At 46.2% G+C, this 121,896-nt stretch overlaps 5 protein-coding genes across 6 annotated transcripts in view; 2 read left to right on the top strand and 3 right to left on the bottom strand.

The window, feature by feature from the left end:
- Nucleotides 1–1,319: 1,319 nt before the first annotated feature.
- On the bottom strand, nucleotides 1,320–35,846 carry Upf2 (UPF2 regulator of nonsense mediated mRNA decay). The gene is made up of 39 exons (XM_077631960.1): nucleotides 35,329–35,846; nucleotides 35,000–35,168; nucleotides 34,796–34,905; nucleotides 34,355–34,387; nucleotides 34,201–34,285; nucleotides 33,123–33,199; nucleotides 32,980–33,060; nucleotides 32,868–32,897; nucleotides 31,974–32,093; nucleotides 30,150–30,197; nucleotides 29,420–29,632; nucleotides 26,327–26,551; nucleotides 25,545–25,584; nucleotides 25,393–25,457; nucleotides 23,780–23,866; nucleotides 23,427–23,505; nucleotides 21,983–22,108; nucleotides 21,576–21,688; nucleotides 20,349–20,434; nucleotides 19,301–19,409; nucleotides 18,696–18,753; nucleotides 18,559–18,614; nucleotides 18,164–18,280; nucleotides 15,704–15,805; nucleotides 15,277–15,360; nucleotides 14,329–14,472; nucleotides 13,604–13,663; nucleotides 12,777–12,915; nucleotides 12,415–12,551; nucleotides 11,686–11,869; nucleotides 10,234–10,329; nucleotides 9,268–9,377; nucleotides 7,682–7,849; nucleotides 6,524–6,608; nucleotides 6,332–6,417; nucleotides 5,100–5,162; nucleotides 4,692–4,770; nucleotides 3,295–3,406; nucleotides 1,320–1,950 (listed from the first exon to the last, which is right to left on the bottom strand). The coding sequence occupies exons 1-39, from the start codon at nucleotides 35,329–35,331 to the stop codon at nucleotides 1,941–1,943; spliced, it is 3,789 nt and encodes a 1,262-aa protein (XP_077488086.1). The 5' UTR covers nucleotides 35,332–35,846; the 3' UTR covers nucleotides 1,320–1,940.
- A 155-nt stretch (nucleotides 35,847–36,001) lies between these two features.
- Nucleotides 36,002–64,366, top strand: Mcm10 (minichromosome maintenance 10 homolog). Its single transcript, XM_077631961.1, has 17 exons — nucleotides 36,002–36,152; nucleotides 36,234–36,800; nucleotides 36,869–36,953; nucleotides 37,446–37,608; nucleotides 39,338–39,499; nucleotides 39,859–39,989; nucleotides 40,874–40,954; nucleotides 41,481–41,570; nucleotides 43,910–44,095; nucleotides 45,157–45,236; nucleotides 46,887–47,104; nucleotides 48,092–48,224; nucleotides 53,064–53,197; nucleotides 54,023–54,136; nucleotides 61,233–61,381; nucleotides 62,494–62,536; nucleotides 63,891–64,366. Exons 1-17 carry the CDS (start codon nucleotides 36,146–36,148, stop codon nucleotides 63,963–63,965), a joined length of 2,418 nt encoding a protein of 805 aa, XP_077488087.1. The 5' UTR covers nucleotides 36,002–36,145; the 3' UTR covers nucleotides 63,966–64,366.
- An 11,803-nt stretch (nucleotides 64,367–76,169) lies between these two features.
- Nucleotides 76,170–88,282, top strand: LOC144098976 (uncharacterized). Its single transcript, XM_077631964.1, has 5 exons — nucleotides 76,170–76,337; nucleotides 78,067–78,192; nucleotides 78,904–79,009; nucleotides 80,216–80,411; nucleotides 84,290–88,282. Exons 1-5 carry the CDS (start codon nucleotides 76,238–76,240, stop codon nucleotides 84,362–84,364), a joined length of 603 nt encoding a protein of 200 aa, XP_077488090.1. The 5' UTR covers nucleotides 76,170–76,237; the 3' UTR covers nucleotides 84,365–88,282.
- Nucleotides 84,477–86,105, bottom strand: LOC144098975 (uncharacterized). Of its 2 annotated transcripts, XM_077631963.1 has the most exons (2): nucleotides 85,673–86,105; nucleotides 84,477–85,573 (listed from the first exon to the last, which is right to left on the bottom strand). In XM_077631963.1, the coding sequence occupies exons 1-2, from the start codon at nucleotides 86,103–86,105 to the stop codon at nucleotides 84,522–84,524; spliced, it is 1,485 nt and encodes a 494-aa protein (XP_077488089.1). In that variant the 3' UTR covers nucleotides 84,477–84,521. The 2 variants fall into 2 exon arrangements, with proteins under 2 accessions (XP_077488089.1, XP_077488088.1); XM_077631962.1 differs by having other exon boundaries at nucleotides 84,477–86,105.
- An 18,161-nt stretch (nucleotides 88,283–106,443) lies between the features above and the next one.
- Tmhs (Tetraspan membrane protein in hair cell stereocilia) overlaps nucleotides 106,444–121,896 on the bottom strand; it is a 168,332-nt gene continuing 152,879 nt past the window's right edge. Inside the window, exons 2-3 of the mRNA XM_077631959.1 lie at nucleotides 118,125–118,370; nucleotides 106,444–110,203 (exon numbers count right to left, since the gene is read on the bottom strand). Of these exons, the coding sequence (XP_077488085.1) occupies nucleotides 109,974–110,203; nucleotides 118,125–118,370 (476 nt within the window). The 3' untranslated portion in view covers nucleotides 106,444–109,973. The remainder of the gene's footprint in view (nucleotides 110,204–118,124; nucleotides 118,371–121,896) is intronic.

Here is a 121,896-nt window from a genome sequence, read left to right as displayed (position 1 = left end):
CTTGCAGTTATGATAAATGTGGCCATTGAAAACTGATGGTGCTGTTATTAAAAAATGTGACCTGCATTAAAGCGGGATGAGAACAAAGCAACATGGTAATTAGCTTTACTGTGAACCTTCAATGTGCATTTGTAGCGAAGCAATGAGTGAGTGGACACTCAACCATTTCTTTAGAAAAAAAAAAAACCTTTAATAAGGATATGAACAGGTTTTACATGTGCACAACATTTACGGCGCGTTTATACTAGGTAGGACTAGCACACGCGCGGCATAGCGATGTCGCGTTGGCCAAAGCGCGACCCTCTACACTCCAGCGGCGGTTAACCACCAGTGCATTCTGCGGCTTTCGGTGCGCTTCGAAGGCACCCGGCGCGGAATGGAATGATGGGACTGTCTCTTTCATGCAGAGCGCGTCGGCTACACTGGCCCGACCAGAAAGGTTCCTCCTTTTGCCAGGGCTGCACTGCTTCACTGATCTATGACAGATGGCATGTCAGATGTTCTGCGCATGCGCATCTCCAGGTGCAGCCGTTGCGCCGCGTGGGAGTGGTTGTAGGTTGGACTATAGGTGCGCCTGGCACGGCACTGCCAACTTGACCAGACCGGCCACCACCCACGCTCCGCGAATCAATATAAACGCGCCTTTAAGGGACAGAAGAATTGACGCTATGATTACGGCATAAAGAAAAATTCAGCAACAGCTGAAAGCATTGCACTTATGCAACATTTGGGTGTTTCGCTGGTTTTCCCACTGCATTAGAGAGGGTAGCTACATGGCCGATTTATTCTGGAGTACTGATGCCGCTCCTTTACCATCTAAAGATGTAGCTAGCGACCAATACCCACGCCACGCCAGAATCAACCCGGCTGGCTTCTGCATTTGTTGCCACTTTCTCCACTTGTCTTGTCAACGCTCTACACCTCGCTTAGATAGGGCACACCCTCTTCACATCTAGCACTTGCTCAGTACCACATAGAGCAGAAAGTGATAGTAATCATGGCAATGTTGAATGGGAAGGATAGAGAGGAACAGCATGTGCTGGCGTGAGCCTACCTGTACGTGCATAGCATGCCATCGTAAGTGTGTGCCTTCTTTTGCAGCTGCACGTGATGCGGACATTGCCGCAACTAATATTTTGTGGTTAGAACGATTTAGAAACTTTTGTACTTTGCCCCCTTCCACACTCAATCGAGTACAATGCAACTTTCTGACTGGCATTATGACAAGCCCCCTTCCCCACTCAATCGAGTACAATGCAACTTTCTGACTGGCATTATGACAAAGTGTGGGACAGCAATAAATGATTCAAAGAAGCCAGTAGAATTTGCTGACAGATTTATTACAGCCACTGAAACAAAGACAGTGGGAGGGTGGGAACTAAGAAGAAAAAAAGACTGCGAAACCACAATGTTCAAAAAGAGCACAGAGCACATCTTTTGCAGATATGCATGGCTGACACAGTGTCAACAAGCAGCAGACAGAAATGGTGGCAACAGAGCTGAATGGAATTATACTGTGCGTAGATCCCATTGTTCACCAGCTGCTTGGTCACTGAAGTTGAGGAGCAACAGATTGTGACAGGCTGTTTTTCTGGCTATACAAAGGATTGTTAGTCCGTGCCTGGCTAATGCATTGGCGACTGTGCTGATGAAACGGGGCCATAGTAAACTGAGGTGCATCTGCTGTCCCTGCACGCTTCCCGGCACCGTACAAGACGGCTTTTATTGAAAGAGAGAGAGGGTGGGAGGTACTATGTACACTGGCAGCAGAGCAGTGCTTGGCCCCCTGCAGGCTGCTTCTTCCTTCCAGCTGTTCCCTTCCTGCGGGCTGATCTTTCTGCTGCGGAGAGTGGCAGGAGGGTGTAGCAACACGCCTGAGCCTTGGCGCTTCCATGGCCATGGATGAGGGACAACAACCCAAAGATGTCTCTCTGCATTGCTCAACGCTTCCTGCAAGGCAACGCGAGGGCCATGAGGCGCTCTGGTTTTGAGCAGAAAATATCAACACAACCTTGCCCGCCCCACTGCCTTTGCGCCAAGGCGCAAAAGACCAGGGCCGTTTTAACATAATTCCATTTCATTTTCGTATTTCTTCCAGTTCATCATTGGCTCGAGCGACTCAGCCCCCCACCCCAACCTCCTGCTATTGCTAGGTTGAGCCAATAATTAATACTGAGCATGAAGGGTAACGCCACTTCAGCAAAAAACTTGCGCTTATTGCATATATCATGAAATTCAGAGCTAACATTTTTTAAATCTTCACTCCTTTCACCCCTTTTTGCCCTCCTTCACGGTACTGTCCAGGTGTTCGCCCATTCCAAGACAGCCACGGTGCCTTTCCTTGTTACTGCTTATAACCCCTACGCACACACCCACTCTCTGGCAGAGCAAAAACACTCGTGCCTCGAGCTGTGCTATGAATCCAGGTGTAATGTCTCGCCAGAGCGGACAGGTGACACTGGTATCTCTGGGTTCCCTTCTTGCAGTGGTGGACGTAACAGTAACAGCTCTCTCTGTAAAAGGCTGGTGTGCTTCTCAGCCTATGGCACAACAGAAAATGCAACCGACTATGGATCAGAAGATTCCAGGCTGAAATCATGGCGGGCTCATTTTTCTTTCACGGCTGTGTGCAGGGGGCGGTCACGTGATAGCTGACCGACCGAAGCCATGCTGTAGCAGGGAACATGCCAGTAATGTCAGAAACCTGGGGCTTTCTGCTCGCGCGTGATAACCTGCACAATGAGCTTGTAACCTGCAATGTTGTTGTGTCTGCAACAAAACTAGTGTGCTTGAAACTACAAGGCTGAACTGAAGAAAACTGCTACAAGCATTTGCCACAACACACCTTTTTTATTTTTTTGCTTTGTGAATAGCTTATTCAACACCCCACATTATGTCTTTGTCACTGACTGGGATATGGGCCACTTTAGCTAATCAGAATGGTAAAAAAGAAAAACTGAATAGATTAAAAATGCAATAATATATTGACCCTGATCTAGCAATAATCAACACTAAACCACATCACAGCAAAAGCTTGTTAATGAATGAAAAATTTAAAATTTATCCAGAAAACAAAGAGACAGAAAAGGGCATCAAAGACAGCAGAGAAACGAGTAACAGTCAGCAATGATGGAATATCCACTTTTGAAGCTAAAAAAAAAATGCGTGATTCCGCTTCTCTGAAAGCTGTCCTCAAGACATTTTGATTGCTAAACGCTGCATGCTTTGCAAATGGTTGGAACTGGCTTCCAGTAGTGTTAGCACAAGCAGCATTGTCAGGATGTGAATTAATACTTGTTTCCAAAGATGAGGTCTGCGTCAGGAGCTCCCTTTGGATGTTGGTACTTGTGCCTCCGGTCTCGGTTGAGGTTCAGTACCACAGGTCTCTGTTGTGCCGCTAGCATTTCTTCAAATGCGAAGACATGCAAAACAAAATGTACAGATCAGTTGTGCCAGCCATGCAATATTTTCACAGAAGCAAATCAGTAGCCAAAACTTGCACAAAGGGGCCCGCACTGTGGAAGGGCCCAATAAATGGACACATCCAAACAGGCTTGGCTTACCCCATATATGCCTTACATCCTACATGTAGGACACCCCTTTTTTGCACAGTAACTCGAAGTTTATTGTGTAAAAGCTTGCGTCTGCTAGTGTAGGTGCAGGAGGGTCTTTTCCAATGCAACTGTTGTGTTGTGCACCATTCAAATGTGTGCATTGTGTACATTCAGAAAGATCCGCAAGTGTTCTCTGGACACCATATTTAAAATTCGACCCCCATAGACTGCATTTTAATTCTGCAAAAACAAAGAATTTTTGCACACTGTCATAAGGAAACCACCACGCACAATGAGAAATATGATTCTAAAGTCAATGTCAGAATGTTTGAAGCTTTACCACATGTAACAGGTAACAAATCTGCCTAGTATTCCCTGTTGTAGGACTGCTCAAAAGTCGGTGACGAGAAAAAGAATTCCACCAATAAAAGGATGATTCTGGACAGTGAAGTGAAATAACCATTTTAAATCGAAAAATATTTTAATTTTTATTCAAATTTCTGAAGTTTCGGCATATATGGATTAAACTGGGCACATTCTCCTGCACCAAAAAACTGTAAATGCTGCTGCCGTTGTCTTGGATCGCATTAGTCACACAGAAGACCCCACCTTTAGATCAAAAACAGTCCCCTGTCTCTGCTTTATACAGGTGTTGTAATTATTAAGTTTTGCACTTCAATTACACCCAACCACAGCAGCTGCATTTTTATTAAGAAAAAACGCTAATGCACCCGTGTGTTGTGCAATGCCAGTGCACGAATTGAGTAGAAGAAAAAGGTATTCCACAGTGAACTTCTAATATAACAGACGCCCATAGAGCCACAAAAAGCCCCAATTAAAAATTTTATGCCAACAAAATTGCAGTTGTCCTCAAGTGTCCCTGTTCAGCGGAACTCTTGAGGGTAAATCCCATTCCTAACCACCGCAATTAGCCTCTGCATGACTTCAGCCTTATGGCTGCAAAAATAAGCCATGCAGCTTATGTAAGTCGATGGCGGTCGTCACAGGGGCACTCCCAGACTAGGGTTTTCATTACACAAACTTATAATACAGCCATTCACTAACATTCAAATAGAAAACTTGGAATCGAGCCTCGGGCCACGCAAAAGAAGCCCCTCCACAACACACTTTATTTACCTTGATAGTCTTCTTCCTCTTGCCTTTCGTTAATGTTCAGTGTCAGCATCTTCACATGCTCCTTTTCCGCTCTCTCAGCCTAAGGAAGAGGCATCAAAACACTGCCTCAGAATACAGTTATCATCGAGACAAAATATGTAACATGTTAGATCTGTGACCTGCTGTGAAGGCAACAAATGACACTCTAGATAACAGTGTGAATATCAGTGCTTTTGGAGACCCAACAAAACCGATATATCGGTGCAGAACTGGGAGTGACACAGACAAGCAGACAAGCACAAGTGATAAAGTAATTCCAACTATAGGTGAAATTTGTAACATGGGGTAGCAAACTAAAAGGAGTAGATGAAATGCCTAGTTGTGCTAAATTTTTTTCAATATAGTAGTGAGAATAGCAGTGACGCTTACCTCCTCCCTGTCCTTCAGGTTTTGTGCCAGTTCAGAGGAAACCGGAACTTCAAGGCTCTTGAACTACATGCACATAAAATGCATAGCACACAGTTGTAAGGCATTAAAAAATTTGAGAGCAACACACAAGCAATGAAAGCTGGTACCACAGTGGGAACTAAAACCAGCGCGAGGGGGCTTCTGCATAACAAAACAAAAAAAATCTTTAAAAATTGGCTGACAATTACGCTTCTCAGTAATGCTATTTTTGAGCACAGCTGCTTTTTGGGCAGGCAAGGCCAACTCAAGGTAACCTCTAAAACAACCAGTTTACTCTGTTCTTCTGTACTCAATTAGCTATGAACATGAACCAACCTAATAAGAGAGACACTAAGGGTCCTTTCCATTCCTTTGCTCTGCAATGAATTTTGTAGCCATTACTATTACTGCTACTCGCCAAGAGTGCAGCTGGACATATCCTGAAATGTTTGTCCCAATCCAAAAGTAAATAACAAAGAGCTGACGCATGACACATGAAGAACCAAAATGCTGATACGAATGGTTTCCCACTCTTGAGTTGCTTTACTGACGCACTCAACAAAAACAAGAATACAGTAGCTTGACTGCATTCACAAGCAACGTTTGTATCTCTACCCCTACAAAAAAGCACATTAAATGGGATGTAAAATTTTTACACGGACAAGAGAGCTGACTAACCCAAAGTGAGGTTTCGCTCACCTTGTAGCTTGTTTAGTCCATTTATGTTAAAAAGCATTAGGAAACATGACAACTCTCAAAACAAGAAGAGGGCACAGTTAGCCACAAACACAACAGCTGAAATGTGCAATCTATAGAACCATTACCCTACATGCCACGTATAAACATGCAACACTGTATACATGGCCATGAAGATGAATAAAACGGCAGACTTGAGTGCATGTGCATTACAGAAGCATGTAACCGCCCTAAGAACATGGATCCAGTGCACTAGGAAAGCATGCGACTGCACTAAAAACATGGATCCAGTGCCCTCGAAGAAATGCAGCATCTCACAGTGCTGAACACATTCCTGCAGTGATCTAGCCCAGCATTACTGCGGACATGACTGCAAGTTAGCTTTCTTTTTTTTTTTTTTTCCTGAGACTGCCAGCGAGTTGACCTGACTGACTGCCACCCTGCCAAAGCAAACTTGCAAGCAGAAGATAAAGGTTGGAGCTCGAGCCAAGCAGCTCTCTCAAAACTTCTTGGCGAACCTGTGGTTTGTTTCCTTTGCGGGTCATCAGGATGAAGTTCATGGTGTTCTTGTCTTCCTCGCCTTTCTTCTCTAGTAGGTTGCTGTCTGCAAAGGCAGATCATGAAACAAGCCCTCAGAGCTCAGTAACGTCTAGCCACTCAGGCTTCAGATGCTGAGAAGAAATCGGATCAAGACAGCAAAACAGACTCACAAGTCTTTTTTTGCTGGCTGCTGCTTTTCAGACTCATGGGGATCACAATGTCCGCTTGAGGCTTCACCGAGTCTTGACTGCGATGCTGCAATATGGGCACCTCTCAGTCAGAGCCCTTGTAACGGGTAATCAGCATGAAGTGAAATGTCAACAGGTTTAACTACACAAATGAATGTGAACAGAGATGAAGCTGACACATCGCATGCCCTATGACAAAAAAAAAAATATGAACCAAATGCTTCATTCAGACACTCACTGCATAATACTACTGGGTTTCACATTCCTATCCACCATCGTGTGCTTAATAATGTTACTAGAATGAATGAATGAAGTCAATAGGACAGTAAGAAATTCTTATACAAGCGACAACTCAAATGAAGTTATTTCATTACACTGAGAGTTTGCCACAACTGAATTCTCTGCTCAGAAAGGCACTGAGGCAGCCAAGCACACATGTTAGCTGTAGGTTAACAGCCATTTTGACTGTCTTTTGTTCTGTGAATCCAATTTTTTTAACACTGTTAGTATTCAGTCCTTGTGAAGCCATTTGAGAAGGGGACAAGAGGCATGTCAAGAGGTAACCTGGAGTCAGCAACACCATTAACGTAGTATTTATTAACAACTGCCTGTGAATGCACTTCTTTATGCCAAAAGAATATGCATCTGCAAACTCCACGCAGAAGACTCATAAAACTGTGCGGTCAGCTGCTTTACCAGCACATTTTTTGTTATTTTCTTTTTACAAAGTTATCAATACAGCACCATTTTCCAGCTATTATTACTTTCAGGCTCCAGCAGCGCTAACCAAAAACAGGGGAGCCCTGTCCCCTGCCGGTAGGTTCCTCGTTGACAGATCTTTTATAGGTGTGATGTTGCAGAAACTTAGTCACAGAAAAGTGTTAATGCACTGCCTTGCATTACCTCCCTGTGTGGCACATCATCCTATGCCGTTCCCACAACTTGTGTTGAACAGCATGTTACACATATAAGTGTAACATTGCTACACACTGCAACGCAAGGTATGTAATTGCAACATAAGTAACACAACAGACCTAGGAAACCAGATAGTACTAACATTCCAGACCATGCACAAATTAGTTAAAAGTGTCCATACAGCCTCAACAAGCACAAGCTGAGAGCTCGAGCAGTGGAACTCACAAGGATGCTTTCTGAGAGCATTTTGTCGAAGGCTGCCATAAAGTCATCATCCTCGGGACACGGAGCACGCCGCGGTCTCTGCCCAACCAATGTCACATCTTGTGGTGAGCTGCCAGTATCTTCCTCCAGATTGCCGGTTTCATCGTCGGTGCTTGACCCTACCTCATCCTGCACGGTGAAAAAAAAAATTAGTCAACAAACACCGTCCACTCGAAGCTCTGAGCCCAAAAATTAAAATCTTTGGTGAAAAGCAGAACTTGTTACACATAGAGTAATGCGTACAGCAAGATAATAACACATAGAAGTCGCTCAGATAAAACTACAACTAAGCATACCACTACACTATACTAGCAAGACCACCACATTTAATGCCACAACTTCTGTCTCTCGGAGAACCGCCGCACAGAAAATGGAACAGCAAAGGTTCTCTGGAACAGTTTTGAGCTCCCTGTTAGTTTTTCCTTTTTTCAAAAACAGTCTTCACATTCACTGTCTACTGTTCCCATTATGTTCACAGACTCGTTGACACAGCATCTAAAGCTTGCACTCTCCCAACAGCCCAGATCGCAATTTCTCAGTAAATCAAGCTTCTAAATTGCGAAAAGAATTTTCATGGTCTCTCCAGCTTCTGTATGAAAGGAATCCACTGTAGCAACAAAACAGCAGACAGGACTCCGCACAAAAATTGGAATGCTCAACCGCGAACAAAAGACAGAGAAGCTCACAACACAGCAACACTGTTTAAGCTGCACTTAACTTAGCTAAGAGTACGTAGCCATACCAGGACCCTAATTCACTGCTTCTTTGATGATTAATTTAACAGCAGTGGGGTGCTGTTTTTTTGCTTGTAAAAAACTCATCAGGGATGTTTTTTCAAACAAAACAATAGGCATTCTCACTGTGCGAGTGCCTCCATAACTGCAAGCAGATAAGGTACTTCAGCCACGTCATTTCTTTTCACCTGTTCTGTGATTTCCACCAAATGCAATGGCCAAGCTGCTCGGCCTGCTGCAACATAGACTTTAAATACCCAGTGTAGGGGAGGTAAAATGTGAAAAAGCCCATTCGCAGAAAGAACTCCACGTGGTTCAAAGCTAAAACAAAGCTCTCTACCACAATGCATCTCAGAGCCCAAGAGTAGCTTTGGCAGATAAAACACAAAAATACTGTATGAGCTTTAAAATAAAATAATAGGTCCAAGAACGCAGAAAAAGATAGTTTGGTTTTTTGTCTTCCACAGAAGCCTTCCCCATCTTCTGGTGCTCGTCAAACAATTCTGACACTTAACAGCTGTGCCCCTAATATCCAACAATGTGCTTTGCCTTCTTTCACAGGCCAGTGCTTTAGATCTTGCGTCATCAACAGTGACCTGCTGCAAGTGAGCAAACCAGGCATTTTTTCAGCCCAAAAAAGTCTCCTCACTGCAGTGCGGATGCTTCAGTCTACAGACTGAAAACAAATTTCAGATCTATTAGATTTTATTCCCATTTGAAATTTCAGGTAATCAACCACACCTGTGCGAACGGCCACCTAACGCTAGCGAACAAGCATTTGTGAATGCAGAGGCCATTTCAAGCAAAACATACCTCAAGCGGTTGGCTCTGGCTTCCGCTGTAGACATCTGTGTCACCATCACCCTCTACGTCCCCATCTTGGTCACTGCATTCACCACTGTGGTTTTCTTCATCGGGCTCCTCTGGAAGAATAAAGTATGGGAGCCACACGCGTTGAAGACAAATTATTTGGATCTAAATTTGCAGTTACTCAAAAAACAATACAGGTGCCACAAATCAGCTTTTGTAACATGATGTCAACCTCTGGAAACAAAATATAAAATTTACTTCACACATTGCATTAAGTAAGGCTACTAACCTGTATCAGTTAAGTAAAGCTCCTACTTACTAAAGTATGTTTCAGACCAGCATGCTTCCGTTGCTTACAGTGATGCCATCGTTGCACTAATGACCAATTATTATTTATTCTTCTCAGCTATGAATACTGCAGTGCGAAATCTTTCCCAACTTATGTACTAACATTACACACAGTTCTGTCACACCTAAAGAGGTGCTCCATACAATGACCACCAAGATTTTTCCTAATGAATTATTAATGCACGCAATGCTACTCCACTAATGACCAATTGTTGTTTATTCTTCTCAGCTATGAATACTGCAGTGCGAAATCATTGCCAACTTATGTACTAACATTACACAAACTTCTGTCCCTCCTAAAGAGGTGCTCCATACAGTGACCACCAAGGTTTTTCCTAATGAATTATTAATGCATGCAACGCTGCTCCAAAGAAATGTGTTCCTTAAATGACTTAAACTGCGACACTTTGAAACACTGATGGCAGAAGCTTAAATCACATCATGCAATGATGCTGCGGATGTTCATATCACGACAAAAGCAGCCAGAAAGTGTTTTTCACAGTAAATTATCAATATTTACCGACACTTCAGCAGTAGAGTAGCATTTATACTAAATGCACTTTCTGCGCACGCTGACCCGTATAAAATGTGAACGATGCTACTGCTATACGGATTACGAACCTTCAACTTCTTGAATTGTGCCAAGATTTTCCAGCTCTTTGGCCTTGTTGCTATCCCCATCTTCACCATCAGCTGCAGGGGCAGAAAGGTATTCAGCTGCAAAGACAAAAAATATTGTAGCAGCTGCCATTGTGGTTGCAGAGCTAAACATCAAAACTCAAAACTCCATCGCCTGGGGCCATATCCCTCAAGACCACCTTAGCAATATCAAAGCATCCATTGCCTGCCTTACTAGGAGGTAACTACTTGTGAAAGGGCCACAAGATGACAGAAAACAAAAAATATAACCTTTTAAGATGCTTTGTACACAATTTAGTACAAAGCGAACTCGCAGCAGCTTTTTCTGAGAGCGTGCAGCACCTACAAATGATTTCTTTTTTTCAAGTGAATTTAGCATCCCTTATGTTGCAAATAAGATTGTTGATTATGCCATGTAACAAACCCAGTTCAATATTTATTATTTCACAAAATAGCGAGCGGGATAGCTTGTCACCCGCCTTTCTTATGCAAACAAATCTTGTTGCCCGTAGCAACATCTTTTTTTGTTCCCCCTCAAGTTGAGGCATAATGTGCATCTCCAACACAGAAATTGATTCCAAGACCCATTGGGTGTTTGCTTCACTACAGACTGCATGAAATTCTGCACATCTCCGTAAGAAGTTTACCGTTGGTATTTCATACCGGAAAACAAAAAAATGATCTTTATTTAGGCTTGAATACATTATTTACATAGAAAAAAATTTTTTTTTGACGGAAACAAAAAACTGTGCCTGAAAGGGTTAAGACAGAGCTGTGAACATGAATGCATTCCAACTAATTAATCACGTTAAAGGGGCAATGAGGACAACTCATTTTATCTTGGTTCTTAGCAAAACTAGATAGTCTGGCTTTTGCACATCTGTTGACATTGAATAGGTAGATTGGTAGCGAAAGGCATATTTACTTCAACTGAGAAATTTCTAGTTAAAAATGGGATCTCTTCTTCTTGTCATTCGAATTAAACTCATGATGTTATGATGACACCGAGGGAATCGCGTACAGTGATCACTGACTGTGATCACTGATTGCAAGTGGATGGCGATATGGTCCACTCTCAGAGACCCTCAAACGAAAAAGTACCACTTGACATCACTGCAGTTTGCTTGTAAAAACGGCCTGTGGCAGCAGTACCTACATTTTGCCCTTTTCTAGCTAGGAAAGGCAATTTGGCCTTACCTAGATAAAAAAAATCCTGGTTTCGCTGACAGTAGCCTCTTGGTAATTAGAATGCGCTAAATCAATGAATACTTCAATGAACTTCAATTTCTCCTCAGTGTCCCTTTAAATGATTTAACACCAGGCATAGCATAACACCATGGCAACACCATGCACAACAAACAAAAAGCACATTCAGGGGGAAAGAAGTCCCTATCACTGCCCTCCTGAGCTTCTTTTTAAAGGCCTTTTACTCACACAGCTTGGGCTTCAGCTCAGACATGAGCTCTTCAACAGCAGCCATGGCCTCCTCGAGGCTTTCGCACAGCTTCATCTTCGGCCGCAACGGAAGCAGCGTGTCCTTGACGAGGAAGTCGACAGTAACTGGGAACGGGTTCTCTTCACCGTAGATGTCCACAGACTTTTTCAGCCAGTAGTATTGCTGCACATCCGCCAGCCAACATACAACATGGCACAGCGCTACAAGGCTCACAAAAATGTTGCGCCTTACACTCTACATAACACTTCCCCATAAATTCTCCTGACGCACCCTTCAGGGGAAAGGAGATGTCAAAGACAAACTCAAGTCACAACGAGATCATAATTAAACCCTGTAATAAGGCAGTTGAAAATTGAAACTGCTCTATTATAACCACTGTTTTAATGCACCTACATTGATTTAGCTGCATTATTTCAGCGGGAATTATATTTCCTTCAGAGCAGCTGTGTTCTTTTAATGCTCTCTCATTCCTTCCAGGAATCCACATCCTATCTGCATGCAGCAGTAACTGGCCACTGTTGCCACTTCCTACTACCCACATTTACTTCACTGTATCTTCTTTGCACTTTGTTTTATTATTACAAGGTTTTGCTGGATTGCTGTTTAATCTGATAAAGAAAACTTTAGCGAGTGAAAAGATAATAACAATATACAGACAGAGAGGTTCGCATAACTTCTAACGTGAACAAGTAACAAGGCCACACTACCTGGAAGAAAACCAGGAAGCAGTCTAACTTCTTCTTGGAAGACCCAGTGTTGAAGTACTGTCCGCAGGTTTCAAGCAGGATGCAAACCAGCCGTATGCGGAACAGGTTGTCAGGAGGGTCCAAGATGCTTGGAGACCCTGAAACAAATTTTTTCTCAGAGACCATAGAGGGGACACCCAAATGAATAAATGCACATGCGGGCAAACTGGCCAAACTTGAACTCTTCCTGGACACCACAGAAATGTTCAACTAGTACAACACGAATGTCTAAGAGTTTCGTTCAGCAAGGGTAAGGTAACACTGTGCCTTTTCAGCGAACTCCGAGGCAAGTTGCAAGAAAATGCTGAGATTTGCAAGTTCACCATTGAAGTTGACACCAAAGGTGATGAAGGAGTAGAGAACTTTGAAGATGACCGATGACTCCACCATGCGGTAGTTGTACAGCTCCCCGAGGTAGTGCACCACACTTACTCGCTGCTGGTTATACTTCGGGTGGTTCACCTGGGAAGGCCAAAAAACGAAGGCAGATATCAGCCTGGCCAGGTGCGAGCAGTTCTAAATATCACTGCAGCTAAATGGGTTCATTAGAGTGCAGTGCAGCAAGATTTGTGGTACTAAGAACATTGTTTGCAAGCTGCTTCAATGAGCCCTTGCATATCAATGTAGTTCAATTTTATTAATGCCATAAGGTACAAGAATAGAGAACTGCTGCCGATTTTCAATCATTAAAACTCAAAGGGGGTCAATTTTTTTTCTTAATCAATGTGGAGCTTCAACTTTCTCTCTTGCCGATCAATGTTCCATGAAAGCTGTGTTGTTGAATCTGACAGGTGAGGAGGCGACTTTTTTGTGTGAAGTTCATGTGGATTTTGCAACTACTACAACAAGTGCATGAAAGCACTAACATTTACCGTGGAACAAAGGCAGCGGCGCTTCTTTTAACCACTACAATACAGTATTACACTACAACTATTAGAAAGTAAGCGCTGATCTGGAGATTATTAAACTCATAATCACATCTGCACATGTTTCAAAGATATCGACAGAGCACTGCAATACAAAGAGAGAGGAGAAAATACTACAAAATAGAGGCTCCACATTCAGCAGTAAGCTCTGTGAAATAGCCTCATCGGTCCTGTGAGATACCGAGCATCTTATTTTGCATCGAGTTTTACAGTTCATGTCTCACCTCCATTCCCAGTCTGATTTCTTCTAAGACACCATCCACAACTTGAGGGCCAACTGTTTCCTGTTAAAAGGAACATCACATGTATTCTACTACCATGTTCAAATCAAAGGAAAAAAAAAGCTAATCAGCCACTACCATATAAAAAGTAATATTTACGAGGCACCCCTTTAAGCAGAACCTGCTTCTCCCGGAAATATAACACAACATGCAGTTATGTGACAAAACAAGTCTATTCATTGTTTAGAATGTCCCCAATTTTTGTAAGAACACTGCAGAAGGCCTGTGTATTTGTCACACCACATTACACTACGATATACTGCTGTTCTCTCCATTGTTTTTAAACAATTTCCAACATTACGATACTTATGCTACATTACAACGCACTCTGTAGACCCTAAGAGATCAATCACTGACATTCAACTGGCAAACTCACAAATCATGTCGTATAAAAAGCATGCGTTGTTTATTATACACTTGTGCACACTATACTAGGCTCTCAAGTAGGTTACCTGGGCCAAATGCAGTGCAAGAGTATTGGCCCAAAAACCGATCATGATCCAAAAAGAGTGGTAATGGGCTTTTAAACAGTAAAACATCTTTTAAATTTACAATGAAGTCAGCGTGGATTCTCCACACAGGAAATGCTGACACCTAAATCTCACTGCAGTAGCAAAATCTTTAAGAGCAACTATCGGGGCAGAAAAGAAAAAGGAAGCAAGCATTACGTGATAGGCAACAAGTCCAGCCAGTAAGTTGGCCATGCATCGAATATTGTAGTATTTGACGTTCCAGATGGCCACGAGGCGCTTGGTGGCGTAGGCACACACTTCAGGGTCTTCCCAGTCGAGCTTTCGCATCTGACGGAGGATCTGCACACGGAGGCCAGTAATGCAGGATGGTAGTAAAACAATAGCAAAGCTCCACAAGGCCTTGGAAGCCTGTGGAATGCCCCACGCTAACATGCACCATAAAATAACGCAAGCAGACAAGGCTGGGAATTCAATTTCCTTATATTATGAAAAACTGCAGACGCTCAAAAAGTCGCAACATTTTGCAGCATGAATTAACAGTGTGAATGACACACTGTGGTAACGTATGTTTAATGAACATGTAAGTGAGCATATTACCTTATCAACTAGCCTTGCTCATTACCAATGTGCAGGTTGTTTCAGGAAAGGTGAACCAGAAATTTTAAAATAGGCTTTTTGAGCTATACAGATGGCTTCACTGGCACTGTAATACCAGTGTAATATCACTGTAATACCAGAAATACCAGCCAGGAGAGGTTGCTTGTTATTCACTTTACTTAGAACCTGCTCGTCTATCAACATGGACACGTTGTGATAGCGTCAGAACTTCAATTGCCACCACCTGTATTGCATCAGAGTCGCAATGACTGTGTAGTGGCGCCTAAATATGCCAATAAATTTTCAACTGAAAAACGCGAATTGCACTTCCGCTGAGGAGCAAAATCTGTTGGCTGACGAAACCATACAGTACTATAGTGGGACACCTCAACACAGAAAAACGAAGATAACACTCAGCGCTCTCCAACTCTTTTTAACTACCCAGTTTGCCCGAAGCTGCCACAGGAGAGCACCCAAGGCAGCAAGTCCTATTTTTCAATGTTGATCCACAGATAGCAGATTGGCAGCATTGACTGAGAGTCATACCTTTTCTGTGTTGCTCTTGGCGAGGTCCTTGTAGAGCAGCTTGCGAATGTATTCATGTAACGGCGGTCGCACAACACGAACAGACTGTGAAACAAAGAAGGAAGGCCATTTTTTGGCTCGTAAGGCACAAGAATGCTCCAGAACTGGGAAAACAAGTAGCGTCATCACAAACAGCATTGACCACATCAACAGAAGCTCAAAATGAATATGTATGACTCACACTACGTGCAGCTAATGTATGGTACCATTTTAATGCACGGCAAGCCACGGCAAATAGGTACTAGGTTCATTTAAATCAGTCAGCTGGAGTGTCTGCAATCTGGAGATGCTATGTTTTACTTCTACTTTTCAAATTTTAGCACTTATATATGTCAGAGTTAGTCAATCGAACAGGTCAAAACTAAGTAAATTAGAAACTCTTGCCTACCATGGGTGCTTCAGGAGGATTGCAGTAGTAGAAAGCATTCTCAATCATGGTTATGTACCGGCTGTCCAATGCCTGAACAGCTTTCTTTCGCATCATTTGCTCCTGAAATATGAAGAAAGGGGCAAGAGAGGATATTAAACAATTGGAAGATGGATTCAACTCCCAGCAGGACTGTATAAATTGCCCAAAAAAGAAATCATTCTGTACTTTCTTTAAACAAAAGGAGACACAGCAGGGGTCTGTTGACAAGAGCAGTGCTTTTCACTGATCAATGGTTCATTTATCTATACCTATAAAACAGTGGCTGCAAATAACAGTGTCCGAACTTTTGGTCAGTGCCATGGTTCCCAAAATACAAGCTAAGCTCTACCCAAGCTGCTAATGTTGCACTGTAGACCCGAGTGTACAACCCCCAAGTAAAAAAAATAAACATAAACATATATATCTCCCTCATGCGCGCTCACACGCACACACGCACGCACGCACGCACGCACGCACGCACTGAATATAAATCCTGAAAACTTGGCAGCTCCCAGCTCGGTATATTGAGTACTGGCAGCAATAGTAATTATATAGTATAACCAGAGTCCCTCAATACTTTTACTGGTCATGAAGCTTCGCCGTAATGCTATGCGAGAGCTTTGTACGCTGCCAGCGGCGGCCGCAGTGTGGCACTGCGTGTAGCCGGGGGGCATCGGGGAGGCGAGAACGAAGGTGGCAGCTGCTGTCAGTGCGAAGTAGCGTGGCATGTGAGCTCGCGGTTTTCGGCTTCTTGTGCTGTGTCTAATAAAATATCTAATAAGCACGAGGAAGAGTGTTCACCTACGAGAAAGTGACATGAGGCTTCTGGGTAAAGTTGATTGAGCTAAACATTGAGTTAAAAGTTGAGTTAAACATGGTTAAACGGTTCAGAGTTATGTAGCTCTGTCACGCCTCTGCAAAATAAAGAGATCTGTGTGATTTTTTTGCTTTAAAATTGTTGTCCTGTTCTCACGAATAAAACTATTGTCCCCACTTTCTTCATCTTTGACATTGGAAACGGTTCTCACTTAGTTTACCTTATTAATGATGGTCTCGGCCATGAAGAAGAATTACTTGATTGTATTGATAAATTATCAAGAACAGTTGCAATAAAAACCAGAATAAAAGCAGAATGAAAACTACAAAATACTGTATAGGCAACCTTAAAGGCAGATGTTGCACGAAGGCGCTGGCAGTGAAAAAAAAAACTAAAAAGCAAGAAATTCATACGAAACAGCACTCGGTCTTAATTGCTTATTCCGGAATTTGCATCCCTGCTTCATTCATACTGATTGTAGTTACGAAGAAAATAAATTTAATAAAAGGGAAAATAAATGTTTACAAGTAAGCGTCTATATAGGAAATAGCGGACAGGCGTGGTCGCGAGTTGTAACCATTGCACTTTCGGGAGGCATTAAGGCCAGTCCGAGTCTTTAAAGTGCCTTGGATCGGCTACAGAAATTTGCACTAAATGCTTTAGGAAAAAAAAATGTTTTATCAACATTGTGTATTGCATAGCATAAATAACATGCTATTATTGCCATCAAAATTCTCCATCTAAAGCTAGATTTAATACTAAGTCCCCTTAATCATCGTTTACCCAAATTTCCTTCAAGTAGTGCGAGCACTGCCACCAGACATATACCTGTCTCCACGCGAGCAAGCATAGCCAGAGGCGCCTGCGCCCATTGCCGGTGCATGTATGCGCACAGCACCTCGTACCGTGAACGGCCAACGGGCGCGCCAGCCCCGCTCCATCGGACTGGCAGGTGATCATCTCTGTCTCTTAAGTACTAGCCAGCACATACCATGCTGGCACCTGTCTTATTTGTTTTTGTAATAGGGACTCGCATTTCGCGAGCTAAGCCCACTGGCTAGCTGCGCAATCAGTTGCGTGTGAGTTTGCTGAGTGTTACCGGGCTCGCCAGCCGCCAGTGCGCTGATAAAAAGTTTTATTTTTGTCTGTGCCTTCATCTGCCCGGACACACATCCTTCTCACAGTAGAATCACTCCGGAAATGTATTTATTTGCATTTTTCAGTTCCGTCGTAGGCCACAGAGCGCCAGTGCCGGATTCACTCCGATGCCCCCAGAATGGCGAGGGCGCCCCTAGCGGCCACTCTTGTCCCTATATCAAACTTCCGGGGGAGTTTCACGACCAGTAAAAGTATTGAGGGACTCTGGTATAACTAAGCAAGCACAAAGTCTATTGACTTCTGGGGACTTTCCCACATGTTTATCTCGACTACTTGCAACAGTATGCCATGTTGCAACAGCAATCAGTGCTTAAGCCCTGCTTTACTTCCCAAATCTGGCCAAATCGTACCCCTTTTATGAAGTGAGCCAGCCAAAAAAATATGTATGAATAAATAAACCAATGCAATCAAATGAGCACAGGGAGATTACATGATGCAATTACAAACTGCTTAATGAGACTCACCAGATAAACTTTCGTCCTCTGATGTGAATCAGGCGATCGAAATAGGAAACGACCGCAGGTCTCCAGTAGGTTGCACGCCATCTCAATGTAATGATGGCTGAAGTCCAGAAGAAGATTCTGCATGAAAACGTCATGCAATATAATTATCTTGAACCAAACGCGCTGAAGAATGCGCTTTCATCAGAAGATAACCAGGAGACACTGTTATACACAACATTCTGTAAACCACCCACAAATATCTTGGTTTCAGGTTTTTCAAAAAGAAAGCTGCCAGCATTAGGCTACACATGTTTCCTGCAGTAAAACATTGGTGGCACTATACCAAGTATAGCATGCTCTAATTCTACAACACTACAATTTTTTTAAATCTATAACTATGTTGTTGTTAAACTTGCCTTCAGACACTGCAGTGCATCTGACTTGGGGAAAATGTTGAACTTCACAAGCTCTCCTAAACAAAATAAAAACAGCATTAGTGTAAACATAGATGAAAAAAAAAACAGCAAAACTTCTTACCAACATTATTTCTTACCTATGAACCTCATTGTCTTCACTTTGGACTCAATGTTGATCTGGTCTTTCTTCTTGAGCTAATAGATAAACATATAAAAAGTGCACTTGAATACTTGCTAAATAAAAACACAGAAAAGCAATGCCCCCCTTCCCCCCCCCCCCCCCTTACGAAAATACACAAAAAAGTAATCTAACCAAGGGGGAGGAAAGCCACAACATCACAAGTCTCAAAAGGCACCATATTAACCCTTCTTTATTATCATAAGCTAAGGCATATCCACTTAATGACTAAGGATTACCTCACTGATCTCCATCCACTGCATGACAAAGGTCCATCTCAATGACCTCCAACTGCCCTGACCTAGCATCAGCTACGGCCATTTTGTGTAAGCACTTCTTAAGCCATTAGCAGCACCTGGTAGTCCAGTGCCATCTCCATAAAGAAACTATCACAGGTTCAACATGATTATCTTGGAACGTATCCTATCAGCACATGTCTGATGACCCCTGAAATGAATGGACTGCGAGTTTCGCGGCAGTACTTGCTCCAGCTCAGTGAAGTTCTTGCTTTCAGAACTTCCAGGCACCGACCCCACAATCTTCCCGATGCTCAGCAGTACTCACGTGAAACTTGAAGTCCTGCTTGAGCATGCTGACCAGGTCCGTGGCCACATCTGGCATGCAGGGTGCGAGCGTAGCCACAAATCGAGCATAGAAAGGCAGCAAGTCCAGCCTGGATTGCAAGCAAGAGGAGGAAAAAAAATGAGGGCTGGTTACCCCTGCTCCTCCTCCTTTCTCAACCCTCGCAGTTACAATGCGAACACACTTTTCATCAAAAAGAACTGATTTGGGTGAAAGCTTCAACCAAGCTTTATGCAAAAGACTGTAAAACATGCCTTGAGCACAACTGATGTTTGTGACTGGCACAAACACAGACACGAAAAAGCATTACACAATAAAAGGCTACATGGATTGATGGCCAGTTCATTCACTCAAACCACTGTATTAAACACAGGAAAGCCCTTACTATCCGACATATGTCAGGGACTAATGCACTGAATGAGACTGACACCAAAGTGTTAAAAAGAAGTTATCAGGCAACCATGAAAGATACAGCAGCAACTGTATGTATAAACATATATACGGTGGTGTTTTTGCTGCTTGACAACATCTGCACTGAAATCATTCAGCAGAACAATCAGCTTTGACTGATCTATGTGGCACATTCACAGGCCAAGTGACAAAGTCATGGCAAGCCAGTAGGTAGAATTATAGCGAGTGTTGTCACGGCTAAATCAGGAAACTGTGCCTGTACAAGAGAAGCCCCTATGCTCATCGCACAGCAGAGTACACAGCAGCAGCAGCAGCAGCGATGGGAGGCCGCTCTGTGCAGCTCGCTGCCGGAGTTACAGCTTCTGACAGTGAACTGGGCTCCGAGGGGCCGCCGAAGCACAAAAGTGCCCAGCAGTCTAGAGCGGCCCAAGGGCCCATCATCGTCCTGCTTCCACCCCCCCCCTTACTTGGATCTTTCATGAATCATAAAGTTGTTACCTACCCTACAACGCTTGTGCACCTGCACTATGTACCTGCGCGGACTCCCAACAATGCAAAAACCTGCCCAACACTGTCATGCAAGTTGCGCTGTAAAAATGAATAACAACAAGAAGCATACCTTGTTCTAGGCACAAGGAAAAGAGCTTTGATAAGCTTATTGCGATTGGGCTTGGTGTTGAGGTTCATGCAAAACTGCTCTGCCGCCTGAAAAAAAAAAGAGTAGAAAAAAAATACAGACAGCTTGACAAAGCCCCTTCCAATCAAGAACCCAAACAAACCTTACTGCTCTGTTCAGGCAACAAGGGCCACCTAACACTTCCAAGCTATTTATGCACGCACCAGTAATTCTGTGCAAGAATCACATGCACCAGCTTGCAAAATGTCATAATGTGATGCCAATGTGATCCACAATATATTAAACAAAAAAAAAACCTAAGTTCCCCTGCAAATAGACGCCGCCTGCATCTAACATGTGACGCAAACACAAAAATAGTCTAGTCCTGGTGAACCTTACCAGTGAGCACTGATACAAATATGAAATCTTTCATGATTGTTAACTTGCGCTGACTGACTATGAAAAGAAATTTAGCAGCATTATGTTGACAACAGTAGAAACAGTACACAGTACTGCTGAAGTAGCGCAGATGTTGGGGGGTAATGGTGCGGCAGCGGCTGAAGCCACAATGCACCAAACACAAGGTGGTATGAGGTGATGTGATTATTAAATGTTTTGGGTTTAATAAACCAACACACTTAATAATCATAACTTCTATGCCTAGGTTCATCTGTGATTGAAATGCTTAATGTGCTAAATCAATATTATGCCACCTGAAATGTTGTTTCAAGCTACTCAAGTGAAGCTCCTGAAGATGACCCTCTTTAGGATGCTCCCCTACTAAAAGACCCTCCCTGAAATCTGGTCTTTCTAGAAAATACCACTAAAGCAAGGCTGCAGTGCCTTCAATTCTTTTTGCTATTGTTATTGATAATAGTCTCTAGGATAGGCCACATAGCCATTCACTTTCAAGTGGTGGCCAAAGAGTCCTCTTCACCATTATCGATATCACAAGTTTGGATCGAATAACGGAAAAAAAAAAAAATATGTTCTATTTTTAAACACCTCTCAGCAATAAATGCAGTTTTTTGCTGTTGAACAGACATCAACATAGCCATAAAGAGCCAACCAATCGATTTTTACTCAGAATGAAAACTGGACAGAGTTGAATACAGCTAGACAGACAAGATCTTGAATGACTCTATATATATATATATATATGGGAAGTTAACTGACACAGCCACAGCCAAGAGCCTCAGAAAATAAAGAAAAGAACCCGGAGGAGCTTACCTGGTCAACCATCTCCCGGCTGACACAGTGAAGTAAGGAGTTTAGAAAGCCATCCAACAGAAGCTTGTTGGCAGTGCCAGGGCCAGTGCCGGCTGCAGGCTCTTCATCAGGAGCTGCAGTTTTTCGTTAATGGCATACGAGTAAAAATGAACTCTAGGCTTGCAGTGAATCAAGAGCCGACACACAAGCAAGGCAGCTAGAAAAAACTTTGACAAGGAAATATGGTAAGCTGCCTTTTAATTACACCTCGCCTTCCAAACCCAGTGCCCAAAGCTTTGTGAGCATCATTTTTTTTTTTTCAATAGTCAGCAATCATCGATAACCTTCTATTAACTTTTCGGAATGGCATCTTTTGATGGCATTAATTTCAGTGTGAACAATACAATAACCAACAGTTCTTGGCTAACCTTCAATTTCTTGCAGCAGAGTCTCAGTTAAATCCTTTTCCTCCAATTTGGAGCTGTCGTCCGAGCGAGCACTCTCTCTCTCTTCTTCGATCTCGAGGGCACCTTCCATTTCCAATTTCTGTAAATCTGTGCACAACAGAAAAGATAAAATTGAACTAGAAACATGCCAAAGCACTCTGATACAGCATTTAAATAAATGTTCTGGCATAAGGAGACATCCAAGAACTCTAAAAGCAGTGCAATGAATAAATGACGTTAATCTGTGAGCCTAGCATGTCTTGCTTCGCCTTTGAAAAAAATCTTATATCATTCAATCAATACAGTTTATGTAGCTCCAATCATAAAATGGCGTTGATGACTCCATCCAAGCAGCAAGTAGTATAGAAATGATGTTGGACTTAATCTTATATAGTAGACATTAGATGGAGTGCCAATGTTGTTTTGGAGATACACAGGACATAGGAAGTGATTTGCTGCTGATATTCTGATAGAGTATACTAGTGCCAAAGTCCCTTTAAAGATCATGAACTTGCACAAACCACAAGCATGCAAACAAGAATTTCTTTCTTCTCCAAGTGATCCAAACGTAGCACAAGTGATCCAAACATAATGCACAAGACATAATGTGGAATTTTCCTATGCCAAGTAAATAGTAAATTGTAATTCAACCTTCTCCTATGTAGTCTCTGTTTTGGTTTCGGCAGCCAAACATTCAGTGTGACATCGCAAGTACGTTCGAGGCTGCGCGAGGCATACAAAAATTGCTAAAGTCATTGCTTGGTCATTTTAATTTGCTCCACCTAACACTAGCCAGCCCCAGCAGCTGGAATGACAGCAATTGAACAAACAGCTAGGTATATTTATACTGCACTTTTTCTTAGCCTCAAGTGATCTCAAATCTACTTGTGGTATGGTATGGTATAGTATGGTATAGTTAAACATCCCAAAGCTATATGTGGGCTATGAGAGACAGCATAGTGGAGGGCTTCCGATTGATCTCAACTGCCCAGGGGCTTTTTAACCTGCACCAACAATGCACAGCATACGGGTGCGTCTGCATTTCACCTCCGTCAAAATGTGGCCGATGCGGCCAAACCTTGGTCTCAGCAGTTGAATGCCATACCCACTTAGCCAATGCGGCATGTCAAATCTACAAGTGACTGCACAGTAACCACTTAGCTTCTGAAACCGGAGCCAAAATTACACTTGGAGAAAAACTTTAGAGATAAATTATTCAACAGGCACATGCAAGTTGCACGTGGAGATCCAGATTTATGAATGTCTTGCACGTTACTGAAAAGAAAAAACATGCAACGAAAAATTAGGCGTCCCCACCTCTTTAAGTATATAAACCTGTCACTTCAACTCTGCTCCAACATTTACAAGAAAATGGCGCACACATCTCGCGACACGTAAAAATGCTTCACTTCTGCAGGAGGCTCACCTTCTTCCAAAGACAGATCGACAGGATCCTCCATGGATGACACTGTGTTGGTAGCCTGCACACTGTCCTTGAACAAGATCTGCCATGCAAGAACAACACCAAAAGCAAACTGATCGTGATGTATGCACTGGTTTCGTTACTTTGCACAGAATAGGGCAATACACTGAGAATGAGAAATACACTACGAAAGGTGACAATAAGGTTATAGCAAATGTCAGGCAAAGGGTTGAAAGTGCTGCCGACCCAAAAAACTACAACAGAGGGCAGCAGAGAACATACCAGATTTTGAGACAATGATCACTGCACACAAGCGTTGTCCCATCTATTCATAATGCTGTTGCACAGCTGCTTACCCCAGGTATAAATGCCTTGAGGTCAGGAAGATTCTCGTAAAAGCTCCGCGTCTCCTCATCCTCCCACAATGAGGTGCTTCCATCCAGCTGAAACAAAAGGACGTCCCTTTCTTAGGCACTCCGGAGTGAGGCTTGTCAACTGGCTTCAAACATACTGAGCGTTTTCAAGCATACCTCAGGGCTGCAACAATCAGGAAAGGTTCTACATTGGAGGTGACCATTTGATTAAAAAATAAAATGCACATTTTGAATATTCACTAAAAACCTTTTTCATGGCACTGCTCTTCTGCAAAAAGTCCATGCCATCATAATCGAACTAATGGACTCTCGCGAATCGGAACTCGTTTAATTTGAATGTCCGTTCATCTGAACTGAAACTCTGGATGCAGCAACACCAGGTGTATTAAAAAGGTGCCCTTTAATTCGAACTCAGCACAATTATAACCAATTTATGGTTCCCTTTAAGCATAGGGTATCGAGGGTTAGCTGTTTATTCTGAAGAAAAGAAAAGTAAAAATGGTCGCATACCATCACGAAAAACAAACAGCCCGTAGCCTTACGTGTTGTTGCTGCTACAGTTGAACCTCGCTACAACGAATTTCATGGGGTGCGCGAAAAATTTTGTTGAAGCAGAAATTTAGATGCGGCGAAAACAGCCCAAAAACACTGTCAGGTTGGACAACATAGTCCCAAAACATCATTTATTTCCAAAGAAGTCGGTCACCTTTTTCTGCTTCTTTTTTTTTTTGGCACGAGTGCCGTGGCGCGACTTTCGCACTCGGTAAGCAGTTACATCACAACGTCGTCATCATGAGCACCAATAAATCTGCGGAGCACATCAAATGCTTCCATCACATTTAGTGCAGATGGTGGTGCTAAATCCTCTGCGTCGCTGTCATCATCCAATGATGCGTCGCTGTGGCGAACACCCTCAATAATGGCTTCATCACTCAGCTCCTCGGAAGAAAGGCACGTCCGCTTCGTAGACAAAGTCGCCATGCTCGTGTCGATTGCAGCGCACAAGCACGAGTGAAAAAAATCTAGAGAAAACAAGCTGCTGCTGTTACCAGGCTAATGCGTCCTTTGGTGACAGATTGGTTGCGGCTCTGGCTTAGAAGAAAACGGGAGCTTGCACCCGCGCCTTGTCGCAAGGCACCCAGCCTGATTGTCATCACCACCAAGCAATGGCGGTCTTCATGTGCGTTTGAATGAGTGGATCAATTGGTTCCAGCGAAAGTTTAGTGAAACAAAGCAGCGTGAACCTACGGAAGTACACAGATGGGCGGCAATATGCTTGTTTTATTGTAAGATAGATTTTTAAACCCAGCTTCGCATACCAAAAATTTCGCTGAAGCAGAAATGCACCCCAAAAATGGTTCGTTGTGATAAGAAATGTGTTCCATTACTTTCTATGATGATCTGACGGGGAACTAGAAATATTTCGTTAAAGCGAAAATTTCGTTGAAGCGACGTTTGTTGTAGCGAGGTTCGACTGTACACAGGACAAGGACTGAGCATGGTGTGGTGTATTTTTTTTAATGAAGGCCTTGACCTATAATCATGGTGTATTGGCAGCCGAGAAACAAGAAGCCATGGTTTAAGAAGGTGCTTACCTCTCCCCCCTTGAACCGATTATGGATGTCAAGTGTGGCAGCATCATTGTCCAGTGTGGTGATTTCTAGTAAAACATCAAGTTAGAAGTCATTACTTCTTCGTGATCTGAAAAAAATAACTAAGCAACAGTGCCCAAAGAAACTGTGCCTACCTTCCATAGGCAAGTCAGGAACATCTTCGTCTAACACGTCCTGAAGAGAGGAATCAATTTTTCAGCGCATAAAATAAGTACACCTCGGAAACGCACAAAACAGCTAATGGTGCAGAATGAGGACGTGCAAGTGTCCCACAACTCCAACAAAGCTAGCAGCAAGAAAGAGGAGAATCTGTATGCAACGCACAGCCCTCTAATGAAAGCGTGTGCTACCAGAGATGCACTGCAACCAGGTATGTTCACTTACACTTTGTTCTAAAACAAAAAGCACTAGCTCATCATAAAATCTCCTTCAATGTGATGCCTAGCTTGCTTGCTTTATCAGCTCCACATCAATACTATGTTACAGCAAAGCTTCGGTACATATTCTTAGAAGACCTCTAATTAGCTGAAAACATGCTTTACACTCTTAGCAGTGTGCTGATGCCATCTATAATGCTGCCCTCTATGTCCTGCAGAGCATCACAGCATGTTTAAGAGCAAGCAAGAACACTGTCTAATAAGTTTCCGCAAGTCACAGCATACTTAACAGTAAGGCAGAACACTCTCTTCATGAGTTTCTGTGGAGAACTATAGGACGTTCAACAGCAAGGAGAAACACTCACTGTCTGGTAAGTTTCTGTGGAGAATTACAGCATGCCTAACAGCAAAGAGGAATGCTGTCTCATCAGTTTCTGTAGAGACCATTAAATGTTAAACAGCAAGCAAGAACAGTGCTGATTTTCTGTGAAGAATCACAGCAAGCACAACACCAAAGGCAGACATGCTGCTACACCAACCGCAAACTGTTGGGTCCCTGCGAGCAGTTTCTGGAAGGCCAGGTGAGCGGCCTCGCACTTCTCCTTCTGCTCCCCGCTGAGCTCACCCTTGGTCTGAAGCACGCGGCGATTGTGCACTTCCAGGCCCCGCAGGTTCTGGTGGTCACGCAGCAGGTGCCGGCAGAGCGAGCGGTAATACTCTCGCAGAATGCTCAGCAGACTCTTTTGCTTGTCCGGAGTCAAAAACTGCACAGCCAGAGATGAACCGAGCGACTTGCACCAAGTTCTATGTTATGCAATTTTGCAAGAGTGGTTGACAAGCAATTCTTTTGTGGTGTGCTGGCGCAGCTAATAGCCACGGGCAAGGAATCAGTTCGTCGCAGTACAGCAACATTGCCTTTTTCTTAGTGTACCCTCTGCACCAAACAAGTAGGCTCATGAACGGTCAGGAAGGCCCCACAGGTAACACAAATACCACAAAGATCACAATATGCAAATGCCAAGCTAACCCTTGCATGCTAGCAAATATGCATAAGGCAATGTGCGTCAGAGAACGTGAGCCGTGCAGCTTTAATGTAAAACAAGTGCCACAGAAAGGGTTCACTTTGAGAAGTCTAAGACCAAACAGTTCGTATTTCGTGCCACAAGCCACAAAACATGCAAGCATCCACATGGGTAAAAGCTACAAGTTAACAATGACAAAACTGTCCCAAAAAATAATAATCCTTCTGGTGAAATGCAGATCCATAATCTCAAGCACTTCTAAGCCATCCTTTCTCTCTGAACTTGACTTGTTCTGCCAACAAAGTGCATTAAGTGCACCAATATTACAATATGCAGGTGCACGTCAAAATTTGCAGTATTGCAAACTAATAACGACATGAACAAGAGTTGGTCATACTGGGCCATGGTTTTTATGACAAGACATGAAAAGCATATATCCTACACATATAAAATCAGCAAGGTGCAGGAAGGTTGACAACTCGAATAAAAATCAGATATGCTTGTTATAAAGTTTATATTCGATTCAAGAAACGGATATCCAAATATTTCCAAATATTCAGTATTGACCAAATAATCCCTTGAACTTTCATAAACCCAAGAGTGGCAAAACACAATGCTGGGCAAGTTATCTGAAGATCCAGTTTAAAATGTGAGAAAAACAGTACAAAAGCTCCCTCTTCGCTTTCTTCCCCGCCGTTTATCGTGTGTGCCAGTCACATTCAAATGCTGTCAGCTCAGACGTCATTTGAAATTTCGCAAGTGGCCTTTCCCACAAACCATACTTGATGAAAACAAGACAGCCGACCACCCACTTCGAACAATCACAAGGTGAAAGCGCGGGGTTTCATTAATATTTTTTCACTGATCCTTCCATGTGTTTCGTGCTTACTGCCCACACCCATGGTTAATTAAACCCTCTAACTTTCTCAAGCGAAAAATTTTAAATTCCGCGAACTGAGAAAGAAGAATCTGCAAAATTCAGCTTAAAACATAAAACAATGCTTCAGAGTGCACCTCGCGTTATAATCGGAGTCAAGGTATGTACGTATACAGTGTGAACTATTTTTTTCCCAAGCATTTTCAAGGTGGCTAAAGCGACCTTCGCCGCCAAGCTTCAAAACCGCTAGGAGAAGCCAGCTTTTCAGAGCAAAGTGAGCGGCATTTTACGAATCGGGAAAGGAGGCAGTGCGAGTCATTGAGAAAGAGAAGACACAGGATTAGCACGATTGTGGCGCTAGCATCCGATGCGTTGCCTCTTAAATAACGTTGAAATATCCGCTGCTTCTGCATTTTAGCGTGCAGTCTTTTCTGTCATTTTTTTTTTCGGAAATGGGGAGACGAGAGGGGGAGACGAGAGGGGGAGGTCGGCTACGGTTGGTCTGAACAGTTTGAAATGGCGTAATATTTGTAACAATATTTCTTTTTAAATTCAACTGAGTTCTCACGTTATACACATGGAAATAAGGTAAAATACTCATTTTTCCATTGCAATGTTGTTCCTACTGATCTCTGTAACAATAGCATCAAAAGAGAGAATAGGACTGCTAACGCACAATTCCGAGAAAAAAATACTTAAATACGCGATTTTGGGGGGAATCGAGGAAAACTAGGGGCCTTACTAATGGCACTCGTCCGGCTGCCTTCACAACTCTTCTAGCGTGAGCTCCGTCACCTAGTTTCGGTCAACTGTCATATGCGGAAAAGCCTGATTGCGGAATTTCGCATAGGGCTCCCGAATGGGATGCGGAGTCGATGTGCCACCGGCAGGGTAACCGATCATACAAAAATCCCGCTTATTGCATTGTGCATCGCTATCTGTGCACCGGTGACATGCGCATAACGGAAGGCGTGACGACGGTTGGTGGGCCCCTATTGCTAGACTAAAAAACAGCCTGGCCATGTAACTTCGGCTTCTGAGCATCGCCGCCATCTCGCAGCATTCGCCAGCCATCCCGCAGCATTCGGCACCCATCCCAACCAAGCTGCACACCTCAAGATACAACTGTTATACGTTCTCCTCTTTAGGAATACTGGCAAGCTGCTATTCATGGCCTGAGAACTTATTCTCTTCTGTGTCATGAAATAAGTTGCATTTGACAGAGTTTGTATCATCTCAATTTACTGAATGGTGAAAGCCCAAGAACAGAAAAAGTATGTGCCCGACTCCTGCATTACTCCTGCTGACAGAAAAACCGGCCACTACACTTTCACAAAGAAACACACCGTCTGACACGATTCCGAAGACCTGCTCCAAATTCCACAACCCACTTTTCCTCCCCGTTATATTAAAGCTTCGACCGTAAAACACGCATGAACTGCAAGAATGGCTTGTTGGCTTAGTGAGGACAGATCCACTTTTTCTAAATGCTCTGATAACGAGATGAAGTTCAATGCTCATTAAAATTCAGTAACAGGTGTTCAACCTACCACTCCTCTTTCAGATCACAAACACCAGCGCAAATGCTTTCTCTATATCACTGGAGACTAAGCAAGTAATTAATGGTCCTGCAATCAATGTTCAGTTAATTAGCACCATCTCTCAATCAGCAGCCTGTTTCCCTTCCCACAAATAACTTCACACTCTTGTTGTAGAAAATGATGCCCACTCACATCACTGATTGGTACGTCACGGATGTACTTCTGGGCGAGGATGCGGATCTTGCGAGGGACCAAGCCCGCGAAGTCCTCGCCACAGTGCTTGCAGAAGCTGATCAAGATGTTCAAATTGTTGTGCTCCTCACGGTCGCTCGTTGTCAGGAATGTCAGCAGGTTTCTCAACACTGGCAGGCCCTCCTTTTGGGTGAACACTCCGCACACTAGCAACTGTACAAGGACACGCGTCAAAAAAATTATGTCAACCTTCAGATATAGCTGAAGGTAAAAACGAGGACAGCAGGATATGAACAAGTAAGGCGTGCAGACTTGTGTCACTCAAAGCCCCTCCTGGAATGCTTCTCACAGCTGAAACACTGGATTGTTTGCGCTCAACTTTTGTACAGAAATGACATTTTGCAACTCATCATATGCATCAATGCCGAACAAAAAACAGTAGTTGTATCCACAGTGCCATCTCTCACTGGCTGCAGAAGGATGAAAGCAGATGACATGAAATGAAGAGCAACTTTCCACCCTTTTCTCTCAGCAAATAATTCTTCAAAGTTACAGCCGTATATGCACTGCACTCTGTTCCCTCATTCATGTTTTTGAGGTTTCCTCCCAATTTCAGTGCGAGTAGTCATCAAGCCCATGCCTCTGTTCTATTAAAAAATAATTAAAGGTACACAAATTGTCATCATACGGGCTACAAAAATTTCAAAGAGAGCACAAAATCGAAACTGACCTCGGCAAAGAATCTCAAGTCCACCCTGATCTTGCTGAGGTTAGTAGCCTGAAAGAGTCAACAAATAATTGGTTATTTAGCAAGGCACTGAGTTTCACGCAAGGCACACTGACACTTAAGCAAACAGATGACAAGTGTTCTGCAAGTACCAATCAACCACTATGTAAAATAAAAGTAGACTTGTTACCAACATTTCTCAACAAGAATTAAGGAATCAGTAATTAAAAATGTCTCCAGTATATGGACTGATTCACATTGAGAAGGTGCATTACAAAAATGAGTTTTGACACTGAGTGCAAATATATAAATGAATAGCTCAGCAAATTAAGGTACTTAGGTTTAAGATATGAGCCTACAAATTTCTAATACAAGCCTTGTGTCATTATTGTATGGTTAAAGGTGTTCATTTACATATGTCTGCATAATTCAATGACAATGCCTATCCACTGCAGTCAAGAACATTTTTCATAGGTAAAATAAGCAAACAAACTTGATGACACCAGTGCTACATATCCAACTGTCTTTCAATCAAAGAACACAATACCAGTTCATATTGGGAAGCACACACTGTACACATAATTAAGTGAAATTGTGAAAACTGGAGTAACAAAACTCATCATGAACAAAAATTAAAAGCCTATTTGCATTCTAGCATCAACACGTTGAATATAACACTTCCTAACACAGCTCTGAAAGAATGGTGCTCCTGCACAAATTTAATTCGACCAGCCAGTTTGTTCAAACCGAAGTTTTGCTCCCACTGACATTGGAGATACTGAAAAAGGCCTTTGTCAGTTTAAACTATGCATAATTCAAACAAAATTACGGCCCCTTCATTTCAAATTATTGAGATCTGAACATATGAGCACGAAACAATGACTTTTTAGCAACTTAAGAAAGGGTGGCTTACAGTATGGTGATGGACTGAATGGACACTGCAGACTTCATACATCATCCATTTGACTATAACCAAAGGAGGTAATGGCCTCTAGATTCCAATCCCCATGTTAAATGCATGTTTCGATGCACTTTTTTTTTGTTTCACGACAAGCACCCTTAACTAGGCCATTTGCATTTCTATCTTCTTCAAAGCAACCAGTGGTGTCCTCTGACATTACAATAAAAAAAAAGTAATCCAACGTTGAAAAAAAAAGAATGGATGTTTTCATAGAGTTTTTGCACGCATCAACGTGATTTGTTGCTGCAACATGCAGTGACGTGCAGTGAGAGCAAATCCTGATGCCAACACACCATTATCAGATAACATTCTGTTGCGATATTTTGAGTGGTCTGCTATCCCTCCACAGGAGAAAAAAAATTAACGAACTGAACGCAGTGCTCATTTCAAGAATTTTTTTTAACAAAAATAATTGAGCACATACGGTAAACATGTCCATAAGCATGGACAGGAAGTAAGGAAAAGATGGAAGATCACTGTGCACTTGTATTTCAACCAATTACATTTATTTCCCAGAAACATTCTGGCAGGTTTCCGTGCACAAAGCTGTTTCCGACAGCTTGGCAGGGCCCCGGAAGCCACCAACAAGGCAGTAGATTATAACTTTTACAAAAAATAAAGAAAAGGAAAAAAATAAAAGCTGTACATAAATCAAAGTGCATCAGAAAAACACTGCTAGTAACAGAGTGCATAATAACAAAACTCAAACCTATTTATCTCCTGTCACCCTCTACTTCCTGGGTCTACCAGACAAAGCTCTGCCAGATAACCTACTCCTATCCAATAGGACTGTTTACAAGGGGCTTGGCACACTGGTGAGCTAGCTTTAAGTAAAGAGAGAGGCTGTGCAGTTTGCAGGAACCAACCTTGTCATCTTTTTTCAATGGCAGTGCCTTGAGCCAGTTCTCAAGCAGCTGAGTTGAAAACTCTGCATAGCGCTGGTGCAAAGATGAGCACACAACCACGGCAGTCTGGATGTCAGACATCTAGAAGGGATAAAAAGGCAGAGTGCAATGAACCATTAAAAGCAACGCCCTAGATCAAGGGTTCCCAAAATGGATTCCCCAAGCATCTCAATCCATGCATGCCCCAACTACAACCTTTCCTTTGCCCACAGCCAGTCATTAATGAGTATTGGCACTTTTTGAGAGCCTGCACATTTTTTTTTTTTTGCATTCATGTTAGGATATGAGCTGCTAGAAATAAAAGCTTGGCCAAATAAATCCTGACAACACTACACCCACTCACATAGCTAAAGAAAAGGATAATCATTTTAACGTTGTCATGATGCTACAGTTAGAACTTGCACAAAGTAGGTAGCAATACAAACCATCTTTGCTGTTAGGTTTTCACTTTGTTAACAATTAGCCACTAGCAAATTTCGAACCTTCTTGTTTTGCACAGAGCTCTTGACTGCATTTAAAATCAATGCACTCAAAATTCTCATAAACACATATTGGCTTAAAAGTTTTTTTAAATAAAGTAAACAGAAAAACATGAATGACTGCTCAGCAAAGCACATATCCGGAAGTTTATGGATAGCACAGTTCTATCAGCAACATGATTTTAGTTTACTTTTCTGGCTCTCGAAACACGACTAATTGGAGGTTAACCTTCCTCTACCACGCCAACATCTCTGGTGATCATTAAAGAGTGCATCCTCCTCCTCATCGTTTATTTACCCTTAAAGGCCTTTGGGTTAGGGCATTACATAAGAGGGGGAGCAGCCGAGACATAATACATTGGTCAATAAGACTTACCTTGAGTTTAGCTTCCACTATGGCTGCTGCCTGTGGGAAAAATAAAGTGGGTGAGATTGTTGCAGCCATACTAATTTTACTCATGTAAGAAACAGAGACCAAATTAACATACCACTTCACTTATGTACTTGGTAAGGTTTAAGCCAGCCATGTCCTTCAGAAGAGAGTCCCGCTGAGCTTCCGAGATAGTTTTCTGGACACAAGCAGAACATTTCATGAGCATTTACTTGAAGCAAAACAAAGGAATGAGCTCACCAATTTTTTTACAAACGCAGTGTTTTTCCGCAGATTTGAGTCAAGCTTGCTGAAGAATGCTTCTTCTGGACGGTTGCCTGAAATAACAAAGGACCATTGTGAGAGCATGATTAGCACCTGATGATTTTGTTTTTTCTTTCAGAAGTCTTGTGTGCAACAGGGTTTGTTGTATGTGCCATTGGCCATTCTAATAAAACAGGATGTACTAGCTATTAGCAGAGCTGCTGCGTGGTGCCGGCTGGAACAGCTGTCAGCGGAAAAAAATGTTTGTCAGCGTCTACAACCTGTCTTGCAAGGTAAATGAAGGCTTTCTGTGCTGCTTAGAATGATGAACTGTGAACGCTTACCTTGTACCAATGTGACGCGGCTTTGGTGCATTCACGTAAAGAACTATCTGCGTGTGCTCCCTCGCAAAACGGTCACCCGATGTCAATCTAGATAAAGACTGCAGAAAAGCTGCCTTATAGTAACTAAGTGCTTTCTAAGAGAAGGCAGACATAGCAAGGGGCAAAAGGGAGTTAAGCAGGAAGATGAGATGACGAAATTTGCAGGGATAAGGTAGCTGTAGCTGATGCATGATACGGTTCACTGGAGAGCATTGGGAGAGACGCTCAACCTGTAGTGAGCTAGCTGACTTGATGATAATGGTAATGATGAAAGGCTCCTTGTGTGGGCACATTGCACCCACTCCGTAAAAGCTCAATTCTCCAAACACCTCAAGCGTTTTGATACCTATCGAATTTTGGCACATTGCAACTGTACCTCACTCAGCGCTCTACAGATAGTTTTTATGGGCGCCATCTTTGGGTACTGTGGCTAGCTTCCATAGTGCATGCAAGAAATGGTTGGAAAAAAATGAATTACCAAGCGCATAGAACTTTACTGCACTTTCTGATCCCAAAGGTGGCAGCCGCTACGACGTCAGTGAAAACTATGTATACTAGAATAAGCAACCCACTACAGGAATGAAATTGCTGCACATTATTATGTGCACAGTGGAAGGCACTACAGTAGTGGACAAGGACCAGGATAACAAAACCCAATGTGTTCATGCAATGGGAAGGAATTACAGCCTTACCAGATGCTGCTAAATTCTTGTTCCGAAGTTCCAATTTCAGATTTAGTCTTTCCTGAAGTTCTGTCACGTACGCATCAAACACAGCCTGGAGGACAAGTTAAAAAAAAAAAACAGATTAGCAAAAAAAAGACAATATCAAGCTCAATTTACTTACCTTTTCCGTTTCTTCAGCAGCAGCCGCATTGTCCTATGACAAACAAATACGAAAGTACATAAATTAAAAAAACCAACTAACTGCTGGCAAATTGACAAGAATTTTCACTTTTCTCAGAAAAGTGGATCGAAGCGACTGGCATATGTTCCCATTGTATGACCCTACAACAATGCATGCATATGGAATTCACTGTAATGAGGTCATCCTCTGAATGCCTTGCATGACTAGGAAAACAGCAACAAAACAAATTAATCTCCCGAAATTACAGACATACCTGTTGCCACAATTTAAAACAAACAGTCTATATAATGTTAATTTACAACAAAAGATACAAGCAAACATTGGTTGCAAAAGGCGTCCAAGAAATGCCAACAAACAGCACAGCCCACCAACAAAACAAAAACTCATCAGGGAATCAACATTCACAGAAAAGATCCTTACTTCCACCGAACTGATAGCCACTTCTTCAGATGTTTCCTCGGGGGGTAAACTGTCCGCACGCTTTGGTGAGACCTTGTCACCTGAACTGTCACCAGGTGTGACGTCATCGGCTAGGAAACAAAAAAAAATGAAAAAAGAATCAAGACGAGTGGCGCAGCTCGCGATACCAAGGCGCCAGACGCGTGCGAAAAGGGCTTACGCTACCATGTTTAACATCGCCTCCGGCGCCGTGCGGAACACTATTGCCGGACAGGGGCGCACATTGCTGGTCGCCTTTTTCAGCTTGCAAAGCCCGGGCTTGCTGCCGCCGACCTCTCTCCTCCCGTTCTCTGCGCCAGCTCTTGCCTTTGACTTCCGTTTTCTTCTCGAAATCCTGTGCACCGACGTAAGAAGAAAAGGTGTGGAGCGTGGCGGCCGGTCCAAACGCGCTCTCTTTATCGTCGTCGCCACCAGCGTGGGCGGTCACCAACTCGTCTTTTTCGCCGCAAGAGCACACAAAAACGGTGCGACGCTGCAGATAAGCGTTTACTCACCATTGGGAGGTGTCGATTTATCCGTTACGGAGATCGAACGTGCACAACAATCAGTAACACTCAGACACGAGGTCTGTCCGATCGCACTGTTTACAGCAGATGCCGTGATCAGCCACACGATGCTAACGCGATCCTGCACGATTTGGCGTCCACACGATTAACACCGCAGCTGTGCGGGGCCGCCGGTTTGCTGCGGCAGACCATGCCGAAGGCGAAAATGTCGTACTGGAAAGCTGTTGCCACTTGCTGAGCGAACTCCTACGTGGAGAGTTCACGAGTAGGCACGAAATTAAAAAATGCGCGCGTGCTAGCTTTTGCGAACCATGCGGCAAACCTACACGACGCGCCCGCAGCGAGATCACATCACTAAGTTTTTCACTGTTGTTGCTGCGCACGAGTCAAGTTGCGTTTGGCCACAGTTTACGTGGAAAAACTTTATCGCATTCTGAAACGATCATGCTCACACATCAACACACAACCATGTTTTCGAAACCAAGCCACCTGGTGTGTGTTGCAGACATAATGAAAGTAATGAAAGTTGCGCAACACTTTTAATAAGTAACCAAATTTGTATCATATAAAATAATTTGGTGCCGGAAGCAAAGTGGCAATAACAGTGAAACAAGCTGGAAGTGTGGAAGGTTGGCGGAAACTGCTAACATTTGTTTATTTTATCACGCCCCTACCAAGAAGCGCGCGAAAAGACGGAGAGCCGTGTGTAGCGTGTGGTGTGGTAAAAGAGCGTGGGGAGGTTGCACGATAAATTGTTGCTGGTAGCATTGTTTCTTGGTGTAAGTGTTGACCACATTGCTGCAACATGGACGGTAAGTAAATTTTTTAATATATGCGCCTTGGCCGGCGTTCTCTCACCCTGTTACTCTGCACTTAATGCCCTCTCTCAACAGAGGAGTTGGACCTGGATGCACTCGATGAACTGCTTGGACAAGAGCTTATCGAGTCGGGGGAAGATCAGAATCCCCCAAATACTAAGAGCAACCAGACTTCCTCTGATCAGAAGAACGAAAATGGGCCGAGTTGTGGGGCTTCAACTGCGGACATTGAAAAGCAACTGCGTGAAATGCAAGAAAAGATGGCCCTACTTCAACGCCAACTCGAAAGCCAGAGATCTACTCGTCAAGAAGATTCATCTCAAAGTGCCATAGCAGTTACAAGGAACGTTTCTTCGAGCGAAATAAACTGCAGTGAAAGCAGTTCAAAGAACCCTGTCACCACCCGAGCGCCCTTAAAGCTCTTAGATGCAGATATATTTTCGGCTAAAGCTGACAGCAAGCTGGAGGCAAAGGCTTCATTGGAGAAGAGTGTCGTACATTCTGGTGACACAGATTCCTCCGACGACGAGAAGCGGTATCCAACCGAGGCAAGTTTGAGTAAATTTGGCAAAAGCGTTAAGAGAAACTTGGAAGACCGCCGAAAGTCGTCCGAGTTCTCATCGAGGCGACCTGCTGAAACATGTAAGATGGCACTCCTTCGGTCTTCTATTCACGTATATCGTCCTTCTCACCTTTCATTTAATCTTTAGGGAAAGATAAGCCCAAAGGCACCCTTCCACTCGGCGAGCTTGATGGCAGTGGCGTGAGGGACCCCTATTCTGGTATACGTATAATGTAAGTTTTCGATGCCTTTAACAACTTACTTATGGCATTTTTCAACGTACTGTTCGCTTTTCGAGACATTTCCTCAGTAACATAAGCACAGTTAGGACCTTCTGGCACGTTTGTGATCTGTTGTGCAGTGCTTGTGCTTTGCTTGCTGTTGGGAAGCCATAACTGCACGATTTTTATTTTTTTTTTCAGAATATTTCCTGCTGCATTGCTTTCAGTTGAGCACGGATCCAATCGTTGTAATGTGCAATGAGGGATCGCTGAAAGAAACAAGTTCCCAGTACCTCGTTCATTCCATTCCAACACCTAAAATAGTGTTGCATTATGCTCAAATAACTAAAGCTCAAAAACTCAGTAGTTCTAAAAATACTCTGTGCCGACTCTGTTTAGATCAGGTACTATTGTATCATAAGGCTACTTTACCAAGCAATTTAGCTAGCAAGCCTAGACTGTGTTTCAGCTGTTTGCATACCCAGTTGCTTTTTACTCTTCCAGACGACCCGTTGTATCATCAACACTTATGGAAGCTCGTATGACTGGAAGAAAAATGGTCAAGATGTCCATGGTTCCGAGTTTTGTTAAGCAGAAGAATACAGACATTGACTGGGTTACTGTAGGTGTTCTGGTCAACAAGTCACCACCGAAAACATCTAAAAACGTATGTGCGACCCCTTAGTCATTAGATTTCGCCGACAAAACCTTCACATTTCAGCACCTGAAAGTCCTTGCTATCATTTTAGACTATACTTTAGCACTCCATGCCCTTTCTTGGCCATTTGTACAGCTCAAGTATCTTGTTATTTCATTGTGCGCTGAGCTATGATCGACTTAGCATCATCAGAATCGGTTGTCAATCTGCTAGTACCAACTTAACTGCTGACTTTCATATCAAATAGGTCGAACATGGCAGAGTAGTTTGAACTATGCAAGGTTCAAATTAAAGGATGCATTTGAAATTTGCGCCAACATTAAGCTTTTATTTACTTGAAACAGTACCGCTGCGGTGGCCTAGTGGTCTGAGCATTCGCCTTGCATGCGGGGTTCGATCCCCAGGGCCGCCGGGTGCCCACCGGTGATATACAAACTTTCCCGTGCCAGGTGCTCGGCTTCTTTAGGGAGAAATGCTTTGGAAATGGGTCTTCGAGCCCACCTTGTGCCATGAAAACTACCTTGTGCCATGGCACTCTTTGGCCAAAGCAGCCCTTGCACCGTAAAAATTTAGCATCATTTTCATAATCATTTACTTGAATTGTCTTGTAACTGGCTTATACTAGTGCTCAGGAGGGGGCATTGTATGAGCGATCTTACAGTAGAAATATGCTTCTATGCTTCTTTAATTCTGGTTGGCATTTTTTTCATGCACATGATACCCTTGAACGGCTGCATCCTATTCATGTATGTTGTGTTTCATTTCCTGGAGAGCTTCAACATCATTGTCACTCTTTCTGTGTCAATAATACCATACAGGTTTGTGGACCTAGTATCTGCATCTAGTGATTATGTCATATAGCCATCCCAAAAATATTTATTTCATCAGTCAGTCATTTGTAGGTAGGTTTTATCAAGCTGTTCACACCCAGGAATGATGTGCAACTGGTCAGGACATGTGTGCCAGCTGGTCACAGTAGCCAATTAGCCAATCCTACTACCAGCAATGGCACTGGCCACCCACAATTCATTCTTATATGCTGATAGCTTTGAGAATTTGGTGGCTGACTAGTATGCATTAGGTGTAGATCCTACAATGCTGCACTTTTCTAGTGAGACAGATCTTGCAACCATTTCTGCCTGCTCAGCGGCACCTTCCTTCAGCAGTGATACACACTCTACTGGCGTCATTTCTTTTGTAGTTCGTTATGAGGAAATGAAAGACGCAATAACTGTCTGATGTCTCAGTGAGCACCTCAACCACACTGCAAGGAAAGGGATGAAAGAGGGAGTGAATTAACAGAGAGATAAAGAGGTGCCGCAGTAAAGGATTCCAATTGCGTTGAACCACCTGGGGCTCCTTAATGTGCGCTAGCACTGCATAGCACACGGGCGTCTTTTACACTTCGCCTCAACCGAAACATGGCTGCCACAGCCAGTATTAGACCTGCGCCATTTGGCACATGAAATGACATGGTTGGAACCAGTAGTGTCCATTGGTATAGGTAGCACTGCCTGAACGAAATGATAAAATCTTACTATTACTATTGCATTTAGCATGACCATTAGTGCTAGTAGCCTACCTGTGATTCTCCTAACTTGAATTTTGTGATAGTGGACATTTAAAGTTTGAATTAGATGGCATTTTTTTCACGAAAAAGACACACGCACCTGCTGGACCTTGACTGTACATATTTTTGAATAATTATTGAATAATCAATAACTGTCTGTGGTTGCAGGGAAAGCCATTCTCAATATGGAAGCTGACAGACCTGCAGGACTGTGAAAATCTAGTCTGCATCTTCCTCTTTGGCGACGTACATGAGAAGCACTGGAAAACGTCTGTTGGCTCTGTGGTCGGCTTTCTGAATCCGTCAATCATGCCAAACAAAGACAGTTATGTAAGTTTCCATGGCTAAAACCCATTTCGCCTTCAAAACCTACATTCCTTCATTTGATTGCTGCATTATGACAAATTTCATTTCAGTGCACGTTATTCTTCTCCATCACAGGTGAAGCACTATAAATGGCTGACTAGTACATCAGGATGTATGCAAAGCGCAATCTTAAGGCTTTTCCCGATTTTGGTCTGCTTTATTTCTGATCAAAATTTTTGTCAATGTTTCTCGTCAAGCTCTGATATTTGAAATTGTTGTAATTCACAATTCTGAATGTTTGATTCAAGAAACGTGCCTATGTACATTCTCTTTTTACTTTTGCCAAAAACTTCACTGGACTACTGGACTATGTCATTTTCTAGAGCAGTCGAACAGAAGTTTGCCTCAGTATTGATCACCCTGGAAAGGTGATGCTGATGGGAACCTCAAAGGATTTTGGCACCTGCAGAGGCAAAACAAGAGATGGCCAGGCATGTACCAATGTAGTCAACATGTAAGTACCTCCCTGTAAGTTTAATCTCTGTAGAGCAGGAGTTCTGACACTGAATTCTCCCAGCACCGAAATCCACACATGGCTTACCCGTCACTCTTCCTTTTAACCGTGTTTATTTTGGGACTGACCATACTGTATTTGCTAATAACAGACTTTCGCTCTACAGCTAGTCTTTATTAGGTGAACTTGGGCATTTTCTGAGAAGCCATGCATTTGCATGCTCTTCTTTGCACGCATGTTAGAGAGGAAGATATGGAAGCCAAGAAATTCAGGGTTCTGCAGCGCCTTTTAAAAGTAATTAGTTTCCTCAGAACTAATAAGATTGAAAACGCTTGCAGGGACTAGCCGCTGCGGTGGCTCAGTGATTATGGTGCTCGGTTGCTGACCCGAAAGATGTAGGTTTGATCCCGGGCCCGGCGGTCGAATTTTGATGGAGGTGAAATTCAAGAGACCCATATACTGTGCGATGTCAGTTTACGTTAAAGAACCCCAGGTGGTCGAAATTTCCAGAGCCCTTCAGTGCGGCGTCCCTCATAGCCTGAGTCGCTTCGGGACGTTAAACGCCCGTAAACCATAAACCAATCTTTGCAGGGATTGTAGCCATTCTTACTTGACAGAACTACGTTTACTAATACGCAGTTCAGAATAATACGCAATTTACTAATACTTTTCATTCTCGCATGTGCGCCTAGTATGAACATGAGAGCATGCGTGCATTACTCATTTGGTAAATTAAACAAAGCACAACTTGATTCTATGTGTTTTTGTAACAGGAGACTTGTGGGCAGTGAACAATTGTGACTGCAAATCATTGCATCGTGAAGGTGCAGCTTCGCACCCTGTGCATGAATTTTTAATATCCCTTAAAACCCTCTTTCTCTCAGGTCAACTTGTCCATATTGTGTATATCATATCAAAGCTGAATATCGCAAGATGAGTTCTAAGCGAACGGAACTTCAGGCATCGTAAGTCTTGCTGCACATTTTTCAATTTCTGCTTTTAATTTTCATGTGCATTCTCATAAACATTAAAGAATAAGGCTTATTGAGCATCTTTAATTTGAGCAAGTCACCATGAGGTAGTATTTACAGTTTACACAATTGTGGTGGTTTATCATGCAGCAACTTGTTGACATGAGGACCAAAATTTTATGAAACTACAACTTCGTGTTCTGGTAAAAAAATTTGTTTTCACTAATTGTTTTAACTCAGAAAGGAACCTTTCAGTTTTAATGTGGCCGAAATACAATCTCAGCTGATTGGGAGCTTTTCAACCGCCAAGAAGACATGAATTTTCGATTCCTGGCTAAGGATGAGTCCTTCTGCTGTACCTTTTGAAGGACCAAATTTATCTCGTATGTTGTTTAGTGGCTATGCTCATATGAAAAGTGACCACTTCTTTTTTTTTCTGCGCACTTTTAAGTATCTCTAGTACCTCTCATGCAGAGCTGACTGCAAAAATATCAAAAGCTGCAATGTCAATGTCAAACAGGTATTCTGGGGTTGCACCAAGTGGACTGAAACAGAAGATTCTCAAGAATAACCAAGTAATGTACGGTGGCCAACTGTTTGTGAATCCCACGTGAGTTGCAGGAAGCTCCACGCACTTGCTTAGAAAGTTTGGTGTGTCATAGATGTTAACATGTTTTTGATGAGATGAAAAACATTTAAAATACTACATGCACAATCTTCAAGAATGCTCAAGCCATTTGGCCATAGGGAATTCTTTGTTCAGAAATTACTGATCCTGTTGCACTGATATTATGGAAGCACTGGCTTCACATGATATGTTTCGTTCTACCTATTCAACTGGCACACATTGCTTTGTTTTTCAGCTGATAATATGGCGCTCATATTAGTGCAAAGAAAAACAGTTCAAATGCATGTGCTAGCACCTCAATGAGGAACTTGGCGTCAATACTGGAACAGTGGCACCTTCATCGTAGCCGTAGTGCAAACAAAATACACTCATTCACTTTTGAAGTGAGAACCGTCTGAACACCTTTAAAGTATGCTTGGTAACCTTTCATGTAGGGCCTCTATCATTTCAGAGACTTCACTGGGCTAGTAATACACTGGCTGGTGTCAGAAACATGTCTCATGCAGCAGGAAAAGCGATCACATGGCACTGCATCACGGCACTGCATTGGAAGAGTGGCGGACAGCTCTCTTGCCTTTTTAGCTACCTCATTCCTCTGAACAGAACCATGTGTTGGTGCATCTTTATGAAGGAAAAGCTGACTGGTGTACTACCACAGCACAGGATACCTTTGAGAACCGCCAGTCATCACTTACAGTTAGGAGAATTGGCCGTGGCTTCATTAATGTATTCATGTTGAACTATCCCTAACGCTTCACTTTTTGTTTTTCCCAGTTTATTTGTTAACGTTTGCACTTGCATATGCAAAGTGGTATTCTATGGCATTCTATATTGCTGACATTTCACTGTCTTGCAAAAAACTGTGTAGTACTGTGTACTGCACTTACTCTGTACCTGTATACAAATTATTGCTGCTACCTGTTCGTCAAATGTCTTTTGGATTTTGTGCACTACTGTAAAATATAGTGGTTAATCCTTGAATAGTCTTATTGTATAGCAGTAAAGACAAACAAGTTGGGCTAAAATGTTTTTATTTAAAAATCGTTTACAACTACCATTATGAAAATGTGCAGCCACTTTGGGTGGCCTTACCTAATATAGCTGTGGGCTAGGACCAAAGCTATGTGTGCCTTAAGTGTCTGTTATTGAGAGTAACTTTGTTATCTACCACATCAACAAGTGGTTAGATGCTATAAGTTTTGAATCTGCATGTAATCATATGGAATGTGCATTAAGTCCTGAGCCCCAGCTCTTCGCAACAGCATCATGCATTGCACTTCTTGTTTTTCTACCTGCCAGACATCGGACTTATAAACCACAGACTTTAAAATCTCTCAGTATTCCCATTTGAAAGATCTGTACTCCAATTCTACAACTGCTGTTATTTCTATGCATATTTTAATTTTTATGTGTTTTCTGCACTCCTCCATGATTGCCTTCCTCTCCCTGAACCCCCTTCCCCAATACAGAATAAGTAGCATGTGAGCGGTATTTACACACTGGCTAAAATTTAAGCCTTTTTATTGAAAAATGTTCCCCTCTTGCTCTCTTTCTCTCTTATTGCAAGTCGGTTAAATAAACCCCGTGCAAAAGGAAAAGTGCATAAGGGAAGAAAAAATTGCCATATTGTAGAATCGCGGTTATAGGAACCTCATGGGGTCGCAAAAAAAATTGTATCATTCGAAATTTCTTATCGTCATAAACGAACGAAATCCATATGCGGAAGCAAGGGAAATGCATTCACGCAGATCTTGTTGCGGCTGACGGGATTCATTTATGACTGCACGGCCACTACTGGCAATTGCAACGTTGGTCATATACGGGCAGCGCTTAGGGCTCGTGGGCACAGTCACGGCTTGCAATGTTTGTATGATATATGGTGGCGGGGGAGAGTTCAGAATATTCGAAATTTTCCGCATTGTACGCAGTGCACTCTTGCCGTGAAATTTTATAGATTTGTATCCCTCCGGAATTCATATCAACTGTGTTTGTATTGCTGCGATTCTGCTGTAATTCTTTACTCCCCCACTGTTATCAACTGACCACTATTTAACCAAGCAATCTCATCTCATTGTCACTTGTCTCTTCTGAAAGCTGAGAGAGACATATTGCTGTGCATTTATTCCTTTCTGAATAGGAATGTTCTGGTCGTTACCTTGGCAGGGGATCACTTTGCATTGCTTAGTTGCCTGAAACAGGTGCTAAAATTTTAAACATGAAATTTGCATCACTTACTGCTGGTTTGCTGCTTGCATGTTGTATGTGATGTCATTTGTATAAGGTGGTATATTGCAAGTCATCAACGGTGTTATACCTTGTAGGCGGGAGGCAACAAGAACCCTTCGCACAAAAGAAAAACTGATGTTAAGCAACCTTAAGGTCGCCAGAGAAGCAGAAGAAATAGAAAGATCAGCACGGCATGCCTCAGCACAAGCTGTTCAGTTGAAGCATCTTTCCTCATCCGAAAATGAGGTTATCAACGTTGTTGCAGCCAAGTCCAACTTTTTGTAAGTCTATATATTTCACAGTTGTTCAGTGTGCCTGTTTGTTATGAACTTGTTACCATTGTTCTGATCAGCTTTGTGTGTTGTGAAAATGTTACAAGAGATACTGCATGGATGAAAATCACTAAACATGTAAGAATAGGTGTAAAGAAGCCGCAAGAGAAACAGGAATGGACTCGGCACAGACATTCTGGTACATCTAAGTACTGCAAGCGACTTTTGGTAATACGACTTCATCAGGACATGGCAGTTTGATCTGAATTATTGAAGGTTGAAGTTAAAATCCACACTTCAAAATGTGAAGTGAATTGATATATTAAACTTGTGTTTACATAAAATATCCCATGATGGTGGTCCGTAGTCGTGCTTGGAGGTGGTGTCCATGCAGATACTCCTGCAGTAACAATGGGACTTTGTAAGCATTGCCTTCTTACATGGAGAACTATTTGTACAGCATTGCATTTCCTTTTTATAAATAAAAGATGCGCTTAGGATGGGGATGAAGAAATATTAGACAAGTTGAATGCTAAACGTCAAGTGAATTTTTGCTCTAACAAAGGCACATAAATACAGTTAGGTAGAGCAAGCACGTGGCACTAGATTAAAAGAGCAAAAAAAAATTGCTATTCCACTTGGGGCAGACTGTTTCTAAGATACATTAGTTCCTTCCGTGACAAGGCAAGAGAAGGCGTGCTTATCACCTTCCCAGCTAATGTGGAAGGCCTCACAGATCTCGTGGTGTAACCGCATGCCTCCCCTGTCAAGCACATATGTAGCACCGTGTGCTGCCACGCACCCGCAGCGCTTCCAATATTTGGCTAGAAATCTGCTCCCCACTTGTCTCGTTAGCGCTCGTCCTGTCTACTTCTGCTCTTCATCCTTGTTCTAAGTGCTAATCTTTTTTATAAATTAGTGAACAACCAACTAGCCCAGCTTTCTACCTTGATTACATTTCCTGATATAGTATATTAAATTGACGCCCTGTTTTGTGTGTTTATGTCTTTATTTTGTTAAGTACTATGTAAGACAAAGCTGACGAGTAGTTTTCAATCTTGTTGTTTCAGAGGAAAAGCACTGTGTAACCCTGGTGCTGGCTCTCGTAACTTCATTCGTCACGTGGTGCAAGAGACAGACCCGATATCTGGTGACTTGTTTCACTGCTGCCTAGATTATAGTTTTTAATTACAATTAATTTTGCATTTTTATAGTGTGTAGTACAAATAAGTCTAACATCCAACCGCTGCAATTATCATTGCTGGCCAAGAGTAGGCCAACCACGACAGCCTTACCTCACTTGCCTGCTTATTTTTTGAGAAACAAGAGGGTGTTGTGCCCTGAACATGCTTCTGTTGAAAAAAAATGCAGCGTAATCATTTGACAGAAACTTGCATACATAGGTGAATTAGTTTTGCGAGAAAATATTTTTGCGAGGCTAATGCAGAATTTAAAGGCACTTCTAATTATGCAAACAATGAAAAAAAAATTATTTTGGGACTTCAGGAATGCATTGAAATCCATAGTTAGTAACTTTCGCTTTCTTGACAAATGCTGTAAAAATTTTCAGTAATTGGGTGCACACCTTTTCTAACAAGGCCAATATAACAAAAACATTATTACCTCTTGTCGAAGCTGTGCTTCAGTTTGAAGTGTGGCCAGTTTGCTTTGGTGAAATGGACAACTGAAGGATGGAACAGCGGCAGAGGTAGACAAGAGAGATTGCTATTCAACCGCAGTGAGAAAATTCCTTCATATATAAAAATGGAATGTGGCAAACAAAAAAAGCACTTAAAAGTGGATATTCAGTAGAACTTCGATGGTACGACTTTCACGGGGTCGCAAAAAATTCGTATCATCCAAAAACTCGTATCATTCAAAGAACAAAATTCGTATGCAGAAGCATGGAAAATGCATTCACACAGATCAGTTTATGGTTAACTGGATTTATTTATGGCCGCACGGCCACAGCTCACTAGTTGCAGTGCGTACAGTGCGACTGACGTTCACGACTGCTCCCTCTGTGCGTACAGCACAACGTACGATCTCGGAGTTGCCGATGTGTGGGCCGCGTGCCACCACTCTCCACTTGCAGTGCATACTGTGCGACTGGTGATCGCAACATTGGCGATGTGCGAGCAGCACTTGGTGCCCCTAGGTGTCATTCATAGTGGAGCAGAAGGGTATATTCGGAACTTCCCAAATTCTGCTCATTGTACACAATGCACTGTGGCCAGGGAATTTTACGAATTTGTTCCATCCCGAAATTTGCATCAGCCGTGTTTGTATCATCGAGATTCTACTGTACTGACATGAGTAATAGCCACGCGATATTATTCATGTAAATAATTAAGCATTTTCTGATACGCGATTTTATCCAAACCAGGTTCTCATTGTACCTTTCAGCTTTGTTTCGTGGCCTAAAACAAAGCATTACCATTTTTTATATGTGCTGCATGTGTCAAAAGTGCTCCATTGCCCTCTATCTATTTGCTTTTTTTTGTTAGGAGGGTGTAAACAAGCTTCATGACGGAGTGATAGCTTAGTAGTCTGCACATCTGCCTTAAGTGTGCAGGGTTCAGTCCCCAATAATGCCAGGTACCAACTGGTTTGCACTCCTTCCCCTGGCCAGGTGCTCAGATTTTTCGGGATGAAATGCTTTGGAAAGTGCCTTTGATCCCATTTCACGCAGATCAAACACATTGGACATAATAGCACTGTTTGGTCAAGCTGCTCATGTGCCACTTGAAGATCAAATCAGCATCACAAACGAGGGTTTATTTTTTTTTTTAATTGGCAGGGGTATCTTCCAAGAGAGAAATGGTCTCTGTCACTGCAAAGGATCTCCTCAAGATGCAGAGTGCCAGTATGAAGTCTCTAGCTGCAAGTTCACCGCTGAATTCCAAGAAGACACCCACTCCAGGGACACCATCACTGTCACAAGGGCTGGCTGCTAACAGGCCTCGCAGCCTAAGCTTAGCACCGTTGAAAGCATTAACGCCTTCCCAAATTGCAAAGGTGGGCAAGTAATGCTTGGAACTTGACTGGTTAACAAAACTGGCAGCATAAACCGCTTTGGAAATAGGAAGAATGGGCAAGTAATGTTGGAACCTGACTACTTATACCCGCTGAACCGTAGTAGCAGTTGCTAAAGCTACTAGTATACGAGGTGGTGGGATCTTATCCCATGGTGGTGGGATCTTATCCCAGCCTCAGTGGCAGCATTTTGGTGCTGGCAAAATACTAAATCACGTGTGTGCTGTATAGTGTAATTTGGTTGAAATTGATCCAGAGCCCTATACTGCAGTGGTGGCCCAGTGGTTTGAGCATCCCCCCCTGCATGCAGGAGGTGCGAGGTTAGATCCCCAGTGAGGCCGGGTACCCACCAGTGATACAATGGTACAAGCTTTCCTTTGGCCTGGTGTTTGGCTCCTTCGGAGTGAAATGCTTGAAAAATGGGTTTTTGAACCTGCCTTGTATGGACCAGAAAAAACCTTGTGCCATGACACTCGGTGACCATAGCTGCCCTTGCACTATAAAAGTTCGTCGTCATAATCTAGGGCCCTCCAGTACGGTATATCTCAAGGCTCATGTGTAGCTTTTGGATGATAAATCCAACATACCAAGTCATGTAATATTATATAGGTGTTTCTTTTTATTTTGTTGAAGGATTCATTAAGACACAGAAATGTAAATTTGTAGCATATCAACAATACTTTTTATGAGGCCTGATGAAGTTGTAGATCTAGAGAATCATAGAATGTCTCGCAAAATTTTTAGTTGGTTATTACACCTGCTACATTATTAATGAAGTTATCATCATGAATTACTTCAAATAGTAATAATTATAGTTTCAGCAGGATTTTTACATTCTTTAGAACTTTCTAGTGTTTGCTTACACTCCCTTGTTGCTGGAACTGGGAGTGTTTGAGAACACGCATTAAATGTTATTAAATCTTTGGTCTTTTTTTTTTTGTGTTTCTCTCTCTCTCTCTCTCTCAACAGCTTAGAGCAGCACAAAAACTGAGAGCAAAGGCTCCCCTGGTGCGCCAAGACCCGAACGCAGTGAAGAAAGACACCACCTCAGCAGAAGTGCAGGAAAAGATACAAAGAAAACTTGAGGAACCCTCAACATCATGTAAGCATTTGTTTCATGCAGCACTAATTGCAAGCAAAACATAACTTTCATGTGTCAAGGACGAAATGGTTGTAAATAGTTGGAGTAGTTTGTGCGTGCCTAAGAGAAAAGCGTTGTCTCAAAACACCTTCCAATTAGTAGTGGAAGTTAAGGAATTATTTCTTGCTTCGTATCAGACCACATTGCCTGTTGACATGCATAACTAAGCAAGGAAACAAAGATACGAGGTCTGTCTGGAAAGCATTTCATTTTTCTTTTTTAAGGGCCACTCAGGGCGAATTGAAGTTGGATTGTGTTGAAGGGGTACCGAGTTTGGAAAACAAAAAGACCACTCCCAACGTAAATGGAGCTTTCATAAGTTAGAAAAGACAAGACAGAAAACGGGATACATGTCTCGCCGTCACCTGCCATTTTTGCAAGTTAACTATACATGCATGGACACTGGCTTTTGGCTGCAGATTCCAGAGGCTAGTTTGCACCAGCATTCACTTCAAAGATGCAACAACTAGTCCTTTTCACTGTAGGTGTCACGAACTTGAATTGAGCTGCATGAAAATGTTTCAACTCAATTTTTGCAGCCATGAATGCATCTTTTGCTGCCAAACAATGTGAACGTAGCCAGAAAGAGCTAGAGAATCAATTTTTACTGCAAACAGTAATTGAATGAATGAAGTTGTCCTCACTGTTTAATTCCACAAAAAGTTCGCCGTGTTGGTCAAAGAGACCTCAATCCTCTTTGAAGTAACTGCACCTCATATTCTCATCAAAAGTTCATACACTTTGCCTGGCATTCCTTTCACCTCTTGAGGCAGCTTCTGTGTTGCTCTGCCTCTAATTTTTCAGTGATCCGATATCAACTGCCACCTCATCCAGTAGTGTCAGTGCAGGGGGAGCTGACAAAAGTGAGGATGATAACTCGGACTTGTGCAGTGAAAACCCCTCAAGCAGTCAGCTGGGGCCTAAACCAAGCAGCAATGCTTTTGAACGTATTAAATCAGGTCGAGTACCTTCTGGACTGATCTCTTGCATCATCCTCCTTGTCACTGGAATGTGATTAATGCCGTGTAGCAAATTGTCATTTAATCCAATTGGTCACAGAATGGGACTGTTGCTTGGAGGAAGGCGGCTGTGCTTGCAAACTTCTCCAGTTTTTCTTGCCTTGTGCTGCTGTTGTCTTTTACTGCTCTGACACGTTTTTTTTTTTGTCTTGTTCATTGCATATAAATTATGCATCACGCAAACTTGCCTCGTAGCCACCGGAATCAGTTTATATTGGGTTATTACAGGGAGGAGGGGTTACTAATCAGTTACTAATAATCAGTTGACAGTGTTAGGACCTTCTGTCATGTAAAGCAGGAGGTGACAAAAAGCAACAAAACGCAACAGAAAATGCATAACTTGCTGGACAAGTATAAGTCATCAAAGTTCACAGAAGTTGCTCCAGTACATTGACTTAACTTACTCGCCTCATGCATGCAAGAACAATGAAATATAACAAGCGGAGACATTCATGTGCGAGCTTAGAGAATGTACAAGGCAGGGAAGTAGGAAAAAAGAAAGAATAAAACATTTTGCAGCTTTGCCATGTATAATAAACTGTAAAGCTTCTAAACCATCCCAATGCTATAACAAATTCAACACCATGCTTTGAAAGTAAAAGACCAATATTTTGCAGTGTCATGTAAGGCATGCTGTACAATCAGATTTATTGAAAAGATGGAGAGTTGCATTACAATAAAGTCAGTTGGCATTGTTCAAGCTCATATGGTTTGTGCTTGCTGATCAAGCTAACCTTTAGTCTAATGGTTGCCCTGCTGTGTCGGCTTTAATACCACTTTGTCCAAGCAGTAACTTGTTTAAATTTCTTACATGATCGGAAAACTGAACACTCAAACAATGTATAGCTTCCATGACCAGAGGCACCTAAACACAAACATTGGTAGAGCATTGAACAAGCAGAAATGAGAGCAGTTTGGCATTCAGGGATAAAAAAATACTTCACTATTACCCAGGAAGTCACAGCTCTGACTATATTGGCCATTTTCATGAAATCGGTGCTACACTGTGGCGGTGGCGCAAACTAGTCCAAGGAGGACTGGCATGCATGAAACCATGTCATTCACTCTATTTCCTGAGTGTCGCCAGCAGATTTGGAAGTTGTCATAGTTTTGATGTAACAATGTGCCGCATTTATGTATTCGCGTAAAAAAATGAGCACCTGACTGTCAGGGTCAACATTCAGCATGTTCACTTTATCTCACTGTCATTGGCCGATGCCGTCAACAATCAGAAAATCATTGGATCGTGTCGTGGTACAACAAACGCCTTTTGAAGCGAACAATGCTAAACGCCGGCGACACGAACACGCGTGATGCGGGGATGCAACTTGTCGACCACATACTTTTGTTGATGATGTACAGATGGACAGATGGGTGGGTGAACGGATGTATGATATGAAATTTTAACACTTACGAAAAAAATGTCAACTTTTTTTTCCTCGCGTAATGAATCCTGCCCCCCCCCCCCCATCAAAAAAAGAAATTGATGTCAACGTTTAAAAAAAAAAGTGGGTCCATTAAACAAGTGGATATGGTTTCCTGCTAGATGGATGTTTACGCACTAACGAGATTAATCGCAAAGCGTCACGGTGAGAGTTTTCTGATGCCAGCAATACAGAGACAGCATGGGAATAGGAAGCTACCACACTGTATAGTTGGATGCTTGCAAGACCATGAGAGTGCATTTATTATCAGGTACCCAGCCTATTATTTCTACAAAGAGTTGCTTGGACTAGAAATCTTCATGTAAATACAAGCTAATATGTTTGTTTAAAAACAGAAAAGTGCATGCGACGTAACAGGTGCATTTCAAGTGTGAAGTGTTGCGTGTGCGACTATCTCTGTAACTGCCAGGGCATTATTCAGGCATGCTTACATGGCAATATGTTGCTTTGTTATCAGCAGAGAGAAGGAATGGAGGGGGGGGTTGATATAAAGATTTGATCCCAATTCCGTCTTATTCTGATTCTTTTTGCACTTCAATTGCCCCATGCCCTCATTGTCACAGAATCGAAGAGATGGGCTGAAGGCAGCAACCGAATCGAATTGGACAAAATTTGTTCTGTTATTGCAGCCTTACATTCATCTTATGTCTTCTGTACACTGCTTACAAACTGAGAACATGAGGTGCTCCGAGAGCACGGTGCGTGGAAAATTTCGGCCGCAATGTCCTCACATTCCACCTGTATAAAGATTAGAAATTTATATCGAGGTTTAAAGTATCACTCTTAAAAAAATGCTTGAAAAAATGCAAAATGGCACAGCTTTGTGAGTTTAAAACTCAAGTGCAGTGACTGGCAAACTTTTCTATCTAGTTTTAAGCGAAGCTGTGCAACAGATTGACAATCTCTGGTCTTGCCTACCTGTAGTGCTAAACAGAAATGTGCTTTTCTAATTTTGACATTCACCCGTTGTACAAGAGCCTTCATCATGAATGCCATGGATTTTAAATTCTCTCCAATGCATGTGTTCACAGTCTACCGCTCCACTTTTGCGCCAGCCGTTTCTCATCCTCAGACAGCAATTTCATCCCTGCCTCTCATTGATTCCTTTACACGCTCGAGAAGGGGACTTTTTTGGCTCACTCGATGTTGCGCCACTACCGAGAAACAAGTGGGAGGTTGCTGTGGAATTTTAAATTAAGCGTGATTCTATTTATGATCATTGTGGAAGCTGTTCTGTGTGACGCTGCCATATTTGATCAATTCAGACATCCCCCTAGGTCATGAAAATTGCCAATAGTCGTAGTAAGGAATCCTTTACTGTCATGCCTTAGCATTGTAAGCATCATTAACTGAATTTTCAAGTCTGTGCCAGGCTTCCTGCATTCCTGCTTCCTGCAACATATGGTTAAAGGGACACAGGACAGATTGAACTTAGCCTATTTTGAATTATTGCTGCATTCTGATGGCATGACTGCTTTCAATGAAAACTTTGTAAGCTAATGGGGGGGGGGGGTCAAGATGAAAACTACCACCACCCCAGGTCATTTCTACAAGAAAACTGTGATGACATCAAATACTTTCTTAGCCTCTGAGGCTCAGAGATGGGCAAACGCTCTCGTTTCTTGTTCTTTTCTCTTTGCTGCCACCTTTTAGAGGGTTGACAGAAACAACGAAGTGAAGGTAAAGACGAGGAAGAGGGCCACCAAATGTTGCAAAATAAGGGAGGGTTTGCAGGACGGACTGTGTTAAAGATGACGGCGCGGGAGAAGAAAAAAAGGATTTGCCCATCCCTGCTGAGCGAACACCATACCATCGTCCACTTTAGCCAACGATCACTGAGTCTATAATTCTGTCGACCGTCATCATCATCACAAGTTTAAATCTTTCTTTCTGCTGCCAAGTGAATGAAAAGAGGCACTGAAAGCCAGCTAAGGAAATTTTACAAAGTGAAAAAATTAGATGACTCTTGCCTTTTTTTAACGAGATCCATAAAATACTCTTCATAACAAGGAACTGGCTGTTAAGGGCAGTGTCAGACCAGGCTTAAAGAAGAGCAAAGTGGCATTTAGTAGTGTGATGTCATCAGAAGTGCACTGTTAGTGATTGTGAGAGCTGAAAATAAGCCCCCTGATAGGCCACATGAATTCACGGCCCTGAAATACTACCTGTGTATGCCAAGTGGTACTGCATGATAAATGATGAGTTTGTTTGGCAGTGATTGAATCTCAAACTTCTCATAATTTGAACAGACAGTACTGGAGGCCGTGAGGATGTCTAGCTTTATACTAGCTGACCATAACTGCTTCTCATCTGACTGTCTTTTGCTACCATTTCAGGCAAGGAAATTCAAGATGACGAGGCAGTGAAAATGCCAGCAGCTAAGAAATGCCGTCTTGGGCCAGCATTAAGCAGCGATGAAGTGGAGAAGCTGCTTCGACAGAAGTCATCTCATGCTCACCAAGTGGATGATGTATGACCATTTTGTGTTGACGTTGCATGTTGTAGTGTGCTCAGTGTAGACTTGTAACATCCGTGAGACATTCAGTTAACGCGTAATTGCTGTCGCCGGGAAGAACTTGCTGAATACAATACTGACGAAGCTAGTTTTCATAACAGTTATTATATACATATATACTAAAGAAAAAGTAAAGGTCCATCAACATTCATGACTGATTGTATCCTAAAGTAACTGCGTCATTAAAAAAATTAGCAGTGCATTGAAAAACCAGACCAAAAAATAAGAAATAATTTCAGAATATGTCTAGAAATCTTCAACACTCCATCGTTCTTTGTAAACTACCATCACGATGCTGCACTAAATTGCGGGTTCCAGGTATAAAATGCTTCCCCAATTTAAGCTGGTAGCCAAATGACATTCTTAAGAGCAAGCTACCATTTGTCGCTGAGATGAGAGAACAGCCATCACCTCCCATGTTTTTCCTTTTAACGAGATTTTCATTGGCAGCTGCATGCTCATTTCTTAGGGAAATAGTGTGTCACAGATAAGCCTAACTACATTACAGTAACAGCAGTTTATTTGTATATTAAGTCAGGTAACCACAGCAAAACTTACTATAGGTAAAAATATGCAACTTTTGTGCGAAGTTTGAGTTCAGACTAACTGGCTGTATAGCCAGAAGAAGCATTTATGCCCGTTCTCGACAGCTAGAAAACAGTCACTGGGACCACTTTCTGGTTATGTGCCATTTGGAATACTGCTTTTCGCTGTGGGTGGCTATGGAATACCAATAGTTTTAATTCTAGTTATGTCGTTTTGTTTTGTTTGTTTTTTTAGTTGGAGCAAGAGCAGGAAGAGCAGTACTTCAGTGTTTTGGAGAAGAAGGAGCAGCTGGAAGAGAAGATGCTCTCGGTCACTGAAATACAATGTGATGTGGTTTCCTGCAAAAAGGTGTGGCATTTTACTTTAATCTATGTATGATTTTTCTTTCCTTGGTGTCGATGCTTCTTGCATGCGAATGTAGCGTTCATTTGACACCCATACAGTGACCCGAAGGGTTTGGCGTGCACGCAAGCCTAATTCTGGAGGAACTTTGTGGCATTGTTGCACATTTTTGTAAAACCACCTAGAGCCATCCCAAACTATACACAGAAAAGTCCATCCTGCATGACTTTCAGCTATGTCCTGCAGTAGCAGTCCTCATGCTCTGAAATCTATCTCTCTCTGTGTGTGTGTGTGTGTGTGCGTGTGTGTGTGTGCGCGTGCGTGCACGCGTGCATGTATTACACTTCGTTTTTCTGTTAGAAATAAGATGCCCTACTTTTTGCTCATTCTTTCATCAAAATCACGGGTTACGCTAAAAATTGTTTGCCAATTAAGGTTTTTTCCTAATCTATTACAAATATTTCTTTGCGCATGTTACCAGTCTCCTACAAAGCATTCCCACCACTGAGCAAGATTGGCCCGCCTTTGTTTGTACAGTGCGAAAACATTCAATATTACAGTAACCACATTAAGCGCACAAGGTCCTGGGACCACATTGTCATTATTGGGGGTAGCACTTAATAGAGCGACTCTGATGAGACATGTGGTCGGTAGCCATGCTTTGGTATCTTGCTTCTAAATCTCCCTTTTTGAATTTATCCTCAAATTCATCCACCTCATGAAAACAAGCGTTAAAAGAGGTTTTTAGATCCCCAGTTGACTGAAGACGCCTCTTTGGAATAAGTGCTAGATATCCTGAAATTTTTTTCCAGTGTTTTCAGCTTGTGAGAACTGAAAACCAACATCATCTAGAAGGCTCATATTCAGGGAGAAATCAGGTTTTACTGAAAAACAAAGGGCTCTCTCTCTCTCTACTATATATATATATATATATATATATATATATATATATATATATATATATATATATATATATATATATATTGATACGGGAATAAAAGAGGCGGAGAGCGAACGCGCGGCTCTAGCACGAGGGAGATAGAACGAGAAAGCTTGGCCGCCGCCGGTCGTGCTTCGCCGGCTCTCCTCCGTACTGCTGCTATATTTCTCTGGGCGGGCCCGTGGCCACCCCGTGGCATCCCACACCGTAACATTTTGGTGGCAGCGGTGGGATCATGCCGCTCACCCGCTCCCAGAATCAAGCACCCGACGTGCCAGACGACAGGAGTCCACCACCAGCCGATAGCGCCGACGACGCGGCGGCCGGCGCCGCTAGACCTAGGCGCTCGGAGAGGCTCGGCTCTTCGCAGCAGCCGGACGCCGGTGTTGAGCGCCTCCTGGATACAGTCACCCAACGGATGGACGCATGGGAGGCCCGTCTGACTGCCCAGGCTGGGGAGATGGAAGCTCTCCGGCGCGAACTCCGTCGCCTGGTGCCAGCCGAGCCGAGCACAGGTCAGGTGCCTTTGGGCGTCCCCGCCGCCGCTGTTTACGGCTCTGCCGTCGCTGGGCCTGCGGTCGTGGCCGCCAATGGCGTGCTCGGCGCGGGTGCGTCCTCGCCGCAGTGTTCGTTGGACGTTGTGGAATTGCCCACATTTGACGGCACCATCTCGTGGGATGCTTACCGCATCCACCTGGGCGGTATTGCGGCGGCGAGAGGCTGGGACGAGCAAATGAAGGCATGGATGCTCGTTGCAAAACTGAGGGGCCGCGCCACCGAGCTGCTGCAGAACGTGCCGCCCGACCAGCTGGGCTCTTACACTGTTCTGGCGGGCCTCCTCGCCGACCACTATGGTGCCTCAGGTCAACCCCGTGTGCAGTACCACCGCCTGCGAGCCCGCCGTCAAGAGCCCGGGGAGACGTACCAGGACCTCGCCGCCGCCATTGAGCGCCTGGCTCTGCAGTCGCTGCCGGGAGCGCCTCAGAACGCCGTGGCCCTGGTCGGCACCGAGGCGTTTGTCGACGCCATCCGACTCCCCGAGGTGCAGCGCTTGGTCCGCTCTGGCCGTCCTGATTCCGTCCGCGCCGCCATGGCGCTCGCCATCGAGGCGGAATTGACTTTGCTGGCCACGCGGGGGTCGCCACCGTCTGCCGAGCGCAGCGTCCGGGTGCAGGCTCCTCGGTCCGCAGCCCCAACTGCGGCCTCTATCCGACGCCTGCGTAACGACGTCCGCATGACCTGCTTCCGCTGCGGCCTGCGGGGACACTACGCGAGGGACTGTGCCGGCCCTCCAACGTAGGGAAACGATTTGGCGGAACGCTCCGTCCCCACACTCCTTCGTTCTCCGCGTCCCCTCCTTTCGTCGGCTCCGATTACCACTGATGCTCCTTACGTGCTCGTCGACGTCGCCCTGCTTGACCGGCACGTAAAGGCCTTGGTTGTCACTGGAGCGGCTGTCAATGTACTGCACAAATCGTTTGTTGCTAACGCGCCCCACCTGCTTCTGCCAGCCGCCAAAACCCGGCTCTTAGCTTTTAACGGCACCCCTGTGGAGCAAGTCGGACGTGTCGTCGTCAACCTGACAGCACTCGGAAATACCATCTCCACCGAGTTTGTTGTCGCAGACAGCCCTATTTGGCCAGTGGTCCTCGGGTGCGGGTGGTGCCAGCAAGCCCGAGTCGTCCTTAATTTTACTAGAACCAAACCACGGGCGAGCCGAACTCTCTGTGGGCCGGGCTGGCTTAGCCGGGTTTCCAGCCTCGGTGTCGCCCTGTGGCAGTCCCTGGTGTCGGCGACCAAGCGTGCCTCAGCATCTCTGCGTGACCTCGCGACGAAGTGGCCGTGTCGAGTCAAGCCGTTCGACGTCACTACCGTGACTGTGGCGTCCGCCGTGACCCTGCCACCGGGTGCGGCAACGTGGGTGTATGCCAAGCTTGACAGTCCGGTCACAGCAGACGTGCTGTTCGAACCCATCCGGTGTTCAGCTCCAGCCCGTCAGATGACCTCCCCTCGAAGCCTTCTGCCTGTGCTCAAAGGAGAGGCCCACGTATTTATACTCAACATCAGCAGCGTACCTCTCGCGCTGACTCCCGGCACGCAATTGGGTACAGCCTCAGTTTTGGACCCCGGGTCACCAGTGGCGTCTCTGCAACCTGAAGCCCCGCCTCGCCACCCTCCAGCGCCGGCGATCCTATCATGGGAAGAATTTAACTTTGGACCCAGCCTGACCTGCGCGGAGCTCGCCTCTCTGAAGACCTTGCTGCTCGAGCATCGCAGTTGCCTTGCTCTCAGCGCCGGTGAACTCGGGTGCACTTCCTGGGCTCAACACCGGATCAACACCGAAAACCGCGGGCCCGTTCATCACCAACCTCGCCGTGTAGCGCCAGCCGAACGGAGAGTCATCCAGCAGCACGTGTGCGACATGCTTGACCAGGGAATCATTGCCCCTTCTTGTAGCCCTTGGTCCTCCCCTGTCGTCCTTGTGCGCAAGAAGGATGGAACATTCCGCTTCTGCGTTGACTATCGGAAGCTAAATGCTATTACTAGTTGCGACGTGTACCCGCTGCCTCGCCTCGACGATGCGCTTGACCGCCTGAAGGGGGCCCGTTATTTTTCCACGCTAGATCTGCTCTCGGGCTACTGGCAGGTGCCTGTTCACCCCGATGATGCGGAAAAGACGGCTTTCGTGACTCCCGACGGCCTTTACCAGTTCAACCGTATGCCCTTCGGTCTCTCGAACGCTCCAGCCACCTTCCAGCGTCTCATGGACCGAGTCTTAGGCCATCTGAAGTGGACTATGGCGTTGGTCTACCTGGATGACGTAATTGTCTACGCGGCTACATTTGAAGAACACCAGAGACGCCTCAAACTCGTCCTCGAAGCCCTTACCTCTGCTGGGCTTCGCTTAAAACCAAAAAAATGTTTCTTCGGTTTCGCGGAGGTGACGTACTTGGGTCACGTTGTGAGCCGGCATGGCATCCGTCCCGACCCTGAAAAGCTAAAAGCGCTTACAGCTTACGAAGCTCCCACCACCGCCAAGGAGCTCAAAAGTTTCCTTGGATTTGCTTCGTATTTCCGTCGTTTCATTCCGGACTTTGCCAAGCGCAGCGCTCCATTGACCGCCCTGCTGAAGAAGAATGCACCGTGGAGTTGGACGCAGGCCCAACAGCTCGCGTTTCTTGACGTCAAGCACGCCCTCCTCGAGCCTCCTACATTGGCCCATTACGACGAATCGGCCCCCATTGTCCTCCACACGGATGCCAGCCAAGATGGGCTCGGCGCTGTCCTCCTGCAAGAAGACGAGTCTGGTGACCACAAAGTCCTAGCTTATGCCAGCCGCCAGCTTTCCGACGTTGAGCGCCGCCGCCACTCTTCAGAACTCGAGTGCCTCGCCGTTGTCTGGGCCGTCGAGAAGTTCCGTCCCTACCTGTACGGCCGTCACTTCACCATAGTCACGGACAATAGCGCTCTCACTTGGCTGCAGTCCGCCAAACATTTGAATGCCAAGATTGCACGCTGGTCCCTGCAACTTCAAGAGTACAATTTCACAATAGTGCATCGGCGCGGCTCTGCCCATCAAGATGCCGATTTCCTTTCTCGCCACCCTTGTTCCGTGACGGCTTTGACGGACCTGAGGACTGCACAAACGCAAGATCCCGCCATTGCTGCCATAATCCACTCCCTTGGCACCGCCGTCGGCGCAGGCCTCCGCCAACTACGCCGGGTCTATCGAATGAAGGACGACCTCTTGTGTCATGTGAAGCGGCTCCGTGGTCGACCACCCGTCTGGTTGCCAGTTGTGCCGGCAACACTGCGGCCGCAAATCTTGCGCGGCTTACACGACGCTCCCACGGCTGGTCACCTTGGTCGCGGCAAGACCTACGCACGAGTGTCGGAGCGGTTTTGGTGGCCTAATATGTCCAGAGATGTCAAGGAACACGTGGTGTCCTGCCAGACATGCCAGTACAGAAAACCGTCCACAGGTGTAACCAAGCCACCCCCGCAGGCTTTTTCGCCACCAAGTTCACCTTTCGAGCTGGTTGGACTGGATCATTTGGGCCCGTTTCCGAAGACGCGTGCCGGCAACCGGTATGTTCTGGTTGCGATCGACTACTTCTCCAAGTGGGTCGAAGCACTGCCCGTTCCAGACACGTCGTCCGCTCATGCCGTCGCGTTTGTGGAACAGCATCTCGTTCTTCGGCACGGTGTTCCCCGGCGCCTCATCACGGACCGTGGGAGCTGCTTTATGTCCCATGAATTCGAGCGAGCCCTCCGCTCCTTCGGCATTGCGCATTCCACTACATCTGTCAATCATCCGCAGTGCAATGGCCTCGTGGAGCGTGTTAACCGTACCCTCACGGATATACTCGCATCCTACGTCGCTCCGTCCCACACAAACTGGGATCGTTTTGTTTCTGCTGCAGCTTTTGCAGTCAACACTGCAGCGCAAGAAACAACGCATGTGACGCCGTTCTCAGTCGTCTATGGCAGAACGCCCTCCATCCCTCTCGACGCGCAGTTGGGCCTTCCCCATCCTACTGCGTCACCAGCTGAATCTGCTCAACGACTTCATTCCGCCCGCCTCGACGCCCAGCGCAACCTCCTCACGGCTCACGCGCGTGTGCAAGCGGCCAACGCGGCAGCACCACCACATCCCCCCTTCCGGCCCGGTGACTTGGTCCTCGTTCGCCGCACCATCCGTGCGACTGGCCGTGCCGCAAAGCTCTTGCCCCGATACCGCGGCCCTTACCGTGTCGTTGCCCGACTCGGCCCCGTGACATACCGCCTCGAAGACCTGCCAGAGCATCGACCATGCGGTGTGCACCACATTTTCCCAGAACATGTTTCAAACATGAAGCGATATGTCTACGGCGCCTGCGGTGACTCCGACTTAGCTACCGGGTCCTCATCAGTGCCGTCGTCGCCTGCTGGCTCCATGCCTTCCCCACGCAATGCAGTCCCATAAACGGATCGCCGCTCAGTATGCATAAAACTCCCTGAAGTTAGCCTAACCGGTGTGGGACCTTCTTCGGCGACTGCAGACACCTTCGCCCAGCTCACACACTTCGAATTCAACGAAGAGTGTGACCGTTTCCTATCTGCGAGCCCACATTGCATCGCCCCTGGAAACCCTGCATCAAAGCACGGCCTGACTTCTCCACACCCTCCCCCCGGTGGAAAGGTGATACGGGAATAAAAGAGGCGGAGAGCGAGCGCGAGCGGCGAGCGCGCGGCTCTAGCACGAGGATATATATATATATATATATATATATATATATATATATATATTACCAATCTCATCAAAGTCATGGCCTTAGAAGTAAGGGTTTCAGGGTCTTAAATGCTGGTGTTATGCAGAGGGGACCATGTCAGTGAAGGTTACTTCAGGCTGGATTCTTTATAAAGTCGCATCTGTAATGTTATTTAGTCAAGGGTTTGCACAAGGAAGAATGAAAACACATTTGTCATTACAGAGAAACTTCTCATGAACTAGGGTAATTGGAAGAGGTCCATAGTCGGCGTATGTATGACATTGTGTGCATTTGAGTCAGCAGTGGTGTTAAAGAGTTCAGAACCGGGCCGTTGTTACTATTTTGTTATGTTCACTTATTTCAAGATTTTTAGGGCACTATCACTAAAACCCCCAATCTCAGATTTCGCCAATGTTTGTCTGGCTGAAGCCTCTCTCCGTGACCTTGCGGAGCAACCTGGGTTTTGCAAGCCCCACTGATGCACCTTGCCACCAGTGGCAGTTGCTGTCACTTCAATCTTTGTCCGATCTTTGTCTGAAGCCTGCTTGACCTTGAACCAAAAGAACCAAAGTGCTGGGGCACCTAATTCTCATCTGGCCTAATCACACTAAATCGTTTGTAAATTTTTTCTTTGTCTCTGTACATGGGTATGAAAAAGAATTGTGACAGTCAAAACAGTGGCTCACTACCACATGTTCAATGGATAGATGAGAGCTAGAATGCATTTCAGGTCAGCACAATGGTGTGTAAATGTGTGAGTTCATGTTGTTGAGATGAGAGCAGTTTTTGCGGTGAAAAATCATTTATTTGCACGTGTCCCTGCCATGGCTTGACCGCATATAAGGAAATGCCCTATGTTTTCTATGTTGTGCTAACCACAAACTACATCTCATTTTTTTTTTTCTTCCAGTGCAATTACACAGCACACCAGGCATCTGATTTGTGTAAAAAGGAGAACCATGCACTGCGGCACCACAAGGCCATGAAGCGCTTCTTCCGTTGTAAAGACTGTAGTCAGCGCACAGCTACTTTTTGCAAGGTTCCAGCTTACAGCTGCAGGTGAGAATGAAGTGATCATATAACTCTCCTCCATGTCAGGCTTGCTTTATTTAGCGTAAATGAAACTCCTTTGTATGCCCCATTGGGTTAAATGGTCAATGCATATATTGCTTCTGTGAAGCCGTAGAAATTGTATTATAAGCAAATGCATCCATCATACATGTTTGCTTTGATGTCTGTTATCCTATTTCAATAAAATCTAGTTTCAGTTCAGTGCCATACTACTTGAGATATAAAAAAATTGGGGGTGGTTTAGCTCTGGTTAAACCTTGAGTGACGCGATAGCTACAGTTGGCTGAGTGGAACTTGCTCAGCAGCTACTCTGCATCACGTGACAGCATGGCGGCACCGCCACGCTGAAGGCTCGAAATGCTGCCGTAATGTAGCTTTTGCTCAAAATTGTATTTGACCCTGTTCACGTTCATGCAAGGTAGTAATAATAATTTGCCATTTTGGGCCCTCATTTTCATAGTTACGGCAGGGAGGAGGGGATGGCGTGATATTGGTAGTCAAAGTTTCCCGGCACCAGGCTAGGACACTTACAGAGGAGTCTGTAAGGCCCACATGTTACAAACAAAAAATCTTCAAATGCAATCCAAGTCTAAGTTTACCAGTCAGTGGTGCTCACTGAGCATTGCTGGTTTGCTGGCACTCAGTAAGAGGTCCCAATGTTTTATTGGACACCTCACTGTGTATTCAGCATATTGACTTGGTATCAGTTGAAAGCACAGAGTTAAAATGTTTTTAGATTAACCAAACTGCGCACTGCAACTATGCATTCACGTGCATCAGACTTTGCGAATGAAATTTATTTTGTATTACTGCCATTAAAATTTCAATTACACGGTGAATAGTAGTCTCATATTAGACCAGTCGTATTGATGTGCATGTCATGAATTTTTACCTGGCAGAGGGTGCTGATCCATGTGTGCTATGCAGGAAATTTTTGTGATTGAAAACAAATTTATTAATAAACTTTATACTAACAAATTTAAAGTAGCTTAACTTGAATACTTGAGTAATTTTGCCCAGAGCTGTGAATACATGCCTCCTACAGCCCCATATGACGTACGTCATATTGACTGGCTGACTTTATGCCTTTTTCTTTCCAGAAAATGCAATGGCTCTAACTTTGAAAGGACATCAATGGGAAAGGTACAGCACGTTCACTTTTTATTTCTCTATGAATTCCAGTGCTTTAATAGTGCATTCCTTTCTTAAAGGCTGTATGGACTAACATATCAGACATGACTGAAGGTGCATTTGCAATTTTAGCAAGTTCTCCAGACGTCTCTAGCTCAGCACTTTTTCACCTGCAGGTTGACACAAAAATGCCGCAGCATAGTAATGACATTTTACATTGCTTACACTTTTGGTGTTGGTGTCTTTGCCTCAGGCAAACACCAGTCTGCTCTATGCATTGTTTTTGGTAGAGGTTTGTTTTTTCTATGCTCTAAGTGCACTTGAGACTTTCCTTAATTCAAACTTCATGGAGCAGTAAGTTCTCGTCTGATTGTCCAAATCTATCGAATGTGAGAGGTCTATCGCATGAATATTTTTCATGCAGGGTAATGGTCTAGACCAGCCAAGCATGTTTTCAGCTCTATGCCTATGTATGCCTATTTACTGTCATGCAGACTTCATTCAGCTTCAGGGGCTGCCGCAGTGGCTCAGTAGTTATGGCACTCGGCTGCTGACCCGAAAGACGCAGGTTCGATCCGGGCCGTGGCAGTCGAATTTTGATGGAGGCGAAATTCTAGAAGTTCGTGTATTCTGCGTTGTCAGTGCACGTTAAAGAACCCCAAGTGGTCGAAATTTCCGGAGCCCTTCACTACGACGTCCCTCGTAGCCTGAGTCGCTTTGGGACTTCAAACTCCCATAAACCATAAACCAGTCATTCAGCTTCTAGGAAACCAGACCTGAGTCTGGTTGACATGCCTTCCTTTCATTCATCTGCTTCTATTTTCACTGTCTCTCACTTGCAGATTGAAATTCACATAATGCTCAGTTTCTTTGAAAACACAGAGGTTTGTTCATGACCCTTTGTTGCATGTCACAATATGAAGGAGGGCATTGAATCATTGATCCAGTCTTCATGGTGTAGCAGGTGCGGCTTGCTGCATTGCCATGCAATTTTGTCAGCAGGTTGTCACAGCTATGCGTTTAATGTGGTCTCTTCGTTCCAATCTTTTGAACTACTCTTTACACTAAATGTCGAACTTAGTGATATTCTGAGGAGTACCCATCCTGTGAATGTCTTACCAGTTTTGGCTGCAGAAGTCTCATTTTCACTGTTGCTCTTTATTCGAGACAGTAAAAACCATGAATTAATAATATTAAATTTAAACAGCTTCAAAAAGTTTTCAGTGCTTAGCAGACCAATTAAAATTTTGCTTGAGTTAAGTGAACATATGAATTAGTTTGCAAGACTGTCGACTTGATTGCAAAATTTTTTTTTTCTCGTTGCACAGTCGTTTTTCATCTATTTCTCTGTCGTTTTCTTTTTCAGCCAAAGCCGGGCCCTGTACTCGACAGTGAGAAGCTGCTGATTCGTGGTGAAGAGCTCAAGTTCATCAATAAGTGACAGTGTTTTTGTAGTATTAGCTTGTGGCATAATGGGCAAGTTCTATATCTTCAAACTCAGACTTTCACTCTACTGAGCAGCAACTCTTTATGATGCTTATTGTGACATTCATCATGCACGTGCCTTACAGCGCATGCGCATGACATACTACTGGTGAGATCTCATTTTATATGTTTTAGTGTTCGATCCATAAGTTGGCAGTGACAGTTATGTTGCAGCATGATTTTAGAATTGATATAATAGGTACAGTCTGGACCACTTTACTAGATCTTTCCTGCCAAACTATGTGAGTAGTCATTTTTTTTTTCATACCTTTTATCTGATCATGCCAGCTGTTTAGTTTGCATTCATTTGTCATTGATAAAAAGGAAGACAAGTAAAGGATGTACATATCAGGTATAGTCTGTCTTTCACTCTGTGTCTGGAATTCTTAGATATGCTTGCCATCGAAGTTCTCTATTTTGGAATCTCAGTAATCCGAATCTCACGGGACCGCTAGGAATCTTCTTATCATCCAGAACTGACAAGATCTGCAGGCAGAAGAACCACAGGAAATGCGTTCTCGCATATCTGTTTATCGCTGATGGGATTTCTTTACAGCCACGCGCACTATTCTCGATGCACACTATGGCACGTGTGATGATAGCGACATCGGCGATGTGCTGGCAGTACTTAGTGCTCGAACGTGCGGTCGCGACTCATGCGTTCGCATCATCCGTAGTGACGTGGGTGAGCGTTGGAAACATCCGAGATTTGGCACAGTGTACACAATGCACTGTGACCAAGGGATTGTAAAAAAATCCTAACAACTGGGATCACATTGAGGTTTTACTGTAATTGCTGTGAAGTTCATACACTGCTGACTTTGTACTGTTCTCTTTGATATTAATAGGCCATAAATTTCTTTCTGCTGTAACTTGTGTTTCGTAGGGCAGCTAAATTTCAAAACAAGTGAAAACCGTTTGTAACGTGTGAAAACATTCTTGCAGGCTAATTGGTGCTCACTTTTGCTGAACTGTTAGCGCAGGATGACAAGGACAACATAAACGATGGAAAGGGGACACAGCGCTTATAAAGAACATGACCGTCACACAGCATTCTTTGGCTGTATCCTGCAGTTTGTAGTAAGTTGAGTGGGCATAACACTTTCCACTCCTCCCGCAAAGGACTCATCTCCTTAGTGTGTTCTGATGGGATGCACGCATATTGCTGTCCCATTACAGTGGTTTTGTCAGACACCTATTCCAAGCGTCTCTCTCCAGAGGAAACGGGGCACCAGGCTGGGGTGTGCTTGCGGCCACTAGAAAACCGGTATACCTCGTACCAGGATTCGAACGCTTCCCGCACATGAGGCGGTGGCTGTACCACTTAAGCCATTGCTGCAGCTTGTCCTTCCACTGCTTTGACCGGAAAATAATGTGATCGCTTGGTGTAGCACCAAGTGATCAGAAGTCAGTTATAACTTTGAAATTTGAAGCTGTGAAATTTTTACAGGCGAAAATCTTTTATGCCTGTAGCATCCCGCTGTTTGCTGTGCAGGGGCGAGCGGTTTCAGGCGCCAGCAAGCTCCAACGGCGAAGGTGGCCATAAGTGCATCGGGCAAGGATTTATTGCGGATGCACGGCATGGGTGATAACCAGCGCGACCGTACGAGGGTAGTAAGATTGTAGACACCTTTAGCATACCGTGTACTCTTACCATTACTAGAGTACCGGGAGCCCGCCACTGCCAGTACGCATGCGCTCATTGGTCCCGATACAACAGGCGTGCACGCAGGTGTCGGGTACCTGGCACCCTCGCGGCGAGCTGTGCATGCGCACGGACTGTGCTCGGGTTCCTGGTACACAGGTACTGGTAACACGGTATGCTAAAGGGGTCTTGTGAGCGGACTGTGGTGCGGTTGAAACATGATACTGTCGGGTTTTTATGAATCAACAGGAAAATCGCTAAGTCCTAGTTTTGAAGACGAAGAGCAATGCACGTACAGGTGCCTACATAAGTCTGGAAAAGTACTAGCACCGTGGTCTGGAACACAGAAGCCTTGAAAAAAAGAAAGTTGCAATTTCTAGGCAGTCTAAATGGCGTATACCCGCACGGAAGAAATTTCCATCGAAGTATGGACGAACTTCGTCCGGTGGCGTTCACCAAGTGGCCGACGTAGATCTTGACCGGCTAGTTTTGGCTCTCGCTAGCCATAAAACGAATTAATGCAAACACGAGCCATCAGGAATGTGGAGAACTGGGACGTTGCATGCTGTGTAAACTTTGTTGTAAAAGAGTATTCCATGTAAAAAGAGTGTTCTTTGCTAGTAATATCTACGAACCCGAGCTACGAACTCTGCACTTCCCTGAGTGACCTGCAGACTGCACCACTCAACGTCAGGCCGTGCCTCTGGCCAAAGAGTAAATAGAGCTTTTCGTGAATCCCACCGTCGGCGAGCTTCCCATATCTCGTTCCCTTTCTGGCAAGAACAGCGAGCTCAACCTGTGCCGGGAACTGTGGTGGCGAGGTATGACGGTGATTGTCACGATGCACACCGCCATACTCGGCTTTGCAGAAGCATGTTGTGCGACGGGGCTGTCGCCAGCAGAACACACTGTTGCGAGTGCGCATTTGGAACTCCCGTTGACCTCGTGGTCATGTTAGGCTTTACCGCGCGAGGCGAATTTCAGCCCCTCAAGGATCGAATACCCGTTGAGGGGGTGAGGTCGGCCAAAAGCAGTGGTGTAGCCAGAAATTTTATTCGGGCAGAAATAACTGATGTCAATGCTTCCATGTTTTTTGTCTATTTAACAAGGAAAGAAATATCAGATGAAATTTAGAACTATATCAGATCGAAACCAGCAAAGCAGTGCATGCCGCTGATATGAAAAACGTAAAGACCGTGAAATGAAGAAGTTGAGGACAAACATTTTAACGAATCTTTGTCATTCAAGAACCTTGTTTACAATTTTGTACATATGCAATGTTAGGGAAAAACCTTAGTGACGCTGTCCTTCGTTCTAATGTATTCTGCAGGTGCAGCTGTCACTGGTTGAGTATTGTAATTGCACCGAAATTATAGTCACAACAGAGAGCACACATAAAAAGCAGCATTTCTGCAAAATATACATAAGAAATGCGAAGATACAATGGAATATCACAAATGCGAAGATACAGCTTGATAAAGGGCAAAAAAGTCTCGCTGGAAACAAAGTTCACTGCATGTATACAGAAAACCTCGCAACAAGATATTTAAATATATGTATAAGTCTAATAAATCATATCTAAGCAAAAGCTGCTGTATATAATGCGTTAAACAAGGCAAATAAACAAGTTACACAATCACAGATAGTAAACTTTACACATAGAAAGACATGATCCAGGCAAGGACAAAACTATGATATCAGAAGTCGCGACATGTACTTGGGCCATGCTACGGTCGCAACAGCACCATATGGGTAAAATAATAGAAGAATGCAGAAATCAATACGAAGATGTGTATTTTAGCTGCCTGCACCGCAACAACAATTATTCTGCACCCAAAATTAAAGAAAGGTATTGCTTTGGTTCAAAAAAGGAAGTAAAAGCAAGTAGCTAAAAAGATAAGAAAAGGACAAATGAAAGCCACAGATGATGAGGGAAGTTTAACTACCCAATATCCGAGTGTGTTGAGAAATGCCACGTGGACTGGGCTTTCAATAATAAGGTCGGTCAAAATTGATTATTGATGTCCTCGTAATTTTCGTATTCGCCTGATAACTTTGATCATGATGCTGTTACAATAAAGGGCAAAAATTTTGCTGTTTTAATGCCCAATGAACAGTCATACGTTTTCCTAATTGCGCGTTTACGGACCTGAAGGAACGGAGCTTTTTACTTGCATTGATTTTTGCTGCTTCGATATCTATAAAGGACAAAGTTTACAAGAAAAATATATCCATAAAGTTTCAAAATTTAAATTATGCGCTCCGTAGATTCCGGCGCCGCCGCGACGAGCCCGCTCGCCATCGAAACGCCCTTGAAACTTTGTGCTCGGATGGGGCTCCTTGCATTATGTTACTCCAGGTGCATGGGCATTGCCACGAAATCCAGCCCGAGTTCGCAATGTTCGCGCCGAAATGTCTTTTCGAACGTGGAGAAGACATTGTAAACATCCAGCATGATTTCCGGCGCCGGTGGTTGTTTTGGTCGGCGAAGCATGACAGTACGATTTTTTTTTTTGAAGGGGGGGGGGGGGGGGGCTGAAACCTCATAAGCCACCCCCCTGGCCAAAAGCCCTTTTTCCAAGCATTTCACACCGTAAGAGCCGAGCACCAGGGCCGGGGGGAAACGTACATCAGAAAACCGGTGGTTACCCGGAGGCACTTGGGATTGAAACCACCGCCTCCCGAATGCGAGGCGGATGCTGTACCTCAAGGCCACCGGCAGCTTCGGTGGATGAATGGATGGATCTATTTATTAAGCTCGTTTCTTTATTATGGAATGGAATTAGCTCTTTTCGTACATCTTCCAATTGCTTTCTGGATATATGCAAATTTTGATTCCTGAAAACGCTGACCTATAGGTTACTTCCCTGCTTTAAACCACTAGTTTTCCAGCATTTTTAAAGCATGCAATGCTTTTAGCTCTCGTCGACGCGCCGCGAGTGACCTTGGCGCCAGAGCGGAGAACACGGAACCGAACCTAAACGAACTCTGGCGAAACTTTCGTCTGTCCCCTGGTGCCTGCGTGCTGCGCTGCCTCCGGTCCAGCGCATGCGTCAGCAACAGCGTCGTCCTAGTTCCGTGGTCGGCGAAGCCAGTAGTGCGCGGCGCTGAGTGGTCTACGCTCTGTCTTGTAGCCCGAGCAGCGCATGCGCGGTCCTCGTGACGTGTGAGCGAAGCGAGAGCACCGCGCGTGTTGCGTAATCCGCGGGCGGAGCCATGGCGCCATCCTTTGGCACGGCGCCGAATCCACTGTAAACAGTGAGGGCGGCGGAAAGTAGTGGCTTTGGTCGCTGCACGCTGCCACCCGAGCTACTTTGACGGATGGTTGGGCTGAGCCAAGACCAGGCCTTGCAACGGTGTTTCAGTCTTGAAGATGTGCTACGACGGTGTACTGCAGAGCATTTCATGCTTGCGTCTACCCTCGACAACGACAATGTTTTTTTTTTTGTACCGAGTGCTAGCGTAGACACACTTTACCTTCTCTAACCCTAAACCTTAGTGCCGCAGAGAGGCTTATCTGGCCGGCATCAAATTCGGTACTGATACTGAAAAGTTCAAACAGAATATGTTGAACTCTCCCTTTCAGACTTACCACACGCTCTACACGAATCATCCCCTAGGTACATTTTTTGCGGGTCTGCGTGTTTTAAGGCTGCCTGATCACGCTTCAAACAGCGGACGTTTGGAGGAAAGCCGTGCGCGTTGTTGCACTAATTCACGATTGGGCAAGAGGGTCGTGACGTTGCACGTTGACCTGTGGAAATAAAATTATTAAAGCAAGTTAAACTGTGATTATAGCATAACTCAAATGTCATTCTGTCATGTAAGGATGTAAAATGAATTACGCTGGAAAGAAAATTGGACATTTAGTTTGAAATCGAACCCATGACCCTTGGGTTGCAAGTTAGACCAGATCCACCTAGACTAGGTGGCTCTGGCTTGCCTCGCAATCTGGAAGTCCTGAGTTCAGTTCCCCTCTCGGAAGAAATTTTTTTATTTGCCTGGTCAAATGTGTTTTGGGACGCCACTTTTCCTGAATATTGGGTTTCGTTGCCTATGAACTGTACAGTGCTTTCGCATTAATGTGTGTACACGAGTTTCCATAACACTACAGCCGCATTCCACTAGCGTCGTTCCCCTCTCCCTCGGGAAGGGTCTCATCGCCATGACTTGAAGGGGCTCTGAAACACCTTCCGAGGAGAGGACATCAACTTGCTCAATCACTGCATTGTGTTGTCATGAACACCTGAGCCAAATAATACACTTCTACAAGCAGCAGAGAACCCACAATCACGCGCGAAAGTTGGCGAGCCCTTCCCGGCGACTTTTTCATGCTCGCACCTTCCTCCGTCGCTCGCATCTACGTATACATGTTGAGAGATGGCTATTGGTTAGATTCTTTCAGGCGTCAGGCAGCTACCGTGGCCGCGGCCAATAAGCCGCGTAGCTCCGGCGGGTCAGGAAGCTGCGCCTGCGGAGGAGCGCCGACCTTCCAGTGTGCAGAATGTGACGAGAGGAGAGGGAAAGGCGCGAAGACGCTGAAATTCAAATTTTGACCACAGATAACTCTGTTCCTACAAAGCGCGTTACAAAACATTTTCCTGTACAATATTCGTGAAGCGGCGTGCTTTAACATCCCAGGCATACCGCAACTTTGTTAGGCCCCTTTCAAAGCCCCTTTAAGGTATGGTGGCCGCCGCTGGGCGCTTGTGCTGAAGCCTCTCAGTGAAAACGCTGCGGAAGGGCTTTAGTCACTGTCCACGGAGATGGAATTCCGCCATTGACCTCTCCCAATTGCAGGATGACCCTTAATAGTGGAAATCGGTAGACACGATCAACCAACTCCCGTAAGCGCCATTTCTGGCGGACGTTCCAGATGCTTTTATGAACGCCCGGCGTTTACAGCGAAAGCTGTTATACTTTTTATTTGGACATATAGCCCTGCATTCTACCGTGCAGTCAACAGTGTAAGCAGTAAGACCTTTAATTACTGAATTATTTTAATTTATCGTAATTAAATTGAATGGCCGCCACCTGTCAACCATGGCAACTGGCAAGGAAGGATATCCCCTCTCCACGCTAAGGGTACCGGAGGGAGAGACTGTGGGATTCACATAAATGGCTAAACCAAAGCTATAACAGCTTTCGCTGATTAATGCGCCAAGCCGGTAAGCTTAGCTCTACAAATCCTTTTTCGCTTGCTGGCCCATTTTACCAGCCTCGACCACGGTGCGGCACAGCATCGCCTGTCACCTCTTCGCTAAGAGTGGGGTAAGAGACTTGTGTGAGTGTCGCGTTGAGGGAAGATGAGACAGAGACAGACAACTAATGACGGCAATGTGGAGACGTCGGCCGGAGGTAACGCGACCCTGCCTGCCGCTCTACACGAGCGAACACGTGAAAGGAAGAGTATAGGGTACGTATTAGTCGGAAGGCGGTGATGCCATAACACTGCGACTATCGTGTTTGGTAGCAGAAAACGCCGTCGCCATTTGAACCACCGCTGCGAGTGTCGAAAGCGATGAGGCTTGTGACAAAGCTTGGACGGAGCTTGTGACAACGTGTGTGCCATTTTTACTAACCTGCATCAAAACTCGGTAAAAATGAACACAAAGTAAATTAGTATAAAATGCAGAGCAAGTTTGAGCTGGTATGTTGAGAACACCCCCCCCCCCTTTTTTTTTTTTTCGCGGCCCGTATTACCGTTTTAGGATTAGCGCAAAGCACTCGCCCGCGAGGGCACGACGCAGGTGACCGCAGAGACTCTCCACGACTCTCCGACCTCACCTCGTCCACATTGCTCTCACCCTCGGCGGCCGTCCTGCGCCAATTATTATTATTCACTGAGCAACGCAGCGGTAATTAAACGCCTCTTAAAGAAGGCCCTCCGGCCAATGACGTCAAAAGATTGTCATGACGTCCCAGTTAAATCTTGTACGTCCCCGCGCAGCGGGGCGGCCCACGAGTTAGCCCGACTGCTGGAGCATGGACGAGCGTTTGCAAAACTATACAGAAATTGTCGAAAATTATAGATTAAGCAGAAGGCTAGTGCCACCACCAGACAAAAGTTTGAACAACAGAAAGGTGGTTGCATGGCGACGCCTGCAGGTTGGAAACTTCATAAGCCCGGTCTGGGCACACCATGTCCAACTGGCGGATAGGCAAGATGGTAACCGCAAAAACTGTAGGGCGAGAGGGACCCTCGACTACATAATTTGGGAATGTGCTAGCTCCCCAGGGGACAAAAAGAATATCGGATGTTGAGAAGCCTGGGAATCCCTGCTCTGGTGCGAGGTCCCTGCACTTCAGCGCCAAGCCCTCCACCTGGAGGAAGAAGCCGCGAGAGAACAAAACCTCTACGCCTGCTTTTAGGCACGGAGGCCCAGGCCTGCGTGCCAGGGGCGGGGAGTAGGGGACCGCCTTTATCCGGTGGAATAATGAAGTTAATATCAATCAATCTTACACCTGCTATAAGGTGACGTTGCAGGGGGCTGGTAGTTGCAAAGGAGTTAACCTTCCGAATTCAGAGGACCACCCAGAAGGCGAAAATCTAAGTTTCCTCTTTCCCTCCCTCGAAGCTCCATGAAGCGCTTTTTTTTTTGCTTCTTTTTGTGTCGGAAGGCTAGGGACTGAAGGTAAGCTGATGTTGCACCTCTGCACTCAATCTGCCCTCCATCCACGTCGTCGGTTTTCATATGGCTACCTTCATCTAGCCATCCTAGCCTGAACCTGTGAGAGCGGTAACACAGGTCGGTGAAGGCTACGCCCTAACAAGGGTCGTCGGACTATGCACTCCATCATTCCATAGGTTACATCAATACTCGCCACTGCATCCTTAGTACCCATTTCATGGCTGCATTTTATCTTCGTTTTTTTTCCACCTCTTCCACGCTGCTCTCCTTCAGTCTTTATCTCCCAAATTCCCCTCCCTACGCAGAGTAGCATGCCAGCGATATTGAAACGCCGGCTAAATTCTCTGTTTCTTCATTAAAGAGTCTCTCTCTCTCTAACAAGGGTGAGCCAGATCAGGCTGCATGTCTGCTCTCGACATCCGGTGCAGTTCAACAGGAACCTTGCACAGTGCATGTGTGTAGGCGACTGTTGTAGTAATGGACAAATTGATCTGAGGGCATTCGAGAGCAGTACGCTGTAGCGTGGCGATGACAGTGTGTGAACACCGCGGCTGAGGTGCCGCTGTCTCAGTGGGTAAGACTCAAAAACATCTGCGCATATGGCACACTCGAGGCTGTTATTCAGAGTGGCTTCAATTTCTGCAGCTCGATGTTTGTAATCAACTTGTATGGAGAAGTGCGAAACTAAGTATTGCAGCCAATGACTAAATCAAATACGATACGACTGATGTTTCGGAGTCTGATCGCATGAGTTCCAAAGCGTCATTTCCAACTTCTTTGATTTGGTCTATGACTGCGTCCTTCATTTCTATTATGGCCCCTGACGAAAGGAAATTTCGCCGAATTCTGGATAATGTAATGCCCCGTGATTGACTCGAGCGCCAACTGGCGACCGCAGTGGCAGACAGCTACTGCGACTCTTCTACAACGCGCTTTCGCAGATTGTACTGCACCTCGTAGGCCGCCTGCTCCGTTCTAATACTTCTGCTTCCTTCACTGCTTACAAGCCGCCGCGGTGACTCAGCGGTTATGGCGCTCGGCTGCTGACCCGAAATACGCGGGTTCGATCCCGGCGGCGACGGTTGCATTTGGATGGAGACGAAATGCTAGGGAGCCAGTGTGCTGTGCAATGTCGGTACGCGTTAAATAACTCCATGTGATCGAAATTATCCGGAACACTCGTCTACGGCGTCCCTGATAGCATGAGTCTCTTTGGGACATAAAACCCCATAAACGATAAACGAAACCTTTCACTGTTTACTCTCTCCCTCTTCTGTCTGCACGCGGCAGTGGTCGTGGCCCAGTTAGTGCCAGACGACATGCCGCGAACTCTCCTCCTCATTTTTCTTAGAGCCACTTACTGCTGCCATGCTACCGCACAAGGCGTGAGGTTTGTGACGGTGTGATTGGACAAATGTGACCAAGGCCAATAGTTACCCTTGCGGCAGGAACGGGGAGGGGGGGGGGGGGGGGCAGGAATGATAATCGCTGAACGATAAGTGATAGAGTGGATATGATGGAGGAGAAAATATAGGCCGGGGTGGCACGTTTGAGTCAGATGGAGTCACGAGATAGTTGAGAGAAAACTGACGCCAACCAATATTTTTTTTTATCTTTGACTTCCGTCGAAGATATTTCCTTTCAAATAGTCGCGAGATAGTATGGGCATGGTTGGTGCAAGACGGGGAGCGCCTGTAGAGCCCTTTGGGAGAGTCCTTCCTTCTGCTGTGTTTTTTAGAGACTTACGAGTCGCGTCAAAGTTAGGTCAAACGGAACGTGGTTATATGCCTACGTCTCGCTGTGCTGGCGTCGTGAGTAATGATAATTGTATACCCTAGCTAATCGGTAACTTCAAGTGCCTTGTGTCCAATGAGCTCTGCGAATCCAGCCGCTAAACCGGGAACCGAAGTTCCGGAACCTCCGCGTCCCGCCTCGTAAACAAAGTTGCTTCACGCTCTGGGTGCGTGGTTTTAAACTCACTATAGTGGATACAACTAAAAAAAAAACTGCAGTTGGTAACACAGGTCCATGGTCCGCGGTGTCCTGTGTTACTCCGCTGGCCAATCACAACAGTAATAATAATAATTCGTTTTGGGGGAAAGGAAATGGCGCAGTATCTGTCTCATATATCGTTGGACACCTGAACCGCGCTGTAAGGGAAGGGATAAAGGAGGGAGAGAAGGAAGAAAGAGGGCTCCGGAATAATTTCGACCACCTGGGGATCTTTAACGTGCACTGACATCGCACAGCACACGGGCGCCTTAGCGTTTCACAACAGTAAACAAAATCGTTTTTTTAGCGTTTGACATATTAAGCAAGCCAGGTACCAAAATTCTAGAGTTTATAATTTTTTTCTTGTGCTTAGCTTTTCACTTAAGCAACAAGAAAAGTTTCAAAAACGGACTACCTTTTCGTCGTTGAGGAATTCTGTGCGGCGGCCCTGAAAGTGGGCTGAGCTTAATTCACTGCAGACTTAAGTTGTATCCGAGTATAGTGCGTTCTTCAGCGCTATACGGCGCATATGCCTGGGAGATATTTTAGGCTAGTTTTTTTTTTCTTCAGTCTTGGTGCACATTCCGAGTGAGGCGATCCGAAATATAAAGGAGATTAATCGTGGTGAGAAATAAAGTAACCTTGTCTCATACCCCCTTCCAAGCCCTTGCAAGTCCGTTTACGAGAGCAGGTTCCCGTTTTCTGAGCTCGTTAATCGCCACATGCATCGGGGAATGAACTGTCAGAGCAGCTCGTACACGTGCCTCTGCTTCCAAGAAGAGCACGTGTGCGCTGCGAATGCCCGACATGTGTCTACAAATAAATCGTCGCCTGCCGCGGAGGGAAGCAAAGGATATTGCCCTTCGGGTCACACTCCAGACTGTGAATGTGTGGCTGCCGTTTACGCCTGCCTAGGGCGTGAGGTGGCAACGAAAAAAAGGGGGAGGGGTAGACGGGGGTGACAGGAGACTACATTTCCTTCCGCTCGTTGCGGTTTAGCGTCGCGCAGACCCGACTCTGGCCCCTGGGACCAGGAAATGAACTTTAGGGAGCATATAAACCAAGGCTCACGTGCCGTGAGAGAACGGTGAACCCCTCAAGCACGCTGCACACAGGGTCGTCTGCCGCTTCGTGGTGCCCTTAATGTATCCTTCTTCCTGCGGCACTCGTCAAACTTTCCCTGGGGGATCATGGCAAGGAGTGAATTTCGAGCTGTGTTCCACTCTTCAAGCTGTGCGCGCCACCTTGGTATGCCCGTGATGTATATCCTGTTGGACTCCAGAACACATCGTCGTGCAGCTAGACTTAAGACATCAGACTGAGAAGTGGTATCTTTGCCGTGTGTACCAAGCTCCAAGCTTTGCGGGTGTAGTGCTAAATATGTATGTAGCACAGAGCCTGTGCATTGTTTGGCCCCTGCTCTTGGATCCGTGAGGTGACCAGTGGCACATACCATATGTGGACTTGAGAATGTATCGCCATGGCCTCAACTTAGAGATACCTGGCAGAGCAATATCTCCGCCGTGTATATCATAATACTCCACGCCTTATAGTTGTGGCAAACCCAAGAACGAGCTACCATTCCGAACACGCAAGCAAACTCAAGCTCCTCACTCTCTACCATCGGATGGAGACACGCGCAGAACGTAACACGTTTCACCCACAAGCGATAGCGCGCGTACACCTACACGGCGAGATTCGTGCTGCGGCACCCTTGAATGTGGGCCACTATATTTCGCCTCTCCCAGTGCGGCGTCCGAGGAGCGACAGCCAACTATAAAGCGAGCAGCCGGCTATCTGCCCTGCGCTGACAGAACAGATGCTCCGGTTGTAAAGTTCACAAACACTGCTGCAGTCCAGATAGCGGTGGAGCCGCCCCCTCCCTTCCTGTTTTCATCGCTGTTAATCTGTGCGGTTAATCTGTACGCGTCCACCCAGGGTCGGCCGAAAACGCAAATTATGTGGCCGGCAGCGTGTGTCTTCTCGTGGGGCGTGTGGGTCGTGCTCTTCGTGATGGCAGCCGGAGACGCGTTAACGGTGGAAGACATCCTGCTCAAAGGTGGCGTGGAACTCTTTCTCACTATATATATGCGCTTAAGGCGTTAATACTTTCGGCGTGAAATGATTTTTCAGAGAATGCGTAGCGGGTGTATGGTACGTTTCGAAGGATATTGAGAGAGTGAAAAAACAAAAAAGGGCACGAGATTCAAATTCGCGTACCCTTATCTGTTAGTACTCTTTAGCCTGAATGCTTTTTGCCTGGTTGAAGATTATGTAGCTGGAGCCTGCTGGAGCTGCATTGCGTTTAGACAGAAAAGTTTCTCGGTGAAAATGTTTATTTACACCGAGTAAAACATTTAGTAAAGTGTATTATATGAATCGCGATAATATTGTTCGTAGTACAAAGTCAACTAAAATCGAAGTTCCATGCCGTTGTGTTCAGGCTGTGGCTAATGCGCCGCGAGATTCAACACTTACCAGAAAGCCCGTGTTAAACTTTTTTCGCGGTGTCTTTCTATCTACGGGTTTGTTGATCTGCATTTTTTGTGGACTGTTTCAAAATTACGAACGCTTCCCTTGTGCCAGAGCTGCGCCCAATGAAGCCGCTGCTTGGCTGCTGTATGCTCTCTGGCCTGAAAGTTTAAAACCTAGCTAACCGCGTACGGTCGTGCGGTCTCAAGACAGAGACAACAAAACGCGTTCGAACAGAAGGAGGAGGAATGGTGGCGTTACGTCTTAAATACTTGTTTAAAATTAATCTACGAGATTTTCTTATCCGTCAACTCCAGCGGCTTTGAATCTTATCGCTGACGAATGCTCAGGGGTCGAATGTCGTTGCCAACTCTGGATCATCCGCAAATAATTTTGAAGAAACAATTTGATAAGAGATAAACGTCTATAGCGACAGATAAGCTGTAAGTGGGCCGGTGCGTTGGTCTGCTTCTGGGGCTGAATACTCGGCCAAGGACGTCGAAAAGCTTTTCGCCAAGAAAACTGCGCTGGTACAGAGAGGCTGTGAAGTTCCGTGATGTTCCGCACGCATCGAAGCACATACCTTGTCCGTAATAAACGAACTGACGAAGAAAAACTAGCGCAATGACTGCAAAGGAAGTCCGGCCTAAACCAGCAAGGAATCAATTTTTTGCTTCAAGAATAAATTAATAGAAGACGGTCGAAAACAATGTCAAAGCACATAGCACCGTTTCGCACGTGCAAGACGAGAAATATGAGCGCCAAGGGTTTCGCAGTTTAAGCTTACATATCTCATTTAATTTATTTCGCAGTGGGCTGCAGCTCGACATTACCGCGATTAACTGCGCTGATTTTCTTATATTCTCATCAGAGTTTTCGTTAGCATGCTAATACTATGGTGGGACTAGTAACAAAAAAAAAGATATAAAAGGGTCCCGGCCCGTGCCACTAAGTATAACGGGCTTAATCCAATTCCTAGTGAAAAAAAAAACATAGATGGTAAAGAACTTCATAGCAGAAGAGAAAATAAGACAACAAACTTCAAGAAGCACAACGAGAAGCATTTTCCACATGTCTCGTTTCGCATTGTGCGTCGCATTGCTTCCTTTATTTATGTTTCGTAGCCGCCATCTTTCCCCTCAAGTTCGGAAACTTTATAAAGTGGATACGGTCTTTCGAATTCTTTACTTTTGTTTTCAATCCACTCCATCTTGTAAGTTAAGCCCACTTGCATGCACACGAATGGCAGGAGAGCGAAATATGTGGGTAAAATATTTCCCGCGCTTTTTCTTCCGATTCCACACGTACACATCTAGGCTACTCCCAACTCGGCCAGTGGTGCCAGACCGACTCGAACTGCTCGGTCGAGAACTCGGGCTGCATGGCAGAGACATGCGTCTGCAGGCTCGGCTACGTTCTCTACGAAGACAGGTGCATTCCAGGTGAGAGACGTCGCCTCCTCGCCGCAATAAGTGCTCGCTAAACAAAAATGGGAGACAAGCTGCGGAATTGTTTAGTGTGCCCGGGCCTTTTCATTGTTGACGATGACGTCGAGACAAAAAAGCGGGGGAAAAACATGAACGGCTGCTGGTTTGGAGAGAACTCCGCAGCAGACGACTCGGGCGTAATTATTTGTTCAGTTCTTGGTCTTTCAAAACAAGCCGCAGAACTGTTCCGTGGTTAAGGTGTTGATGGCGCTCGTCTATTGAACCGGAGTACTGCTTTTCGAACCCGGCCGCGGCGGCCGCGTTTCGATGGAGGCGGAACGCAGAAGTCGCCCGTGTGCTGTGCGTTAAAGATCATCAGGTGGTCGAAATTATTTCCAGAGCCCTCCACTACGGCACCTCTTCCTTCCTTTTTTCTTTCACTCCCTCTTTTATCCCTTCCCTCACGGCGCGGTTCGGGTGTCGACCGACATAAGTGAGACAGTTACTGCGTCGTTTCCTTTCCTCAAAAACCAATTTTCATTTTTGTTCTGTGGCAGCACATTCTCCGCCTTTGAAAAAAGAAGTGTAGTAAAGTTCTGAGAGATGCGTTTTTGCGGCGTCAAATGTGACGTGGTCTAAAAATCGATGGTGTTCAGCTAGCAAAAAAAAAAAAAGAATGTAGAGAGAAAGAGGCTGATCTGAATTACCCCGCCATACAACCGGCAGTACCTCGCAGCAGCCGGGGCCTGTCCAAGGTGTACCTCATGAGCGTCGGATGCCTCCTCTCCATCCTCATCTTCTCCATGTCTCTCTGCTTCCTCTACTGGAAACGGTACGTACCCGTGGGAGAATACGGATTGCTGCACTAGTGAGTGTCTTCCTCCGAGGTAGATGGCGCCACAGTAACCGTTGGTGCAGTTTGTCACACTGGAAACTTCGCGTTCGCCTGTCGGCTGATAAGAATATTTACCCAGTTCGACCGGGACCGGGGAGGGATGGTGGTGCTGCTGATGATCTTTTCATAGTTTCATATTAATTTCCTCACTCATTTTTTTTTTTTTTTTGCTGCCGAACAAGCGTCAACATACCCAGAATGGTCCATAGATTCAATGTTTACAGACAATAATTCTGAGGGAACCGCACACGTTCACAGCTGCAAGGACTGATTGCTGATTTGAAGTGAATGGAGATGTAGGAAAGCCTCTGGAAAAATTTCTTAATCGGGGATACCGAAGGCTAGGTTACTGCGCCATTCAATTTAAAGCGGCGATCCCGGAGTCCTTTTTGGTGTGGACGTCACGATTTTTATTCGAGTGGCGGAAAAACTTTTTTAATGAAGTTTTCAAACCAATAAATGCGTTTTTTTCCTGCCAGACAAACTAGAATATACCGAGAAAGAGCTAAAGAATCGATTTTTACGAAGGAAAAACAATCGCACGGAATTGTTCTCAGTGTCTATTTAAGCTGCCTATGCGTTATAAATATCTGCGTACATTTGTACTAGAATTAGGGCAGCTGTTGACGATACCAACGGCGCAGTGCAGTGGTGACCTCTTCGTCGAACGAGAAGTGCGTCTGGTGTTGCTGCATCTTGGGAAACAGCCAGAAGTGATATGGCGCGAGGTCCGAAGCTGTAAAGAACGTGAGGCATAACAGCCGCCCTTATAGTTTTACGGCGGAGTGCAGTGGAGAGTGTACTACCGTAATAAGCGTATTTCCGCTGGCGGGGGCCATATCAAAAAGCAATATGGTCCTGGAAGAGATTCTAAGCTTTTATTTGAATGTAATGTCTTTCAATTCCGTCACTTGATAAATTTGCACCCCAGCAGGCAAAGCTTATTGAGCACTCTCCATATGAAATGGTTCCCGCATACGCTTCGAAAAGAAATTCCGCCGCCGGCTTACTCTTTGGTGGCCGGACTATGGTTGAGGGATGTTATATACAGATCGAGAGAGTCCCTCCCACTGCGCGCCAGTTGCCAGCGTAGAGAAGACGTGCTCTTTCGAAACGACGCCTGAGATCCATCTTCTGGCGCAGGAAGCTGGACGACCGGCGAAACATGCAGGCGGAGGACCGGCCCACTGCGGTCGTTACGCCACCGTCTCTCTGCTCGGGATCCTCTGCGGTTGACAAGCCGCCACCGTACGAAGACGCCGTCAGGCCATGCTTCCGCTTCAACCTCGAGACTGCGGCACCGAATTCCTGGCATGCGCTACCCTTGTCCGGCGACCAGGCACGTATATCCAAAAGTTTCGGGTGTCGCAGGACTCTGTACACTGTTCGTCACATGTTTAGGGGAATCCCCCAAGGTGAAGTAGATTTGTAATAAGGGAGTAATTACTCATTGGCATTTACCCGAGCGCAGCCATACGGCTGCAGAGGAAAGCTATGCAGCTTTCTAAACTTTATCCGCCGCGGTGGCTCAGTGGTTAGGGCGCTCGACTACTGATCCGGAGTTCCCGGGTTCGAACCCGACCGCGGCGGATGCGTTTTTATGGAGGCAAAACGATAAGGCGCCCGTGTGCTGTGCGATGTCAGTGCACGTTAAAGATCCCCAGGTGGTCGAAATTATGCCGGAGCCCTCCACTACGGCACCTATTTCTCTTTCTTCTTTCACTCCCTCCTTCATCCCTTCCCTTACGGCGCGGTTCAGGTGTCCAACGATATATGAGACAGATACTGCGCCATTTCATTTCCCCAAAAACCAATTATTATTATTATTATTATTATTATTATTATTATTATTATTATTATTATTATTATTATTATTATTGTTGTTATTATTATTATTATTATTATTATTATTATTATTATTATTATTATTATTATTATTATTATTATTATTATTATTATTATTATTATTATTATTATTATTATTACTTTCTAAACTTTCCAAAGAGGATTGGTCATCCATGCCCAGCGAGCGGCCAAACTCAGCGGTGCCCTGGAATTGGGGCGCCGACCTCTGCAAGACGGAGACATCTGCTTGAAGATGAAGACCTCTGTCTGACCGAAAGACCTTGTTAGAGCAAAAAAGTGTATCCTATCCTATCCTGTTTCTAAACATTTGACCAACATTGTTCCCACTTCGAGTTATTGATCAATTCGCTCTCGCCCTAATATGAGCTTGCCATTCTGGTTAGATTAGTCGGTGAGCGACTTCTCCGGTGAAGCGGTGGTCCCGGGCTCGAACACCTCACCAGGACGAATTTTTCTTTAACTTCGAAATTTCTGAGAAGGCTGTATAGCTTTACTTTGCAGCTGTATGGCTGCGCTTGGGTGGACGCCAATGAGTCTCCCTTAGGACTCAAAAGCACCGAAGTTTGGGCCAGTTGGTAATGATCCATCTTGAGAAAACGAAGCAGCAAGAAAAAAACGGGGACGAAAAAGACACACATACGACAGGACGAATGCTGCAGCATTCGTCCTTAGGACTCAGTACAGAACGGTGGCTAATGCGAATGACTCGGGTCCTTCCTTAGTGCTGTACTCAAACCGCTCATGCTGGTGCGTATAGTTTCGGACCTTCGGTACCCTATGTCTTGGCTACTCCGTGATCACCGCGCCTGAAGCAAGCGGCGTGGAAAGGAGCGTTCCTTTGTTCCATTGTGCCTGGTATGTTGGCAGTTGCCGTCCATTCTCTACTGGCCCCTTCCTCTCTGTCTTGCTGGCGTTATATCTAATGGACGATGATAGTGGGTGTAGTAGTTGACGACTGCTGCAGCAGTCGTCAAATTCACTTCGGAAGCTGTAAAGCTTACGAAGTGACCCGACCGCGGCGGCTGCGTTTTTTATGGAGGCAAAACGCTAAGGCGCCCGTGTGCTGTGCGATGTCAGTGCACGTTAAAGATCCGCATGTGGTCGAAATTATTCCGGAGCCCACCACTACGGCACCTCTTTCTTCCTTTCTTCTTTCACTCCCTCCTTATCCCTTCCCTTACGGCGCGGTTCAGGTGTCCAACGATATATGAGACAGATACTGCGCCATTTCCTTTCCCCAAAAACCAATTATTATTATTATTATTAAGCTGTAAAGCTGTCCCTAGCGCCGGTTTGTTTCGGTCCTTCTGTTTTGTTATTGTAGCTGCGTCCAAACCCGCCGCGGTGGCTCAGTGGTTAGGGCGCTCGGCTACTGATCTGGAGTTCCCGGGTTCGAACCCGACCGCGGCGGCTGCGTTTTTATGGAGGCAAAACGCTAAAGGCGCCCGTGTGCTGTGCGATGTCAGTGCACGTTAAAGATCCCCAGGTGGTCGAAATGTTGTTGTTGTTGTTAGCCTGTCAAAAGATGGCACATACCCACACTGGGGGATCGGCCAAGAATCGGGTGGCTATTCACCTGAACGCAGTTAATAAAAAGGAAAAGCACGTGGGAGGGCGAAATTATTCCAGAGCCCTCCACTACGGCACCTCTTTCTTCCTTTCGTCTTTCAGTCCCTCCTTTATCCCTTCCCTTAAAGCGCGGGACAGGTGTCCAACGATATGTGAGACAGATACTGCGCCATTTCCTTTCGAACCCGACCGCGGCGGCTGCGTTTTTATGGAGGAAAAACGCTAAGGCGCCCATGTGCTGTGCGATGTCAGTGCACGTTAAATATCCCCAGGTGGTCGAAATTATTCCGGAGCCCTCCACTACGGCACCTCTCTCTTCCTTTCTCCTTTCACTCCCTCCTTTGCCCTTCCCTTACGGCGCGGTTCAGGTGTCCAACGATATATGAGACAGATACTGCGCCATTTCCTTTCCCCCCAAAACCAATTAAAAAAAAATTCCTTTCCCCAGAAGTCAATTATTATTATTATTATTAGCTGCGTCCAAGCTGTAGTTGTGCCCTTTTCAAAAGCGCAGCATTTGAAAATCACAAGTAAAGCGCTTAAGTGCAAGACAGCTGACAGTACCAAAATGCTAAAAAGTGAGAGGCAAGCGGGGAGAAAAGTCCAGTAATCGGGTGGTGGGAATTTCGAAAACCGCTGCTCTGTTGAATCCGAGATCGTTTGCGTGATGTAACTCTACAGGTGATTTTGTAGTCGTATGTCAATCCGCTTCCTAAATCAAATTAAAGCTACACGTACTGCGTCATTTGGATTGTAGGCAACTTGGCACTTCTGAGAGTAAATGTCATAAATTTTTTACATGTGTGCTAGCGAACACAGGATGATCGTACAGCGAGCTCGGTAAGCATAAGCATGGTATACCAGGCACGAAATTGGACCAGGGACTTTTCATGGCAACGCCGGAACAAGCGCGCACATTGCACTTGGGGTTGTTGCTGTTGTGTAAATTTTCAATGTTGGTAGTGTGGTGCTGTTATGAGTGCCGTCTTACTGCTTACTGCTGTTACTAGCTCCGCAGCCAAATGCGCGGAGCATTTGTTGTTGTTGTTAGCCTATCAAAAGATGGCACATACCCACACTGGGGGATCGGCCAAGAATCGGGTGGCTATTCAACGACATTTATACATTAACATTTATACATTACATTTACATTACATTACATTACATTTATTTACATTACATTTTTTACATTTTTATTTGGTGGCATTTATACTCGACTGCCCTTAAATCAGGCTTCATTTTTTGAACTTCTTTTTCGTCGTTTCTTCTTCTTCCATGTTCCTGTGCAGCCGCCCAATAGTTCGCACCCACGTCGCGATGCTGTTGTAATTCACTTCATCTTTTTTTTTTTTCGGGAGCAGAGGAATACGGCTCGTGAGCTCTGAATTTGTCTACAGCATGAATTCTACCTTAAAACATTAAAAACACCGCTCCAACGTGCTTTTCCTTTTTGTTAACTGAGTTCAGTTGAATAGCCACCCGATTCTTGGCCGATCCCCCAGTGTGGGTATGTGCCATTTTTTGATAGGCTAACAACAACAACAACAACACCGATAGGAATCAACAAGAATCATTCACGCAGCAACATTTTTTGTGAAGAAAGTAGTTCGAGTAGCACATTTAGAATTCGCTTATGAAAGGATCGCAGTAATTCGCAGGATGTCTAGCATACCGTACATTCTGCAGACGTGGTGCATGCTCAAGCTGAAAGAAGGGTCCTTTTGATTGAGCCTATTGTCGCTATTTCTTTTGCCGGGTTAAAGCATTAACTTTCATGCGCAGGTTGCCAGCAACTTACCACCACCATATAGAGAAGTTATGCAGCACCAAAAGAGCCTCCACCGAGCCTCCATTTAAACGCAACGACCATCTGCTACGGAGGCAAGATCTCTGCTCTGCGGCGCACTCCAGCGACAAAGCGCCGGTGATCCACGCCGACAGAACAAAAAAGACACGGGCCAAGTGTAGGAAAAAAAAGGTTTTTTTTTTATTTCCGACCCCAAGTTGACCGGACTCAGCCTCGCCTGATCAGCAGGAAAGCGGCCAGGGAAGTTGCCGCGGCGGCAACGGCAGGCGGCGAGAGGGTGCCCGCCGAGCTTCGGACTGGCATGCCCAGCGGGGCAGCCAGCGTGGATTCCTTCTTGTCTGCGTTCTCGTTGATCATGGCCGCGGCCACGGTGAACCGGGTGTCGTTCTGGGCTGTCTTGATGCCGTCATCGCCTGCCAGGAAGTTTGGTCCTCGGACGCCGACCTGCATCTTGAGCTGCTCCTCTGTCAGGCACAGGCCGCCGCGTTCGAAAGTGTTGTTAGTGCAGGCGCAAACGCTGTTGAGGCAAGACGCTCCGGAGGCGTGGCAGTCTGTGTTGGCCTTGCAGGGCTGTCCGATGAGGTTCACGTTGCCTGGAACGGGGCTGTCGCAGGACTTGTTGGTCGGACCCCGGACGAAGCCGGACGCACACTCGCAGATCTGTCGGTCGTTGCAGACGGCGTTGGGTGTGGCGAACACGCACTGTTCGGAGTAGTCGCAGGGCCAGCCGAGACCGGCCGCGGCACGGCAGGTCAGGTGCTTGGACTTCAGGCTCACGGGCTGAGAAGGCTTACAGAGACAGCGGCCTTCGCTGCAGGTGGCTCCGCGGGGCTCGCACTGGGAGTTCGCCGTGCAGGTGTCCTCGATGATGGAGCCCAGTGCGATGGTGGCCTTTGTGACCTGCGCGTCGACAAGAGCCGTGCACTCGAAGACAAACTTGCCGTTATCGGAGGGCAGCCTCTCCAGTTGGGTGATGGTGATCTTGGAGACCTTGACCGGCAGGTCGTTCTTGACGGTGGTCATGGTGGACCGGTCGATGAAGTTCTCCAGGGGGCGGCCGTTGACAGTCCAGGTGATGCTCGCGTACTCCTTGTAGCCGACGGTGCAAAGCAGCTCCATGGGACCGGAGTCAGCCTCGGGTTCCTCGGCGGCAATGTAAGCGCGAGCCAGTTCGACCTTAAGTCCGGACAGCGCCTCGAGCCTTCCCGCGGCGGCGGCCTGCTCGGGCCTCTGCTGCGCGTAGGCCTCCTGAGCTATTCCTGCGGGACCAGTCTCTTCGTCGACGAGCTTTCGAATCTTGCGCATGCCCTTCATGCCCTTGTGACGGCGCATGCGGAACTTTCGACGCTGAAGCTTACCGAGGTCCTGCTCCACCAGCTGCTTCGACGCCTCGTCGGAGTCTGGTTGCTGCTCCAGGCCGAAGACCGGGTTCACGGGGTTGCGTTCGAAGAAGGACTTGTGAACAGAGGCAGGAACCGCAGGTCCGGTGCCGTTGGTTGTAGCAGGAACTCCTGCGGGGGCCGGGGCGTTGGGACCTGCGACAGGGGCCTGCGGGGCCGGGACCTTTCCGACTTCGAGCTGGGACTGGTTGCTAGCAGCATCTGCGAGGCTTAGCTGGGCCACGGGCGCCCGGTGGAAAGGGCCCTCGAGCAAAGACCGCTGGTGGTCAGCGTCGTAGGGCGCCGCGTGCCGTAGGCCCGCGGTGTCCCTGAGCCGGAAGTCGTCCTGGAAGTCAGCCCTGACAACCAGGGCGAGGCTCAGGCCGGCAAGCACGGCACGCAATGCGGCCATCGTCCTCGACAGTTGGAGAATGTGACGTGTCGACAGTCCGCGCAGCAAGGTGGATCTGATCTGGCCGGCTCCGAACCCGCCCTGGCGCGTGTCACGAGTGGCTCGAGCTGGGGCACGTTCCCGGCTCGGTGGCGGCCGCCTACTGGTCCCAGCCCCGAGAACGTGCGGCGCGGCTCGGCGGCGGTGCGCGCGCCTGCCCGAATAAGGGAAAATATGAACTCTGCGCACGAGTTCGGTGCACGTGAACGAGGATTAGGACGACGAAGTGGCGCCGAACTTCTTTCTTCTCCTCTTCTCGAATGGCTGGCGGTGAAAAGTGAGCAACCGTAACGACATGTGATTTGTCTCAGCAGCTCTTGAACAGGAACCAAACCATCTTAGACGCTTGTTATGCTACGAGTAGATTAGTTATTTTTCATTCCTGAGGGCTGTTCGGTCGTTCGGGCGCATTTCTTGAGCGAACCGTTACGAGCCAGTGTGGAAAGTAGAAAAGGACGAAGGTACTGCTATTTCAGCATGTATGTGCCTTTTGACGAATGGCCAACAACGGGAACAACACGATAGCTCCAAAACACGGTTAATTTTGTTACAGTAGAGGCGCTGAAAGGCAACACCGCTATGAGAAAAGAAAAGCTGGTCACGGATAACCCGCCGACCGAGCATACGAGCGACCCATTCGCAATAAACGCTAAAACAGGATACGTCACAGAAAGGGCGACAGAAAGACACTGTCGAGTCGCTATAGCCTTGAAACTACATTCCTCAACAGTAATTAATTTCACCGGCCTAAGCGGCCACTCTTGTTCGTAGAATTTTCGCGTGAAAATGCGTGTTCCTCCGACATACAACCTCCGGCCCTGCTGGCGAGCTGTACCTAACGCACACGCAGCCAAAGATATAAAGACGGGAATTAGATGCAGCATGTTCGCCGCCTGAAAGATTCACGAAAGTATATTCTTTTCTCCGTAGCAAATCTCAATCGGTTTCTGGGATTTGACCCGTAGGCCTAAGAAGGTTAAACGAAGGCTCGATGTGTGTAAATATGGATCTGCTCAGATAGACTACGAGACGCGGTTTTCTGTCGGGTTACAGACGCCTCAGATTTACACGTATGACTCCCACAGTCTCTTTAACGCTCTGAGAAACCTCAGATGTCGCTAGTCGTAGGGTGCCCAGGAGGACTTGCTAATTCTGTCCCCATATGCAGCCGCCAGAAGACTCCGGCAGCCGCGACCATCTGAATCCAGTCGGCCACTTCCACTATATTAACCACTGAAATGGTGTGAGAGACTACCGAGTGGCGAGGAGCGTGTTCTGTTAGGAGGCGGGTGACTGATTAGAACCCAAATTGGACCAATGCATTTCATATCAAAAACCAGAAATGTGACACCGCAAAGAGCGGTACAATGGAGGTATCTGGGTTTGAAAACTGACGTTGACGGTAAGCATAATATCGTGGCACAGATTACTCGGAATTTGACGAGTGGGTCCGTGCTCTACGAGAGAAACGGTCATTAAATCTCAATGTCAAATAGAAACGCATCCTTTCTAATAGCTTGTCAAAATCTCTACCCCAAGGTGTTTATTGCAGTGAAAACCTTTCGTCTGTGTGGCGTCGAGAAACAAATCTCTCGGGTTTTTTTCAACAAAACCCTAGAACATGTTGACAAAACTTCTACCTCGTCGTCATCTACCATCCACAGCACTCACTTAGCGGAGAACGCATCACCGAGCGCACACTCAGTCTTAGCAAACATACAGCTACTGACGCCATGCACATCGGAGGAACTGCGTTCGTCCCACTTCTACATAGCAGACTCTTTTCGGGCAGCATACGCACGGCACATGTGGCGTGTGTCTTCTGCGTTCTCTCCTGCTGTTATTCGCGCTGAATTTCACGCCCTTTCAACGCGAATAACCCTCTAACCCAAGCCGCAGCCATTTCGATAAATGGGCACATTATAGGAGCCTTCACTGTTTCCCAAATTTCAACACAAATTGACCTCACGAGATACCACTAAGCCCGAGGAGCTGTAGGAGCGGGCCTCCTGTTTAAGGGCGCCGCAAGCTTCCTGTGGCCTCTGCATGTGGAGCGTATGTTATGCCGGAAGAACCTGTGGTTCGTGCCGTTGTCAGAACATGGTAACGTGTAAATAAAGTGGTTTTGTTTTATCTTATCTCTCGTTACGCTTTTAATAACAAATCCTTTGTCTGCCTGTGCCGTGTCATCGAAGAAGGATGCCTCTCATCTTAAGCACCAACTTTGAAGCCGACGAGCCTTATGTCTAGTTACCAGGCGAAAAAGTGGTAACCGATCCCAAATCACCCAATCCCCATCATCCGATCCTCATCATCGGTGTGTAGGAATGGAAAAGGAAGATGTCAGAGGAGAAGAAATATTTAAGTTTACGTTTGCATACTCATTTTATTGCGGCTTTATGTTTTTAACTTTAACTAACCACTGAGATTACTACTATAGTGTTTGTAATCGACACCCTGGCTTGTTTAGCACTAAATTCGGGACCGTTGTTGAGCAATCGTTTTTTTTTTCGCTTATCGAAGCAGAAAAGGATGAAGGTGCCCGGATGAGGTCAAGGGCACAAACCGACGATTTCATTTCAACGATTCGAGCGAAAAATTAGTTTGCCACAGATTTTACGAACCCCGCTTACGCGGTGAAATATCGTTTTGATACGGGGAATCATACGAACACTGAGTAGAACAAATATAGCGAAAATTCGTGTTACTCGATGCGGCATGATAACACAACGTTTGATAGCTCGTCGCTTGGAAACAATGCAGCACATTGCATAATGTCGTGTCATGATCGAACACTTGTATTAACGTTTGGAGGAAAACTCTGGAGACGCAACCAACGCGTGATTAGAAAAGAAGCGACAAGCTGCGAGGCTCTTTCAGATACCTCGAAATGTGCAGCACCCGACAGCAATACCCGGTTTACACCTTGCTTTCATTTACTGCGCGCAATGCACTTAATGCTTATAGGCACTGCGCCAAGAGTATGATTTGTAAAGAGGTGGGCGCGCCCTTGCAACATCATTCTTGGCGGTGTAGGCCCCTTGCTGTCCCTACACGAACACTGGAGGTCGCAGATACCACTTGCGCCGCTATTTGCGACGACCTTCAGTTCAGAAACACAGAACTATTACTGAGCCGGAGTACCTGGGTTCGAACCCGACCGCGGCAGCCGCGTTTCGATGGAGGCGAAACGCAAAAGGCGCCCGAGTGCTGTGCGATGTCAGTGCACGTTAAAGATCCCCAGGGCTGCCGACGTCATGTCCCGGCATGACCTACTTGATGCAGTGCGGTACTGCGCAGTGGCCCAGGGACCCATCTGGGTCTAAAACTCATTTGCTCAATAAAGTTTTTCTGGCACAGGCCTATTGGTTTACATTCTTTTTCTGGCTGCCCCACCATACTTTTTGTCTGTCTGTCCAGGGGGTCGAAATTGTTGTTGTGTGTTTAATAAAATGGCACATACCCACAAGGGGGATTGGCCATAACTGGGCGGAGAAATTGTTGTTGATTGCTGTTGCCTCAAAAACGGTGGCACATTCCCAAGGTGGGGGATTGGCCAGGATTTGATGCAGATCCAAACAGAAGGAAATTCATCCATTTGCCTCAAGCGGCTGAAAAATATAGAGGAATCTGTGAATACAAATAACGAATTTTGAGAGATCTTGAGGAAATCGGAATGAAAATCGAGGAAACAAAGCGGAAATAAATAAATTTTATTCCGGAGACCTCCACAACGACACCTCTTTCTCTTCTTCTTTCGTTCCCACATTCCTTCCTCCCTTTCCTTATGGCGCGGTTAGGGTGTCCACAGAAATATGAGATAATTACCGCGCTATTTCCTTTCCTGAAAAAAACAATTTTCAAACACATAACTATACAGACAGGGATAACTATACAGAAAGTGGGGGAGGGGGCTGTCGTGACCCCTTGAGACCCCTCTGACTTTAAGCAGCACTGGATATCAGCACACAATAAGTAGTTTCATTCCAAACGATTTGTGATGTTGGTCGTAGACACGAACGCTTCGAACTGCCTCTCAGGTAGCACTGAAGTGGGAGCCTTGAATCGTAAGGTCTTATCGGGGGCCGAACCAGTTTGCACGTTACGAAGGTCTGCGATTGCAGCTCGCAGCCGTTATTTCATCATTCGTGACAGTTTCGGCGTACGACAGCAAAAGTTCCGGCCAATCACGAAGCGTTTCAATGCCTGAAGAGCTTCATAGAGTAACACGGCTCGGGGTTCATGCCTCCGCTAGATGGCGTTACACACAAAAAAAAAAGAAGCGGCTGCGGGAATTGAGGCCATGCATGAGGGGGTTGTGCCATATTACTTGAGAAGAAGAAGAAGAAGATTGAGGCAAACAACAATGGAAAGTGAATTTGTGGCCTCAGAGATTTGGCACCTGCGGCGGCCGCCACTAAAGATGGTGCGCTTCCTTGCCTCGGGTATGTCATGGCCTCCGCGATCGGCTCCGGCGGCGCGCCTTTCAAAGGCCGCCGCCGGAGCCGATCGCGGAGGCCACGGCTATGTGCACTGAGAACAAAAGTGGGGCGGAGGACGGTCTATGGGAGTGTCCTCTCTTGTCCAGTTTACTTTATATTACTCTACGGAGCTCTGCGAATCGGGCCTCTGATAATTTGGTGCCAATGGCAACTTCCTTTACAGTGCGAGCAAAGTTTAAGATCTGGTCGTGTTGCCCGTTTAACTCAAACATTACGCTTGAATATGGGATATGAATTAGAATTCCCTAGAGATGTGAAGGTCGATAACAGGGCGACAAGAGACCTTTTGAAATTCAGTGGTTCTCAAAAAGTATCAAGAGATAAAGTCGCGTGGTACTCACAAACGCTCGCAGCTCGTGCTGTCCGTTTCTTCTTGCGTATCCAGTCATTATCCAATAGCATCGTCGCGTATTCCACTGAAGGCGTTGGCGCAGAAATGCGGCGCTCGCCGGCTGCTCGGAAGACGGAACGACTGTCCACTTTCCCAGCACGCGCGGACAGCTTCGGAGGTCTGAAATTTTCGCCACCACATCCTTTTGCTACGACGACGAAGGCACGCCTGTGATGTCTGTCACTTCCATGCACTAATGATCACGGACCCCGAGGACGCGAGTAACGCGGCAAGACGCTGAACGAGACGCGGGCTGCACTGTTCATTTTGCGACAAAAGCTAGACGAATGGCTAGTCCGCGTCTTTCCAAATATGAGAGACGCGCTCCTGACTGACATGGCGTTCCTCGCTTTCGTGCTCCCTGCACGTCCTCATGACGCAGACGCACGCTGCGTGTGGTTCCGGCAGAGCGCGGGCGATCGTACCTCGCGGTGTATGCTCGGGCACTGGTGTCGTGAACTCGCTGCTGCGAAGTTTGTTCCTCCGCTTTATGGTTTATGGGGATCTAACGGCCCAAAGCGACTCAAGCTATGAGGGACGCCGTAGTGGAGGGCTCCGGAAATTTCGATCACCTGGCATTCTTTAACGTGCACTGACATCGCACAGTACACGGGCCTCTAGAATTGAGGGGTGGCGGCTTGTTGACAAACTAGCGCGCGAGCGGCGTCGGTCTTTCGGTGCGAGAGCTCCACTTCGCCGTTCCGCCAAGGTCATCGGGTGTTGCAGTTTGACCTTTAGCAGGAAGAGCGCCGGAGGTGTGGCTGTGACGTCAGACCACGTGACTCGCCGCAGTTGCAGCCACTGCGCGAACCGCCGCTTCGACAGATGTGGTCATTTAATTATGCACGTGTCTCGGCGTTCGTTAAGGAGGCGACGCCGCTTTCGCACGCATTCGCCATGGATGAGTGCGGCTGACAGTGCGCCTGAAACGTCTACTGCGAGGCGTTGCAAGCGTCTAACCAGGCGTAGCCAAGTGTAATGGCTCTGTCTAAAACTGAAAATTGGTTTTTGGGGAAAGGAAATGGCGCAGTATCTATCTCCTATATCGCTGGACACCTGAACCGCGCCGTAAGGGAAGAGATAAAGGAGGGAGTGAAAGAAGAAAGGAAGAAAGAGGTGCCGTAGTGGAGGGCTCCGGAATAATTTTGACCACCTGGGGATCTTTAACGTGCACTGACATCGCACAGCACACGGACGCCTTTGCGTTTCACCTCCATCGAAACGCAGCCGCCGCGGTTGGGTTCGAACCCGGGAACTCGGGATCAGTAGCCGAGCGCCCTCACCACTGAGCCACCGCGGCGGGTACTGTCTAAAATTGAAAATTGGTTTTTAGGGAAAGGAAATGGCGCAGTATCTGTCTCACATCTCGGCTGACACCTGAACCTCGGCTACTGATCCGGAGTTCCCGGGTTCGAACCTGACCGCGGCGGCTGCGTTTTTATGGAGGCAAAACGCTAAGGCGCCCGTGTGCTGTGCGATGTCAGTGCACGTTAAAGACCCCCAGGTGGTCGAAATTATTCCGGAGCCCTCCACTACGGCACCTCTCACTTCCTTTCTTCTTTCACTCCCTCCTTTATCCCTTCCCTTACGGCGCGGTTCAGGTGTCCAACGATATATGAGACAGATACTGCGCCATTTCCTTTCCCCAAAAACCAATTATTATTATTATTATCTCCGGCTTGAGCCAGTAGGCAGGCCCGTGCACTTTCCTTTTTCTTTCTTCCTATCAGCAACAGCTTATCAGGTTTATTCCTTTACTGCGTGTCGCTCGAGCAGAAAATGCGGAGTGCCCTGAGACTGACTCGTGCCCTGAGACTGACTCTGCCATTTGTGTAGTTACGGCATGCTGTTTGCGAGTCAGTTAGTATTGTTAAGGACCTATTGGTTCAGTAGCCCTCCGCCACCGCTAGAGCTTCGGCTGCCTCTTCGGCCTCGACTACCGTGCAGTCCTTGATCGATGCGCTGGTTATTTCTTCTAGGTCCGAGTTGATCACCGTTGCCACGGCCATTTTTACGCTTGTCCCTTGGTTCTGGTATATACGGCAGCGTCCGTGTATACCGTATTGTCTCTGGTTGCCAGTGTTTGTTGTACGTATTTAGCTCTAGTTTCTCTGCGTGCTTTATGCAGATTTGGGTCCATATTATTGGGTATCGGTGCCACCTTCAGTGTACTGCGGTACTCGTCTGGTATCGTTCCAATTCTTTGTACCTCCTGGAATTCGTCTTCGTAGCCGCATCTCTTTAGGAGCTCTCTGCCCGTTGGGGTTTGCCTCAGCCTTTGTAGCTGGGCTTCTCTCAGCTCTTCAAAGGTGTTGTGCAGCCCTAAGGCGAGCAGTTTTTCTGTCGATGCTGTTTGGGGTAGGTGGAGCGCTATTTTATACGCTTTCCTTAGGATCGTGTCCGCTTGCTGCAGCTCACTTTTGATGCAATTATAGTAGGGGAGGCTATACACTATTCTGCTAACCACTAGACTTCTGACCAGCTTTAGTGTATCTCCCTCCCGCATGCCATGCCTTTAGTTCGAGGCTCTGGTGATCATGCGGGCCACTTGGGTCGTTGCAGTTTTCAACAGGTTTAAGGTGTGGGAACTGCGTTGGTTGGACTGTACCCACATTCCTAATATCCTGATGAGTGTTTTCTCTGGTATGGGTTGTCCCTCGAGGTAAACGTTGACCCTCAGCTCAGCGCTAGTGGGGACTGTACGATTCTGCTTGCCTTTGCAGACTCTTAACAGTTCGGACTTTTCCGTTGAGCAGGCGAGGCCTCTTGCCCTGACGTAGTTTTCTACGCAGGTGGCCGCTTTCAGCAGTTTTTCTTCCTTTTCACTGAGCGAGCCTTCGTTCACCCACACAGTGATATCGTCGGCGTACATGGCGTGCTGTACGCCGTCAATCTCTTTCAGCTGTTTGGCTAGCCCGATCATGACGAAATTAAAGAGGATGGGGGGATTACCGATCCTTGCGGAGTTCCTTTGTTTGGTGTGTGGAACTTTTCGGATCGGATTTCTCTCAGGCCTATGATTGCGGTGCGGTTCGAAAGGAAGGTTTTAACGTAGCCGTGGATCCTTCTTCCACAGTTCAAGTCGTCCATTCCTGTGAGGATGGCTTCGTGGCTGACGTTGTCAAAGGCTCCCTTTATGTCTAATGCCATTATGGTGTGTTCCCCGTTGTGGGGGATATTGCTAAGCACTTCGTCCTTGGTTTGGAGAAGCACGTCTTGCGTTGATAGTTTGGTCCTGAAGCCGAACATGTCGTTGGGATACAGTTCATTTTCTTCCATGTAGTTTTGCAGTCTCAGTGTCACCACTCTCTCGTATTGTTTGCCTAGGCACGAGGTGAGTGAAATCGGCCTGAGATTTTCGACTTGCAATTTCTTGCCCGGCTTCGGAATCATGACTACCTCCGCATGTTTCCATTCCTCCGGGACGGTTTCCTCGTTCCAGTGTTTATTGAGGTAGTCGATTACTTCAGCAACTAGCTCGTCACTGAGATTGCGGATGAGCGCGTTGTTGATTTTGTCTGCGCCCGTTGCCGTATTCCGGGTTGTATTCCTGATCGCTGCGTAGACTTCTCGGGTGATGGGTCCATCCAGGCCCGCGTTTTCCTTCCCAGTCTGGCGTCTCCGTCTGGCAAGGCGTTCCTCTCTCTGTTCGGGCGTCTCCGCTGCTCTCTTCGCCTTCTGACGCTCATTTTCTGTTTGTTGAGTAGCCAACTGCCAGGCGACAACCTCAGGATCGGAAAAGTTATTGTTCTCTTGTCCATACCGCCGTTTAGCAGCGGCTGGACTCTCCTTCTGTGCATCCATATCAAGCGTTGCGATACAGCCGCCGATTACATTTCCACCTTTTATACGCAGTGCTGCGCATGCGACGACGCGCGGTTCGGATGATAGAGCGGCGTGCGGCGAGGCGGTGGTGACGAACGCGGCGCAGCTGTGGGGTCTCTCTGGTTACGATAGTATCGGCCTATGCGCACAACTGCTCATCCGCGTGACGTCATATTCACCTTCGACGGTGGAGCGGGCGGTGGTGGTGGTGAAAAACATTTATAAGCAATAAATTTTTTACAGAAAGGTGATTGGGGTAGGACCCTATTGGCCCTTTCCCCTCACAGTACTAGGTGGAGCCCCTATTCCGGGGCCCCATTGGCAAGCAACGCCGCCCGCGTCCGTTGAACCAAGGCCTTTTGGCTCTTCAGGTCTTGACAGCCGAGCAGGGCCGCCTCCCAGTCCTCTCTGGTGGGGTTGGGGTTGGGGGGGATAGATGGGTTAGATTGACACGCCCAAACCATGTGGAAGGTGTCAGACACCTCCCCACAGAACTGGCACGTGCCATCAAAGGATGTATTGAAGTGTTTAAGCACCGCCGGGCACAGTACAGTGTTAGTGAGAATTTTGATGAGGAGGCGCTCGTCAGCGCGATCCAGACCCTTACAAGGGGCCGGGTAGCGCCGGTGCTCCTCCTTGTAGTAATCGGTGATTTGTTTGAATGTAATGGCCAGATTGTCTGATTGGGAGTACCCTTCCAAGGACAGGGAGATAGCCCGGGGAGAGAGTGCGCGGGCGGCCTGATCGGCCTGTTCGTTTCCCTGGAGGCCCTGGTGACCGGGGGCCCAAATCAGGTTGCGTGGAGTTGGATCTTCAGATCGACAGCGATATTCCAGTATGCGCCAGGCAAGCGGGGGAGCCCAGCCCAACTCGTAGTTCCGACAGGCCCCTCGCGAGTCGGTGATGATGTGTTTTGACTTGGGATTCGTGAGAGCCAGAGCAATGGCAATCTCCTCCGCGTGTGTTGCGCTGTAGGCTTTGAAAGTGAGCCCGTTAACTGTGTTTGTGTTGTGTACGACTGCGGCCGTGTACCACCCCCCGTGGTGTGGGCCGGCAACGTCTACGTAATACACATGTTCTTGGTTACCATAGTATCGCGCCAACGCTTCCGCGCGCGCCTGGCGACGACCGCTATGGTCTTCACTGGACATGTTGCGGGGAAGGGGTCGGACCCGGAGGGCGCGTCTCCAGGGTTCTGGCACTCTCTCCCTTTCCTCAATGTGGTAGTCGTGTTTGATGTGTAGCCGGTCCAAGAGGCGGCGACCGGACGTGGTCTGTGCAAGACGCGTGTATTGGTTGCATAAGTGGGCCTCTCGAAGCTCCCGAAATGTGTTCACCACGCCCAAGGCCAGAAGCCTCTGGTTGGACGTGGCGATCGGAAGATCGAGAGCCCGCTTGATGACTTTCCGCAGGATGACCTCCAGTTGGTCATCATCATGTTTGCGCAGGTGCAAGTAGGGAGTTGAGTAGAGGATTCTACTCGTTACGAAAGCATGGGCAAGCCGCAGTGCATCCTTGCTTCGTAATCCGCCCCGCTTGTTTGAGACCCGGCGGACCATTCGGCCCACCTGGTCTCCCACCGTGCGAAGTTTGGCTATGGTGGTGTCGACTCTGCGTTGGTGGTGTATGAAGAGGCCAAGGACGCGGATCTCCTTGGCCTCCCGGATCGGTCCCGAGGGGAGACTGAGGCGAAGCGGAGTTGTGTCCCGGGGGGAGGGACGTAAGTGCACAAATTCTGATTTAGCTGGGGCGCACTGGAGTCCGCAGTAGGCCGCGTAGTCGTCGACTAGGGTCGCTGCTGCTTGCAGGCAGGACTCCATGTGGCCCAGGTTGCCTTGCGTGGCCCAGATTGTAATGTCATCCGCATAAAGAGCGTGATGTATCCCGGGCCGAGAAGACAATTTGGAGGGAAGGCGAAGCATTGCCAAATTGAAGAGCAGGGGAGACAGGACCGCGCCTTGAGGTGTTCCCCTCGAGCCGATGGTGTATGGCCCGTGTTCCGCATCTTGTATGCTTATATAGGCTTGACGGTCTGTAAGAAATTGACTTATGTAATGGAATGTTTTGTGGCCACAGTTGGTGTTACTGAGGTGGTCCAGGATTACTGCATGTTTGACGTTGTCGAATGCGCCTTTAAGATCCAAGGCCAGGACCACCTTGTCGTTTTGGGGACATTCGACAGGATCTAAGATGTCGTGGTGGAGCTGCAGAAGTATATCCTGTGCTGACTTGTGAGGACGAAAACCGAACATGGTGTCCGCGAAAATGTGCTGTGTTTCGAGATAATCGGAGAGTCTGTCGCGCACCATCGTCTCCATCAGCTTGCCGACACAAGACGTCAGAGAGATGGGGCGAAGGTTCTCCACATCGATAGGTTTGCCGGCCTTCGGAATGAAGGTCACGAGAGCCGATTTCCAATCGAGAGGGAGAGGAGTCTCTCCGTCCCAAATGCTATTGATGTATTTGAGGAGCGCGGTGTAGGCTGCGTCGGGAAGGTTGGCCAAAAGCTTGACCGTAACCTTGTCGCGCCCAGGTGCAGTGCCCCGCTTCATCTTGCTTAAGGCCGCCCGGAGGTCGTGGAGCTGGAACGGCTTGTCCAGCTCCGCGTTCTCTTCGCCTGCATACGAGTACGCCGCCTGCCGGGGGTCCTTAGTGGTACAAAGGTATCGATCCCTGAGCGTGTGCGCTAGCTGTGTTGTCGTTCCTGTAAAGTTGTGCAATGCCCTATGTAAGTGGCGTTGGGTTTCCGTGCGTGTTTGTATTGGATCGATGAGAGCGCGGAATAGGCGCCACGTGTTGCGGCCAGACATCTGGCGCGCAGCCGCGTTGCACCGGTCCACCCAGTTAGTGTCGGCTAGCTGAGTAGCATATTCCGCTGCTTGTTGTGTGAGTTCGAGGATGCGTTTCTTTAGGCGTCTGTTATGTTTCTGTTTCTTCCATCGTTTGGTGAGGCTGCGGCGGGCCTCCCAAAGGTGGAGCAAGTGGTTGTCCACGTCCGTTTGTGTTTCTGTGAGCTGTATCTGCTTCTCGTGTTGCGTGAGTGTAGACGTGAGCGATTTGGACCATGCGTCGTATCCCGACTGGAGGGGATCTACGATAGGTAGAGATGTGCGGAAAGTCGTCCAGTCCGGTACACGAGCTTGTGTTAGTGGGCGTTTCAGGGGACGCATGTAAATGGTGGTGTTGATTATACAGTGATCACTACCCAGAGTGTCCTCTGTATTCAGCCAGTCGGCATGGCGTATGTTGCGTGTAAATGTGCGCTCGGCGACGACGACAGCAGCGACGAAGCGCGCGGAGCACCCATTGCTCTTCTCCGGTTGCCATGGTAACGACGGATGCGCAAAACTGGCCTCTCCCATGTACCGGAAAGCGCGCGGCGCAGCCACTGCTCCTGTCCGGTGGCCATGGTAACGGCGCATGCGCACAACTTTCTTTCCTCTCCCATGTACCGCAAAATGCTCGACTGGTAGCCTAGTGTAGCTCCCGCTACAACATTATCCTTTGTGCTTGCGTCGACGTAGGCTAGAAGCCCGCCCATCTAACTAGGAGAGAGGGCAAGCTCTGTGTGCTGCACTGAGTGCACTGAGCGGTGAGGATTGCTCATGCGAGTCAGTGGTCAGTTGTCTGTGACTGGTGTCGCCGTCAAGGAGGTGCATCCGGAGATGGTGCTGGTAATAACGGATATGCCGGATCAAAGTAATGTACCAATGCAGCTGCAGTAGGGGTAGCTTAAATATTCACACGACGCCGCTGCTCCACGTGTTCTTCGATAGTGTTCAGTTGAGCTTCCGCTTGTAGCGTAGCAATGGGTGTGAACCGAGGAAGGCCAGTGATAACTCGCATGACATCTTTATTTACTGCTTCCAGACGGTTTTCAGTCTAAGGCGCTGGAGCTTAGCTTGTTAGACTAGTGAAGACTGTAGAACCGAGGACACAAGTGCTGGGGCCATATTTACGCTCGCGCCCCCAGCTTTCTGTGCAATGTGGCAAAACAGATGCAGCGTATTAGCGGCCTTATGCCGTACAGAGCGAACTCACGGCGCAGCAGACCCAGAACAGGCAAGTTCGACTCCCATAGCACCCGCATCGACAAGGCAGCAGCGAGGACCTGACCGTCCAATTAGAGCTGCATATGTATATAGGCGTCTGTGCTAGCTTGCGTCGACACCATCGGTTCGCGATAGACATATAGTTATTCTTTTTAACTGGCATAGCAAAAGCGATTAAAGTGCACCACTCGTGCGTCTTGTCCAGCGCATCCTGAAGGCCTTGGCGGATCCGTATGTACTAATGAAACTGTCTCATCGTATGCATACAGCAAAGTATATCCAGGATGGCAGCCAGTTGCCACGCCAAAGAAGGAGCGCCATGTGGAACAGTATTGACGTCATCACGGAGCCTTCAGGTACACCCCTTTTCACGCCTAAGATTCCAACGCGTTCCCTGCCGATGCGTATAGCAAAGAAACGATCGTTCAGGAAGGAACGCACAGAGGTGACTATTCGAGGTGGGAGATGAAACCGTTCCAGGATGCTGAGGATCGCTTTGTGGAAGACATAGTCATAGGCCTTGTGGACATCCATCTCTAGCAGCTTGCGGGCTTTGCGAGAATCTACCTATTGGCGGCACCATACGTGAGAGGTGTTCCAGTCGGTCCACTATACCCAAGTGGGGCTGAAAGACAATCTGCGCAGGGTGGCATCAATGGTGCCGCTCCAGTCACTAGGAAAGTCGCGCCGCTAGCACCCGTTCTAGGAGTTTACTAAGTGTAGAGGTGAGCGCTACAGGCCGAACTGCATATTTACGCAGTTTCGTTCCGGCCTTCGGGATAGGCACCACATCAGCATTTATCTGCCAGCTATAGCTATATGTCATTCGTCTTTCAATCTCCCAATGTGGGAATGCGCCATTACTCGTCTGGACGACAGCAAGAACAGCTTAATGCGGGAGCCTATGCGATTCCATTGCAAAGTTCTGCATAGCATTCCTGTGGTTGTGCTCATGCATAGTAACACCAAAAGACAGCCGTAGATAAATGTTGAAGTCATGGTCATGTTGTCGATAGTCTTTCCGGTACAGAGCTCTGAGCAGCGCTCCTGTTGCTTTGGGGCCCACTAATGAAAGTATATAATAATAATTGGTTTTGGGCGAAAGGAAATGGCGCAGTATCTGTCTCATATATCGTTGGACACCTGAACCGTGCCTTAAAGGAAGGGATAAAGGAGGGGGTGAAAGAAGAAAGGAAGAAAGAGGTGCCGTAGTGGAGGTCTCCGGGAAATTCCGACCACCTAGGGATCTTTAACGTGCACTGACATCGCACAGCACACGGACGCCTTAGCGTTTTGCCTCCATAAAAATGCAGCCGCCGCGGTCGGGTTCGAACCCGAGAACTCCGGATCAGTAGCCGAGCGCCCTAACCACTGAGCCACCGCGGTGGGTAAAGTAGATGAAGAAGAAGGTATCCCTTTACCAGGGTGCATTACACTGAAGTTCTACCGTCCAGATAATATGGTAACGAACCAGGACTCAAAGGGGAATTCCTTGCCTGAGAGCCCAGGCCGAGGCACTGGGAACCCTGCCTCAACTGCAGGGCTTCACATAAGACGCAATGGCGCAGTAGAATCACCTTCAGCCGCCCCAGATCTCGCACAGGACGAGATGGAGCGAGAGCGGGCCCGGTACAAGAGGCGCGTCATCATCGGGTCTGCGCTGTGGCTCAGTTTCGTCGGCCTTGTGCTGCTTGCGGTTATCGTGAAGGTGCTCACCGCCGAGTTGGACATCGATCCAGTGGCGTTCGAGCGCAAGCTACGGAGAAGAGGACTCGGTAGGATGCAGCACCTGAATGACTCCTTCCTTGTGATTGCAACAGTCGGGCCTACGGAGCAGTGACAGAAATGCACTTTAGGTCTCAAGCAAAAGGGAAGAACACAGCCTTGTCTCAAGGCTTAGACTGCATCCTTTATGTTCCATGATGGCCAGACATACGAAATAGCTTGCCATGTTGGTGTTAAGCGATACCTTATGATCAGCGTGAAGTGACCAATAATGTGCGTGAGTCGCTTCGTGCTTTATGCTCACAGAGAGTGCTGCTAATAAACACAAACGCTCGAAAAGCAACCTTGCTTGTGCTGAAATGCAATAAATATCGTTTAGGAAAACGTCGTTGGAATTTCAGTTTGTAATTACATGGTACACCGAGTCGGTTCGCTTGGAACTGCCACACTGCAGCACCTGAACAAGGACTCACATATAAAAGAAAGCTAGTTTTGCAGACTTCAGAGGAAACGAAAGAGCAGGGAAAGCGAAAAGTAGCTGCATGGTACAGTCAACCCCTGCCGTGGTCCTTCCTTATTTTGTTGTTGTTTTGTTATTTTGATTGAGGCCCATAAGGTGAGATAGAAATAGAGAGAGAAAACTTTTATTTAGAATAGAGTAATTCACAGGCGCCGGGTGGTCGGGGCCCCTAGTCCATGGCTCCGCTGGCGGCAGCTGACCTGCTGGGTGATCCAGTCTTGCTGGTCCAGGTTGTCGCTGGTCAGGGCCTCTTCCCACTGCTTGTGTATTTGGCAGGAATACAAGTTGAGCTACACGGTGAGATCTTTAGGCAGCAGCAGTTACAGCATAAATTGAATGCCTGGAGCGAAGAATAATTAGGTTTTCCTTTCCTTAACGTATACAGGGACGACCTTCCGTATTCGTTCGCTAGATAGTTATGTGGACCCTTGCAAATATTGGTGAGTTCTTGAATTTCTTGAAATTAGAGGTAAGGGAAAAGAAGACGAAGATGGTTGGCAAAATCGCGAAATGTCTCGGTTTCACCGAATTTGATGCCTGTTAATCCCTGGCGGACGCATTAATTTAACAGCACTTGCTTTTGATTGAGCCTGTTGTACGGGATAAAGAAAAATAAAAGCAGACGGTCATGAAACCAAATCAACTAGATTGATTCAATGATGAAAAAGAACGTCACTTCCACGTCTTCATTGTGCACATCGCTGCCATTTAAACAACCAGAAACGTCAGACAAACAATACACGTATAGGAAATAAGGTGTACAGAGGAGGCTAAGCAAGGATGTCGAATATTCCATGGAATGAAACGGTGAGCGATTTCTGAAGCAATATTTTGTACAGCCGTGTTCACTATTCGGCGTAGTATTGGTGACTGTACGCAGTGCCGCCAAGGAGCGATGTGGCAGGATCTGTCCGCATAGCCAAGGCTTGGTTTCAGTTCCGCCGTCCGGTGAGTTACGTCACCAAGAGAAGATCTGGTCGCGGTGAAGTCATCGGTCCCTGCAGCGTCTCGGCTCCTGAACCGTTGGACCTGGCTAGCTGGTCCGATGAAGAGCAGCTGGTGACTGTGACGATTCCTTGCTGGCATGGAGGACGGCTAGACTGAAGAGCGCCCAGCTGGCGTCTATAACCGTAGGCGGTTCGCGAGGTCCTGCTGGAGATTCCTGAGAAACTGCCTGATGCTCGCGCCGTCCGACTGTTCCTCCTGCCTTGAGGGCCAAGAAGCCCGGTACGGTGATAGCGTGAGGATGTCCATTCTTCTTCGCGCTAACCCTTCGCGCATACTGTTGCATGCGGAAGGCCGGCTGTTACTTCAGGCTCGAAGGTTTTAGATGCGCTTAGCCATTTTTATCGATTAGATAGAGGCAACGACAAAATGTAGGGTTGAAAACAAAGAAAAACATTGCCCTTGTACTTTCACGTACCCGTCCACAAGCTTTCATTGTATTACGCGCAGCCACCTTTAGGCAATAAGGTATTTGTCTGGGGCAGTCGGTGCATGGTTCAAACTGAAGGCACATCGCACGAAGGATGGGACTGAGAAAGAGACAAACCCAGCGCTGACTTACGACACGAAGGGACGCGAGTCCTGTCCTTCGTGCGTTGTGCCTTCAGTTTGAACCTTTGGGCACTTTTTCAAAAACCTAGCGGTCAACGCAGAACGATCGAAGAAAGGAGTTTAGCAAGAAACAAACAATTGGCGCTCAAATGAGACATTCGTCCCGTCTCCAGTGAAGTATAATAGTCACGTATAACACACTCCCCCGCTCTCAGATATCGACGGAAACCGGCAGGCTGACGAACCAAGAAAAGTGGGAAATTATAAACACAGGTTAAGACACCCTAGGAGTGGCGTGTGTGAGAACCTGTAAAATATACATACAAGCTACACTGCGGCTATAGCCATCCACAGGGACAGTGATAAAATCTCAACCAGGAGGAGTGTCAAACAGAGAAGCACGATTTCTCCACTACAACTCACCGCAGGTTTTGTGGGAGGTATTCAAATAACTGGATTGGGAAGAGCTGGGGATAGAAGTTAATGGAGAATATCTCAGTAATCGCCGATTTCCTGATGACATGGTCCTGCTAAGTAGCGCAGGAGACGAACTGCAGACCATGATTGGGGCTTAAACGCGAAAAGCAGGACGGTTGGCGTAAAAATTGTTCTGAAGAAAACTAGACTGATGTTCAACAATCGGGAAGAGAACAGCAGCTTATGAAAGGCGGCGAGTTGTTCCAAATGTCAAGGGAGTGCACGTGTCTAGGGCTACTAATCACTGCAGTGACGAGAATGAAATAACCGAGAGAACAATAATAAGGTGCAATGCATTTAGATGGTAGTATGAGGGCATGAAGAGAAGCTTACCAGTGACCCTCAAGAGTAAAGTATACAATAGTTGTATACTGCCAGTACTCACCTATGGGGCAGAAATTTCGAGACTAAAGAAAAGGCTTGAAGTTGAGTCGTGGTCAGCGTAGCGTGAATGAAAAGGAAAAAGATCAGTGTAACGTTAAGAGATATGAAGAGAATGGAGTCCGTCAAGGAAGAAACGCGAATTCATGATATCCTAGCTGAAATCAAGAATAAATTAGAATGGGCATGTACTGCAAAGAGCAGATGACCGATGTCTCTTGGCGTAGCGGAGTTAATTCTAAGTGTATGCAAATGTAACCGGGAGAGGCAGAGAATCAGGCGGGCGAACGTGATTATAGGCAGTTTGCGGGGATAAGATTATCGCAGCTGGCACAGGGCAGGGTTCATTGGACGTCAGTGAAAGAGGCCTTTGTACTAGTATAACGGTGATGATGATGACACCCTGATACTATACTGACCAGACAAGGGCACATAAATGAGGGGAAGTTGAATTTTGGTTCGGGCTGGTTGATTGGTCAGGTTCCAAGGCGAGGGAAGGCAGCGCGAAAAGACAAGAACGCAAGCAAAGAAGCAGATTAGACGCGCTGAAACTACCGACAAATTTACTGCGAGCAAAGCGCAGCGTTTATACGTCGGTCGTGACCAATGTGACAAAAGGAATGAAACGTAAGCAATAAGGAACAATCGTGAAAAAAAAATGGCCCTAGCAAAACGTCGTGCTTCCAATAGACCTAAAACACGTTCATTTACGAGCACACCAAGATGTAAAAACCCAGCTCGACCAAAAGGACCCAGAGCCAAAGATCAGATAACAGGAAGCACAGTGAGGAATTAACAACGCTGGAGAGCAATGTATTCGCACACCTTCGATTTTACTGACTGACGAGGAATTCGTTTTTTTTTTTTCTTCGAACGGCATTAATTTGACCTGCTTTTGCTGTGCTGTCCTAACACTACGTTTGTGTTAATTTTGGTTTTATTTTTAGTTCAAACTGCCGCTTGTTGTTTGTACCAGCGGCTATTTTTTTGACTGCTTTCGCTCTGATCCGTTATCCTTTGTTGAAAATGTTTTTGTATTTTGTTGCCGTTCATGCTGTTAACTTTTGCCTTTGACTGTTTTTATTTCTTTTTTTCTGACATTACTTTGGCGGTTGCGTTTAGCGTTGCTCGTTAATCATTGTTTTGCTTGTTTTCATCTGATCAGTGGCTCTGGGTTCTTTTGGCTGCGCTGGGTTTTTAAGTTTTGGTGTGCTTGTATAGGTGAACGTGTTTTAGGCCTACTAGAAGGATGCCGCTTTGCTTTGGCCATATTTATCTCGATTATCCCTTATCGTTTGCGTTTCATTCCTTTTGTCACGTGGGTCACGGCTGCCGGATAAATTCTGCGCTCGCAATAAATTTGTTGGTAGATTCAGCGTAGCGCCTGTGTTTCTTCCTGTCTCTTCGAGCTGCCTCCCATTGCCTTGAAATGAGGAGCTCATCATGATATACATGCGAAGGATCCAACAGTCATCGAAACCAAATAAATTATAGAGGTATGTCTTTTTATTATGTTCTTGTTGATAAGAGTTGGAAATTAGTTTTGTGCGCATTTGAAGTGGACGTTAATTTAGTTTATGGGGGTTTAACGTCCCAAAGCGACTCAGGCTATGAGGGACGACGTAGTGAATGGCTCCGGAAATTTCGACCACCTGGCGTTCTTTAACGCGCACTGACATCACACGCTACACGGGCCTGTAGAATTTCGCCTCCATCGAAATTCGACCGCCGCGGCCGGGTAATTTTGCAGAAAGAGTAAAATACAACGCCGTGACGCCGATGGGATCCGAACCCACAACCTCCGCATGTTGCGTGCAGTGCTCTTCCAACTGCAAGATAGTCTTTAAATGGGCCGGCAACGGTTAGAGGGTGATTTTGATGACACGACCACTAGTGCACTAATGTGCAGTTGTGGAAATGAGCACAAACCACCTACAGCAGTGGGCGATTAGTGCATATTTATAATGTAGAAGAGTTATTTATATGCCACGCACGCCGCTACTTCGCAGTATATGTCCGGGGATTCTTGGAGCAGTTCTTCTATGCAATAAATATACATCGATAGAATATATTCGATCTTTCTCAGTCCTTGCTAACAGCGTAAAACCAATCCTGCCACCATCACCACCATAACCACTGCGCCCTCGCTACGTATCTTTTATTTCGTTGGCGGCGTAATTTTATAGCGACAGCTGTTAAGGTAATTTTTTTTTTTTTTGCGGCGCCGTCGGAGTAACAACGTGCCGCAGTGATTGGTCAGCATATGGTGGTGTCGCGCATGACATCAGTGCAACGTGCCGCACTGATTGGATCGCATGCTGTGACGTCACTCTGTGCGCCATGGAAACACCACGCTGAGTAGTACGAACGCAGTAAAATCACGTGCACTCTGCCAAAGAAGGCGATGCCGAAAAAAACCATATTGTATTCACCGCCGCAAATAGCTGTCGCTGAATCTTGTCTTGCACAGTGGTAACCGTCCCGTGAGTTTTTTTCATTCCAGATTGTTTCCATGCTTCTCAACATCTTTGCCTTTATCCGAACATGTTTCTCAAGATTTCCGCCTTTGATTCCTTCCGTAGGTGAACTGGAGACTTAGAATAAACGTCAGATCAAGAGCAGGTCAATTATGCACCAATGTAATGTTACCTACCGTTTCTTTTTCTCCTTTTGGTAGTTTTCGTGTCTGCTAGCCGAGCAGAGGCAGCTTTTGAAGCTCCATGGTCGTCGACTAATGAAAACATGAGATCGTCATTTTCAACGCCTTATCCCCTGAAAACGAGATAAAATCTTGATTACTGTAGAGGAATCTCACCTTTGTAGTTAACTTGTGCTTCCATTATGCAAATAACAAAAAAGCCTAAACGCCTCAAGTTGTACATCGCTTTATTATTCCGAAGGTCACAGGGCAGAAGTGTACATTAGTATAGATAAAAAGCACAACCGAACGGACACGTCTTTATTAATAAACACTTTTTTTGTTCTCGAGGATGTAACCTAGGTCACCGACAACGAACTTGGTCGCACTTTGTTCCGTTTTCATGAGTGCTCGTGTGCGCGTGAGTGTTTTCTGAGTACAACTGTTTATGGTCTTCACTGTTCCCAGCGACCCATGCACTGTGCGGTAGGCCATTCTTTCTTCCGCGAAATAGTACTGGAAACTGGTCGTGAGGTCCATTTGTAACGCTGCACTTTGGCCACTCAGGTTCGCACGATAACACCAGCGCACCACTTAGCGACACAAAGAACGTTGTCGCTTCTCAAACCATAGGCCAAGCAACATAATGCAGCCGTTACAGAACACCACACTGAACAAAAAATGCATAGTACGTTGTCAAACTGAGTCTAAGAGTCTCAAACTTCGCAAAAGTCGTTCTTGGCTTTCTGCTATTTCCGTGGCCATACAGTGAATATTCAAGTGGGTAATGTGATGTACTATTTTACAGTGGGAAGGTATGCAACAAGAGGCACACATACTTGAACAAGAAAGCTGTCGAAGCTCGAGCTAGTTAGAAGCTCAACACAAAAAACATTCAACTACAACACACGTATAAAAAAATGTGTAAAACAAATTATTTGAAGACGAGCAGTATTCTCTTTTCACACAAAAGAGTTACATCAAAGGTTATGCAGTCCAGATTTTAAAGGCAATGTACAGGAATTTTTGTTTCTGGAAAAGTTACATTTTCATGCATAAAGTCTCAGTCATGTTTGTAAAGCGGAAGTGTATGTACATCTTACTCACATCCGCAATAAATAAGCATGTAAGAATGCACTCACAACTGCAATCTAAGGTTGTCGCTGCGAAAAGCTAATAACTGATGCTTTATATTTTGTTAAAAACTTTTAACTGTATGCTGCTGAACAAGGGCGGTAAATTTCTCGCGATTTACTTCTGCTTACGGAGCGCTGAAATTTGTCGCCCGGTTCTACCACCTTCCATTACCGTGCGTGAAATGCATGCGCCATATTTCGACCAGAGAAAAGCGCTTTCAATATGTGAACGCGTCTTTTGTTTGGTTTTATTTGAATATTTCAAAAATCTGACCAGCATTTGTCTGTTTATAGCGACATCTGACAGAATCACATGAAAATTACAAGACTGCGCAGAGCTAGATGTTGTCATCGACTGGATAACTCATTCTAGTAAGCTGGATTCCTTAAATACTCCAGGAATATATGCACGAGCATACTCACACGCACGCACACGAAAGTGAACAAACAAACGAACATATATACTAGCAAACATTTAACATGCCTCTATTACATATTCAACAGCTCTCTCAGGCTTGGTGTCGACCTCTGGCCAAAAGCACGCCACATCATTATCTTTGTTCTTTGAAGTCTTTGTAAAGACAGTTTTATGTCAAGCACATTTTGACACTGGTGATATGCTGCTGTAGCCAACAATAACATAAGAAGCTTCATAAATGCAGCCGTTTAGATTCACACATTTTGAAGAGAAGCTCAAATGTGACAACACTGGAGTTTCACAAGTCCAGAAACAGTTGCACCCAAGGAGAGCATCGCTGAACAGCACTAAGTATGAGTGATTTCAACAATCTTTTAGCAGAAGACAAGCTGCTTGCGCTACGCAAACTACCACGAAATCTCGTCAAGAAAGTTTTTTTTTCGCATTTGCATCATTTAGGAGCTGCTGAGATAATGTACTCAAAAGTTGTAGCTTTCAGGCTGCGGACTCACGCAGAAATGGAGCTTGCTCACCTTTGAAGGTTTCTGCATAGCTTGCGGTTCATCCAATAGATGGTGACGGCTCGCTCATCTTTTTCTAGTTTAGCTTGCCATCTATAACGATGCTTTAACGCGGGAGCTACATTATAGTAAACAAAACAACACGACGTTCGTCTATTATCGCCTCAGTTTAGCGCTTGGAGTTTGCCCGCTGTTTGCATAAGAGGGTCTGGGGACCTGTTATGAATCAATGGTAATTCCGTCTTAGGTTCACATATTGAGCCACTAAGCTACATAGTTCCATTGCACTTATATAGCCCTATAACGCTCTGTGGAAATCAACACAGTTAAATGAGACGAACACGTGATAAGTAATTCTTGTTCGGTTCAATTCTCGGTGTGCCTTGTTCCTGCTATATTTAGACAAAAAAAATGCTGAAATAGGTGCTTAAAATTTTCAGATTTCATCGTCACACGTAAACTGGTACTATGAAACGCCTTGTCATTTCGACGATACGAAGCTATGGAACACATATTCAGTTTATTTTCTGCGGAACTATTATCAAACACTAAGTGTTTATTGTATTTCCATTTAGACGCAACAAAATATACATAGATATCAAACATCGCACGTTTGGTTATCAGCGGATAATAAACCTTTAACGCCCAAAGGGACTTCAGCCTCAAGCTGCTTGTGCTTTTTGCACGCCATAACAGACAAAAACGTCCATAATGTAACGTTAGTTTTTTTTTCTCTCTCTCTAGCTTAACCGTGTTTCCAAACAATCCGCTGAGCGCATTTCATTCACAGCAGTTACTACAGCAATAAGGACATTGACAGCGGCTTCCTTCGCCACGGACCAATCCAACCGGAAATGGATTGCGGACGAGCGCCATTCGTTCTTGTAGTGCCCTCTCCGCCGCTTACAAGTATTACAACACTGAACGGCCAACAGAGCGCAGACCGTAGCCGGGCGCGCAAACGGGCGATCAGTCCAGGGTAGTTCTCGCTCCGAGACCTTATCCCTCAGTTCAAGGTCAGGGTACCCGACAGCACGCCGCAGACAGACGCTGCCTGCAGTCTCTTCAAAACACGACGACCACCACGCACAAAATACACAGAAAGGCCATGGAACACTCGGACACGGTGACAGCAGGCACCCAGAATGCTGAGTCAGCGACACATTGCGCTTGAAAAATGCACAGAGCTGCCAAGCTTTGTGTGAAGAGCTCACAAGGCCAACAGCAAAGAACAACGCAGCGTCTTCTTCGCCAGTTTTGATTTTCCCACGTGCAGGCCCTAGCCGTTGTCGTCACCCTGCTGCCAGGACTAGGCTGTGTTTCGCTGAGTCCAGATAAGCCCCGTAGAAAATGTCTTTCGTCGCTTTTTTTTAGATTACTTTTTATACGGGCCCTGTGGTGATAGTACACGGACAAGAAAATCCGGCCGTAGACGAGCTGGCGATGAAAGTGTAAAGCACAGAGCTTCAAGCGGTCGCAGCGTATCTCGTCTTCACCAAAAGAGCAGCACGGTCGGTGCAGAGGCTGCCTTGTGCAGATAGGCCCGGAAGTAGAGCGTTTCTTCAACGTCGGCGAGTTCTTTTTTCGAAGCGTCGTAGACGTCCGCACGTGTCACTGAGGTCGTTCCGTAGATGATGGTGCACCGTGAGGCAGCGGCAGCGGCGCTAAAGGTGCCGAGACCGTGGCTCACAGCTGGAAGTTGTGCATGGACGTGGAGTATTCCGACCGGTAGTTGGGGGCCTGGCCGCTCTTGGAGCGCGTCGTCCGATGAGAGTACTCTGAGAACCTGTCCGCGTCGTGCTGCGTTGCCGCCAGACCTCCACCGGGCTGTGGCATCAGCATCACGGGCTGCAGGTTCATGGACTTGCGCGATGCTGTCGACTGGTTGTCCGCCATGAACGCGCTGTTCACCTCCCCTGCGCCGAGAGGTACAGACAAGAAGAAACGAAATGAGACGGCTGGGCACGAGACCAAGGTAAGTGGCAAAAGAATCAAGGAAAAATCGTTCGGTCATCTTGTCACGAGTTGGATGAAAACTTCTCTGGTCATGTCTGGCCAGGGTGCTCATGCAGGTCCTACTGAGATTTGTCTCGTCAGATACGGTCGAAAGTCTCATGTGGGTACCATATGCACTGCAGTGACTTGTCTGGTTACCTCAAGGGCCCCATATGGGTCCCATGTTCATTGCTTTAACTCGTCTGGTTACGCCTCGTCAAGGGACCCATATGAGTCCGATGTTCACTACCGTTACTTACCTGATTGAATCTGGACCAGGTACCCTTATGGGTCCCACGTTCAATACTGTGACTTAGGCTCTAGTCAACTGGTCCATAGGCATACCGTGTCCTCTACTGTTACTTAGATACTGACGAAGATGCTGAAGTTGTGCGCACGTTCTGGCATAGTGCAGGATCTGGTGGTGCTCGGCAAAGTGTGAGGTGACCGCAGCTATAGCACAGAACAGTGTTAATTGGAGGTACATGGGAGAGGCTTTTGTCCTGCAGTGGACGGTAGTCAGGCTGATGATGATGATAAGATATGGATTTTCATTCTTCTACTGGCGGTTAAATATGCTCGTTTTTGACAGTGTGTAATATCTTTATTTGCGTACACTATCAAATTCGAGTTGCAATATCGAGTAAACTGTGCGAACTCTTGAACGTTTATATCCGTTCACATAATTGTCAACTGGCCTGGCCCATGTTTGTACGCGAGAAGAGAGATGCCAAAATCGCCGCTTACGTAACTGTTTACGCATTGGCGTCAGATGATCGCGGATTCCAGTAATGATGCATAAAATGTATCTGAGCTCCTTCCGCTCATTCGGTACTTGGTCACACTATGCGTTATCGCCGCAGACTTTGCCTGGGTTCAGCATCGAGTCGTTATCGTTGGCAGATTATCTAAAAACTTTTGAGCCCTGCTTTAATCTTCTAAGCAGCTGCACTTGCAGCACAGTTTCGACACCAAGCTGTCGCGAGCGTCTTCTCTGTGCTAACGCAGAAGCGTTGTGTTATCTGTTGTTGCCTGTCGAATATAGTATCTGCCAAACGAAAGATTTGTCACAGACAATGTTGCTACAACAACTGGGTGCAGAAGAATCATCTTGCCCTATGTAATTAAGCGAACAGTTGTTTAAGTAACTTCGCTTGAAAACATTTCTGCGTGCTTACGTTAATTTGTGCCCGAATAACGCGAAATTCATGCTTCCCCGTCATGCTTCCCCGTAAATGGGTATTGGAGGAAAAACGCTAAGGCGCCCGTGTGCTGTGCGATGTCAGTGCACGTTAAAGATCCCCAGGTGGTCGAAATTATTCCAGCCCTCCACTACGGCACCTCCTTCTTCCTTTCTTCTTCCACTCTCTCCCTTATCCCTTCCCATACGGCGCGGTTCAGGTGTCCAACAATATATGAGACAGATACTGCGCCATTTCCTTTCCCCAAAAACCAATTATTATTATTATTATTATTATTATTAAATGGGTATAAAGCAGCCTGTACAGCACCACTCCTCTACACCATTATCCTATTTTTTATTTCGCTCAGTACCGCAGCGGTGGCCTAGTGGTACTGAACGAAATAAAAAATAGGATAATAGTGTGGAGGACTGGTGCTGTACTGCAGCGGTGGCCTAGTGGGCAATAAAGACAAAAAAAAAAAGCAGCGGTGGCCTATATAGTGGTTGAGCATCCGCCTCGCATGCGGGTGCGGGGTTCGATCCCCAGTGCCGCGGGGTACCCACCGGTGATACAATGGGCGCAAGCGTTCCCCTGCCTGGTGCTCGGCTTATTTAGGGTGAAATGCTTGAGAAATGGGTCTTTGACCCCACCTTGCGCAAACGAAAAATACCTTGTGCCATGGCGCTCTTTGGCCACAGACGCCCTTGCGCCATAAAAATTCACCATCATCATCATCATTTCGTTTCAGTAATCTCGATAATTCTACTGTGAAGGGGACTGGGAATTCACACGAACAGTTCGGGGTTTCGATTAATGGGCGCTTTTTTATTGACTTGGCTTTGACGAGATGAAAACATCAATTAGTAAAAACAGGAAGTTTGCACCGCCGCGGTGGCTCAGTGGTTAGGCGCTCGACTACTGATCCGGAGTTCCCGGGTCCGAACCCGACCGCGGCGGCTGCGTTTTTATGGAGGAAAAACGCTAGGGCGCCCGTGTGCTGTGCGATGTCAGTGCACGTTAAAGATCCCCAGGTGGTCGAAATTATTCCGGAGCCCTCCACTACGGCACCTATTCTTCCTTTCTTCTTTCACTCCCTCCTTTATCCCTTCCCTTACAGCGCGGTTCAGGTGTCCAACGATATATGAGACAGATACTGCGCCATTTCCTTTCCCCAAAAACCAATTATTATTATTATTATTATTATTATTATTATTATTATTATTATTATTATTATTATTATTATTATTATTATTATTATTATTATTATTAAATAAAGCGCGTTCGAATTTACGAGATTTCACTATGTAGTAAATTTATAGCAAGGATATTGGTGGCCCCTGGAGCAGAGTTGACGTCTGGGCAAGACAACAGCGTAAGTAAGGCCGGCTACTATGACCTGCTGCCATGGCAACGCATAACTTCCGCCGACATTCATAAGTCCAAGTATGGCGGCCTCGGAGCTAAGCGCACGGCCATCATGCGACAGGAAGCAAAAATGTCTCTTGTATTCAGAAGCTCAGCGACGGCCCGTTAGTGTCGCACAAAAGACGCGGGGAAAGGAGAGATGTGTACGAGTTGGGTTCGACGGCGTTACAAATAGCACGCGCATTCATTCTCATGCGAACAATGGCGCATTGGGGAATGGCTCCTCCGCCCCTGCCATTAAATCGGGTAGGCCTGCCGGCCCCTTGAACATCTCCTTTCTTTTTTTCAATGAGCCATAAATAGCCGCTTCGGCTGCCCATATACCAGTGCGACGCAGTCACACCGTGGCTACATGGGACACTACGCGGGAGTCACCGTTTTTGTTGGGGCGTGTTAAATGCCCGTATGTTAGCCAAATAGCGACAATTTTCTTTAGTGTCCCTACGTGTGACGGATGATGAAGCATTGCTTCCCCATATATGCCAAAATATGCCATATATGCAATATGTGCCATATATGCCATACATAACATATATGGCTTGGGGTCAGAGCACGCATGCGTGGGCAAACATCTGCGCCCAAACCCGCTGTGCTGGCTCAGTGGCTAATGATGCTACAGTTATGGGCTACTGAGCCGCATTTCGGTGCAGACGCAGTGGGAAAACGCCAGTGTACTAAAATTATGGTCAAATTTAAAGAACCCCAGGCGCACGGTTGAACTGAAACCGGAGCCGTCTACTGCAACGCGCTGCACTGCCCACTGTTTTGCTTTATCGCATAAGAACCCATTAACCATTAGAGACTAACTGTATTATAACTTTGCGCTTAGACGTTACGACCAAGCGTTTGTGAATTACGGTGTGCGCAATTTCCGCGACACTACGAAAAGAGTCTCAGATTAGTCGTTTTACAAGCGCATGAAAAGATAGCAAACTTAACTACTTTTTCCAGCATGCCAAACTACGTCCTGAGGCACGCCACATTGGAGGACTCCAACGCGTGCGCTAAAATCTCTGTACCAAGGCTATTTTGTGTTTTGGCCTCCATGACAGGAATAAGCTGCAGCAGCAGTGGAGCTCAGGATGATTGCACCCAGGAGCTTAACGACGTAGCTACTGGCCAAGAACGGCGCGGGAAAAATGGCCAAGACGGGGAATAGTATTCTGTGTAGGATGAACATACATGCTTACAGCGGGGTTGTGAACAGTCGAAAGCTGAAAAGTGTGTTTGCTCTCTGCTGTCTTTTCTATTTTATGTAATGCACAACCAACTGAACAAAATAGCGAGCGGCATTATCGCCAGGGGTTTCGTTTCGAGAATGGTTATTGCAAGTGCTGCGCATTACTTTACATTAAAAAAAAAAACTATGTACTACAACTACAAAACGTTAGTATTTTTTTTATGAGGGTTTAACGTCCCAAAGCGACTCAGGCTATGAGGGACGCCGTAGTGAAGGTCTCCGGAAATTTCGACCACCTGGGGTTCTTTAACGTGCACTGACAGCGCACAGTACACGGGCCTCTAGAATTTCTATTCTAGAAATGCGACCGCTGCGGCCGGGATCGAACCCGCCTCTTTCGGTCCAGCAGCCGACCGCCATAACCACTCAGCCAGCGCGGCGGCCACAGAAGTTAGTGCCATCATTTCATGATCTATGAATGCCGATTCCAGACGTTCTCACGTTTTAGTCTGTTGTTACATGTGTAGAATAACACACGTTCGAGTGTATCTCTAACGAACATGTATGCCCGCCAATATTATATGCAACATTATCGACCACATATGTCCGCCATTCGTGGCGTAGGCTCGAATGAGGTCGTCCTCGTTGCTACTTTTCCAGAAACAGCCTTTCCGTGTTAACAGCTTAGGCTGTCAACCTCACTATCGCGTTGCATTTGTGAAGATATTCTATTTTTGGAAGCTGCCACTGCGGACTGCACTTTGCACAAGCGGCAAGCGGTCACTTCCCCAATCCTTTCGGCCACTAGTTTCGGGTTGCTGCTTTCCTTTGGCACCGAAACTTAATTACGCCTGGCGTGGACCACCTTGTTCGGCCAAACATCGCGTAGGAGATAACACTATACCCGCTGGACAAAACAAATGGGTAAAATAGATACAATGCTACAGTCTCAGTGCGAACAAATTTAGTGGCTTGCGGCAACAGCGACGACATACCTGACAAGCGCTCGAGTCCGTACTCTGTCTTACTAAAAGAATGCAGTACAGTGAAAACAGAGACCGAATTCAAAACTTCAGAGCACTGGTGACTGCGGACTGTCTTGAACAATGTACTGCTAGCTGTCGTTATCGGCCCGTTCAAGATCCCAGGCCAATGTACGAAAAGTTAATACGCGTTGAAAAGAAAACCGTAGCCGCTTATAGCAGATGACGTTTCAGTAGCTTCAGCCGTGCTGCGCGCATTTTACCGAAGCAGGGGTGTACGGATGAAGCCACGTCTCCCAGCCGTTCTTCTCTGGGTCGCCCGCGAAACGCTTCGTTTCACAGGCGCCTATAGGTGGATCGCCCGAGGGCCTCTTTCGTTGCCTTCTTTTTTTTCTAGCTAACCAGTGAAGCGTTGCCGCCAAATACGTTGGCGACGCAGTGCCCTCAATTTCATCTGGCTTTTACAGCTTCTTCCACGTCTGGTTCGCACAGAGGGACATGTTATTTCGCTGCTGAACAATGTGTCCCCGAACGCACTGTATATCACGTTTGCAGCTCAGGCTCAGTTCTTGGAGGACAACGGTACAGCGGTGTATAGTACCAGTGAACTCTTATATAGTGACAGTAGTCATGGTTCAGTCTTAGAGCGTAAGGGTTTCACTATACGCTGGAAAGAAGAAACCTGGAACAGCGACATTTGACTAGTGAGGCGCGTTGATGCGTAGCGGAACGATGCGTGCCAGTGATGCTGCCGTGAGTGCGATATTACAGTGTTCCACGATACTGACCAGATAGGCATAGAGCAAGGTCGCAGTAACCCTTTACTGTAGTGTGTCTTTCATGCACAGTCACCACTACGACTAATGCAAAGTCGCTGTTTCTGTTCCGAATCTATGTTTGCTGCCGCACCATTTATGAGAACGAAATTATAAGGTTTTGTATGATAGATTAAAATAGATAAAAATATTGAACATTAGGCGCCATTGTGTACTACACAATGATATCAGCCCAGAGTACGAAGTCGCTAAGCTGTGCCGTGGTCGCCTTTTCATTTCGTAGCTGTCAGCAGCCTATTTTTCGCATAAGCATCAGGGGGGCCTGATGCGTCGGATATTAGCACTCCCTGCAAAGGGGTGGGGTTTTCTGGAGAGGTCTGGAATGAAGTAATCATATGACAAGGTTGCAGGCATGATTTTAGGGGAAAGTTTAGTGATCTCTCTTACAAAGTCAAAACACGATTCGTGGTACGTTAGTTCTTCACAGACTTCGTGTAAGCAACACCACCTTGAAGCTTCAGACTAACATTTCTCATTGCTTTATATAAGAACTGGTCACATGCACAGAGCACGTGTTGTAGATGACCAGTTCAAAAGCGTCGGCACAGCGGTCGGCTCTGAACTAATCTAATCGGTTCAGGTTCTTTAAAGTGCACCGATAACACTTCTGTTCGGCTTAGTTGGTGCATGATGATACATATGAACGATGTGCGCAAAACATTCGACGAACCACATAGACGGGAGAAACTCAAGGAACTGGCGCAAAGGAGTTGCGCCAGTCCTTGTATTTCTCCCATCTATGTGGTTCGTCGAATGTTTTGCGCACATAGTTCATATGCATCACTAAAGTGCACCAAAACATCAGCACACTTTCATACGACTTCGCCTTCATCGAAATGCAGCCGTAAAGGTAGGGCATCAAAACTTCGCTTTGTGTTCATCAGCCTAAAACCATGGTGCTAAAGGCGCGCAACTTATAGGCGTGTTATATTGTTAAGACACGTTGTTTCAAAGCACTTCTTACACACTGAAGTTGAGCCTGCAATTTCTGCACTAGCTGGCACAGCATACTATATGTTTCCTGAAGGAATGTGGAGAGGGTGAAAATTGGCGTATACGGCAGCCACTTTGGATCTAGTGTCAGTATACTCAGAGTAACTGCATATGCTCGTAGAGGCTCATATCTGCAGTGGTGTGCGAATAGCAGTTTTTCAAAACCGAATCGAGCACAATAACGTAGCTTTGCTATTGAATCGAATAGAAATGGTGTAGCTTAAAACTGAATTGAATACGAATCGAATATTTCAGTGAATTTTCGCTACCTGTGCCAATGTTGGTGCTAAGCAAATAATCGAAACAGCCAAGCGCTAGCGGCAGCGCTGGGGTAATTATTGAGGTATAAATAAAGCCGATAAGGTACGCAATACTGAGTCAGTATATTAACTCACTTGCCGTCATACCTATGAAAAATTACAATTTGTCATTCACATGATAGCGAATAAACTAGCGCCATTCTAAGTTAATGAAGGAGGCAAGAGGTTTATAACAGTCATGGCCTCTGAGATCGTGCATCGGATCCTCTTCAGACGCCTCCAGACCCGCTCTCTGTCATCCCCTCAGCTTTTATCCCACTATTGCGACACATCCCCTGCATGCTCCCTATGCGGTGACCCCCACGCCACACTCTCCCATATCATTTTCGGCTGCCCTGCTGACCCTCCCCCGCAAGGACAGCACGCCACCTCGAGCTGGGAGGACTGGGAGGTCCTGCTCATGTCTTCAGACCCGACATCGCAGCTTGCTGCGGTGACTCGGGCTGCCGACGTCATGTCCCGTAATGACCTACTTGATGCAGTGCGGGACCGCGCAGTGGCCCAGGGACCCAGCTGGGTCTAAAACTCACTTGCTCAATGAAGTTTTTCTGTCTGTCTGTCGAGGCAGAGCTTGGTAAACCTGTCTGATCCCTGTCACGTCGCCCAGCCTTGGAGGCCATGTATGAGCATTACGAACGTCGCCGCACAAATGGGCAACGTCGCGCAGTTGAACCCTCATTCCTTCTCAGACTGACCACGCCGCGGCAGCATGCTTCGAGGCGTCGTAGTAGACCCCGCTTTAGAAACGCAATTATTCGAAAACTATTCGAGCACTCGAGAGCATATCCGATTCGTTCATCGAATCGAACAGGCGGATATTCGATTCGCTATTCAAAATTTTCGAATGAACAGATAGCAACCTTAAGCATATCAACTCTATGCTTTGCTCGCGTTATAGACAACGTACACTCCGCCACGTACCCTTGTAGACGGATCCGTTGGAGATGTACTGGTCGGGCAGCAGCTTGACGTATCGCGTGCCCAGCACGAAGGCGAGGGCGGCAAGCACGACGCAGTCGGCGACGCCGATGACGGCCAGGATGTAGGCCCAGCGGATGCCGCACTGGCCCGGGTCGTAGTCGCCGGCCTCGGGTCCGCACACGTCGCGCACCACGGACACGTCCCAGCCGGCCGGGAAGGTCAGCACGCCGATCACCATGCACACGGCTGCGTCGTCCAAGCAGAGGGAGGAGATAAGACGAGGGCTGCCCACCACCACGTGTACAATGTTTCTCAATGCGACAGCGTTTAGGTTGTCGTCTCGCAAAAACCACCCGGTTTCATCGTAACGAAATTCCCTGATTGGTCGGGAGGGTCGTGACGTCATTAGAATCGTCAAATTTTAAAATCCGAGGACAAGAATACTCGAGTAAGTTCTACTGGACTATCACGTACATGGAATTATTCCAACCCTGCCCACTCCTCCATCTTAATCCACCCACTTACCTCCATTAATCCGCCGTAATGCACCAACTAATTACCACTAACCCACAATAATCAACAAGTAATTCCACTAATCTAACTTTTTCGCCCACTCATCCATGTTAACCCATTATCTGGGGTGGGCTTATTTCCAAAATTAGGGGGATCCTCTGGAATATTTCGGGGTGGGCCAGCTTCCAAATGCTATCGCTTTTTTTATTTAAGAATGTGGTTAAGAGGGGACTAAGTTTTTTTTTCTTTGCTTTATAATTTTCCTCCGATTCTCTTTTCCCAGTCACTGTTACTGTTTTCATGTTCTCTTATTTCTGTTTTTACTTGTTTGTTTATATTCTTTATTTAAGAATTATTGGTACGCTAAGTAGTTCCTTATTACTAGAATGATAAAAATTCTCACCTACCCCGCTTGTGGCTATGAGCTATTCTCTACAAAAAACCAATGATAACAAACCAAACATGCTCCCTTTTGACATTAACTATTCCATTTCTGTCATGGCTACCGCAACAACAAAAGTGGCAGTGAACAGAAAATATCCGATACATCGAGGTTAGCGTAACGAGCTCCATCTGTCGAGTTTATGCGCAGTTTTGTCCGACTAAAAAGTACTGGCAAAAAAAAAAAAAACATGCACTTTGAAACGTCAAAGGTACAAATATCCCGGAAACCTCGACCACTTGCTCTTCTTTAAAGCCCTTTAACGTGAAGCGAAGTCTCGAAAAAAACAAAACAATAGTTTTGCATTTCGCCTCCTTTTTAACGCGGCCACCATGACCGAGACACAATCAATGCCCTTTAGATCGATGTATCAGATCTCCATTGGCTAAATGAAAGCCGTTAATCAAGACAGAACGATATATTTGCAGGGAGCCGAAAAGGTTATCTCTGTTTAGTCATAGGGTGCCTCCATTCGCTGCATTGATGTCCCCTACTAAGTCATTGGTTAGTGCTCTAGCATGCCATGCTAGTGGTGGAATGAGACCTTCGCGTTTGGTTTAAGGGTGCATTTTACGTCCTTAACGTTAACCTAACTGGATCTATGAAAGAAAGAAAAGAATAAATGGCCGTGGGGAGGAGAACGCGAAGTATGTACGGCGACAATGGTAACTATGAACAAAGCGAGTAGATTAGCCTGACTATTTTTAATTTATGTTCATGTTTCTTCGAAAGACGTATTGCCGCCACTTGAGCCCATAGCACGCGGTAACTCTACCTAGAGTTATCAGAATATGTCGTGGAACTTTTTTCTACTGCCATAAACCTTCGTCTCATCACAGCATAGCTCTATCGAATGTCAAAACATTTAAATAGACCACGGGCTTCACTTGCGGACTTGTCTTGTGTTTTTACATTTTTAAAAGAAGCCAACCTTCTAAAGAAATTGTCATTTTCAATACATTTTACAGGTTTCTTACTTAGCAAACTAATTCCACGCTTTGGTTGGAGCATGATATTCTTAGTCGCTTATGCGCGATAAAACTCCAATACAACACACAGACCACGGGTTTCTTGATAATTCGTGTTCCCGATGTCATTATCTTATCTCCGCGAGAACAAAACAAGAACAACCAACGGTGACGAGCGGCAGCTCCTTTTGAGCGGTGTCTTGTACCGACTCCGCGGTTTTTTTTTTTACTTTTTGCTAACAGAGTGGAACACAAAGCAAAATGTCTTCATTCGTATTCAAAGAGGAGGAAGCGAGTGTGCACACTATGTTTTTCTGCACTACAGACTTCACAAAAATCACCCATCGAATGACACAAGCAACTCGCGCACAGGTGGCTGAGCGAGCAGTACACAAGAACAAATTTAAACCACCACCTCCGTGATATCTCGCCTTCCTTCGTGTACAGCAGCCCACACACGGCTGTGCGGCACTGCACGTTCATTATACTGCTCGATAGAAAGCGCTAATAACCGGGTACGGAGCTCAATCATCATTAGGCAATAACTTCGGTTAGTGCCTCTTTTGTTTTGTTCTTATTGCGCGCAACGGTTAAAAGGGCGGCTCGGCCGACAAGCAACGAAGCGGACAATCCCGCATAGATACGATCGTAGGCGCGCTATAATGAAGAACCATCGATGGAGCGCACGCGGCTGACGCTGCCGGAAAGAGAGTCGCTTCCTCAATTCCTCCTGTGCAGTGGATTAGGCACTAAGAGCGAAGGACAAGGGGAGGGGGGGGGGGGGGGGGGGAGCTCCATTTGCGGTTAACGAGCTTCCTCCTACACGACACGTCCGTTTGTAGTCCGACGGACGCGTTCTATATTTAAACTAACGTCAGTAAAGAAGCAGAAAGACGACTTTAACGTCCGTTATCGGGCCTCACTCTGTACGTTGTTGCTGCGACATTTACTGGCCATAACCGCGGAGATTCAAACGACTGCGAAACAGGAAATAAGGGCCGGCTTTTAGTTTTGGAAGTAGCGCGCGCGATCTGCTGGTGACGAGTAATTTAAGCGAGCACAACTTCGGTCCTTTGGGGCAGTGCGATAACGTTTTTCCTGATCATTTTTCAATTCGACTGGCGCAGTTTTCCTGGAAAATATTGTCTGCGGTTGAGTACAAAAGGAGCCCGTAGCCACTGAACGAAGACTGGAGAAGAATTAAACGTCTCGTTGCGGAGCGAACGCTGTGCAAGTTTAATGACACGGACAAAATAGGAATACGCTGAGAAAAGAAACCAAGCGGAAAATAGGGAATATGTTCTAATTAGGAGCCTGCGTTTAACGAACTTGTTATTTCAGGAGTATAGGCTGCAGCGGAGCGGTCGAAGCGAATTTTCCCGCCTTAACCACGAACGAGGAAAAGAAAGACCTTATAGTTCGGCCAAGCTGCTGTGATAGTCTCTTTTAAACATAGTCAGTGAAGGTTAAATGCTAGTCGTCATGCCTCAGCTTACATTTCATGCCAGTATGGTGGAGTACTATTTACTCGAAACAGCCATGGGCCTCTGAGGCGCTTTTTTATGTTGTTTTAAAATATCGAGAGTTGTGCACGCGGAAACTGTCTTATTAACGCGATGGTATGAAACGAAGCATAAATCAGAAGGGACAGATACAACACCTACTTTGTCTAACACTTAGTATACAGTTGTCACGTGCTTCTTGCTAAACTACGCTGGTTTTGCTCCAACTGAATAGCCACGGGCGTTACTTATCGAGCAGCAAGCCGCCGCGGTGGCTGAGTGGTTATAGCGCTCGGCTGCTGGCCCGAAAGACGCGGGTTCAATCCCGGCCGTAGCGGTCGAATTTC

The sequence above is a fragment of the Amblyomma americanum genome, chromosome 7, assembly GCF_052857255.1.
Source record: "Amblyomma americanum isolate KBUSLIRL-KWMA chromosome 7, ASM5285725v1, whole genome shotgun sequence".
NCBI classification, from domain to species: Eukaryota; Metazoa; Arthropoda; class Arachnida; order Ixodida; family Ixodidae; genus Amblyomma; species Amblyomma americanum.
The sequence above is the reverse complement of the archived record's forward strand: the minus strand, read 5'-3'. Positions and strand labels throughout refer to the sequence as shown.

Coding starts and splice junctions, on each gene's coding strand:
- Upf2 (XM_077631960.1), bottom strand. Junction 34,286..34,354: donor CTGCTGAAGAAACGGAAAAG/GTAAGTAAATTG, acceptor CTTGTCCTCCAG/GCTGTGTTTGATGCGTACGT. Junction 6,418..6,523: donor CAGCCAGCAAAAAAAGACTT/GTGAGTCTGTTT, acceptor CTGCCTTTGCAG/ACAGCAACCTACTAGAGAAG.
- Mcm10 (XM_077631961.1), top strand. Junction 37,609..39,337: donor CACCGAAAACATCTAAAAAC/GTATGTGCGACC, acceptor CTGTGGTTGCAG/GGAAAGCCATTCTCAATATG. Junction 39,500..39,858: donor TGCCAAACAAAGACAGTTAT/GTAAGTTTCCAT, acceptor GTCATTTTCTAG/AGCAGTCGAACAGAAGTTTG.
- LOC144098976 (XM_077631964.1), top strand. CDS start 76,238: ATGTGGCCGGCAGCGTGTGTCTTCTCGTGGGGCGTGTGGGTCGTGCTC. Junction 76,338..78,066: donor GGAAGACATCCTGCTCAAAG/GTGGCGTGGAAC, acceptor GTACACATCTAG/GCTACTCCCAACTCGGCCAG. Junction 78,193..78,903: donor CGAAGACAGGTGCATTCCAG/GTGAGAGACGTC, acceptor TACAACCGGCAG/TACCTCGCAGCAGCCGGGGC.
- LOC144098975 (XM_077631962.1), bottom strand. CDS start 86,105: ATGGCCGCATTGCGTGCCGTGCTTGCCGGCCTGAGCCTCGCCCTGGTT.